Genomic DNA, 144,179 nt, shown 5'->3' with positions numbered 1-144,179 from the left:
TTTTCTAAATTTTAATTGGCAACTCGATTTTTACAGATTATTGCACAGGATGAATCTTTCTGTATTGCTGGTTTTAAGATAAGCAGGAGGGTTTACCCAGTATCATAACTATAGTAACACTATTACTGATACAAATTAAATACAGTTGTAATAACAACCCTATACTGATGCTCATACTGTAATGCGTTTTTTAAACATTAACTGGCATGATTAATGTTCAGTCATTTTGAAGGACGGTTATTATAAACATTTTCAAAGAGTCTGGTACTTACACATGTCTATATTGTGCAACCCTGATTTTTCCGAACCGGCAACTATAGCTTCATTCCTGTATCTCTCAGTTTATCATTACCCGCATTCAGATACATCAGAGATCTACTTGCACTGAGAGCCAAGGTGAGATCCTCAGCACAAGCATCTGTGATACCATTCTTATAGAGCCTGAGGATCAGATATAAAAATAAAAGAGAAACAGAAAATAAAAGCAGAAATCAGAACAAACCCCAGTGAATAGTAATAGCACTGTGCTTGATATCAGTAATAATACGCAGTTGTCAAACATTCAGTTATTATAAAAACAGTTACAGTCAGGTACTTAGTGCAGTTTCTGTATCTTACAGTCTGGATCTCTCAGAGACACAGAAAGCACTTTCACTCCTGAATCTCCTAGTTCATTGTAACCCAGTCTAAACAAATCGAATGAGAAACAACCTGAATCAAGCCTCCCTTCTGGTAATGTCATTTTTTTTTTGCTGTGACAGAGATTAGAATGCATATTAATACAGAAAATACAAGTTTGGGAAATGAATGGAATAGATTTCTCCATTGTTGACAACGAATCTCACTCTGTTCAAGTATGTTTAGTGACGGACAGTAAATAGACTGCTGCCTCTAGGAAGCTCCAGTCCCATCTTAGTCCATGAACTTTCACTATTTGTTAAATGCTGCACTCCCAGAAGGTTTTCGCATTACTCCCCATTCAACAGGCTTTATGTTATAGTAACTTTAGGTGGACACGTCAGATCTATTAACTATTTCCCAAACATCTTTTCCGGAGAGGTGTCTCCAATGTGAAATGGATTAAAAGAAATGCCTGGCGACACTTGCTGCACTCTTCCCATGTCCTGCCCATTGTTGGTGAAGCCTTGCCACTTACTGCTGTGTGCCTGCACTCTAGGACTAATGTCTCACAACACTTTAGCTTTAAGAGTTTAAAGTTTAAGACTGCGAACCCTCAAGACTGTGAATAATGCTAACCATTTGCAGTTAAACGAATTTCCCTTTTCTCCAAACCAGAAATCTTCCTTTGACAAGACATAGTCAATTGGATTTAAGCACGTAACAACTATGAATCTAAATTCAACTTGTGTTTTCTCATTTATAAACAAAATGACAGTTGAAAAAATTGCTTTTTTTGTGAGCTTGTACATTATACAGGTACAGCATGCTTTGTTTTACCTGACACCTTATGAGCCAGCACTCTTGCAAAATTGGGAAAAACCTAACCCCGAAATGATGGATGCTTAGTGTATTATCACCATCTCAATGTAGTCAGTTAAGAGTCCACTCTGCGGAGAAATTTTAAGTAAAGGCAAGTAGCATTACTATTTCAGGGGATTTATGACATTAATAATGAGATGTGTATGCTCACTGTATTATGTTTCTTGTACTTATTGTGTGTTTTTTTACATTTTGGACCAATTCATCATCTGGCATGTGTATTGGTGAATAAAGTGTTTGTTGTATTTATATTCCATTATTTAGCCTTATTAGCTGAATTACAGCAAAAATCACACAGATCAGCCACATCGAGTGATCTCTACTTGCTGATTGAACAGAGATTGTAAAATCCCTCCTGATCCAAAAGGATCGATTTTAGATTCTCCAGTCGTGACAAAATTATGAACTGAGTCCTTACATTATTGATATGGTGTGTTTTGAATCTCCTTCTGTCGTTTAACTGTTCCTTTTATGTCAGAGCAACAACATAAAGCATGTCTGTTCACTGAATCAACCACCAGTTAGAAATCAGGAATTGCCTCAACATCTGGCATTTGTGCAGTACACATCATAGTCGTTGTAGACCTTCGTAACCAATGAATCATCTTTATAAATCAAGCTCTTTTACTGTCGCTCAGCCATCAACGGCCTGAGACAGGACCGCACAATCAGGGTCAGTTACAGCTTGTTAAATGCAATTGTTTGCATAGATTCTACTGTGGTCTGAGCCAGTGCTTTATTCTGAGACAAGATGAAAATTGTTGTTGTGTCGGCTAAAAGCAAGGAAAAAAACAAAACACTAGGCATTGGCTAATAGGAGAAGACATCAGTTTGATTCAAAATCTGTTGAGATTTTCACATATGCTCTTCTATGGAAATGATTGCATTTGAATTACAAAAAGAAAGAGTCTGAACTATCTCAAAACATGAAATGCAAAGGCCAGCGAAAACACATTCCTCAAACTGGATGTGACATGACACCAGTTTATCTGAAATCATAATCTTTTGGAATGCTGCTCCGATATTGCCTTAATCTGTCTAACGACCAGCTCTCCAAAAGCCTGTTGGACTTTAACCTGATGTCATATGACTTCTGACTTTGTTCACCCTAGTCCAATAGCAGCACATACTCATCATCATTCCTCACACCAAAGGATACATATGTGTAAGCTCAGTGCACAAAGCTACCATTCATGAGATCACCACAGAATAGAGACTGATCTTTCTTTTATATTCCATAGTGTGAGATTGAAACATCCTACATCAATCACAAAAAGATAAAATTTGGTTGTAAATTTCTAACCATTTTTTGTTGCAAAACTGATTCATTCCGTGTGTGTGTGTGTGTGTGTGTGTGTGTGTCTGTGTAAGACAGAAAGAATTAGAAAATAGTCCGTTTAGAATATTTAACATAGTTCATAATACTGAAAAGAATGATGGGTTTCAGTGCTTGGGGAGAGATTTCGAGAAAATGGGTTTGACAATGGAGCTGAGAGGTAGCGGAGTTGGGTGTGATTGGAAGCCAAGATCCACAATTGAGCAGGAAGTGACAGAGGGCATGAAGTCATGGGGTCCTCAGATTTATGGTGGTGCCAGAAGTGGTAGGAGTATGTACAGTTACAACAGAACTGCAAGTGGTAGGGGAGTCAGGAGAGTATGAAGTGGCAGCAGAGCTAGCAGTGGTGGGCAATGAGAGTGTAATAGATGAATGTGGAGTGACAAGTACATAGGATTATTCAGCTATGGATTAAACATCAGGGGAATATGTACGGACATGGAGTAAGGAGTCAAAGTGAAGTTTGGAATAGCGAAGGATTATCGAAAGAGAGCGGAGTGCGCAGACTCAAAACTTAGCTCCCTTGAACTCTTATGCTTACATTCAAATCATTAAACCCTGTCAAACAGACATAAAGCTACACAGAGATTTTCTTTGTTGGAAATGTACAGGCTAAATAAGGAAGAACTAAAAGAAAACAAATGAAATGTCAAAACATTAAACACAAAATGGAGAAAAATATTTTGAGTGAAGGCTTCAGACTGAAAAGTGCGCAATTGGAAGACTTGATACACCGTGGGCTCAGTGGTAGGCACTGATGTCTCTCAGCACCACGGGCCCGGGTTCAATTCATGCCTCGGGCAACTGTATGTGTGGAGTTTGCACATTCTCCCCGTGTCTGTGTGGGTTTCCTCCGGGTAGTCCGGTTTCTTCCCACAATCCAAAGATGTGCAGGTTAGGTGGATTGGCCATGCTAAATTGCCCATAGTTGCAGGGGTAAATGTAGGGAAATGGGTCTGGGTGGGTTGCTGTTCGGAGGGTCGGTGTAGATTTGTTGGGCTGAAGGGCCTATTTCCACACTGGAGGTAATGTAAACTAATCAAAATCAGAACAGATATCTCATGATAGTTCAATGAGACAAACTAGTTCTTGAGCTGATATGGACTTAAAGATGTTCCACTTACTGAACGAAATAGAAATAGCATTGTGTGCTTTAGCACTCCCTTTGTTTTAAATCATTCATGCAACATAGGCCAACAGGAGAAGACATCAGTTCGATTGAAAACCAGTTGACCAGGGATTCTACTTGCTTAGTACATTTGCCTTCTTGACCACTCTAGCCACCTGTGCAGCAACCTTCAGGGTACAATGGACCTGCACTTCCAGATCTCTCTGCCTATCAACCTTTCTCAAGGCTCTTCCATTTACTGTATAATTCGCTCTAGAGTTACAGGTCCCAAAATGCATTAACTCACATTTGCCTTGATTGAATGCCGTCTGCGCCACTTCTCCGCCCAACTCTCCAGTCTATCTATATTCTCCTGTATTCTTACAGTCCCCTATGCTTTCTGCTACTTCACCAATCTTAGTGTCATTTGCAGACTTGCTGATCATACCAACAGGGCCCTCTTCCACATCATTATACATACATACACACACACACACACACACACACACACACACACAAAACAGTGGCCCCAGCATTGATCCCTGTGGAACACCATTGGTCACATCTCTCCATTTCGAGAAACTCCCTTCAACTACTATTCTGTGTCCTGTTGCTCAACCAGTTCATTATTCACCTAACTCCACTTTCTCCATGAGTTTACCACGGGGAACCTTATCAAACGCCTGACTAAAGTCCATATATATGACATCTACAGTCCATCCTACATCTATCATCTTGGTTCCTACCTCTAAGAACTCTATAAAGTTGATAAGGCACGATGCGCGCCCTCGCCCCCCACCCCGAAAAAAATCATGTTGCCGATCATTGATTAGCCAATTTTTTTTCCCAAATATAAATGGATTTTATCCCACAGTACCTTCTCCTTTCCTGCCACTGATGTTAGGCTCACTCGTCTGCAGTTACACAGAATATCCTTACTACCTTTCTTGTACAGGGGACAACATGAGCAACCTTCCACTCCTCCGGCACCTCACCTGTATTTAAAGGATGCTACAAAGATATCTATCAGGGCCCCAGCTATTTCTCTCTCACCTCCCTCAGCAACCTGGGATAGATCCCATCCAGTCCTGGGGATTTGTCCACCTTAATAAGCTGTAACCTACCCAACAACACGTCCCTACTTATGTCCACGTGATCCAGAGTAATCAATCTTCTATCTCTAATCTGAACATTCATCATGTTCCTCTCCTCAGTGAACACGGATGCAAAGTAAGCATTCAGAATCTCCATTTTCTCAAGTTCGACATAACCTTCCTTTCTTATCTTTTAGTGGACCAATCCTTTCTCCGGTTATCCGCTTGATTCTTATATAAGAATAAAAGGCTATGGGATTCTCCTTAATTCGCAAGCTAAAGCTATTTCATGACCCTTTCTAGCCTGCTTGATTCCTCGTTTAAGATTGGTTCTACTCTCCTGATATTCCTCCAGGGCCCATTCTGTTCTTAGTTGCCTGGACCTTAAGTCTGTTCCCTTTTTCCTCTTGACTAGTAGTACAATTTCTCCTGTCATCCACGATTCACAAATCTTACCTTTCCTATCCTTTGCTTTCAATGGGACATGACTATCATGCACCATCTTTCACCTATCTTTGAAAGCCTCTCACATCTTCAAATAGCTGCGTCCAATCCACATTTCCCAGCTCCTGTCTAATTTTGATATAATTGGCCTTGGCCTAGTTTAGTATTCTTCCCTGAGGACCACTCTCCTCTTTATCTACAAGTATTTTAAAACTTACAGAATAGTGGTCACTGTTCCCAAACAAATCCTCCATCACAACTTCTCACACCTGGCCTGGCTCATTCCCTAGTATCAGGTCCAACATGGCTCCTTCCTTTGTTGGATTATTGACATACTGTTCTAGAAAACTCTTCTGGACGCTTCTTATAAGTTCCGCCCCATCCAGACCTCTGACACTAAGCATATCCCAGTCAATGCTAGGAAAATTAAACACTCCCATCAGCACCACCCTGTTGCCTCCACAGCTTTCCATAATCTGCTTCCATATATGTTCTTCTACATCACACTCACTTATGGGAGACATGTCATACAGCCCCAACAATGTAACTACACCCATACTTCTCAGATCTGCCCATAAAGGCTCACTACTCAAGCCCTTCATAGTGACCAGCAATGCAACCCCTCCCCCCTTTTACTTCCCTCCCTATCCTGTCTGAAGCGTCTATATACTGGAACATTTAGCTGCCAATCCTGCCCTTCCTTCAACCAAGTCTCTGTGATTGCAATAACGTCATACTCCCAGGCACCAATCAAAGCCTTACCTACTATACACCTTGCACTAAAGAATATGCAGGCTACCAGTTCTTTTGCATTCATCTGCTCTCTGCCTACTCTTCCTCTAACTTCACGATTCTTACAGTCTCCAGTTTCCACCTCGCTGTCCACCTGTCTTGTCTCCTTGTTCCCAGCCACCTAGAACATTAATTTAAAACCTCCCCAACAGCAGTAGCAAAAACTCCGGCAAGGACATTAGTTCCAGTCTACTTCAGGTGTAGACCGTCCAATTTGTGAAGTCCCACCTTCAAGCAGAACCAATCCCAATGTCCAACAAATCTGAACCTCTCCCTCCTACACCATTCCTCAAGCCACGTGTTCATTCTGCCTATTCTTTCATTTCTACACTGGCTAGCATGTGGCATTGGTAGTAATCCTGAGATCACTACTTTTGAGGTCAATCTTTTTAACTTCTCTCCTAGATCACTGAATTCTACTTTCAGGACCTCATCTCGTTTTTTTACTTAGATAATCAATGTCTATGCCCACCAAGACTGTTCACCCTTCCCTTTCAGAATGTTCTGCAGCCGATCGGTGATATCCTTGATCCGAGCACCTGGGAGACAACATACCATCCGGGTGTCTCGTTTTCGGCCACAAAACCGCCTATTTACTCCCATTACAATAGAATCCCCTATGATTATGGCCCGATGAGTCTTTATCCTGTCCTTCTGAACAGCAGTGCCCACCATGGTGCCATGAAATTGGCAACTGCTGCCTTCCCCTGGTGAGCCATCTCCCCCAACAGTATCCAAAATGTTATACCTGTTCTGGAGGGAGACACCAGCTCTGCCTTCCTACTCTTTTTCTGCCTTTTTCACCCATTCACTGTCTCCGTCAGCAACCTAACCTGCAGTGTGACCAGTTCACTAAACGTGCTATCCACAATGTCCTTTGTATTGTAGATGCTCCACAGTGAGTCCAACCACAGCTCCAGAGCCGTCATAAGGTCAAACAAGAGTTGCAGCTGGACACACTTCTTGCAAGTGTAAGAACATCAGCCAGGTCCCTGAGGTCCCACATCAGGGCGGCACGGTGGCACAGTGGTTAGCACTGCTGCCTCACAGCGCCTGTAGACCCGGGTTCAATTCCCGACTCAGGCGACTGACTGTGTGGAGTTTGCACGTTCTCCCCGTGTCTGCGTGGGTTTCCTCCGGGTGCTCCGGTTTCCTCCCACAGTCACAAAGATGTGCGGGTCAGGTGAATTGGCCAAGCTAAATTGCCCGTAGTGTTAGGTAAGGGGTAAATGTAGGGGTATGGGTGGGTTGCGCTTCGGCGGGTCGGTGTGGACTTGTTGGGCCGACACTGTAAGTCTAATCTAATCAAGCAAGAGGCACATTCTATGGGTCTGAGGTCCCATGCCATTGTAAGACTTAATTTTATATCAACTAAATAAAACCAAACAATGCACTCAACTATATGCATTCGTGTAATGTTATATTTAAACTTGCTGTGTTTGAATCTGACATTGACGTCACTTTGATCTTAGTGCACCAAGTTCTTTCAGTATCTTGTCCAGCTTTGGGACCCTGTGGTGCATTTACACAAAGGATTCCCACATCACCTTGCGAAGCTGAGCGCCTTTTTCCATCACCAGTTTAAGGAGAAGTTTGGAATTGTCTGCTCAGTTTCCTTTCTCGACAAACTCAAATGATTTTCTGTAATGAATTATGAAGAATATATTGAGGGGTGAAATGAAAAGATAAAGTTGAATTTACTGGAAGGTTGTGCTCTGCAAGACCTAGCAAGTTTTCTCATCCTACTGTCACAGAACTGGCTATGCTGCCCCTTTACTGACCTTGACTCTCCGGCTAGACTCTCACTTTAATGCTGATGCTACACCCATCTCCCACCAAGGCTTCACCCGTGCACCACTTTTTACCATGACTGCACACAACATGTTGCCTCACTTACTTTCACACACTCCAGCACCCAGACTACTAACCTTGCATGCCCTCTGCATAATCAATGTACTTAGTAAGGTCCACCTTTTGCAGGTAACAGTGGCATCTCCAGAATATCAGTTATCAAACGGGCTGTTCCGCAAGACATTTGCTCCCGCACCTTCAAGGGAGTAGTGTCCTCATAGAATGTACCAGCAAGGCTTCCCCTTTCATGCCCTGCCAGGTCACATACTGACACCTCAGTGGGAATGTAACATTAGTGGCACAAGCACCAACTGGTCAGTACATCACTGCAACATCTGTGCAGCTGGCCAAGGAGGAAATATGTCAGGCACTCAGAACTGCGAGAGACAAAGCACCAGTACAGCGCCAGGGAGAAGAGGAGCCCAGTATCAGCAATTAAACATGAACAAAAAAAGGTACAAATGCAGCAGATAGATGTGCCGTGGCTTGGGTGTGGGTTGAGGGGGGCAATTTCTAAAATAGCATTTCTGTAACCCTGCAAACCTCCGCACTATCAGGCCAAGTTTGCCTCCATGGATAGGTTATCAGTTGCCATGGAAATCCAAGTTCAACAGGCTCACAGTCTGAGAGATATGTATGCAGACTCCAACCCTTTACCATTGGGCCTCAGCAGTGATAGCACAGTGAGAGGAAAAGTGAGAAAACTTGATGTCACGAGCAACAACGTCACTAGGCTGTTGCCTCCCCATCATCTCGCATGTGACACCTTGGTCCTTGGGACATCAAGGAGGGAGAAGGATGGGTAGGTTCTTTGTCTGAAATTTGCATTGGCCACTAGACAGAGACTCAAACTAATTTTGTGTGACAGTAACTACATATCAAAGAATATGGGGAGAAAGTAGGAGCAGAGTACTGATTTAGATGAACAACTATGATCTGTATGGATGGCAAAGGAGGCTCAAAGATCGGAATGGTCTACTCCTGCTCCTATTTTCTGTCTCCTCATATTTTCAAACATCAGGAAACCTCTCTGGGCAGTCCTAAATTAAGTAGTTGAGGTGCTGTCCAGTGGAGGTTTTGGGAGGTTTGTTTGGGCAATCCCGTGTCCATTTGTAATACAATGGACCAAACATGATGAGGGTGTCCTTCCGAGGCGCCAGTGCATCCTCCGTGGCACGAACTCTGGCAAAACGGACGAGGGTGAAAGAAGGCCCAGCCACCTCTGCAATGTCCAGAGAGGTGAAACAAATACCATACTTTTGGTTGCTATGTTTTCACAACAGTTCAAATTTAACCAATCAATTTAAATTATGCCCTGGGATTCTAAAACCAATCAATCTTGAAATTTACTGTTTTGACACCACCTTCAATGAGATGAAAACAAGCTGGCGAGAGAGAGAGGGGGAGAGAAAGCAAAACTGCCATCAAAGTATCTGAGAGCAAATCACTCTTTCTTAAAGATAACTTTTCATGTGAAACATCTTTGCAGCAAAAAACTGAAGACGATCAAAGGATATCTACAGCCAGAGGGAGAATGACACTGTACACACCCGCCACTGTCTGGTTTTGATAATTAAGTTGATGTAATTTTAATACGGGCTTTAATTGGATCAGCAAATTGTCATAGAGTGAGGTAGATAACAAGCATTTTAAGAGAAAGGAGGTTTAAGGTTGTAAATAGTTGTTGTGTAATGTTAGAGTTAAAGAATAAATTTAAATAGTGGAATTTGCAAGTTCTCTGTCACTCATACTTTAACGGATTACAAGGCGAGGTGAGCTTTTCTGGGTGTTTGGTTAGTTAGCAGAGGGGTTCACTGCTGTCATAACACTTCCACTCACCTACCAGTTCAATACACCACTATGTCTCAGCACCAACATTCCTGTTGTAGGCCTGCCTGTCAGCATTTGTGCAAATTCAAAAAACATCTCATTTTGTGCATGGGGACCCTCCAGCCTCTCGGGTTCAATTTCAAGTTCAATATCTTTGGGAAAAAAAGATCAGAAACAACTAAGGAAAGGTAACTGGACATGAAACGTTAAGTGTGATTTTTGTCCACGGATGCTATCACAGCTGTTGAACATTTCCAGCAATTTCTGTTTTTGACAGCGACTTTAGAACCTGATTCCAGCCTTCCATGCTTTGTCCCCACCACACCTGGCCCACGTTCAGCAAACACCACAACCATTCCTGTTAGGACATGGGTTGCTTTCAGTACAGCCCACTGTTTTCCTTCTTCCCTTAGCCCTTATTGTCACTTATTCAACATCTTTTCTATTCTGGCCTGCTATCCATAATCTTGTTGCCTATTCCTTTCATAATTCTCCCTGGCTGGTTTCCATCTCCACTTATCTGCTCATCTCTACTCCACTCCTCTATCCACACTCCAAACCTCACCTTCAACACTAATATTGTTTTTCTAACCACTAGCTGTTTTGATGAAGCATAACTGGATTTGAAACCTTAACTCCGCTCTCTTACCACAGACACAGCCAAGCATGTTGGGTTTTGCCAGCAATTTCTGTCTTTGTTGTTGAAAAACACTGAATTTTTTGTTTGGCAAGTGGAAAGCACGTGACCTGCAGGAGTCTTATCTATTTGGGAGCAGGGTAAGTTTGAATAAAAACAATCAAACTGAGAAACAGGAGATCAGAGGGCCCCAGATTAGCAATTTGCAGCACACAAGTATTTGTGCTAAACAATCTTTAAAGTAAAAAGTTGCATTGAGTTTAGGTTAATTACTGTTAAAAGTATGTAAGGAAGGTAAAGACTCCAGTATATATTTAATGTATTTTCACTCAGAAGAACTAACTGACCAGGGTAATTTAAAGGGGCATAATGGCAGAGCATTTTGGCCAAGTAGAAAACGCCTACTGTAGGAATATGCAAAGTCAGTGACACTTCCACAGTCCAGGTTGACCAAGTGTACAGAAAATTGTTCCAGTCACAGCTACTCAAAAGCAGTGTCTTGAGTCTACAGTAGTGGCTGGAATTACCATGGAGCATTTGCCAGACCGAAAAACTAAGATCTTTGCAGATAGCATATGCAGTGAGGTGGTCATGCCGCAGATAAAGAAGACACAGACGGAAAAGGAATGGCTGACCAAAGTAAAAGCAAGAGACAGGAGGAGATTCCTGAGCCCATCACCCATCTAACAGGTTCTTCGGTTTGGCTTCAGCCCATCTTACGCAGCTACACTGGCAGCACCACCCACCTTTTCCTCTGCTACATCGATGACTGTATCAGCGCTGCCTCATGCTCCCACGAGGAGGTTAAACAGTACATCCACTTTACCAACACCTTCCACCCCGATCTCAAATTTACCTGGACCGTCTCAGACTCCTCCCTCCCCTTCCTCGACCTTTCCATTTATATCTTGGGCGACCGAATCAACACGGACATTTACTATAAACCGACTTCCACAGCTACCTAGACTACACCTCCTCCCACCCTGCCCCCTGTAAAAATGCCATCCCACATTCCCAATTCCTTCGTCTCCGCCGCATTTGCTCCCAGGAGGACCAGTTCCAATACCGTACAACCCAGATGGCCTTTTTCTTCAAAGACCGCAATTTCCCCCCAGACGTGATCGACGATGCCCTCCTCCATTTCCCGCTCCTCTGTCCTTGAGCCTCGCCCCTCCAATCACCACCAGGACAAAACCTCACTGGTCCTCACCCACCACCCCACCAACCTCCATATGCATCGTATCATCCGTCGGCATTTCCGCCACCTCCAAACGGACCCCACCACCAGAGATATATTTCCCTCCCCTCCCCTATCAGCATTCCAGAAAGACCACTCCCTCCGCGACTCCCTTGTCAGGTCCACTCCTCCCACCAACCCAACCTCCACTCTCAGCACCTTCCCCTGCAACCGCAAGAAATGCAAAACTTGCGCCCACACCTCTCCCCTTACTTGCCTCCAAGGCATCCTTCCATATCCACCACAAATTCACCTGCACCTCCACACACATCATTTACTGTATCCGAAGTGGCCTCCTCTATATTGGGGAGACAGGTCACCTACTCGCGGAACGTTTCAGAGAACACCTGGACCAACCAACACAACCACCCCGTGGCTCAACACTTCAACTCCCCCTCCCACTCCACCAAGGACATGCAGGTCCTTGGACTCCTCCATCGCCAGACCATAGCAACACAACGGCTGGAGGAAGAACGCCTCATCTTCCGCCTAAGAACCCTCCAACCACAAGGGATGAACTCAGATTTCTCCAGTTTCCTCATTTCCCCTCCCCCCACCTTGTCTCAGTCAAATCCCTCGAACTCAGCACCGACTTTCTAACCTGCAATCTTCTTCCTGGCCTCTCTGCCCCCACCCCCACTCCGGCCTATCACCCTCACCTTGACCTCCTTCCACCTATCGCATTTCCAATGCCCCTCCCCCAAGTCCCTCCTCCCTACTTTTTATCTTAGCCTGCTGGACACACTTTCCTCATTTCTGAAGAGGGGCTCATGCCCGAAATGTCGACTCTCCTGCTCCTTGGATGCTGCCTGACCTGCTTCACTTTTCCAGCAACACATTTTCAGCTCTGATTCTATTTTAACAAAAGCAATAATTTTCTATTGGAATAGAAGTAGTCCTTTCTGACAGTGTCCTAAATATAAACAAAGGAATTTCGTAAAAGTTTGGGAATGAGTTGACTGCAATAAATAATTTTACTGAAAGACGTGACAGTGCAAGTGAAGGTGGTCTAATCATGGCTAAACAAAAGAAATGGAGGATAGCAGTTATGCAAAAATGTGTCAGATAAAGTTGTTACAAGCCTGAAGATTAGAGCAATTTATAATAGAGAAAACGATTAAGAGTAGAAATAAAGAAAGTGGAATTAAATTTGCAACAGACATCAAAATAAACTGTAAAAGTATCTTTCAGAATATAACTAGGATTCTGGGTATTCCAAGATGGAGAACGGGAAAAATTTCTGGCTGTAAGAACTGCTCGTTTTTTTGAGGTATTTTAGGTGTTGGAGGTGATTTTCTTGAATTCCAAGAGCAGCAATTATTGTTTTGAATGCTGTTGCATTGCTTTGGAACTTTGGGAAAAAAAGTCATAGAGATGGCTGGAAAATGGGAAGCCTTCAGAAATGAGATAACAAGAATCCAGAGAAAGTATATTCCTGTCAGGGTGAAAGGAAAGGCTGGTAGGTATAGGGAATGCTGGATGACTAAAGAAATTGAGGGTTTGCTTAAGAAAAAGAAGGAAGCATATGTCAGGTATAGACAGGATAGATCGAGTGACTCCTTAGAAGAGTATAAAGAAAGTAGGAGTATACTTAAGAGGGAAATCAGGAGGGCAAAATGGGGACATGAGATAGCTTTGGCAAATAGAATAAAGGAGAATCCAAAGAATTTTTACAAATATATTAAGGACAAAAGGGTAAATAGGGAGAGAATAGGGCCCCTCAAAGATCAGCAAGGCAGCCCTGTGTGGAGCCACAGAAAATGGGGGAGGTACTACATGAATATTGTGCATCAATATTTACTGTGGAAAAGAATATGGAAGATATAAAGTGTATTTGGAAAGGCAAGGACTGATTCGGGATAGTCAACATGGCTTTGTGCGTGGGAAATCATGTCTCACAAACTTGATTGAGTTTTTTGAAGAAATAACAAAGAAGATTGATGAGGGCAGAGCAATAGATGTGATCTATATGGACTTCAGTAAGGCGTTCAACAAGGTTCCCCATGGGAGATTGATTAGCAAGGTTCGATCTCATGGAATACAGGGAGAACTAGCCATCTGGATACAGAACTGGCTCAAAAGTAGGAGACAGAGGGTGGTGGTGGAGGGTTGTTTTTCAGACTGGAGGCCTGTGACCAGTGGAGTGCCACAAGGATCGGTGCTGGGCCCTCTACTTTTTGTCATTTACATAAATGATTTGGATGCGAGCATAATAGGTACAGTTAGCAAGTTTGCAGTTGACATCAAAATTGGTGGTGTAGTGGACAGCGAAGAGGGTTACCTCAGATTACAACAGGATCTGGACCAGATGGGCCAATGGGGTGAGAAGTGGCAGATGGAGTTTAATTCAGATAAATGCGAGGTGCTGCATTTTGGGAAAGCAAATCTTAACCGGACTTATGCACTTAATGGTAAGGTCCTAAGGAGTGTTGCTAAACAAAGAGACCTTGGAGTGCAGGTTCATAGCTCCTTGAAAGTGGAGTCGCAGGTAGATAGGATAGTGAAGGCGTTTGGTATGCTTTCCTTTATTGGTCAGAGTATTGAGTACAGGAGTTGGGAGGTCATGTTGCGGCTGTACAGGACATTGGTTAGACCACCGTTATATTGCATGCAATTCTGGTCTCTTTCCTATCGGAAAGATGTCGTGAAACTTGAAAGGGTTCAGAAAAGATTTACAAGAATGTTGCCAGGGTTGGAGGATATGAGCTACAGGGAGAGACTGAACAGGCTGGGGCTGTTTGCCTGGAGCGTCGGAGGCTGAGGGGTGACCTAATAGAGGTTTACAAAATTATGAGGGGCATGGATAGGATAAATAGACAAAGTCTTTTCCCTGGGATCGGGGAGTCCAGAACTAGAGGGCATAGGTTTACGGTGAGAGGGGAAAGATATAAAAGAGACCTAAGGGGCAACTTCTTCACGCAGAGGGTGGAACGTGTATGAAATAAGCTGCCAGAGGATGTGGTGGAGGCTGGTACAATTGCAACATTTAAGAGACATTTGGATGGGTAAATGAATAGGAAGGGTTTGGAGGGATATCTGGTCAGCATGGACGGGTTGGACCGAAGGGTCTGTTTCCATGATGTACATCTCTATGACTCTATGAATAGAAAACATTTAGTGAAGACAAATGTAGATCCCGTATAATTTGAAAGGGGAGAATTAATAACCGAAAACAAGGCAATAGTAGAGCAATAAAACTATAAGACCAATCCAGGATGGCTTAGTTTGATTTGATGTATTGTCACATGTACTAGGATACAATTAAAAGTGTTGTTGTACATGCTCAACAAACAGATCAATACATAGGAAGTGTGTCACGGTAGCAAGACAGAGTGCAGCATGCAGAGTTACAGTTACAGTACAGAAAGATCAACCTTCACCAGGCTTCAGAGAATGAGGCCTCATTGCCGCCACGTGCTGGCCTCTGTCCCCTGGCCAGCCTGCACTCACTTTGCTCCTATTCTAGATACCAGTCTCTACTTGCTTACAGGACTTGGGTCACATTCGCTCTACCCTCATTCCAGGTTCCAGCCACAGCTAGTCTCGGAGTCCATTCCCCATTCCCTCCAGGCAGGGTACTTTAAGTAGGGAAGCTTTGGGTGGGGTGGGAGTGGTGGGGGAGAAGTGGGGAAAGAGAAGAAAAAGATAGGGGCAAGAGTCAAGAAAATAAAGGAAAAAAAGGTGCTGGTGAACACAGGAGTTCCACTATCTTAACTGGAACTGTTATTTATATGGATGTTGCTGGGATTGAAGGGTTTCAGTTATAAGGGGAGGCTGGATAGCTTGGGACCTTTTTTCACTGGAGTGTAAGAAGTTGAAGGGTGACCAAATCGAGGTTTATAAAACCATGAGGGGCATAGATAAGGTAAATAGCAAAAACCTTTCCCCTAGGTTAAGGGAGTTCAAAACCACAAGGCATATTTTTAAGCAGAGAGAAGAAAGATTGAAAAAGGGAGTTGGGGTGACATTTTTTACACAGAGGATGGGTCACACTTGGAATGAATAATCAGCGGCAATGATAGATGCAGCTACAGTTACAACACTTAAAGACATTTGGACAGGTACATGAATAGGAAAGGTTTAGAGGGATATGGGCCAAATGCAAGCAAGTGGGACTACTTTAGATTAGATTAGACTTACAGTGTGGAAACAGGCCCTTCGGCCCAACAAGTCCACACAGACCCGCCGAAGCGCAACCCACCCATACCCCAACATTTACCCCTTACCTAACACTACGGGCAATTTAGCTTAGCCAATTCACCTGACCCGCACATCTTTGGACTGTGGGAGGAAACCGGAGCACCCGGAGGAAACCCACGCAGACACGGGGAGAACGTGCAAACTCCACACAGTCAGTCGCCTGAGTCGGGAATTGAACCCGGGTCTACAGGCGCTGTGAGGCAGCAGTGCTAACCACTGTGCCACCGTGCCGCCCCTACAGTGTGGGAACAGGCCCTTCAGCCCAACAAGTCCACACCGACCCTCCGGAGAGTAACCCACCCAGACCCATTTCCCTCTGACTAATGCATCTTACACTGCGGGTAATTTAGCATGGCCAATTCACCTAACCTGCACATCTTTGGACTGTGGGAGGAAACTGCAGCAAACCCATGCAGACATGGGCAGAATGTCTGTGTGGGGTTTGCACAGTCGCCTACAGCCAGAATTGAACCTGGGTTCCTGGTGCTGTGAGGCAGCAGTGCTAACCACTGAGCCACCAAGTTTAGTTGAGAAACTTGGTCAGAATGGTCAAATTGGACCAAAGGGTTCATTTCCAGGCTGTATGGCTTTAGAAATCCTCTGGGCAGCACAGTGGCTCAATGGGTTAGCACTACTGCCTTACAGTTTTAGGGTTCCAGGTTCGATTCCAGCCTTGGACAATTGTCAGTGTGGAGTTTGCATATTCTCCCTGTGTCTGCATGAGTTTCCTCTCACAACCCAAGAACGCACAGGTTAGGTGGCTTGGCTATGGGGAATGCAGGGTTACACAGGTAGGGGATGCTCTTCAGAAGGTTGGTGTGGACTCTATGGGCTAAATGACCTACGTACAGTGTACACATTCTATGATCAGTAATCCAGTATAGGTCAGACAACAGGAAGTTCCAGAATGATTTTTCTTTAAAATCATAGTTGCTTATGATAGGGCATTAACTTCATCTTTGGCTGCGGCTAATCAAGGATTGATTTTAACTCAAAAAAACAAAAGATTGAAAGATTTTGGGCTGTTCAAACAAGATTTGGTTAGAAACAAATATAGGTTCTCTCCAAGAAAGACGAATAGGTGAGCAAAATTACAGTTACCTCAGTAGAAAATTTCAGTCTCTGCAACATTCTGACCAAAAATATTTGATCAGAAACCTATATGCCATTCAGAGTTGACAGAGCGTTGGGTGGCATGATGGGTTAGCACTGCTGCCTCACAGCACCAGAGGCTCGGGTTCATTTCCCGCCTCAGGCGACTGACTGTGTGGAGTTTGCACGTTCTCCCCGTCTCTGCGTGGGATTCCTCTGGGTGCTCCGCTTTCCTCCCACAGTCCAAAGATGTGCAGGTCAGGTGAACTGGCCATGTTAAATTGCCTGTAGTGTTAGGTGAAGGGGTAAATGTAAGAGTATAGGTGGGTTGCGCTTTGGCGGGCCGGTGTGGACTTGTTGGGCTGAAGGGCCTGTTTCCACACTAAGTAGTCTAAAAAAAAGTTTAAGCTTTGACTGTGTACATGCAAGAAGACTTCTTTACTCACAAGGTTGTTAGGATTTGGAGCACACTGCCTGGGAGAGTGGCGGAGGCTGATTCCATCAGACCTTTCAAAAGAGAGCAAGATACATCTTTGAAAATGATGAATTTGGAGGCTGTGGAGATAAGGCTGGAGAATGGGACTAGCTGGGAGGCTGTATCCGGCGTTGGTTCAGACACAAGGAGCTGAATAGCCTCCTGTCCTGTAAAATTCTATGATCTAAGACTTCATAATTCACAAGTGGAGAGAATTGGTTAGGACAAACTTAAAGATTTGATATGGGGGGGGTAAGTTCTGCAGAGTTGAATGTCTGTAATGAATATCATTGGGAAATGGGTAGAATCTTACAGGGGGCTGAGCAGGAGTTTTGGAAAGATGTATAGCAGAATTGGGCAAGAAGTGCAACAAAATCCATTTGGTATTTTTAAAATGCTTTTCAAAAGCAGCACGGTGAGATTCTCTCTTGGTAGCAGTGAGATAGAACATAGAACATAGAAAAATACAGCGCAGTACAAGCCCTTCGGCCCTCGATGTTGCGCCGACCGAAGCCTACCTAACCTATACTAGCCCAATAACCTCCATATGCTTATCCAATGCCCGCTTAAATGACCATAAAGAGGGAGAGTCCACCACTGCTACTGGCATGAACTCACAACCCGCTGAGTAAAGAAAATGATGAGGATTAGCGTTAATCAAGCCCTTGTTAACAGTACAATTCGTTTCATTAACATTAAGTCGATCATCTTACTAAACTTGCCAAAGAAGCTCGATGTCACAAAAGCTAGAGTAGGAAACCAGAGCAAGGCACCAAGCAGATTTGCTTGCTCCAAATGACCTCCATCCACCAACTAGGCACCAACGAGAATAGCCAGTGAATGTGTTGTGCTTGCATTTTCACAAAACCTTTGATAAAATCTCAAATAAAAGTGGAGTGTACACATGGGATTGGGAATGATATACTGGCATGCAGTGAGAAATGGTTAGTAGAAAGAGAGAATATGAAGAAATGGGTCCTTTTTGGAGTGACATGTGGAGTATAATAGGGGTCAGTGCTTAGACTTCCAGCTATTTGCAATATATTTTAATGATTTGGATCACAACGTGAAATGTAACAGCTCCATGTTTGTTAATGACACAGAACACAATTGAGTAGAGATGACAAGGGAAAGAGTCTTCAACACGATTTAGACAAATTTAGTGAATGGGGCAAGACAGTATAATATATTGATAAGTGTGAAATTATCTACCTTCATCAAAAAGAAAATGGCAGAGTATTATTTGAATAGTAATAGATCAGGAAATGATGATGAACAAAGGCACTTGCGTGTACTTGTACACCAGTCAGTGACTGCAAGAGGGTTTGAGTACAGGATTAAGGATGTCTTACTGCAGCTCTACAAGGCCGTATTGAGACACACTAAAGTATGAGTGTGGTTTTGGTCACCTAACTTAAAACAAATACGCTTAGGGAGTACAGTGAAGGTCCACCACACGGTGAAGACCATGCCTTTTCACTTCTGCGTTATTGGGAACTGAAATTAGAAAAACTGCTACAAAACATGTTTAAAAGGGTTTCTGCATGAATTAAAAACAAGTTACCTGACACTCCTGCCAAACATCGTAAACAACTATTTGAACAAGCAGTAACTAAGGTCTGATCTGCAAGGGGCCCTGTATAGGTGCTTCTGTGCCACAACAAGTTGATTCATCTACGGGCTAGTGACTGGTTATTGATGACAAAAGCTTTTTGCCTGTCAACAACTATGTACTGGGTTCTCAAGTAACAACAGCTTGGGGCTGGGAATACAATAGTGATTTGAGCTCCATGATTAGCCATGCTTGTACTGAACTCTGGAGCAGGCTCAAGGGGTCAAATGGCCAACTCATGCTCACATTTTCTGTGTTCCTATGTGTGAACTTCAACAGTAGGCTTCTTTCTGTTCTCTGCAGTCAAAAAACCGTTCTAAACCTGAAGAAAACCAGTTCATCTTGCCTTCAGTAGTTGTTCTAAGTTGTGATTTTTGACTGATAAGTTAAAGATCTTTCACAAATGAACCAGCTACCCGGCGTCCCTTGGAAACCAGTGGAAGCATCCATTAGGGATAGAGTTCCAGTATTTTAGCCAGAGACAAAGAAGGAACAGTGATATAGTACCAAGTAAGGATGGGGAGTAGCTTGCAGTGCCGACGCATCTGCTGCATTTGTAATGCTAGATGGCAGTGGTCGTGTGTTTGGAAGCTTCTGTTGAAGGAGAGTTGAAGGATTTCTGCAGTGCATTTTGTAAATAGTACTCACTGCTGCTTCAAAGCATCAATGGTGTTAAGAGTGGGGGGGGGCAATCAAGTGAGCTGCTTTGTCAAAGAGATCTACAGCACAGTAAAAGGCCTTTCAGCCTATTATATCAATTTCCTTTTCCATTGATGCCTTGGCGTAACATTGTATGCCATGGCATCACAGGTATAAACCTAAATACTTAACTGTTATGAGAGACTTGGTCTCTGCCACTTTTACTGAAAGCCAGTTCCAGATTCCCAGCACTCTGGGTGAAAAAGGTTTTTCTTATATCTCCTCTAAACCTGCTGCACCTTCACCTTAAATATAAAGGTCCCTGCTCATTGATCCTTCCATCAAGGGCAAGGTATCTTCCTGTCAAGCCTATATATTTCTTCTTAACTTTTATATATCTCAATCATGAGCCCTCTGAATTTCCTCTGCTCTAAGGAAAACAACCCGGTCTGTCCAATCTGTCTTCATAACTGAAAATTCCCAGCCCAGGCGATATCCTGGTATACCTGGGCAGCCTCTCCACTGTACATCCTGTGTTATCCTGGGTGGTGTTGATCAGGGTTAATCCTAAGGCTTTCAAATAAGATCAGGGTTAATCCTAAGGCTTTCCACAGGTATGTTAGGAATAAAAGAATAAGGAGAGTTAAATTGGGGCCAATCAAGGATAGTAGTGGGAAGTTGTTTGTGGAGGCAGAAGAGACAGGGGAAACACTAAATAAATATTTTCCAAGAGTTCAGCACAGAAAATGATAATGTTGACGAGGAAGATACAGAGATACTTTCATCTAGACTAGAAGAGATTGAGGAGAACGTGAGGTCTGCAGATGCTGGAGATCAGAGCTGAAAATGTGCTGCTGGAAAAGCGCAGCAGGTCAGGCAGCATCCAAGGAACAGGAGATTCGACGTTTCGGGCATAAGCCCTTCTTCAGGAATGAGGAAAGTAGGGCTTATGCCCAAAATGTCGAATCTCCTGTTCCTTGGATACTGCCTGACCTAGAAGAGATTGAGGTTCACAAGGAAGAGGTATTGGAATTATTACAGAATGTGAAGATAGATAAGTCCCCTGGGCCAGATGGGATCTATCCTAGGATCCTCTGGGAAGCAAGGGAAGAGATTGCAGAGCCTTTGGCATTGATCTTCAAATCATCATTGTCTGCAGGAATAGTGCCTGAGGACTGAAGGACAGCAAATGTGGTTCCCCTGTTCAAAAAGGGCAGTAGAGACAACGCTGGAAATTACAGACCAGTGAGTCTCACTTCAGTTGTTGGTAAAGTTTTGGAAAAGGTTATAAGAGATAGGATTTATAACCATATAGAAAAGAATAATCTGATCAGGGACAGTCGGAACGGTTTTGTGAAGACTAGGTCGTGCCCACGAATCTTATTGAGTTTTTTCACAAAGTGACCAAACAGGTAGATGAGAGTAAACCGGTTGATGTGGTGTATATGGATTTGAGCAAGGCGTTCGATAAGGTTCCCTACAGTAGGCTATTATACAAAATGCGGAGGAATGGGATTGTGGGAGACATAGCAGTTTGGATAAGTAATTGGCTTACTGAAAGAAAACAGAGGGTTGTAGTTGATGGAACATGTTCATCTTGGTCTCCAGTTACTAGTGGCGTATCACAAGGGTCAGTGTTAGGTCTACTGCTGTTCGTCATTTTTATAAAAGACCTGGATGAGGGAATGGAAGGGTGGGTTAGCAAATATGCTGACGACACTAAGGTAGGTGGAGTTGTGGATAGTGATGAAAGATGTAGTAGGTTGCAGAGAGCTATAGATAGGATGCAGAGCTGGACTGAGAGGTGGCAAATGGAATTTAATGTGGACAAGTGTGAGGTGATACACTTTGGAAGGAGTAATCAGAATGCAGAGTACTGGGCTAATGGTAGGATTCTAGGGAGTGCGGATGAGCAGAGGGATCTCGGTGTCCATGTACACAGATCCCTGAAAGTTGCCACCCAGATTGACAGGGTTGTTAAGAAGGCATACAGCGTTTTGGCCTTTATTAATAGAGGGATTGAGTCCCGGAACCAGGAGCTTATGCTGCAGCTGTACAAAGCTCTGGTGCGGCCACACTTGGGAGTATTGTGTACAGTTCTAGTTACCGCATTATAAGAAGGATGTTGATGCTTTGGAGAGGGTGCAGAGGAGATTTACTAGGATGTTGCCTGGTATGAAGGGAACGTCTTACGAGGAAAGGCTGAGGGCCTTGAGGCTGTTCTCACTAGAGAGAAGAAGGTCGAGAGGTGACTTAATAGAGACATACAAGAGGGTTAGATAGGCTCTCCCTGTCCACCCTTTCTCCAAGCCATGGGGAAGGAAACACAAGGGGATACAGCTTTAAAGTGAGGGGAGATAGGTATAAGACAGATATCAGAGGTAGTTTCTTTACTCAGAGAGTAGTAAGGATATGGAATGCATTGCCTGCAATGGTAGTAGATTCGCCAAGTTTAAGTTTATTTAAGTCTTCATTGGACAGGCATATGGATGTAAATGGAATAGTGTAGATGGATGGGCTTCAGATCAGTATGACAGGACGGCGCAACATCGAGGGCTGAAGGGCCTGTACTGCGCTGTAATGTTCTATGTTCTTGAGTATTGCTGCAAATGCACCCAGCCAATCAAGTGGAGAAAATTTGATCTTTCTTTTTATAAACAAAAATAATCCAGGCATTTCTACATTCTTTTCAACTCAAGTCCACAAAATATGGAATACGAACCTTTCAAACAATAGACTTTGGTCTTTTTCTTTAGCAAACAATGCATTTATTATCAGTATTGTTCATTCAGTTCTCTGATTTCTGCATTCCTGTCACTTACTTGATGTTCTTGTCCATTGGTGATTCTCTCATATGTTAACAATGAGCTGACTCCATCCATCACTCTTTCAAGCTCTCGTTTCAGTCTGTCCCTAAAGAATTTTGTCAAGTGGAACAAATTAAAATCTTCACACTTTTACAGGAACTCAAATGATTATAGAGTTCAAATCAATAAACATGCTTGAAGACAAACACATCATTCTCTTCTAAACACCCTGCGAACTATATTGTAACATAGAATGTCTCGCTTTCGCATTGTATCAACCTGTATAGTCGCTTCTTAAAAAATGGGCAGTGTTATGAACGGACTCTTATGGTCCACTACTTGGAATACCTAGCGGCCTCTGAGCCTTAATTAAACTTAAACATTGTTTTTGTCATTCTGTTATTTCCATCTTATTGGATACTGTTGAAAGGAAGGCAAAGTTTTCTGTATTTCAGCTGCAGTCTACAATTCTGATAAATCTGCACACTTTGACCCAATATCTACCAGTAACCTTGTGAACAGACGAGACTCCAGCATAAATTCTCTTGCAGAAACTTAAATGTGGTGTGAGAAAATGACAAAGCCCTGGCAGGATCTGTTGTGCTGGCACTGTTCTACAACCTTGTTGATAGTTACCCAGAGACAAACACTTGCTCCAATATTAAAATGTGTTATATTATCATGTAGTATGGAAATAGTCCCTTCAATCAAAACCAATCCTTGCTTACCATAATCCCAAACAAAACCAGTCCCAGCTGCCTGCATTAGGCCCATATCCCTCCAAACATTTCTCTTTCACGTACTTCTCTGAAGTCTTTTAAATGTTGGAATTGTACAGTATCCACCACTTCCTCTGCAAGTTCATTCCACATGGAAACCACTGCATTTAAAAAATGCTGCTGTGACTTGTTTCAATATCTCTGCTCTCACCTTAAATACATGCCCTCTAGTCTTGAAATCCCCCACTCAGGGAAAAATGCACCTCCCATCCATCATTACTTTATAAATCCCAACAAGGTCACCCCTCAACCTCTTGCACTCTATTGAAAAAGTCCGAACTTATCCTTATAACTCAAAGCATCCTTTCCCAGCATCCTGGTACACCTCTTCTGTACCCTTTACAGCTCAATAATATCCTGCTTATCAGCCAGAACTGGACACAGTATTCCAGAAGAGGTCTCACCTATGATCTGTACAAGCTCAATCTAACATTCCAACTCCTATTCTCTACTGTCTGACAACGAAGGCAAGTACATTAAAATGGCGTTTTAAGCACCCCTGTCTATATGTGACGCAAACTTCAAAGAATTATGTACCTGAACCCTTAGGTTACTCTGCTCTGAAACACTGCCCAAGGCAAAATTTTTAATGGTATATGTCTTGTCTATGTTTACATAGAACATAGACCATTACAGTGCAGTACAGGTGCTTCCGTCCTCAATGGTTTCACAGGTCGGTGCAATCATTTGAAGCCCATCTAACGAACAGAATTGCATTTTTGTCTATATGACTATACAACAATCATATAAATGCCCTTAACTTTGGCGGGTCTACTACTGTTACAGGCAGTGAGTTCAACTCCCCAACTACTCTGAGCAAAGAAACAACCTCTAACATCTGCCCTATATTGATCACCCCTCAATTTAAAGCTATGCCCCCTAGTGCCAGCCATTACCATCCAAGGAAAAAGGCTGTCACTGCCCACCTTAATTCTATGGTTATCTTATATGTCTCAATTAAGTCACCTCTCAACCTTTTTCTCGCCAATGAAAACAGCCTCAAGTCCCTCAGATTTTCCTCAAAAGACCTTCCCTCCATCCAACAGAACAATTCACTTGATCAGATTAGATTCCCTACAGTGTGAAAACAGGTCATTCGGCCCAACAAGTCCACACCAACCCTCCGAAGAGCAACCCACCCAGACCCATTCCCCTACATTTACCCCTCCCTATAGCAGGGCAACCAGACTGCACAAAATACTCAAAAAATGGCCACACCAACGGCTTGCATAACCTTAACATGACATTCCAACTCAAAGTTTTTAAGCAACGCAGGCAAGCATGCTGAACACCTTAACTACTCTGTCTACCTGTGACACAACTTTCTAAGAATTATGTGCCTGAGCCCCTCTGTCTCTCAGTTCTACACCACTGTCCTGGGCCCTACCATTCACTGCGTAAATTCTCCCTTGCTTATTTAGCAAAAAAACACTCAATTATCAAAATTAAACTCCATCTGACACTCTTCAGACTACTGGACTAACTGATTAAAGATCCTGATGTCATTTTATTCACTGTCTACTGTATCACCAATTTTTGTGTCATCTACAAACTTAATAACCATGCCACAAAGCATAGGGAAAACCTGAGGACTGCAGATCAGAATCAAGAGTGATGTGCTTAAAAAGCACAGCAGGTCAGGCAGCATCTGAGGAGCAGGAGAATCAACATTTTGGGCATAGGCCCTTCACCAGGAATGAGGTATGTGGGCCTGAGAAATAAACAGGAGAAGGGTGGGGGTGACAAAGGGAGCGTGATAGGTCGATGAAGGTAGAGGAAAGGTGACAGGTCGGAGAGAAGGGTGGCACAGATAGACGGGAAGGAAGAGAAGCAGGTCAAGAGGACAGTGCCGAGTTGGAGGTTTTGGATTGGGAAAAGGTGGCAGGAGGGGAAATGAGAGAAGTGGTGAAATCCACATTGATCACATGTGGTTGCAGGGCCCCAAGGCGGAAGATGATTGGGTCAGGTGGTTCGGGTTTGGCAATGGAGGCAGCCCAGGACTTGCATGCCCTTGGTGGAGTGGGAGGGGGAGTTAAAGTGCTTCGGCATGGGGCGTTGGGTTTGGTTTTTGCGTGCGTCCCAGAGATGTTCTCTGAAATGATCTGCAAGTTGGCTTCCTGTTCTCCAATGTAGAGGAGACCACATCGGGTACAACGGTTGCAGGAGATGACGTGTGTGAAAGTACAGGTAAATTTCTGTCAGATGTGGGAAGATCCTTTGGGGCCTTGGACGGAGTTGAAGGGGGAGGTATGAACACAGTTTTTGCACTTGTTGCAAAGCCGACAGAAATTTATCTATAAACTTTCTACGTCTGACAGAAACGTACCTGTCAACATGCAGGTCCTCGGCCGCCTCCCTTGCTAAACCCTAACCACCTGACGCCTGAAGGAAAACGCATCATCTTCCGCCTTGGGACCCTGCAACCACACGGGATCAATATGGATTTCACCAGTTTCCTAATTTCTCCTCCCCCTATTTTATCCAATCCGAAGCCTCCAATTCGGTACCGCCCTCTTGACCTGTCCATCTTCCTTCCCACCTTTCCGCTCTACCCTCCTCTCCGGCCTATCACCTTTCCCCCCAACTGCATCTACCTATCACATTCCCAGCTACGTTCCACCACCACCCCCCACCCCTTCCCCACCACTCCCTCCTATTTATCTCTCACCCCTCTCCACAAACCTCATGACTGATGAAGGGCTTATGCCAGAAACATCAATTTTCATGCTTCTCAGATGCTGCCTGATATGCTGTGTTTTTGCAGTACCACACTCTCATGCCTTAAATCACAGAGTCCCTAGTGTAGGAACAGGCCATTTGGCCTAACAAGTCCACACCAACCCTCTGAAGAGTATCCCACCCAGACTCAGTCCCCTACCCTTTTACTGTACATTGCGCCTGACGAATGCACTTCACCTACACAGCCCTGAACACCATGGGTAATTTTAGCATGCCCGATTCATCTTGCTGACACATTTTCGTCATTTACATCAATAGATGACCAACAACAGTGAATCCTGCAGAACACTGCTGGACACGGGCCTCCAGTCCAAAAAAATGCTCCTCTATCACCACCCTCCGTCCCCTACCTTTAAACAATTTTGCATGCAGTTTGCAAGCGCTCAATGAATCCCATACAATCTAAGAGTACTCACCAGTCTCCTAGGCAGAACCTTCTCCATGCAGGCAGTGTCGACTGCTCTGCCCTCATCTATCCTTTTTGCCTTCAAAAATAGAACTCAACTTCATGAGACATGATGTCCAATACACACAGGCACAACGACTCTCCATTAATCGTCTCTCCAAATGCAATAAATCCTCTCTCTCTGAATCCATCCAACACAGCTTCCAGACTCATTAGTCCCATGCTTCGCATCAAAAACACAGCTTGCATTCCTCTCTTGCCTCCCTTGGTGCAGCATTGAAATCCAGAAACTCTGAGCTGCCTGTCCTCCCCTTCCCTCAGGCAAAAGTGAGGAGGACCACAGATGCTGGAAACCAGACTTTAGATCATGGCTTGGCTGGTGGTGAGAAGGGCTCTGCCTGTGAGATCCTTTATGCACGCTCAGATTCTCAGCCGCACTGCACACTGCCCTCGAAGCGGCTGCAGGGGTGAGCGAGACTGTCACTCACCTCCTTCTGGAATGTGCCTATGCAGAAGTAGTCTGGAAAGGAATACAGTGGTGTTTGTTGAGGTTCATCCCGAGCAACGCCGTGCTGCGGGACTAGGTGCTCTACGGTCTGTTCCCCGGGACGCACACCAAGATGAACATCAACTATGCCTGGAGGATCATCAACTCGGTGAAGGGTGCTCTCTGGGCGGTCCAAGACCTGTTGATCTTCCAGCTGAAAGACCCTGACTGAGTGTTGCAGACTGGCACATTCTATGGTCCAGGACTACGTGCTGAGGGACGCGCTGAAGCTTTGGGCAGCTGCAGCCAAGGCGCGGTGGGGAAAGACCACTGTGTAACGTCTGCCTGTCTAAAGAAGAACAGGGAGCCCACGCAGTTCTGCTGACGCCTCAGCTAAATATATGATTGATAAACTACAGACCTGTATATACAAATGATAAATTCTGATCTCTGTATGCAAGTAAATGAAATGTTCACATATGTATGCATGACCAACTGTACAGACCATCAAAATATTTTATGAATAAAGTATATTTTTAAAATTAAAACAGAGTGGCGCTGGATTCCCGATGAAGGTTGGAAACGTCGCTTTTCCTGCTCCTGGGATGCTGCCTTCCCTTCCCTCAGCCATGTTGCTGCGATACCTATGATGTCCCAGTCCACAGTTCCCATACATGCCTCTGCATTCTCGACCCGAAACACTACTTCCATGATTTTCTTCCCACAGGCGTTTTTAGCAATTCCTATTTTAGTTTGGGAATTGCAGCGTCCGCAGTCCTTTCGGATTTTCGAAGTAAGGTGAGTGTGTTAAAATGTTTTCTCACAAAACACATCAGGAAACCGGGTTCCTTTGGTTGGGGGGAAATGGCTTATGCAGAAGGATCCTCGAACTCAAAGCGTTACCTCAGCTTTCTCCTCACAGAACGCAGAGTTTCTCCAAAAAGTCTCTTGTTTTAAAAAAAAATTGCAATAGCCGGATACTTGCATTAAAAGGCATTTGGATGGGTATATGAATAGGGAAGGGTTTGGAGGGATATGGGTCAGGTACTGGCAGGTGGGACTAGATTGGATTGGGGTATCTGGTTGGCATGGACGGGTTGGATCGAAGGGTCTTTTTCCATGCTGTACTCTATTACTTTATGTTGCCATATCTCTGAGCTTTTCCAGCAGTCTTTTTTTTTGTTCCTTATTTACAGCATCCGCACTTCTTTCTGTTTGTTTTTGATGAAAGGTGTTGATAGTTAACGAATAAGTGATGAGCAGAACAATGGTGAGTCTTAACTGTCAAACTGGAAGTCCCACTGGGGTGGGAAGAGAGGGTGACTGGGAAGGTAACAAGCAAAGGTTAGAGAAAGAGGAATGAGTTCACAATTTAAAGGTAGTAAACTCAATCTGGAGTCTAGAAGCTTGTAAAATGCCAAGTTTGAATAGTTATAGATGGAAACAGACCCTTTAGTCCAACTTGTCCATGTGACCATTGTTTTTACGATGTGACCAGATCTCCTAAATTAATCTAGTCCCATTTGCCATCATTTGGCCCATATCCCTCTGAACCCTTTCAATTCATGTACCCATCCAGATGCCTTTGAAATTGTAATTGTCCCAACCTCCACCCCATCCTCTGGCAGCTCATTCCATATACGCACCACCCTCTGCATGAAACATTGCCCCTTTGTTCCTTTTTAAATCTTTCCCCTCTCATTCTAAACCGATGCCCTCTAGTTCTGGACTCCCCCACTCCAGGGAATAGACCTTGTCTACTTGCTCTATCCATGTTCCTCCAGTTTTTGCTGTGACTCCCTGGAGCATCACAGTATGCTGAGACCAGACAAATGAGCATGCGAACAGGACATTATGTTAAAATGACCAGTCATGGGAAGGTCAGGGTCATGCTTACATATGAACTGAAGCAGTCACTTAGTCTGCTTTTGCTTTCTGTAATGTAGAGGCGGCCACACTAGTGCAGCAAATGAAATACACAAGACTGGTGGATGGACAGGTGGAATGCTGCTTCACCTGGAAAAACTGTTTAGGCCCTTGGATGGTAAGCAGGGAGGAGGTGAAGGGGCAACTGTTGCACCTTCTGCGGTTACATGGGAAGGAGGGGTAGTATTGCTCGTTGCAAAATGGACTAAGCAGTCTCAGCGGGAATAATTCGTGCAAAAGCAGTGAGGCAAAGATGTGTTTGGTGGTAGCATTCTGCTGGAGTTGTCTGAAATGGCAGAGAATGATCCTTTGAATGTGGAGGCTGGTGAGGTGAACATTGAATAATAGTTGTGGATGTAGGATTGCTCGCTGAGCTGAAAGGTTAATTTCCAGACATTTTGTTACCTTACTAGGTAACATCTTCAGTGGACCTCATGCGAAGCAATGCTGTAAATTCCTGCTTTCTATTTATATGTTTGGGTTTCTTTGGGTTGGGGATGTCATTTCCGGTGGGGATGTCATTTCCTGTCGTTTCAGCTCAGCGAGCAAACCTACACCCAAAACCTCAACCTGAGCTACAAATCTTCTCAAAACTCACTAAAATAATAGTTGTGTTTTAATGGTGGAGCATTTTGGGTAAGATAGATAAAAGGCTCAGCAAAGGAGCACTTTTATTATTAGTAATTCCTGTAAAATTAATCCAAGGAGTTTTTGATGAGATGACGGAGTTTTTATAAACACAGAGTGTTCATGGAGGGTGGGTGGATCAGAAATTGGAAAGTGAGAAAGGGGGAAGGACATGGAGAGAAAGGGGACAGTGAGGGACTCAAGGAATTGAGACACTGAGGGAGAGACAGCCTTGCATATTGGGCCCAGTGACTGATCTGGCATTGAATTCTCTTGAGGAGAAGTCAATGTTTACAGAGACAGACAGGGCAAATAGATCTGAGCCAGAGCAGATTTCATTGACTGGCAGACTGGGCTTGAGGGACCGAATGGCCTCTCTTGGTCCTATATCTTATGGAGGGACAGTTCAGAGAGAGTGAAAGACATAGAAACGCAAAGAGAATATGAAACATAGAATGAGAGTCGGGAGAGTCAACAGGAAAAAAAGGGATGATGAAAACAGGGAGACCCAGTGAGAAAAAGGAATGATGACAACAGGCAGTGCCGGTGGGGAAAAGGGATGATGGAAACGTGGAGTGCCAATGGGGAAATGGACGATGGAATAGGGAGTGCTGATGGGGAAAAAGGGTGGGAGAGGTTCATGGGAAGGGATGATGGAAATTGGAAAGATGAGTTGGGAAAGAAGAATAAAGAAGATGTAAAAGTCAACAGGGAAAAGCGTTGATTTGAACAAGACAAAGTCAATGGAGCAAGGGATGATTGGGCTGGGGGAATGTTCATGGTGGAAAAAAGATGGTTGAGACTGGAGATACTCGATGGATAAAGACAGAATAGAGATGAGAGACAGTAGATGGAGAAAAGAGATTGTGGAGATGGAGTACAGTTGACAGTAAGGATAGGTTGACGACAGTAGGGCGTTCATAGGGAAAGGGATAATGGTGGAGACTCGATAGGAAAAATGATGATGTTGGTGGGGTGAAAGTTCATGGGGAGAAGGGATGACTTACAGGTGAAGGTTCATTGAGAAAATACATAATGGAGACCAGGGAGTGTTGATAGTGAAAAGGGATGATAGTGACAGTGGAGGCCAGGGTCGAATGATGGAGACAGGGCATAGTCAATAAGGGTTGATGGAGACAGGAGAAACTTCAGGGGGAGAAAAGGATAATGAAGACAGGCAAGAATTCATAGAGATAAGTGATGATCAAGATGGAGGTTGGTGTTAGGTGTCATATGTCGAGCAGTCAACTGCCAGTCTGTGTCTTTGTCCCCTTATTTGGGCTGTTTTCATTCATAAAGGAATCTATGGAGCTATGAGGGAGGAGCTGGCCAAAGTTCAATGGTGCAATACCTGAGCAGGGATGACAGTGGAGGAACAATGGCAGATATTTCGGGAGCTGGGCGGAAGTGAAGTTGGAGCGCAGAGCTAGTTGGGAAGGTAAGTGATTGTTATTTAAGAACTTATCTCGACGCCAACGGTCTTTTTGCAGCAGCGCCGGGCGGGAGCTGGGCGGAAGTGAAGTCGGAGAGCAGAGCTGGTTGGGAAGGTAAGTGATTGTCATTTGAGTGGAGAAGGAGCTCAGGGAGTTAGGCTGGAAGCTAAAAGCTAGGACGGACAGAGTCGTCATCTCTGGGTTGTTACTGGTGCCATGTGAAAGTGAGGCAAGGAATAGGGAGAGAGTACAGTTGAACACGTGGCTGCAAGGATGGTGTAGGAGGGAGGGCTTCAGGTATTTGGACAATTGGACTGCATTCTGGGGAAGGTGGGACTTGTACAAGCAGGATGGGTTGCACCTGAATCAGAAGGGCACCAATATCCTCGGAGGTAGGTTTGCTAGCACTCTTCGGGAGGTTTAAACTAATTTGGCAGGGGGATGGGATGTCCAAGAATGTAGGGAGGCTGTGGAGAAGGTAGCGCTGACAGGGAATACTTGTGGACACAGAGATGGGTTCAAGTGTGTATACTTCAATGCAAGGAGTATCAGAAATAAGGTGGGTGAACTTAAGGCGTGGATCAGTACTTGGGACTTCGATGTTGTGGCCATCACGGAAATGTGGATAGAATAGGGACAGCAATGGTTGTTGGAGGTTCCTGGTTACAGATGTTTCAGGAAGATTAGGGAGGGTGGTAAAAAGGAGGGGGGTGTGGCGTTGCTAATTAGAAATGGTATAACGGCTGCAGAAAGGCAGTTCGAGGGGGATCTGCCTTTGGAGGCAGTATGGGTTGAAGTCAGAAATAGGAAAGGAGCAGTCACCTTGTTGGGTGTTTACTATAGGCCCCCTTATAGCAGCAGAGATGTTGGGAAACAGATTTTGGAAAGGTGCAGAAGCCATAGGGTAGTAGTCAACTGGTAGTGGGCAATTTCAACTTCCCAAATATTGATTGGAAGCTCTTTAGATCAAGTAGATTGGAAGGGGCAGTGTTTGTGCAGTGTGTCCAGGAAGCTTTTCTAACTCAGTATGTAGATTGTCCGATCAGAGGGGAGGCCATATTGGATTTGGTACTTGGTAACGAACCGGGACAAGTGATGGGCTTGTTAGTGGGTGAGCATTTTGGCGATGGTGACCACAATTCTGTGACTTTCACCTTGGTTATGGAGAGAGATAGGTGCGTGCAACAGGGTAGGTTTTACAATTGGGGGAAGGGTAAATACAATGCTGCAAGACAAGATCTGAGGAGCATAAGTTAGGAGCATAGGCTGTCAAGGAATGATGTCGTTGAAATGTGGAACTTTTTCAAGGAACAGATACGACGTGTCCTTGATATGTATGTACCTGTCAGGCAGGAAAGAGATGGTCGTGTGAGGGAACCTTGGTTGACGAGGGAGGTTGAATGTCTTGTAAAGAGGAAGAAGGAGGCTAACATAAGGTTGAGGAAACAAGGTTCAGGTAGAGCGTTGGAGGGAGCTGAAGAAAGGGATTATGAGAGCTAAGAGAGGGCATGAAAAATCTTTGGTGGGAGGACATTTGGTGGCCTTTTATGGATATGTGAGAAACATGAGAATGACGAGAACGAGGACATTAGTGTGAGACTGTGTATTGAGTCGGAAGAGATAGGAGAGGTCTTGAATGAGTACTTTCAATTTACAAATGAGAGGGACCGTATTGTTGAAGAGGAGATTAGATTAGACTAGATTAGACTTACAGTGTGGAAACAGGCCCTTCGGCCCAACAAGTCCACACCGACCCGCCGAAGCGAAACCCACCCATACCCCTACATTACCCCTTACCTAACACTACGGGAAATTTAGCATGGCCAATTCACCTGACCCGCACATCTTTGGACTGTGGGAGGAAACCGGAGCACCCGGAGGAAACCCACGCAGACACGGGGAGAACGTGCAAACTCCACACAGTCAGTCGCCTGAGTCGGGAATTGAACCCGGGTCTTCAGGCGCTGTGAGGCAGCAGTGCTAACCACTGTGCCACCGTGCCGCCCACAAAGAGAGTATGAAACAGACTGCTAAGCTAGGGGAGATACTTGTTAGGAAGGAATATGTGTTGGGCATTTTGAAAAACTTGTGGATAGACAAGTTCCCCGGGCCTGACGGGATGTATCCTAGGATTATGTGGGGAGTAAGTGAGGAAATTGTAGAGCCGTTGGCAATGATCTTTTCTTCTTCACTGTCAACGGGGGTGGTACCAGGGGACTGGAGAGTGGCGAATGTTGTGTCCCTATTCAAAAAAGCGAATAGGGATAACCCTGGGAATTACAGGCCAGTTAGTCTTACTTCGGTGGTAGGCAAAGTAATGGAAAGGGTACTGTGGGATAGGATTTATGAGTATCTGGAAAGACACTGCTTGATTAGGGACAGCCAACACGGATCTGTGAGGGCTAGGTCTTGCCTGACAAATCTTATTGAATTCTTTGAGGAGGTGACCAAGCATGTGGATGAGGGTAGAGCAGTGGATGTAGTGTACATGGATTTTAGTAAGGCATTTGATAAGTTTCCCCATGGTAGGCTTATGCGGAAAGTCAGGAGGCATGGGATAGTGGGAAATTTGGCCAGTTGGATAGAGAACTGGCTAACTGGTCAAAGTCAGAGAGTGGTGGTAGATGGTAAATATTCAGCCTGGAGCCCAGTTACAAGTGGAGTTCCGCAGGGATCAGTTCTGGGTCTTCTGCTGTTTGTAATTTTTATTAATGACTTGGAAGAGGGAATTGAAGGGTGGGTCAGTAAATTTGCAGATGATACGAAGATTCGTGGAGTTGTGGATAGTGAGGAGGGCTGTTGTCAGCTGCAAAGGAACTTAGATATGATGCAGAGCTGGGCTGAGGAGTGGCAAATGGAGTTCAACCTTGTCAAGTGTGAGGTTGTCCATTTTGGAAGGACCAATAAGAATGCGGAATACAGGGTTAACGGTAGGGTTCTTAGTAACGTGGAGGAGCAGAGGGATCTTGGGGTCAATGTTCATAGCTCTTTGAAAGTTGCCACTCAGGTGGATAGAGCTTGTAAGAAGGCCTATGGTGTATTAGCGTTCATTAGCAGAGGGATTGAATTCAAGAGTCGTGAGGTGATGTTGCAGCTGTACAGGACCTTGGTAAGGCTACATTTGGAGTACTGTGTGCAGTTCTGGTCGCCTCATTTGAGGAAAGATGTGGAAGCTTTGGAGAGCGTGCAGAGGAGATTTACCAGGATGTTGCCTGGAATGGAGAATAGGTCATACGAGGATAGGTTGAGAGTGCTAGGCCTTTCTCATTGGAACGGCGAAGGTTGAGGGGTGACTTGATATAGGTTTATAGGATGATCAGGGGAATAGATAGGGTAGACAGTCAGAGACTTTTTCCCCAGGTACAACAGAGTGTTACAAGGGGACATAAATTTAAGGTGAAGGGTGGAAGGTATAGGGGGGATGTCAGGGGTAGGTTCTTTACCCAGAGAATGATGGGGGCATGGAATGCCCTGCCTGTGGGAGTGGCAGAGTCAAAATCATTGGTGACCTTTAAGTGGCAATTGGATAGATACATGGATAGGTGCTTAAGCTAGGACAAATGTTCGGCACAACGTCGTGGGCTGAAGGGCCTGCTCTGTGCTGTATTGTTCTATGTTCTATATTTCTGTGTATAATACAGAAGATGCAGAATCAGTTCATTCCAAAAAGGAAGAGAGATCCTAGGAGGAGGCATGGGGGGCCGTGGCTGACGAGGGAAGTTAAGAAACATATAAAGTTAAAAGAGAAAAAGTATAACATAGCAAAGATAAGTGGGAAAACAGAGGACTGGGAAGCCTTTCAAGAACAATAGAGGATTACTAAAAAGGAAATACGCAGAGTAAAAATGAGGTACGAAGGTAAACTGGCCAAAAATAAAAAGGAGGATAGTAAAAGCTTTTTTAGGTATGTGAAAGGCAGAAACATGGTTAAGACTAAAATTGGGCCCTTGAAGACAGAAACAGGGGAATATATTACGGGGAACAAAGAAATGGCTGAAGAATTGAATTGGTACTTCAGATCTGTGTTCACTGGGGAAGACACAAGCAATTTCCCTGAGGTAACAGTGGCTGAAGGACCTGAACTGAAGGGAATTTACATTTGCCAGGAACTGGTGTTGGAGAGACTGTAAGGTCTGAAGGTTGATAAATCCCTGGGGCCTGATGGTCTACATCCCAGGCTACTGAAGGAGGTGGCTCAAGAAATCGTGGATGCTTTGGTGATTGTTTTCCAGAGTTCGATAGATTCAGGATCAGTTCCTGCGGATTGGAGGGTGGCGAATGTTGTACCACTTTTTAACAAAGGTGGGAGAGAGAAAGCAGGAAATTATAGGCAAGTCAGTCTGACCTCAGTGCTGGGAAAGATGCTGGAGCGTATTATAAAGGATGAAATTACGACACATCTGGATAATAGTAACAGGATAGATCAGAGTCAGCATGGATTTATGAAAGGGAAATCATGCTTGACTAATCATCTGGAATTTTTTGAGGATGTAACTCTGAAGATAGACGAGGGAAATCCAGTGGATGTAGTGTACCTGGACTTGCAGAAAGCTTTTGATAAAGTCCCACATAGGAGGTTAGTAAGCCAAATTAGGGCGCATGGTATTGGGGGCAAAGTGCTAACTTGGATTGAAAGTTGGTTGGCTGACAGGAAACAAAGAGTAGTGATAAACGATTCCATTTCGGAATGGCAGGCAGTGACCAGTGGGGCACCACAGAGATCAGTGCTGGGACCGCAGCTTTTTACAATATATATTAATGATATAGAAGATGGTATTAGTAATAACATTAGTAAATTTGCTGATACTAAGCTGGGTGGCAGGGTGAAATGTGAGGAGGATGTTAGAAGATTACAGAGTGACCTGGACTGGTTAGGTGAGTGGTCAGATGCATGGCAGATGCAGCTGAATGTAGATAAATGTATGGTTATCCACTTTGATGGCAAGAACAGGAAGGCAGATTACTACCTAAATGGAATCAATTTAGGTAAAGGGGGAGTACAAAGAGATCTGGGTGTTCTTGTACACCAGTCAATGAAGGTAAGCATGCAGGTAGAGCAGGTAGTGAAGAAGGCTAATAGCATGCTGGCCTTCACAACAAGTAGGATTGAGTATGGAAGCAAAGAGGTTCTTCTGCAGCTGTACAGGGCCCTAGTGAGACCACACCTGGAATGTTGTGCGCAGTTCTGGTCTCCAAATTTGAGGAAAAACATTCTGGCTATTGAGGGAGTGCAGCATAGGTTCACGAGGTCAATTCCTGGAATGGCGAGACTACCTTACACTGAAAGACTGGAGTGACTGGGCTTGTATACCCTTGAGTTGTGAAGACTGAAAGGGGATCTGATTGAGACATATAAGATCGACATATAAGACACATAGAATTGGACACTCTGGAGTCAGGAAACATGTTTCCGTTGATGGGTGAGTGCCGAACCAGAGGCCACAGCTTAAAAATATGGGGTAAACCATTTAGGACAGAAATGAGGAGAAACTTCTTCACCCAGAGAGTGGTAGCTGTGTGGAATGCGCTGCCCCAAAGGGCAGTGGAGGCCCAGTCTCTGGATTTATTTAAGAAAGAGTTGGATGGAACTCTCAAGGTTAGTGGAATCAAGGGTTATGGAGGTAATGCAGGAACAGGATACTGATTAAGGATGAGCAGCCATGCTCATATTGAAAGGTGGTGCAGGCTCAAAGGGCAGAATGGCCTACTCCTGCACCTATTGTCTATTGTTTTCCTCCTGGAACTGAGACAGAGGAAGGTACAAAGAAAAATGAAAGTGGGGGGGGGAAGAGAGCTATTGCTTTTGGTGCAGTTGGGTAGGTAGCCCTCAGCAAATGAATAGATAGTACAGTGGGAATATTGAATTACCAGTATCAAGGATGAAAGTGAGATAGGAAAAATTTTGCAGACAATAGTAAGCTCAATGCCACAAAGGCTGTGGAGGCTGGGTCATTGAGTATATTTAAGACAAGAAATAGATAGAATAGAGTTGAGAAACCTATCAGCCATGATTGAATGGCAGAGCAGACTCAATGGACCAAATCACTGAATTCCTGCTTCTATATCTTATGGTTTTATGGCCAGAGTCGTGGAGCATGAGCCTTATGGTAATGAGCAGTGATGAAATGAGTGTTAGGTGTGATGGTGGGAAATAGACCTTGTTGTACGTTCTTCCAGGCTTGGACTGGGGTGTACAAAGTCAAAAATGAAGGAGCTATGCTCCGCAAGCTACTGTGCTTCCAATTAAACCTGTTGGACTATAACCTAGTGTTGTGTGATTTTTCACTTTGCTCCTCCAGACAGCTGAGATATCAGTGATTCTGACTGGCATGGTCTTGGATTATGGTCTGCACTGGCGGTTTTAGAGGAAGAGGGCATTTCACCTCTCTAACCTGCCGCATAAGCATCATATGTTCCTTTTCTACCCTCTCTCGGGGGGAGGGGGGCAAAGGTCAGCAACTTGCGCGGGGTAGCTCCTGGCTCAATCCCGGGATTGGGCGGGGCGGGGCCTCTGAAGGTCACGTGGACAAGAAGCTCGTCTGTCTATTGGACGTAGCGGATTGACAGATACCTGCGCCAATGGCCGCTGGCAGGATGGCTGTTTGGCGGCTGTCGTCTGTCGTCTGTATCCGCGCATGCGTTGTTTCACGACGCTAGAAGTCCGATTACTGCCCTTTCCGGGGGAAAATGGTCTGGAAGTTGCGCGAGGGAGCTCCTAGCACAATCCCGGGATTGGGCGGGGCGGAGCCTCTGAAGGTCACGAGGACAAGGAGCTCGCCTGATTGATAGATCCCTGCGCCAATGGTTGTTGGGGGGATGGCTGTGTTTGCGCATGCGCTGCTCTACCCCGCGCGGAATACGGAAGGCGAAACAAAATGCGGAAGGAAGGTTGGACGTGCCAAACTTGAACCAAAAGTAGAAGTTTCTAGATAAATTCCGGACGGTCTGGCAGCATTCCGGGGTTTGGGGGGGGGAGTGGGGAGACAGCAGAGTGAACGTTTGAATCTAGTGACGCTTGTTCAGGCGTGGTCCGCTCTCCCCTGCGGTCAGCGGAGCGACCTGTGTTGATGGTGAGGCAATCCATTTCCTGTTCACTGTGGGATTGTTACAATGCGGGGGGGATGTGGTGTTACTCTCGTGTTGCTAACCGACTGGTCCCTGAAGTTAATCGATAGTGTTGAAGGGGAAGGTGTGAATTTCCGCCTCGGGGCAAAAGTGACAAAAGTGAAAGAGGGAGCCATTCAGCTGCTCCGACCTGTCCCAATCAACAGGCTTCAGGGGCCAACTTTCCTTGCAGGCCAGGTCAACTGAGCCTTTGGCTTCCTGATATTTCTCAAACGTACCCTTTCCTCTTGAAATACTCTGGATCTCGCCTCTACAACTCTTCCTGCATCACAGATATTCACAACTCTATTCACAAGCCTATGGGGGCGATGTGCCCAAATTAGATTAGATGAGATTCCCTACCGTGTGGAAATAGGCCCTTCGGCCCAACAAGTCCATACTGACCCTCCAAAGAGCGACCCACCCAAGACCCATTCCCCTGCGTTCACTCCTGACTAATCCACTTAACGCTATGGGCAATTTAGCATGGCCAATTCACCTTACCTGCACATCCTTGGATTGTGGGAGGAAACAGGAGCACCTGGAGGAAACCCACGCGGACACTGGGAGAATGTGCAATCTCCACACACAGTTGCCCAAGGTGGAAATTGAACCTGAGTGCTGTGAGGCAGTAGTGCTAACCACTGAGCTACTGTGCTGCCCTGAGAATTCTCCACAAGTGGAAGTACTTCTCGACATCTACCTTGGCAAGACCCCTCTGACTTTTGTAGGTTGCAATAAGTTCGCCGCTCACTTTATTAAACTCTAATGAATTAAAGACCCAAATTGTTAAGCCGCTCTTATAAAACCATGCGGTACAGGAGCATAAGGGGAAACTCAGCCCATCAGGTCTGCACATGCCATTCAATGAAATCAAATAGTTCAGAATGAAACTCTGTGCTTAATACATTTAGTAATGACTTATTGGTTCAAGACTATTGTCTTTCAAAGGGATGAGTAACTATTATGCAAAGTAATAGCAAGAATTGCTGGTGAGACTCCGTAAGTACCATTTCTGTGAGGCAGAGTCGTCTGTGACCACGAAAAGTTCTAGTCCTTTGGGTCATTGTTGCAGACAGTGCCACTGGGCTGTAGTGGTGCAGGACCACAGGGTAGCAGCCAGTTCATGACTGAGTGTATCTGGTGTTTTGTGAAGCTGGAGTAGAGATATGGTATCAATGATGTGAGCATCACAATGTCCCAGTAGTGGTGAGACAGTCCTTTTGTAGGTGGTTGCATGAGCTGGATAAAAATATGCTGGTGGCAACATTAATGGATTGATTGTAGATGATTGTTGACTTTTCACACACAGACTAACTACCACAAATCTACCCGATGACATACTTTGCCAAAAAGTGGACAAATTCAGCCCATTATTTCTGTCAAATATTTCCATTATTATATTGATTACAGATCATCAGAATCTGGAAATGTCTGACACCCCAGTGGCTGGGGTTTCAAACAGGGGAGAAGACACTGCAGCATCATAAATGAGAAAGGACACAGGTAGTTTCACAAAACTTTTGGAAGTATTTTTTTTTCCTGATCAAGGTTAGATTTTGTAACATTGTTTGCAAGAAAAGACGTTTTAATCAATGAAAGAAGTCGTCGCTTGGTAAATAAAAATGAAGTACAAAATGAAAGTCATGCACTGACAAATCAAAGTGACTATTGAATGTTGTCTAAAAATGTTCAAGTCATTCAAAATATATTTGACATGTCAGAGACACTTTATTTGGTATGCATATGTAGGACTTGGACAGAATAATGCAGCTCAATAATATATAGGGGTTCCAGGACACATCTATAATTAGAAACCACAAAGCTGCTCTATATACGGTTTTCAGAGGGAATATAACATCCTGTGGAAATGCATAGGCATGTATTAAAACCTAAATTGACATCAAACCACAACCAGAGGAGTAAACAGAGGTGGGGTACCGTTTTTCCATTTTAGATTGTGATATTTTGGCAAGTTTCATGCCACGTGTCCTGTCATGAATTGTTGTTACTTTACTCAGATTGTCTTCTGCTCATCATATCATCAGTTACGTGACTGACTACTTTCTCTTCCTGCATGTGCAATCCTGAGGCAGGAGAGGAGAAATTCCTGCTGCTACTTGGACCTTCTGCTTTGCAAGTTGCTGGCACTATATTTGAAACCCAGCTGCGTGACACTTCAGATCCTGCATCTCTGAACTATTTCACTCACTCTCCTTTGTAAGAAGCTGAAATATCTCCAACAGTGAAGCTGGCTCCCCACTGTGCAATGAAAGCTGGAGGTCCTGACGATGGAGTGGGAGAAAGGATAGCCAATGCGACTCAGCCGATACACCAGAGGAAGCTGAGGGACCAAACACAGCTGGCCTGGCCAGAGTTAGATGCCCAGGGCAGTGCATTCTCCAAGGCCTGATGTATTGAGTCGAGTGTATAGTGCTGCAAAAGCACAGCAGGTCAGGCAGCTTCCAAGGAGAGTCGACGTTTCCGCATAAGTCCTTCATCAGGATTCCAAAAACGTCTGTTCTCCTGCTCCTTGGATACTGCCTGATTTGCTGTACTTTGCCAGCACCACATTCTCGACTCTGATCTCCAGCATCTGCTATCCTCACTTACATCAAGGTTTGATGTAATGCATAGCAGTGTAGGAGAACTATCAATGATCTTCTGCTCTTCACAAGAGTTTGTGCCACAATCTTCTCTCTGCCACCTCACACTCTTTGTAACTTTGCTGCTGCACACTGACCTCACCAATGCTCACCTACTATTCACCTAACTATTCCAAGGAGCTGTTCCACTCACCAGCTTTCACCCACTTCTGCCTCCCTGAATACTCACCCTTCCTGATGTTTTTGCTAAAACATTATGCAATCCACAGAGACTGGCTGTCTGTAAGTACAAAGTGAGTGTGTGCTAAGAAATGGAGCTAAAGGCCATAGAGTGCAAGCTGTGTTGATGTCTGAGATGACTGTACTTCCTTGTGTGCAAAGTGACATGGTTGGGGTTTGGAAGTCAAATTGTCCCTGAGCTCCAAATTGTTGTCCCAAAGGGCTGAATTATGCTCTGTGTTGGTCTAGATCAGCCATAATGATGAGTCTGGTAGTTTGCCAGTGGAGACTTCAATGAACGAAGGATAAAGAGGGATCCTACTCCTGGAGCATGCAAGGCTATGTTGGTAAAGGGACATTAAAATAGAGCTCTTCACCAGCTAACTGATGAGACACTGTCAATTCTCCACCACTCTCCAGAGAAAATAGTTTTCAAGAAATGAGGCTGGAGCGGGGGTTAGGATATAATTAAGTGCAAATACGCAACCATTCATTTCACTCACTCGTGAGATCCCAAACTCACATTGACTCAGTAGTGGGAGATCAGAAATGTTTTCTGAGTCAAGAATCGGGTTTTTTTTTCATTCATGCTCTGTTTAACCTCTTCCCATTTCCACTCAGAGGGAAGTTTTCCTTGAGTCCCTGAGATCTGCACAACTTTAGAGGGTAAAGAAATGTCAGCAAAATCTGCTTTGTTAAATTCGTTTGGACAGACTTGAGCAAACATATGGGTGACAGGTCAGTTATCAATTGGATTTTGCATTCCAGCAGTTAATGAAGTTGAGAAGGAACAAGATAAGGCGAATCAGATGAACAAAAATGTTTTTTGGGGTAGATTTATATCAAAAAAATTGTTTTAATTCTCCTCTGTGATGATGAAAGAGGCAATGTTGGTGTAACAGCCTATGCTGTGGATCCATTGCTGCCTCGTTTAATAGCATTGTTGAGTGGAGATTACGTCCACAAGGACATCTGGCACCCTGTCTTCTCAATGTTGTGTTGTTTCCTCTTCAAAGGTGGAAGATGAACTCAGTGGGAGTCGCTGGCCTCCTTATTATCATTTACCTGGATAAGAGAAAGGAGGCAAATTAGTTGTGAAAATCAGCAAAATTTGGTGGAGTTGGCAGTGATAGAGTTAAGAGAGCATTGGAACACAGCAAAATGAAGCTCACTCTGGTTGCTGGTGGAGGTTGGCGCCCTTGTGAATAATTGTCCTGCTCCAGACAACAGCAGTGTGTTCTCTCGCATTGCAAGGAGGCTATTCTCTGCCAGCTTGCTGATGGTCTCTCAGGAAACAGTAGTGATAAATGACTCCATTTTCAGAATAGCAGGCAGTGACCAGTGGGGTACCGCAGGGATTGGTGCTGGGACTGCAGCTTTTTACAATATATATTAATGATGATATAGAAGATGGTTTTAGTAATAACATTAGTAAATTTGCTGATGATACTAAGCTGGGTGGCAGGATGAAATGTGAGGAGGATGTCAGGAGATTACAGAGTGACCTGGACTGGTTAGGTGAGTGGTCAGATGCATGGCAGATGCAATTTAATGTGGATAAATGTATGGTTATCCACTTTGGTGGCAAGAATAAGAAGGCAGATTACTACCTAAATGGAATCAATTTATGTAAAGGGGCAGTACAGAGATCTGGGTGTCCTTGTACACCAGTCAATGAAGGTAAGATGCAGGTACAGCAGGTTGTGAAGAAGGCTAATGGCATGCTGGCCTTCATAACAAGAGCAATTGAGTATAGAAGCATAGAGGTTCTGCAGCTGTACAGGGCCCTGGTGAGACCACACCTGGAGTATTGTGTGCAGTTCTGATCTCCAAATTTGAGGAAAGACATTCTGGCTATTGAGGGAGTGCACTTTAGGTTCACGAGGTCAATTCCTGGAATGGCGGGACTACCTTACGCTGAAAGACTGGAGTGACTGGGCTTGTATACCCTTGAGTTGTGAAGACTGAGGGGATCTGATTGAGACATAAGATTATTAAAAGATTGGATATTCTGGAGGCAGGATACATGTTTCCGTTGATGGTTGAGTGCCAAACCAGAGGCCACAGTTTAAAAATACGGGGTAGACCATTTAGGACAAATGAAGAGAAACTTCTTCCACCAGAGAGTGGTGGCTGTGTGGAATGCTCTGCCCCAGAGAGCAGTGGAGGCCCAGTCTCTGGATTCATGTAAGAAAGAGTTGGATGGAGCTCTCAAGAATAGTGGAATCAAGGGTTATGGAGATAAGGCAGGAACAGGATACTGATTAAGGATGAGCAGCCATGATCATATTGAATGGTGGTGCAGGCTCGAAGGGCAGAATGGCCTACTTCTGCACCTATTGTCTATTAATTTCCTTTCTGCAATGTGGTTTGTTTCTCTTCCATGCCAGCAGTGCACCATCATGTGTCCTGAAGTTTTACCAGGCTGGTTGAGTCTGGTGATTGGCAGTTGGGAGGAAATTGCACTGCTGTGTTCTAACACCCTGACTTCCAGGTCACTGTTGGAGATATGGAGTGCTACCCTGTCTTGTCCTTTGTTTGGCACAGCACCCCAGCGTAATCGTCGGTTCCTGACTTACAGCATCTGAATTGTTGTGGAGCTGTAGTTTGGGTATAGTATTGGCAGCATGATTATCCCAATGTCCCAGCAGTGGGGGAACCTGTGCCACTCTTTGCGCATGGTAGCATGAACTGGGTGGGAAGAGGTGATGGCAGTGTTCATGAACTGAACAGCAGATGATGTGTGAGAAAAGCTGACCATGGCAATGGCAGATCAACTGCCATGAATCTCCATGATGACGCACTTTGCCAAAACATGGGAAAATTCAGGTTATCATTTTGATCTAATCTTCGTATTAATATTGATTTTACAGATGATCAGAATCTGGGAATGTGTGACAACCCAATGGCAGAAGATTCAAGCAGCAGAGAAGATACAACAGCTTCAGGAATGAGAAAATATGCTTTTCTCCCCCCGAAGAAGTGTCTGATTTTGTCACATTATTAGCATAAAGAGGAATTCTAACCACTTAGTAAAGAAAAATAGAATTGACTTGGAGTTGGGGGCCAAGTGTAGGTCTGAAAGTTCGCAAGTGACACTAAGATGCGTGGTAGAGCAAAGTGTGTAGAGGGAAACCAATAGGGTAAGTGGGCAATGATCTGGCAGATGGAGTACAATGTTGGTAAATCCACATTAGTGGGAATAACCACAAAGTGGGCTATTTAAATGGTGAAAAATTGCAGAATGGTGCTGTATCAGAAGGTATCAGACAGGAAATTAGAGATGCGTGTAGCAAGGGTACAGCAGTTATTATAGGTGACTTTAATCTGCATGTTGATTGGACTAACAAAACTAGTTGCAATGCGATGGAAGAGGATTTCCTGGAACATATGAAAGATTGGTTGAGGAAACAATGTCAAGGATCCAACTAGAGACCAGGGTATTGTGAAATGAGAGAATTAATTAACAACCTTTATGGGTGTGAAATCCTTGGAAGAGTGACCACAGTATGATAGAATTCTTTATTAAGATGGAGAGTGACGCAGTTAAATTTGAGATGAGGATCCTGAAATTAAAGCTAACTTTGGCACGAGGCATGCATTGGCTAGGATAAACTAACCAAGGATACCTTCATGGGTTGATGATGAATAGGAAATGGCAGACATTTAAGGAACATGTAGATGAACTTCAGCAATTGTACATCTGTGTCTGGTGTAAGAGTAAAACAAGGAAGGTGGCTCAGCCATGTCTGATAAGTCAAAATCAGTGATCGTGTGAAAGCCAAAGAGAAGTCATCTAAATTGGCCTGAAAAAGAAAACCTGATGACTTGGGCAAATTTAAAATTCAAGAAGGGGAAAAGAAAATACAAAGTAAGCTTGCAGAAAATGTTTAAAAAATGACTGCAAAAGCTTGTATTGATTTGTGAAGACAAGATGACTGGTGAGGTCAAGCTCTTAAAGTTAGAATCATGGAAATTCATGATGGACAACTAAGAGACGGCTGGCCAGTTGAACAAATATTTTGGATCTGCTTTCACCAAGGAGGGCACAAATAAACTTCTTGAAATGCCAGGGGACAGAGTGTCCAGCCTGAGGGTGGAACTGAAGGAAATCAGTTTAGGTATTGGTATTAGGTATTTAGGTATTATCAGGTGAGGTATTGGGAAAAATTGGTGGGATTAAAATCCATTTTGTCCTAAGGCCTGATGCTATGTATCCCTGAGTACTTAAACCAGTGGCCCCAGAAATAGTGAATGCATTGGTGGTCATTTTACAGCATTCTATAGAGTTTCAATGGACTGAAAAGTAGCTAATGTAACCCCACTTTTTTGTAAAAGGAGGGAGAGGGAAGTGGGGAATTACAGACCAGTTAGCCTGACATCAGTGGTGGGGAAGATGCTCAAGTCAGTTAGTTAAGGATGAGCATTGAGAAAGCAGTGACAGGTTTGGTCTAAGTCAGCAGGGATTCATGAAAGGGGAATCGTGCTTGACAAGTCTGCTGAGGATGTGACTAGTGGAGTGAATCTCTGGACAAGGGTGAATCAGTGGATGTTGTGTACCTGGGCTTCGAAGAAGCTTTTAACAAGCTTACATGCAAGGTTAGTAAAGTAAATTGAATCCCTCATGGTGTCTGAGGGATTGTATTGATGTTGATAGAGAACTGTCTTTACTTATTTCCTTCACCTCCCTGACCCTGCCCCCCTCTTTATCTGCAGCTGCCCCCACACCCACCCCCAGTCCTGAAGAAGGGCTACACCTGAAACATAGACATCTCCTCCACCTCCTGATGCTGCCTGTCTTTGTGTTCTTCCAGCCTCCTGCCTTTCTATTTGGAATGCAGCATCTGCAGTTTTTTTTGTTTCTGATCGAGAACTAGTTGGCAGAGTTCAGGGCTTGGATCCCAGCTGTTCACTATGCATTAACAATTTGGACAAAGGAATTGAATGCAGTCTTTCCAAATTTGCAGATGATACTAAGCTGGGTGGCAGGGCCTCCAGTGAGGAGGATGGCAAGAGGATGCAGGGTGACTTTGGCAGGCTGTTCGAGTGGGCAAATGCTTGGCAGATGTTGTATAATGTGGATAAATGTGAGGTTATGCACTTTGGTTGCATGACCAGGAAGGCTGATTTACTAGTTGAATGGTGGCAGTTTAGGAAAAGGTGAGGTGCAACCAGACTTGGGTGTCATGGTGAAATAGTCGCTGAAGGTTAGCATGCAGGTGAAGCAGACAGTGAGGAAAGGTAACGGCATACTGGCCCTCCTAGTAAGAGGGTCCGAGTATAGGAGTAGGGATGTTTTGCTGAAGTTATACAGGGCTTTGGTGAGGTCATACCTTTAGTATTGTGTGCAGTTCTGGTCTTCTAATTTGAGGAAAAACATTCTTGCTGTTGAGGGAGCAAGTGAACGTTCACCAGACTTAGCTCCACTGACAGATGAACAAAGACTGGATCAATTGAGCCTGTCCTCCCTGGAATTTGTAAGAATGAGGTCTATCTGATAGAAACGTATATAATTCTGATGGACCTAGACAGGCTGAATGCAGAACATAAAGTAAGCACAGAACAGGCCCTTAGCCCACGACGTTGTGCCGAGACTTAATCCTAATGTAAAATATAGTAACTTAACCTATGCAGCCCTCGACTCATTGCTCTACATGTGCATGTCCAGCAGTCGCTTAAATGTCACCAATGACTTTGCTTCCATCACTTCAGCTGGCAACGCATTCCATGCATTCGCAACTCTCTGCATAAAGAACCTATCTTTGTCTCCTTTATTCCTTCCTCCTAATATCTTCAAACTATGACTTCTCATGTCAGTCAATCCTGCCCTGGTGAAAAGTCTCTGCCCATTGACTCGATCTGTTCCTCTCACTATTTTGTACACCTTGATCAGGTCTCCTCTGTTCCTCCTCCTCTCCAGAAAGAAAAATCTGAGCTTATTCAACCTTTCTTCATAAGGCCAGCCCTCCAGTCTAGGCAGCATCCTGGTAAACCTTTGCACCCTCTCCAAATCCTCTATCTTTCCTAGAATAGGGCGATCAGAACTGGACACAATATTCCAAGTGTGGCCTCACCGGGACTTGTAGAGCTGCAGCAAAACCTCACGGCTCTTAAACTCGATAACCCCTGTTAATGAAAGCCAAAAATGTTCCCATTTTTGAGGAATTCCAGATCTATGAATAAGGGTAAGCCATTCAGGACTGAGACGAGAGTAAAAAATTACTTCAATCAGCGTTGTGAACTTGTGAAATTCTCTCCCACAGAACACTGTTGGGCCCAGTTCATGAGAAAAATTCGAGAGGAAACTGGATGTGGCCTTTGTGATTAAAGGGCTGAAGTAGTATGTAGAGAGCGGGAGTGGGAAACTGAAATTGTTTGATCAGCAATGATCAAATTGAATGGTGGTGCAGGCTCGAAGAACCGAATGGTCTAGTTCTGCACCTATGTTCTATGTTTCCCTGCTGTCAGACCTGCAGTTTTTTTCCCACCTTTTCTGTTTCCCTTACTTGTACAGTATTGGCCAAAACCATGTAGTTAGTATCATAACCGTTGGAAAACCTCACTGAGTCAATGTTTCTAGTCCCATGACCCTTCAGAGCAAGGACTTTGGACCACTGGACCTGAAACATTCTCTCTGATTACATGCTGCCAGATGTGCTGCAGAATAATGAGATAGCGAAAGGTTCAATCAGTGGCCAAAATTGGCAAATGGAAGTATAATGTTGAAACATTTTGGAAAGGGGAGTAAAAGAACTGAAACCAAAAAATTTAAATCAAGAGAAACTGCAGAAAGCTGCAACACCAAAGGACTTGAGGCGACTTGTGTACAAAATGCATAGTCTCAGAATAAAAAAGCTCTGGTTTAACACTGAAATGAGGAGGAATTTATTCCCTTGGAGTGTTGCAAGGCTTCAGAACTCTTTGGCACAGAGAGTTGTGGCAGCAGAGTCCTTGTGTCGATGAGATTACATTCCCTACAGTGTGGAAATAGGCCCTTCGGCCCATGAAGCTCACACCAATCCTTCGAAGAATAACCCAACCAGACCCATTTCCCTCTGAATGATGCACCTCACACTACGGGCAATTTAGCATGACCAATCCACCTAACTTGGACATCTTTTGGACTGTGGGAGGAAACTGGAGCACCCAGAGGAAACCCATGCAGACACTGGGAGAATGTGCAAACTCCACACAGTCGCCCGAGCTGGAATCAAAACCTGGGCCCCTGGCACTGAGGCAGCAGTACTAACCACTGAGCCACCGTGCCGACGCCAAGGGTATGGGGAGAAAGAAGGAACAGAGTAATGAATTGGATGCTCAGTCACAATCATTTTGAACGACTGACCTCTTCCTATTCATATTTAGGGCCAAGATAAATTCTAAATCAGCTGGGGAATAGAGTTGTGGTGGTGAAGGCAGGTAACTGCATGTGCAGAATGTCAAATCAGTCATGATCCTATTGAATGGCATAGCAACCTCTGAACCAAATGGTCTACTCCTGTTCCTATTTCTTATGGTCTGTGGGGTGCTGCCCTATGGAGCAAGATCGGCTCAAGTGAAAATCTGTTCAGTGGAGTTATGACACATTAGTGTGGATCTCATGGAAAACCATAAAATACTAACAGGATGAAATGGAGTATGCACAGGAAGGGTGTTCCCATTGACTAGGCAATCCTTTTCTAGGAGTCCTAGTCCAAGGTTACAGTGTAAGCCATTTAGGACTGTGATGAGCATTTAATTGCTCAGAGTAGTGACACTGGAATTCAGACAAAGTTGGTGAAGCCAATACATTGAATGTTGTCAAGGAGTTGAGTTCTTGGGCTAAAGGGATGAAAGGGTATGGGGAGAAAGAGGGAACAGCGTACTGAGTTGGATGCTCAGCCGCAACCATCTTGAACGACTGACCTCTTCCTGTTCCTATGCCGATATTCTATGTTTCAGTTAGGTTAGAAATAACCAGAATGTGTCTGTATAGTAGGAAATGAGGACTGCACAGTGATGATTGTGAAATAAATTCTTACTCCTTGGAATAATTGTCACTGATGGGAATTAAAATGGTCTCTAGAGGACTGTAACATGTTTCATAATGCATACATAAGTTTTAAAAAAAACTTCCTTATTAAAAAAACTCAGCTATACACTAAAACTGAGCGCATAATGGATTTAGTAATGACATATTGGTTCAAGACTATTTCCTATAAATGAGATGAGTAACTATGATAAATAAAAATAGAAAATACAGGCAACATTCAGCATGAAGCATGTGAAATTCTGGTCAATTCCATCAGTTTTGGAGAGCTGGGGTTCAGGTTTCTGTGTCTGTGACATTTACTGGGTTCTATTGGTGCAGGGCCACAGGGTAACAAACAATTCCTGACTGAGAGCATCTAAAGTGTGGGTATAGTATCCGCAGTGTGAGCCTCACAATGTCCTGGCTGTGGCGAGAACCTGCACCTCTGTTTCCCATCTGTAGTGTGAACTGTGTGGGAAGAGGCCAGTGGCAGCATTAATGAGCTGAACAGCAGACGATTGTGTGAGAAAAGTCAACATTGACCATGGTGCAGCAGCTGCCATGAATCTACCCCAGAAAGCACTTTGCCAAAAGATGGGAAAATTCAGTCCATTATTTCTGTCTAATCTTTCCGTTGTTGTATTTACTACAGATAATCCGAATCTGGGATTCTATGACGTGACGATAGCTGAAGATTCAAATGTGGGGAAGATACTACAACTTCAGGAATGAGCAAGGGCACAGGTAGTTTGACAAAATTCTTGGAAGCATATTTTTTCCCTGATCAGTGTCAGATTTTGTAACATTATTTGTAAGGAATGAGGTGTTAATTAATGAGAAAGGAGGTCTCTTGGTAAATAAAAATGAAGGACAAAGTGGAAAAGTCATTCATTGACGAATCAAAGTGACTGTTGAAAATGTACAAATCATTCAGGATATACTGGCATGAAACATTTAGTGTGTGTGAGTGAAACTTGGAGAAACTATTGTGCAGCTCATTCTTGTGTAAGGGTTTCAGCGCAATATTATAATAGAAACCACAAAATTGCCTTTCTTGCCTCCTATTTTCATAGGAATATCACATCCTTTGTCAATTCACAGGAGCATGTCAATGCATAAATTGACATCAAACCATAAACAGAGGAATGAACATAGAGGTGGGGAACATTTTCCCCATTTTAAGTTATGATATTTTGGGGCATTTCATGCCAAGTGTCCAGTCATGAATAGCAGTGATTTTTCTCCATTGTTATCTGTTACACCCATCATCAGTAATGTAACTTCTGTGTCTTCCTACTCATGAAATCATGAGGCAGGAGAGGTGATATTCTTGCTGCTGTTTGGTCCTTCTGGTTACAAGCTGCAGGTACTATAGATACTGCATCTAGGAACGACTTCACTCACTGTCCTCACAGGAAGCTGAAATATCTCCTACAGTGAAGCTGGCTCCTCACTTTGCAGATCGAAGCTGCACGTCCTGAGGCTGGAGTGGGAGCAATGATGTCCAACGTCTAACTAGTACACGTACCAGAAGAAGCTGAGACACCAGACACAACTGGCCTGGCCATTGATAGCTGCCAAGAATAGAGCATTCTCTCAGGTCAGATGCACTGCAGGAGAATCGTCAGTGATCCTCTGCTCTGCACAAGTGTGCGTGACACAATCTTCTTACTGCCACCTCACACTTGTGCTAAATCTGCTGCTGGTGCACTCTATGCTCAATGCTCACCTACTACTCTGGTTGCTGGGGCAAGCCTCCTTCCCCTCGCCTGAGCAGTTGCCCTGCTGTAGCAACTCCAGCAGTCTTCTGTTGGAGAGTAAGGGAGCTATCCTCTGCGAGCTTGTGACAGTCTCGGCTTTATTCTGCGAGACTTCCCTGCAGTGGAACCAAAGTAGGGACTGAGCGTGAGGGAACGGGAAACAAAAACAGAAGTTGTTGTTGTATGATGATCCCAGTGACTGAATAGGAAGGTTTAACGGTTTGGAGGATAGGATGAGTGAGAGCTGTTAAATGAACGTGTTGGATGCAATAGTGAGTGTTACAGTCCATGAGCAGTGCCAGAGTTAGTGGGTGCTAATCCTGTGTAAGTGAAAGTAGTAGAATCTACCCTTGCAGAACACAGAAGGTAATTAACCTCTTTTCCACAATGCAATGTGTTTCTTTTTCGTGCCTGCATAGCAGCCTTGAGTCCTGAAGTCCCAGCCCAGGTTGGCTGAGCATGTCAATTACTTTTGGCAGTCAGCGGTAAACTGCACTGCTTTGATCTTGAACACCCAAACCTCAGGGTCACTGTTGGAGAGACTGGGTGTGAGCTCCCCTTTCTGTCTTTCCCTGGGTTCTAGTGGGAAAGGGTTTATCAGCTGTTAGATTGTTTGGAACTTTTGGAGTGATTAAAGTTGAAACAATAGCATTTTTAAAATAGGAGAGGGTCAGACAACAGGCACCACATAATCAGCGCAAGATAAAGAAACCGACATTGCTAACTGACAGCAGTGAACCTGCACAGTTACTGCCTTTGCTGCTGTTTGAATTCATGTAGGAAGAGGGGTGGGGAGGTCATTCAAGAACTTGGAGTTAGGCTGGAAGCTAAAAGCGAGGACAGACAGAGTCGTCATCTCTGGGTTGTTGCCGGTGCCACGTGACAGTGAGGCAAGGAATAGGGAGAGAGTGCAGTTGAACACGTGGCTGCAAGGATGGTGTAGGAGGGAGGGCTTCAGGTATTTGGACAATTGGACTGCATTCTGGGGAAGGTGGGACCTGTACAAGCAGGATGGGTTGCACCTGAACCAGAAGGGCACCAATATCCTGGGGGGTAGGTTTGCTAGCACTCTTCGGGGGGGTTTAAACTAATTTGGCAGGGGGATGGGATCCGGACTTGTAGTCCAGCAAGTAAGCTAGCTGTGTTTCAGGATGTCCAAGAATGTAGGGAGGCTGTGGAGAAGGTAGCACTGACAGGGAATACTTGAGGACACAGAGATGGGCTCAAGTGCGTATACTTCAACGCAAGAAGTATCAGAAATAAGGTGGGTGAACTTAAGGCATGAATCGGTACCTGGGACTATGATGTTGTGGCCATCACGGAAACGTGGATAGATGAGGGACAGGAATGGTTGTTGGAGGTTCCTGGTTACAGATGTTTCAGTAAGATTAGGGAAGGTGGTAAAAAAGGAGGGGGGGTGACATTGCTAATTAGAAATGGTATAACTGCTGCAGAAAGGAAGTTTGAGGGGGATCTGCCTTTGGAGGTAGTATGGGCTGAAGTCAGAAATAGGAAAGGTGCAGTCACCTTGTTGAGTGTTTACTATAGGCCCCCCCAATAGCAGCAGAGATGTGGAGGAACAGATTGGGGAACAGATTTTGGAAAGGTGCAGAAGCCACAGGGTCGTAGTCATGGGCGACTTCAACTTCCCAAATATTGATTGGAAGCTCTTTAGATCAAGTAGATTGGAAGGGGTGGTGTTTGTGCAGTGTGTCCAGGAAGCTTTTCTAACTCAGTATGTAGATTGTCCAACCAGAGGGGAGGCCATATTGGATTTGGTACTCTGTAATGAGCCGGGACAAGTGATGGGCTTGTTAGTGGGTGAACATTTTGGTGATGTGACCACAATTCTGTGACTTTCACCTTGGTTATGGAGAGAGATAGGTGCGCACAACAGGGTAGATTTTACAATTGGGGGAAGGGAAATTACGATGCTGTAAGACAGGATTTGAGGAGCATAAGTTGGAAGCATAGGCTGTCAGGGAAGGATGTGGTGGAAATGTGGAACTTTTTCAAGGAGCAGATACGACGCGTCCTTGATATGTATGTACCTATCAGGCAGGAAAGAAATGGTCGCGTGAGGGAGCCTTGGTTGACGAGGGAGGTTGAATGTCTAGTAAAGAGGAAGAAGGAGGCTTACATAAGGTTGAGGAAACAGGGTTCAGACAGAGCAGTGGAGGGATACAGGATAGCCAGAAGGGACCTGAAGAAAGGGATTAGGAGAGCTAAGAGAGGGCACGAAAAATCCTTGGCGGATAGGATCAAGGATAACCCCAAGGCATTTTATGCGTATGTGAGAAACATGACAATGACGAGAACGAGGGTAGGTCCGATCAAGTGGGAGATTGTGTATTGAGTCGGAAGAGATAGGAGAGGTCTTGAACAAGTACTTTTCTTCAGTATTTACGAACGAGAGGGACCGTATTGTTGAAGAGGAGAGTGTGAAACGGACTGGTAAGCTAGAAGAGATACTTGTTAGGAAGGAAGGTGTGTTGGACATTTTGAACAACTTGAGGACAGACAAGTCCCCCAGGCCTGACGGGATATATCCTAGGATTATGTGGGAAGCAAGAGAGGAAATTGCAGAGCCGTTGGCAATGATCTTTTCATCTTCACTGTCAACGGGGGTGGTACCAGGGGACTGGAGAGTAGCGAATGTTGTGCCCCTGTTCAAAAAAGTGAATAGGGATAACCCTGGGAATTACAGGCCAGTTAGTCTTACTTCTGTGGTAGGCAAAGTAATGGAAAGGGTACTGAAGGATAGGATTTATGAGTATCTGGAAAGACACTGCTTGATTAGGGACAGCCAGCACGGATTTTCAAGTCTTATTGAATTCTTTGAGGAGGTGACCAAGCATGTGGATGAGGGTAGAGCAGTGGATGTAGTGTACATGGATTTTAGTAAGGCATTTGATAAGGTTCCCCATGGTAGGCTTATGCGGAAAGTCAGGAGGCATGGGATAGAGGGAAACTTGGCCAATTGGATTGAAAACTGGCTAACCGGTCGAAGTCAGAGAGTGGTGGTAGATGGTAAATATTCAGCCTGGAGCCCAGTTACAAGTGGAGTTCCACAGGGATCAGTTCTGGGTCCTCTGCTGTTTGTAATTTTTATTAATGACTAGGATGAGGGAGTCGAAGGGTGGGTCAGTAAATTTGCAGATGATACGAAGATTGGTGGAGTTGTGGACAGTGAGGAGGGCTGTTGTCGGCTGCAAAGGGACTTAGATATGATGCAGAGCTGGGCTGAGGAGTGGCAGATGGAGTTCAACCCTGCCAAGTGTGAGGTTGTCCATTTTGGAAGAACAAATAAGAATGCGGAATACAGGGTTAACGGTAGGGTTCTTAGTCAGGTGGAGGAACAGAGGGATCTTGGGGTCTATGTACATAGATCTTTGAAAGTTGCCACTCAGGTGGATAGAGCTTGTAAGAAGGCCTATGGTGTATTAGCGTTCATTAGCAGAGGGATTGAATTCAAGAGTCGTGAAGTGATGTTGCAGCTGTACAGGACTTTGGTTAGGCCACATTTGGAGTACTGTGTGCAGTTCTGGTCGCCTCACTTTAGGAAAGTTGTGGAAGGTTTGGAGAGGGTGCAGAGAAGATTTACCAGGATGTTGCCTGGAATGAAGAATAGGTCGTACGAGGACCGGTTGAGAGTTCTCGGCCTTTTCTCGTTGGAACGGCGAAGGATGAGGGGTGACTTGATAGAGGTTTATAAGATGATCAGAGGAATAGATAGAGTAGACAGTCAGAAACTTTTTCCCCGGGTACAACAGAGTATTACAAGGGGACATAAATTTAAAATGAAGGGTGGAAGGTATAGGGGAGATGTCAGGGGTGGGTTCTTTACCGAGAGAGTGGTGGGGGCATGGAATGCTCTGCCCGTGGAAGTGGTAGAGTCAGAATCATTGACTACCTTTATGCGGCAATTGGATAGGTACATGGATGGGTGCTTAATCTAGGATAGATGTTCGGCACAACATCGTGGGCCGAAGGGCCTGTTCTGTGCTGTATTGTTCTATGTTCCATGTATCGCTGGCCATGGGAGTGCATCTGGGAAAACTTAAGAAAAAGCAAAATTCATAACTGATCTTGGGAATCTGTTTGGCTGCGGTCACAGCACAGAAAGAACTAAGTGTAGCCTTGCTGGTATCTACAATAGTGAGTAGAGTAGGTTTGTTCTTGATTATATGTTTTATTGAGATATGTCTCCTGATCTATGGCTTATATTTCTAAGTTTAGTGTTAAGTTAGCCTGGACCAGTGTTGTATAGAGGAATAAGATGGTGCTCTCTTCTGGGTCTGTAGATTGGTAGAAGCAAAACTAGCCTTTAGTAGAGTGGTGTGTCCTTCCCATTGAATGTGCGAGTTTAGGGAGAGTTTACATGTTACTGAGGATTATATCTGCGATAAATGCAATTGGGTGCCAATCCTACCAGATCGAATGGATCAGTTGGAGTGACACTTGGAGGCAATGAGTAATTTACAAGAGCAAGGGAATGTGATGGATGGCAGTTACAGGAAGGGAGAAAAACCACAGATCCAGTCACACTAAATGGGTTAACTCCAGGAAAAGGTAGCGCTAGGCAGGTAATGTGGCCATTCCCCATTTCAAACAAGTATGCCGTTTTAGAAAACGTAGGGGGTGATTGGTTCTCAAGAATGTAGCATGACAGCCAAGCTTCTAGTGTCAAGACAGGCTCTAATGCAATGAGGGGTATGTCTGGTTTGAAGTGATTGATTGTGATAGGAAACTCTCTCGACAAAGGCACGGACAAATGTTTCTGCGGCCAGCAGTGAAAAATCAGAATGGTGTGTTTCCTCCCTTCTGCCAGGATCAAAGATGCCCCCGAGATGGTGCAGAATGTTCTGAAAGGGGAAAGGGACTAGCAGGAGGACCCTGATCAATTGTACCTTAGGACTCTGAGAAGTAAAGGAACTGTTTGCTGGGCCGCTTGCTGAAATATTTGTATCATCGATTAGTCACAGGTGAGGTGCGGGAAGACTGGAGGTTGGCTAATGTAGTACCACTATTGAAGAAGAAAGGTGGGAAGGAAAAGTCAAGGAATTCTCGACAGGTGAGCCTGACGTGTGGTGGGCAAGTTGTTGGAGGGAATCCTGAGGGACAGGGCTTACACCTATTTGGATAGGCAAGGACTAATTAGGGATAGTCAACGTGGCTTTGTGTATGGGTCTTTTGAAGAAGTAACAAAGAGGATTGATTAGGGCAGAGCAGTGAACTTGATCTGTGTGGACTTCAATAAGATATTCGAAAAGGTTCCCCATGGGAGATTGGTTAGCAAGGTTAGATCTCTCGGAATACAGGGAGAACTAGCCAGTTGGATACAGAACTGCATCGAAAGTAGAAGACGGAGGGTGGCGGTCAAGGTTGCTTTTCAGACTGGAGGCCTGTGACCAGTGGAGTGCCACAAGGATTGGTTTTGGGTCCACTACTTTGACATTTATGTAAGTGATTTGGATGTGAACATGGGTATAGTTAGTAAGTTTGCAGATGGCACCAAAATTGGAGGTGTAGTGGACAGCGAAGAAGGTTACATTAGATTGCAACGGTATCTTGATCAGATGGGCCAATGGGCTGAGGAGAGACAGGTGGAGTTGAATTTAGATAAATGCGAGGTGTTGTAATTTGTGAAAGTAAATCTTAGGAGGAATTAAACATTTAATGGTAAGGTGTTGCTGAACAAAGACATTGGAATGCAGATTCCTGGCACCTTGAAAGTAGAGTCACAGATAGGATAGTGAAGAATGTGTTTGGTATGCTTTTCTTTGTTGGTCAGAGCATTGAATGTAAGATTTGGGAGGTCATGTTGCAGCTTTACAGGACATTGGTTAGGCCACTGTTGGAATATTGCATGCAATTCTTGTCTATTTCCTATCTGAAGGATGTTGTGAACCATGAAAGGGTTCAGAAAAGATTTACAAGGATGTTGCCAGGGTTGGAGGATTTGAGTTGTAGGGAGAGGCAGAATGGGCTAGGGCTGTTTTCCCTGCAGCATCAGAAGCTGAGGGGTGACCTTAGTTTTGTAAAATCATGAAGGGCATGGATAGGATAAATAAACAAGGTCTTTTCTCTGAGCTGGTGGAGTTCAGACCTAGAGGGCATAGGTTTAGAGTGAGAGGGGAAAGATTATAAAAGGGGTAAGGGGCAAAGCTTTCATGCAGAGGGTGGTACATATATGGAATGAGCTGCTAGAGTGGAGCTAGTGCAGTTGTAACATTTAAAAGGCATTTGGATGGGTACGTGAACAGGGAGGGATGGGGCAAGTGCTGGCAAGTAGGACTAGGTTAGGATATCTGGTTCGGTATGGATGAGTTTGACCGAAGGGTCTGTTTTGGTGTTAAACATCTTGATGACTCTATGCCCACAGTATAACGGCCAGCTCTGAGAGCATCTGAATTTTTGTGGAGCTGTAGTCTGGATCTGGTATCAGCGGCATGAGCATCACAATGTCCCAGCTGTGGTGAGAACCTGTGCCACACTTTTTCAGTTGGTAGCATGGACTGTGTGGGAAGAGGCTGATGGCGGCATTAATACACTGAACAGCAGACGCTTGTGTAAGAAAAGTCCGCACTGACTATGGTGGAGTAGCTGCCATGAATCTACCTCCGAACACACTTGGCTTAAAAATGGGAAAATTCAGCCTATTATTTCTGTCTAATCCTTCCATCATTTATATTTATAACAGATATCTGGGATTGGGTGAAACCCCAATGGTTGAAGATCCAGACAGAGGAAAAGATACCATAACTTCAGGAATTAGCAAGGACACAGGTAGTTCGACCAAATTCTTGGAAGTATTTTTTTTACCCTGATCAGTGTCAGATTTTATAACATTATTTGCAAGGAAAGAGTTTTAACTTATTGAATAAAGTAGTCTCTTGGTAAATAAAAATGAAGTATAAAGTGGAAAAGTCACTAATTGATTAATCTAAGAGACTGTTGAATATTGTATCTGAAAATGCACAAATCATTGGGAATGCATTTGGCACATCAGTTATGAGACATTTAATCTGGGGTGTGTGTGTAGGGGGTGGGGAGACACTGACTTGGGGAAATTATTGTGCAGTTCAGCCTTTATATAAGGCTTCCAGGGCAATATTATAAATAGAAGCCCAAAGTTGCCTTTATTAGCTATTATTTTCAGAGTATCACATCCTGTGGCAAATCACAGGAGCATTTCAAAACATAAATTGACATCAAGCAACAAACAGAGGAGTGAACATAGAGGTGGGGCATCTCTTCCCCATTTTAGGTTGTGATATTTTGGGGCTTTTCATGTCAAGTGTCCAGTTATGACTAGCAGTGAATTTTCTCGTGTTGTTTTCTGTTGCACCCATCATCAGTTACGTAACTGATGGCTTTGCCTTCCTGCTCATGCAATCATGAGGCAGGAGAAGTATTCTTGCTGCTGTTCGGTCCTTCTGGTTGCAAGCTGCTGGCACTATGGATTCTGCATCTAGGTACTAGTACACTCACTGTCCTCATTGGAAGCTGAAATAGCTCTTGCAGTGAAGCTGGCTCCTCAATTTGCAGGTCGGAGCTGCACGTCCTGATGCAGGAATGGGAGCAATGATGACCAACATGTAACCAGCAGACATACCAGAAGAAGCTGAGACACCAGACACAGCTGGCGTGACCATTGATAGCTGCTGAGAATAGTGCATTCTCTGAGGTCAGATGTAATGCATAACAGTGCAGGAGAATTGTCCAAGGTCCTAGAACATTACAGTGCAGTACAGGCCCTTCAGCCCTCGGTGTTGCGCCGGCCTGTCATACAAATCTGAAGCCCATCTAATCTACATGTATGTCCATATGCTTGTCCAATGAAGACTTAAATGTACTTAAAGTTGTTGAATCTACTACCGTTGCAGGCAAAGCATTCCATACCTTTACTTCTCTGAGTAAACAAACCACCTCTGACATTGTCCTGTATCTATCAATTTTCAGGGATCTGTGTACTTGGACACAGATCTCTCTGCTCATCTGCACTACCAAGAATCTTACCATTAGCCCAGTACTTTGCATTCCGGAAAGTACCGGAGCTCGTGCACAAGGGTGCACGACACCATCTTCTCACTGCCACCTCACACTTGCACTAAATCTGTTGCTGGACATGGACGTCACCAGTGCTCATCTACTCCTGAGTTGGTTGCTGATGCAGGTCTCCTTCCTCTCGTCTGAGCAATTGCCCCGCTCCAGCCAACAGCAGTGTCTTCTGTTGGAGAGTAAGTATTCATGAGCTGAACAGCAGATGTTTTTGTGAGGGACAAGTTGACTATGACCATGGCAGGCCAACTTTCATTAATCTCTGTGACAACGCACTTTGCTAAAAATGGGAAAAATAATCAGTGCATCGTTTCCTCTGCCTAATCCTCGTATTAATGTATTGATTGCAGATCATCAGAATCTGGGGACGTGTGACACCACAAAGGCTGCAGATGTGAATACCGGAGAAGATACAACTACTTCAGGAACAACAAAGGACACAGTTAAACAAAATTTATTGTTTCGTCTCTTCTTCCCTAACCCACCACCACGCCACCTCCAGTAAGTGTCAGATTTTGTTACATTGTTTGCATGCTTGATGTAATGAAAAATGAAATCTCTTGGTAAATCTCAATGGAGATGATTGAGTTGGGGGCCAAGTATGTCAATGTTTACAGGTGACACTAAGATGGGTGGAACAGCAATTTATCCAGACCGCATTGAATGTGTACAGAGGGATAAAGATAGGTTAAGTGAGTGGGTAAGGCTCTGGCAGAAGGAGAACTATGTTGGTGAGAATAATAGCAAATTGGACCGATTGTTTAAATGGTGAAAATTTGCGGCATGATGCTGTGCACAGTGGCCTGAGTGTCCTTGTGCATGATTGACAAAGTTGGTTTGCAAGTGAATTTGAATTGAATTTGTCACGTCTACTGAGGCACGGTGAAGAGCTTTGTCTTGCGAGCAATACAGGCAGATCGCATAGCTAACTTGCATAGCTAAGTAAATATTAGGTAAACACTGGCAAAAACAAAAACACAGGTGCAGGTGATTGTTAAGAGTTTGAGAGTCCATTCAGCATCCTAACAACAGTAGGGTAGAAACTGTTAGGAAACCAACTGGTGCATGTGTTCAGGCTTCTGTACCTTCCGGATGGTAGAGGTTGTAGAAAAGCATTGCCAGGGTGGCATGGATCTTTGTGAATGCTAGCAGCCTTTCATTGACAGCAGGCCTGGTAGATGGGTTCTGTGGATGGGAGATTGGCCTTTGTGATTGTTTAGGCAGAGTTCACCACTCTCTATAACAGTCTTTGATCTTAAATGGTACATTGCCATTACCAGGTAGTGATATATCCAGGCAGAATGCTCTCAATTGTGCATGTATAAATGTTGGCAACGGTTTTTGCTATCATGCCAAATGTCCTCAGCCGCCTGAGGAAGAACATGCGTTGTTGGGCCTTTTGTAACCAGTGTGTCCACGTGAAGAGTCCAAGAAAGCTTGTTGTGGATGACTACTCCCAGGAGCTTGACACTCCACTCGTTCCAACTCTGTGCTGTTAATGTGTATGAGTAACATTCCCCCAAAATTCAATAGTAAGTTCTTTTTGGTTTTGCTGGTATTGAGAGCTAGGTTGTTGTCAGTGCACTATTTTTCCAGATTCTGTTTTGTTGCCATTTGAGATTCAGCCAATTATGGTGGCAACAGCAAATTTGTAAATGGCAATAGTCTGGTACAGTGGGGGCTGAGTACGCACCCTGGGGGTATCCAGGGTTGGGTGTTAGTGAGGATGAAATATTGTTTCCAGTCTTCACTGATTGTGGCTGTGGATTAGGAAACTGAGGATCCAGTTGCAGAGAGTGGGTCTTAGTCCAAGATCACTATGTTTAGTAATCAGTCTCAAAGGGATACTAGTGTTGACTACAATTCAACCTTCAATGAGTAGGATTCTTGCATCACTGTTCCAACTGTCAAGATGTTCTAGGGAGGAGTGGAGGGTCAGTGATATGGCAGGTAACGTGGATCTGTTGGTCCAATAGGCAAATTGGAATGGGTCAAGAGTAGTGGAGAGGCTAGAGTTGGTTAATGCCATGACCTGCCTTGCAAAGCACTTCATGACCACCGAAGTTAGAATCACCTGAGCGATAGGTTTTGAGACATGCTGCATGAGCCATTTTCAGCACAGGGTTGATGCTGGCCCTCTTGAAACAGGCAGGGACAGCAGCCTGCTGCAGGTTGAAGATGTCAGAGCAGACTTCTGCCAGTTGATCTGCGCGTGCTCTGAGTGTGCAGCCTAGTACTCTGGTCCCATTGTTTACCTTGGATTCACACAAAGGAAAACTGATCTGACTCTGCAGTGACTGTTTGGATAGGTTCATCAGGACTTGTCAGAATAGGTGTTACCTCTTCACCAAAGTTCTATTCAAAGTGAGCATAGAAGGCATTGAGATGATCTGGGAGGGATTTGTCATTGTCTGCTATCTTGCACTGTCTCTTTTTAGAACCTGTGAAGTCATTCAGTCCCTGCCATAGTCGTCAGGTGTCTGTGTCTCTAGTTTGCATGTCTATTGGTCCTTGGCTGTCTTAATGGCTCTGTGAAGGTCATACTTTGGTTCTTTTATATTTGAGTGGGTCTCCTGATCTAAAGGCCTATTGCCTGGTTTTTAGCAGGTTCTGTATGTCCTGGCTCATCCAGGGTTTCCTGTTAGGGACCACCCAGATTGACTTCCCTGGTATGCAGTCCTCTACATGCTTGCTGATAAATGTCTGTGACGGTGGTGGCGTACTCGTCCAAAGTACCTGCGGACTGTTTCAACATGGCCCAATCAACCGATTCCAGACAGCACCAGAGTTGATCCTCTCTCCTCCGACTACCACTGGATCTGTATCCGTGAGGTGGTCTCCTGCTTGAACTTTTGCCTGTAAGCCAGAAGGAGAAATGCTGCACTGGTCAGAGTTCCTGAAATGAGAGCGGGGGTTGGAGCAGTTGGCATCCTTCAGTGGTGCAGCAGTGGTCTAAAATGTTCGGGTCTCTAGTGGGGTAGGTAATGTTCTAGTGGTACTTGGGCGGCAGCTTCCTTAGATTGGCTTGACTGAAGTCACCATTTACAATAAACAGTGCTTCGGGGTGTTCCATCTTCAGGGTGTTAATGGTGGATACAGTACGTCCAGAGCTTCCTCAACCTTTGCTTGTGGTGGTATGGGCACAACAGTTGGTATAACAGTGGTAAATTCCTGTGATGGTTAGGGGCAGCATTTGATGGTGAGGGATTCCAGGTTTGGGCAGCAATGGCTGTCCAGGGTTGCAATGTCCATGCATCACATTGTTTTTAAAAACAAACCTCTCCACCATTTCTCTTACCTGAGGACGCTGTACAATCCAATCAGAAGGATAAGAGAAACTATCAGTCTGAAATGCCCAGTCGGGAATGGATGGGTTGAGCCAGGTTTCCGTCAAGCAGAGTGCGCAGCAATCCCGCAGTTCACAATGGAAGCTGAGCCGTGATCGGAGTTTCATCCATCTTGTTCTCCAGAGATTATATGTTTGCCAGGAGTAAGTTAGGAGGTGGGTTGGGGGGTGAGGGAGAGGTGTCTTGAAACCAAGTAGTCTCAGTCTTACTAGCAGACCGGCACGCATGACTCGCTTCCTTGCAGTCTTTTTACATTTGTATGGTCTGGTGGAGTGGATTGCAACTGCTTCCAGTTAAGTGATCCTTCCTCGGACCCTGTGGAGCAGTTTAGTCTACTTTTGCAGAGGGTCTGCCTAGGACCCAGTGTAGCAGGTAACTTACTATGTAGCTTATTTACTTTTACAGGAGGGAGTGTGTTTAGGACTCAGCGGAGAAGGTAAGTTTTTGCTTGTTCTGATTTGACCAGTTCCTGCTTTCAGTTGCTTGCGATTTGCTGTTACATGTCCAACACACTTTTTTTTTCAGACTTGTTTGAGCTGTCGTCAGGTAAGATCTGATAGATTTCTTGTCAGGTAAGTAATTAAGTGCAGCAGGTAATTAAGTCAAATTGAATATTGTCCTTCATTGCTCGAGGGATGGAATTTAAAAACCAGGAGTTTACGCTGCTGCTAAATAGGGAAATGATGTACTGGCACTGCAGGGAGTGCTGAAGATATTCACTAGATTGATTCAGCAGTTGAGGCAGTTGGCTTCTGAGGAGAGATTGAGGAGATGGGGACAATACTCCTTGGAATTAAGATTGAGGGGGATTCTTATTGTAATGTATTTTGAAGAGAGTAGATGAGATAGAAAGGTTGTTTCCACTAGCTGATGAAACTAGAACTAGGGGACATAGCATCAAAATAAGGGGGAGTAAATTTTAGGACTGAGGTGAAGAGAAATCTCTTCACCCAAAGGGTTGTGAATCTGTGGAATTCCCTGCCTTGTGAAGCAGTCGAGGCTACTTTGTTTTTTTTTAAGTCAAAGATAGATATTTGAACAGTAAAGGAAATAAGAGTTATGGTGAGCAGGCTGCTAAGTAGAGCTGAGTCCATGAAAAGATCAACTATGATCTTATTGAATATAGCAGCAGGTTTGAGCGGCCAAATTGCCTCCTACTGCTCCTGTTTCTTGTGTAGGGGAAAAATAAACTGTCAGACACCTGAAGAGTCAAATAAAGTGTTGAATGTTGTCTCTAAGTGTACAAAACATTTAGCCTATATTGGCATGTCAGAGTATGAGACATTTAATCTGATATGTATGAACCAGTGTTTGTTTTTAAATGACTTTGAAATTATTATGGAGGTCAGTATTAATAAAGGATTCCAGGACAATATTACATTTGGCCACAAAGTTGCGTTTATTGTGCATAATTTTCATAGGAATATAACATCGTGTAACAAATCACAGGCACATTAGCAAACATGAATTGTCATCAAGCTACAAACAAAGGAGTGGGCACAGAGGAATGGGATATTTTGTCCATTTTAGTTTTTGTTTTTGGGAAGTTTCATGCCAAGTCTCCTGACATGACTTACTGTGATCTTCCTTGTGCTATCATCTTCTCCTGACCGCATTAATTATGTGACAGACGTTTTTTTGGTTTCCTTCTCATGCAATCTCGTGTCAGGAAAGAAAATATTCCTGCTGCTGCTCACACCTTCCAGGTTACAAGTCTCCTGGCACCATAGTAAAGCCCAACTATATGTGGTCTAAGCCTTAAGGTTGATGCTGTATGTGGAAAATTCAAGGTTATGTTTAGTAAAGGTGCGTTATTTGACAGAGGGCCTCCATTTTAACCAGTCTGAATTTCAAGTCTTAATTGGATGGGGAAATGAATAGGAATGGTTTGGAGGGATATGGGTCAAGTGTTGGCAGGTGGGACTAGATTGAGCTGGGATATCTGGTTGGCATGGACGAGTTGAACTGAAGGATCTGTTTCCATGTTGTACATCTCTATGACTCTATGGTATTGTCTAGTTTATCTTTGAGGAGTGGAGAATTGCAAGTTACGTTAACATGAGGCAAGATTAGCTCCTCTTTTCAATACAAATTCATGGAAATTCTTGTTTTTCGTTAGCGAGATTCAGAACTTACCGTTGAAACCTAAAGGATAAAATGGGAAATATTTTCTTGGTCTTGTGAATGCAATTATTTCTCAATTTTGCTGGGTTTTTTTTCCCCCATGTTATGTTCCATTGCCACTCAAGAACACTTGAACAGAAATTGCCGGCTTGAGATATAAACAACATTTAAGACATAAGCATAGTTTGCTATGGTTTGAATTTGAATTGTGTTTGAATTCATATCTATACACTTCAACTAAAGAAAGGGTAATGGCTCAATTGTCAATAAGAAATGGCAAAATGGATGTAGGGAGAAAAAGATTTCTTGGCTACATAATTTGACATTTGTCCCTTCCATCATCATTGACAACGTTGGTTTAACAAACTGTAGTTTGTTCCTGAACAGCATTGTGGATCGACCTCCCCATTCCATTGGATTAAGAAGTTAGCTCATATTGCCTTTTCATGGGCAGTGAAGGATTGATGAGAAGTTCTGGCTCAGACACCCATGTCCATAACTCATAAACCTATACTTAAAAAATTTAGAGTTTGACATGTGAGTGAGTCAGTTACAGTTCGTCATGCAGCATGGAAACAGACCCTTCAGTCCAACTCATCCATACAAACCAAGTTTTCCAAACTGAATTTGTCCCAGTTGCCTGCATTTGGCCCATATCCCTCAATGTTTTATACTTGTGTACCTGTCCAAATGTCATTTCAATGTTAAACGTGTATCTACACCAACCACTTTGGCAGTTCGTTCTACATGTGAACTACCCTCTGAAACAGTTGTCCCTCGGGTTCCTTTTCAATCTTTTTCCTCTCATCGTATACTTTGGCCTCCTAATTTTGAACCCCCCCCCCCCCCCACCTTGGTGAAAAGATGTTTGATGTTCACCTTATTCATGTAGCTGTAATTTTTATAAACCTCTACAAAGTCACCTCTCAACCTTTCCAGTATTAAAAAAAAACTCTCAACCTATCCAGCCTCATTATAACCAAACCCCTCTAGTCCTGGTAAGATGTAAATCTTTTCTGCACCCTCAAATTTAATAATATCTTTCCTGTGGCTGGACGATCAGAACAGTACACAATACTCTAAAAGTGATCTCTACAATGTTGGGATTGTACACACTGAAGGATCTGGGTGATCGTGTAGAAATCTAAATTCTGACAGTTAGATGCAGGATGGTTGGGGAGTTCAGAACCAGTGGTCAAAGTTTTAGGTTTAGGACTAGAATAGAATAGCAATTTATGTCACGTGTATTTTTATTTAGAAAGTTACTGAAATATTTGATATGTTGCCATACCACAGAGCCTAAATTAATAAATGAGGGGCAAAAAAAAGTTAATCGCAGTTCAATTAATGGCTCCTAGTTTCCTGTTACGCTGGAAAACCGGGCCGAAACCGCCCAACAGGGCCCAGCAAAGACTGCAATGCCAAGTTGAGATAGGTGCACCACGCTGAAATGAGACCTCTATGTTAGGCCTTTGAACGATCCAGAAGCCAACTCCAAAGCAAGGACAGTCCATTTTACAGTAGAGGTGTTGGTACTGCAAGAAGCTAGAGAGGAATTGCAGGCTTTCTGCCTGATATTTTTGCAATATTATTAGCCACAGGTGATGTCCTGGAAGGCGAGAGAGTGGAGAATATTGTGCCCTTATTCTAGAAGGGCTGCAAAGAAAACCAGGGAATTGCAGACCAGTAAGCTTAACATCTGCAGGAGGCAAGTTATTTGAGAAGATTCTGAAGGATAATACATTGAATTTTGATAGACAGGGTTTGATTAGGAGTAGTTGGCATGGCTTTGAGTGGAAGGTAATGTCTCTCAAAGTTGTTAGTTCTTCGCAGTGACCCAGAAGGTTGACTAGGGCAGGGTTGTAGATGTAGTCTATATGAATTTCATTAAGGCCTTTATAAGGTTCCACATGGTAGGCATGGAATCCAGGGAAAGCTGCCAAATTGGACACACAATTCACTTGATGGTGGGAAGCAGAGGATGCTGAGAGGAGTGGAGGCCTGTAACCAGTGGAGTGCATCAGGAGTTGGTGCTAGGCCCATTATTGTTGTTTTAATCATTGATCTGGATGAGAATCTAAAAGGCATTAGATTAGATTGCTTAGTGTGGGAACAGGCTCTTCGGCCCAACAAGTCCACGCCAACCCTCCGAAGGGCAACCCACCCAGACACATTCTCTTACATTTACTCCTTCACCTAACTGTATGGGCAATTTAGCATGGCCAATTCACCTAACCTCCACGTTTTTGGACTGTGGGAGGAAACCCACGCAGACACTGGGGTAATGTGCAAACTCCACACAGTTGTCTGGGGTGGGAATTGAATCCGGGTCTCTGACGCTGTGAGGCAGCAGTGCTAACCACTGTGTCACCGTGCTGCATGTTTGTTTGTTTGTTTGTAAGTTTGCAGCTGACACTAAAATAGATGCTGTCATGGACAGTGAGGAAGATGATCAGAAATTGTAGCTGCACCTTGATCAGCTGGGGAAGTTGTATTGGATGTTGCTGAGGCCACCCTGGAGTATTGGGTTCAGTTTTGGACACTTGGCTATAGGAAGGATGTCACTAAACTGGAAAGAGTGCAGCAGAAATTTACAAGGATGTTGCCAGAACTGAAGGGTCTGAGTTATAAGGAGAGATTGGACAAGCTAGGACTTTTTTTTCATTAGAGCAGAGGAGACAGAGGTGGAGGATCTTCTTGAAGGGTACAAGGTCATGAGAGGCATGGATAAGGTGTATGCATTCAGTCTTTTCCCCAGAGTTGGGGAATCGAGGTCAGAGGGCATCAGTTTAAGGTGAGAGGGAAAAAAAAATAAAAGGGAACCTGAGGAGCAACTTTTTTTCCGAGGGGTATGCATATATGTAATGAGGTGTCACAAATGGTTGAAGCGGGTACATTTTAAAAGGCATTTGAACAAATACATGGATAGTAAAGGATTAGAAGAATATGGGTTGAGTGTGGCGCTGGCAAAGCACAGCGGAGAACGCAGCATCCTGGAAACAGGAGAATCAACGTTTTGGGCATAAGCTCATCATCGTGTTTCCTACACTTACAACTCTGATCTCTAGCATCTGCAGTCCTCACTTTCACCTTCAGAAGGATATGGATTGAGTGCAGGGAAATGGTGTTAGTGTAAATGAACATTTTTGTCAGCACAGACCAGTTTGGGCCAAAGGGTCTGTCTCCATGCTGTAGGACTCTATAACTGGGGCAGCACTGTGGATCAGTGGTTAGCATTGCTGCCCCACAGCACCAGGGACCCGGGTTCAATTCCCGCCTCGGGCAACTGGCTGTGTGGAGTTTGCACATTCTCCCCGTGTCTGCATGGGTTTCCTCCGGGTGCTCCGGTTTCCTCCCCCAGTCCAAAGATGTGCAGGTTAGGGTGAATTGGCCATGCTAAATTGCCCGTACTGTTAGGTGCATTAGTCAGGGGTAAATGTAGGGGAATGGATCTGGGTGAGTTAATCTTTGGAGGGTCGGTGTGGACTTGTTGGGCTGAAGGGCCTGTTTGCACAATGTAGGGAATCTAATCTAATTGCTCAAGATGACAGTGTTTTCAAGATTTTCACCATTGAATGGGAAAAGAACAATCTCCTGGCATCCCACCTGGATCAAGCTTTATACAGCTTAACATTGCTCTATAACTCATTTAATTGGAACAAACTTTGCTCCCAAACAGTTTACTCCCTGCATTATATCTTAATCTACACTCAGATTAAGATAGTACTTCAGTTTCTCTGAAGTAGAATCCCATGTGAGTACATCAGTTTTATTCGTTAACTCCTGTTGAGTTTAGTTTATCTGCCCTGCCCTTTACCTATTGACCTGTAAATGGCAGGGCCAACTGGATTTTATGTTCCAGCTGAGGGCCATGCAAGATATTGTGCAGGGTAAGAAACCTAATTGATCAGCCCATGAATGCACTGAAATGACACTAATGATCATTTCATAGCAATAAGAGTGTCCTTTGGTTATATGCACCAAAGTTCTGGCTATGAATGTTATATTAAATGCCATAGTTAATTGCGTTTCCTTGAAGAATGTATGAATTTGATGTATTTACCCATAATTCTGAATGTAACTTGCCAGTTGCGAGTCCAAATGATTAATACATGAGAAAGTGTCTTTTGGGTCAAGAGCATATAATTTGAATGTTGTACGTGCATTTTCTGAATTTTCAGCTCATGTGGCACATGGATATCATTTGATATGTGGGTAATGCAGAGTTTGGATGAAATTAAATCTGTTTTGTTTCCTCAATTTTCTTTAATCATAGATCCACACTTGACAAATATGGAGTTCTTGACAAAGTGCAATGAGGACCAGCTGTTCAAATTGACAAAGTTGTACCGGGACAGACTAGAACAAGCAATTGAAGAAGTCTCGGTTGAAATCAGCACGTTGCTAACATATGAGAAGCATTTCACTGGACAGGAGCATCAGGTAAGTGGGTGGGACAAGCAATCCGTTTGATTATTTAAAGGTGACATAACTACCACAATGTCAAGTCTTTGAAATCTAGGGTAAAAAGAAACACAGCCGGAAGAAATTGAGGCGAAGAAATATTGTGGATTTGAAACTAGGGGCAAAATTAACAATAGATTTTGCTCTGACAAGGTTGGTGAGAAATGCAACCGCTCTTCATTTGGGCTTTTCCACACCCATTTAGTGATCTCAGTGGCATTGTGGCTTGAGACCTGTTTTCTGCCCCTAATCAGATGGCTGAAAAGTATGTGAAGCCTTCAATTCCGTAAGCACCTGGGATGCCAGAGCGGATGTGTCGTGAACAGAAGCAGCAGTTGAAAATAGGAGTCTGAGTGAGGCCCCACCACTGGCATCACCCCTTCTGCTCCTTTAAAAGCCCGCTTATTGGCATGAGATGTTAGGAAGGAGAACTTCGCAGAGTTGACAGTTTGTGGTTATTGTTTCTGGTGCCCCATGTTGTGCAAAGTGATCTATTAAATTTCATTTCTACTCTGAAACTTTTAGCAGCTTGAAACCTACAAGGTAGGAGGAGGCCATTTGGCCTTTCGAGTCTACACCTGTATTCATCATGATCATGGCTAATTGTCCAACTCAATAGTCTAAATCCGTTTTCTCTCCGTAACCTTTGATTCCATTCACCCCAAGTGCGATATTTAGCCGCCTCTTGAATACATTTGTGTTTTGGCATCAACTATTTCCTGTGGTGATGAATTCCACAGACTCGCCACTCTTTGCATGAAGAAGTGTCTCCTCATCTTCATCCTAAATAGTCTACCCTGAATCCTCAGACTGTGATGCTTGGTTCTGAATGCATCCTCCCTGCATCTACCCTGTGCAGTCCTGTTAGGATTTTATAAGTCTCTGAGATCAAAATCGCGCCCCCCACCCTCATTCGTCTGCATTCCAGCGAAAACCATCCTAACCTTCTCAATCTCTCCTGAATGTCAAGTCCCTCCGCCCCTGGTAAACCTTCAATCCCTCGAGAGCAAGAGCACCTCTCCTCAGGAGATTAGACCAAAACTGCACGCAACGTTTGAGGTGTGGCCTTACCAAGGCCCTGTATAACAGCAACAACACATCCCTGCTCCTTTACTCAAAGGGGCGGCAGTGTCCTCGTAGTATTATTGCTATACTGTTAATTCAGAGACCCAGCCAATGTTCTGGGGACCTGGAAGTAAATCCCCCCCCCCCCCCCCCCCATGGCAGATGTTTTAATTTGAACTCCGTAAAATCTGGAAATAAGAGTCAAATGTTGATTGTGAATCTGTTGTCAAATGAAACCATCTGGTTCATTAATGTCCTTTAGGGAAGGAATCTGCTATCCTTACCCGGTTGTGCCTTCACCTAATTCCAGACCCACAGCAATATGGATGACTCTTCAATATCCTCTGGATGGGCAATAAAAGCAGGTTTGGCCAGCAATGCCCTCATCCTATGAATGAAGTAAAAAAAAACTCTTGTAGTGAAGACTGACATCCCATTTGACATTTTTCCTGCACTGCACATGCATGCTTATTTTCAGCAACTGGTGCTCAAGGACAGCCAAGTCCTGCTGCACACCCCCTTCTCCCAATTTACAGTCATTTTAAGTAGTGATCTGCCGCCTTCATTTGACTTCCAAATGAATAACTTCACATTTTATCCAAATTATACTGCATCTGCCATTGACTTGCCCACTCACCCAACCTGTCCCGACCACTGCATCCTCATCACAGTTTACCCTCCCGCACAATCAGATACCATCTGCAAAATTTGAGATGCTACACAAGTTGGCTCCTGCACATATTGGTCAAGAAAACCATTCCATATACACTCCAGGATTTCCTTCTGGGCATTATGGCTAATTAGATTTTGCCCAATCTATGTGCAGATTGAAGTCACCCATCATCACTGCTATTCCCTGACCACATGCACCTCTAATTTCCTGTTTAAGGAGCATGTGATAAAGGAGTATTTGTAATCATGAGTGATTTTAATTTGCATATAGATTGGGCAGCCATGTCTCCATAATCCTAATCATGTCATACCCATTTACATCTCTGCATGATTAGTTCAGCCACTTCGTTGCAAATGTTCTACATATGAAGGCACAAAGGCTGTAAGCTTGTCTTTTTAACATTGTCTTGCTCCCAGTATTTTTGAGTTTTGTCCTTGGTTTTTCTGCCTATCACTTTTCGTTTTCCCTTTTCTAACTACTTGCTTTTGTCCTTGTTCCCTCTTTCCCGACTCCTTACGTTGGTTTCCAACATCCTGGCATATTAGTTTAAGCCCTTCCCAATTGCTCCAGCAAACAGTCCCCTGAGGACATCAGTCCCAGTCCTGCCCAGGTGTAATCTGTCCAGTTTGGTTAGATTAGATTCCCTACAGTATGGAAACAGCTCCTTCGGTCTAACAAGTCCCAACCGACCCTCTGAAGAGTAACCCACCCAGACCCATTTCCTTCTGACTAATGCACCTAAGCATGGCCAATTCACCCTGACCTGCACATCTTTGGATTGTGGGAGGAAACCAGAGCACCCGAAGGAAACCCACGCAGACACTGGGAGAATATGCAAACACCACACAGTCAGTCACCTGAGGCTGGAATCAAACCTGGAACCCTGGTGCTATGAGGCAGCAGTGTTGACTATCCTTAATCAATCCTTGCCTATCCAAATACATGTAAATCCCGTCTCTTAGTATTCCCTCCAACAATTTGCCCGCCACTGATGTCAGGCTCACCGGCCTATAGATCCCTGGCCTTTCCTTACCACTTTTCTTATAGTGGCTTCACGTGAGCCACCTTCAGTCATCTGGCACCACACGTGACTATCGGTGATACAAATAGTTTAACAAGGGGCACAGCAATCACTCCCCTAGCTTCCCACAGAGTCCTAGGGTACCTGCAGCTTGGTCCACCTTCATGCATTTTATGACATCCAGCATTTCCTCTGTGCTATGGACACTTGTTTTTTCAAGATATTGCTGTTTATTTCCCCGTAAGCAAGATGCAAAATACTCGCTTAGTATTTCCCCCATTTCCTGCTGCCTTGCTGATTTTAATGGCCCTATTCTTTCTCGAGTTACTTTATTGTCCTTAGTGCATTTATAGAATCCCTTCGAATTATCCTTCACCTTATTTGCCGAAGCTTATACCTAACATCGTGATTCTTTCCTTAATTTAAAAAAAGACTTTCCTTCGTCATTACATCTAATTCCCCTCCCCAACAATTGTCTAAATTGCGCCTACCTTTCCAAATTCTATATCGTGTTTAGTTTTAAACACAGTTCCTGATCTTGAATCCTCTGCATCCTCAAGATTGCATGATTCTGCCTCCATAAGGCTATTATTGCTCCTATTGTAATCTCATAACGAATGAAACTCTCATTCGTGATGGTGCCACCATTAGTTCAAATTATTTAAGTGTTGTTGCTGACCTTCCTCCATCTATCGTAAACTTTGCATCCAAACTTCTGCCTTTACACTGTTGCATTTGTGTGTTTGATTGACCATGGTCCTTTTGTGACTTCAATTTAAAATTCTCTTCTTGAAGCTTAATTCTATTCGTGGTATAAACATCAACTATGTTTAATCTAGTACCTCTTTAAAACCCTCCAACATCAGTGGACATCTCTGTTCCTTCTCACTCGCTACATGCTTTCAGATGACTGGCACGTTGGCTCAGTTTTGAACACTGCTGCCTCCCAGTGCCAGGGACTATGGTTCGATTCCAGCCTCTGGTGACTGTGTCTGTATAGTTTGTTCGTTCTAACCGTGTCTGTTTGCGTTTCCACTGGGTGCTCTGGTTTCCTCTCTCAATCCAAAGTGTGTTCAGGGATGTGTAGGTTAAGTGCATTAGCTGTGGGAAATGCAGGGTTACAGGAATAGAGGAAAGGGACTGGAGGGTTGGTGTGAAACTATTGGGCCAAACAGGCTGTTTACACACTATTAAGATTCTATGATTCTGTCTTCCTATTTTCACCTTCCTAGTTATGGTTGAGATTGAAAATGGAAATTGAGGCTTGAATGACTAGAAATTATTCTATTTTTGGAGGTGTTATTTGAGGAAACCTTTTTGTCATGAATTGTGGACAATTGTGCCTGCTTTTGTCTGGGTCTTATTGCACATTGTAAAAGGTGATTGAATCAAGCGTTCATACCTAAGAAACACTTGTAGTGATACATAGGAGAACAATGTGCTTTGATCTATAGGATAACCATGTTCCTTTACACCAGGTATGAGTTTATCGAGTGAAGCATTTTCCAGAACAGGGGTCTTTGATCTGAAAAATGGGCTCTGACTTGAATCATTGTTCAGCTTTTAAGCCTGTTAAATGTTCAGTTCCCGGTTCCTAAGATGTTTACAGAATACTGATGTGATGGTTAGAATAGATGCTGCCTGATCCAGTGACTGTTTTCTATGCGAAATGCAACTTGGGAATACCATCACTGAGCGATCCTTTTCCTTCTCCTTCGCAGTCTTTATCTCTCCTTTGACTCTTCAATATACTTATTGATATGTTTTACAGAAAGTCATTGAACTTGTGGAGAAGGGAAACCAGGCGGACAGTTCCAAACTTCTCCTAACTCTTGTGATGGGGAAAGGCTCTGTGGCTCGAAGAATGATGTGGGAATCCTTTGTGAAAATGCACCATAGATTACCAAAGTTGGATAAAATACTTAACGAAATACAGGAAATTGGTATGGTTACATTGAATCCAATTTCAGATTGTAATGCTGTAGATTTTGCTAAAATGTTACAAAGATATGATTTCATGAAATTTAAATGATTTCAAACAGATTTTGAACAACTTGATAACGTGAACATGGCAAAAGGTTTACCTGAAATCCCCAGCAACCTGAAAGGTAAGAGATAAAGGAATTGAGATTTCAAATTGTTTTATTTCACTTCTGAAAATCAGAATGTTTGTTTGGAATTTCAAAATCTACTAATCAAATGTTCAGAGTGTGGGAAACTCAATTCAGAATTATTCAGAACCATCCCAAATCTTCAACTATTTTGAAGAGATTCAACCTACATGAGAAGCCATATGAGTTGTATATTGTTTAAGTGCAGATAGAAGAAAAAAAATTTCCAGCCCAGGAGCAGGCCCTTCAGCCCTCCAAACCTGAGCCGATCCAAATGTACTGTCTAAACCTGTCAGTCAATTCCTAAGCATTTGTACCCCTCTGCTCCCCCTCTACTCATGCATCTGTCCAGAGTCCAAATGAATCTACCGTGCCTGCCTCTACCACCTCTGCTGGCAACACGTTCCAAACACCCACCACCTTCTATGTGAAATACTTGCTATGTGTATCACCCTTAAACTTTTCACCTCTCTCACCTTGAAAGCATGACCTCTTGTTATTGAATCCTTCACCCGGGAAAAAGCTTGTCTCTATCCACCCTGTCTCTACCCTTCATGATTTTGTAAACCTCAATCAGGTCCCCCCTCAATCTCCCTTTTTCAAGTGAAAATAAACCTAACCTATTTGACCTCTCTTCATAGCTAGCACCTTCCATATAAGGCCAACATCCTTGTAAACCTTCTCTGCACCCTTGCCAAGTGTCCACATCCTTTTTGTAAAGTGGCGACCAGAACTGAACACATATTCTAAATGCAGCCGAATCAACGTCTTGTACAATTTTAAAATGACTTGCCAGCTCTTATACTCAATGCCCCGTCCAATGAAGGCAAACATACTATATGCCTGATTGACCACTCTAATTGTGGTCACTGTTCCCAAAGAAATCTCCCACCGCAATTTCTACACTTGTCCTGGCTCGTTCTCCAGTACCAGGTCCAATATGGCCCCTTCCCTCGTCGGGCTATTGACCTACTGTTCTAGAAAACTCTCCTGGACGCTTCGTACAAATTCTATTCCATCCAGACGTCTGTCGCTAAATGTATCCCAGTCAATGTTGAGAAAATTAAAATCTCCCATCACCACTACCCTATTGCCTCTATCTATTCATAATCTGTTTACCTATTTGTTTTTCTACCTCACGCTCACTATTGGGACACCTGTAATACAGCCCCAACAATGTAACTTCACCCTTCTTATTTCTCAGCTCCACCCATAATGCCTTACAACCGCCATTGTATCCTCCTTGAGCACAGCCATCATATCATCCCTGACCAGCAATGCAACTCCACCCCCTCTTTCACTTTCCTCCCTGTTGTGTCTGAAGCATCTATATCCTGGAACATGTAGTTGCCAATCATCATGTCCTTCCTTCAACCAAGTCTCTGTGGCAATAATATCATACTCCCAGGCACCAATCCAAGCCCTAAGTTCATCTGCCTAACACCGTATACTCCTTGCATTAAGATGTTGCAATATTTCACCAAATCAAACTGTTTATCATGACTACTTTAAATCTTACGTATGAGAACATAGAACAATATAGCGCAGAACAGGCCCTTCGGCCCTCGTTGTGCTGACCTGTGAACTGTTCTAAGCTCGTCCCCCTACACTATCTCAATCACCCATGTGCTTATCTAAGGATTGTTTAAATCTCCCTAATGTGGCTGAGTTGACTATATTAGCAGGTAGGGCATCCATGCCCTTACCACTCTCTGCATAAAGAACTTGCCTCTGACATCTGTCTTAAATCTAAACCTCTTAATTTGTAGTTATGTCCTCTTGTACAAGCTGACTTCATCATCCTAGGAAAATGTCTTTCATTGTCTACCCTATCTACTCCCCTGATCATCTTGTATGTCTCTATCAAATCCCCCCCTTAGCTGCCGCCTTTCTAATAAGAACAGACCCAAGTCTCTCAGCCTTTCCTCATAAGACCTTCCCTCTAGACCAGGCAACATCCTGGTAAATCTCCTCTGCACCTTTTTCCAATGCTTCCACATCCTTCCTGTAATGTCGCCACCAGAACTGTACACAATATTCCAAGTGGGCCGCACCAGCGTTTTGTATAGTTGCAGCATGATATTGCAGTTCCGGAACACACTCCCTCTACCAATAAAACCTAACACACCATATGCCTCCTTAACAACACTATGTACATGGACTCCAACAGCACTCTGCACGCCCACACTACCCAATATCTTTCCATTGACCCAGTACTCTGCATTTGCGTTATTTTTCCCAAATGAATCACGCACATTTAGCTGTGTTGAACTCCATTTTACACCTCTCAGCCCAATTCTGCAGTTTATCCAAGTCCCCCTGCAACCTGTAACATTCTTCCAAGCAGTAGTCCCATAACATCATTGTGGCACACCTCTTGTAACTGGACTCCAGACTGAATATTTTCCATCAACCGCCTTCTTCCAGAAAGCCCGTTTCTAATCCAAACTGCTGAATCACTTGATTCCATGTCTCTGCATTTTCTCAATCAGCCGACCATGTGAAACCTTATCAAAGGCTTTACTAAAGTCCATGTATACCACTTCAATTGTCCTACCCTCATCTGCATGCTTGGTCATCTTCTCAAAAAAACTCAGGTTTGTGAGACATGACCTGCCCTTGACTATCTGAAATCAATTTTTTTTTAAAAATGTATGTTCTTGGGATATTGACTTCATTGACGAGGCTGCCACTTTTTGCCGAGAAAGCAGTTAAGAGTGAACTGCAGCAGTGTGGGTCTGGAGTCACATGTAGGCCAGATGAGGTAAAGAGTGTAGATTTTATCCCCTAAAGCACATTTGTAAACAAAATAAATTATTGTTACAATTGACTCGTTACATGATCACCACGTTGCCTATTTAAAGATTCCAGATTTTTATTAAATTCAGACATTTGCCTCTTCAATGGTGGAATTAAAATTCATGTCCCCAGAACATCAGCTCAGATTTCTGCATTGCTAATTGTGCCATTATGCCATGCTAAAGGAAGAGATCTCAGATCTGCAGTCCTGCCAGATCTAGTCGTGAATGGTGGTGGACAATTGAACAACTTACTGGAGGCGAAGGCTCCACAAATATTCCTATCCTTCATGGTAGCAAATCCCAACTCATCAGTGCAAAATGTAGCCAGAAGTATTCGCAACAATCTTCCTTCAGTATTGGGTTAGGCCAGTTTTGGAATATTGCGGGCAATTCTAGTCTCCTTCCCATCGGAAGGATGTTGTGAAACTTGAAAGGGTTCAGAAAAGATTTACAAGGACATTGCCAGGGTTGGAGGGTTTGAGCTATAGGGAGAGGTTGAATAGTCTAGTGCTGTTTTCCCTGGAGCGTCTGAGGCTGAGGGGTGATCTTAACAGGTTTATAGAATCGTGAGGGCCATGGATAGATAAATAGACATGGTCTTTTCCCTGGTGTGGGGGAATCCAGAAGTAGAGGACATAGATTTAGGGTGAGCGGGGAAAGATATAAAAAAGACCTAAAGGGTCTTTTCACTGAGGGTGGTGCGTATGTGGAATGGCGTGCCGGAGGAAATGGTGGAGGCTAGTGCATTTGCAACTTTTTAAAAGCCATCTGGATGGGAAAGGTTTGGAGGGAAATGGGCCAGATGCTGGCAGATGGGACTAGATTGGGGTGGGATACCTGGTCGGCATGGACGGGTTGGCCCGAAGGGTCTGTTGTCGTGTTGTCCGTCTGACTCTAAGTGGCGACTGGAGAATCCATCTCTGCCTCCTTCATAGGTGCACAGTATTACAGCCTTAAGCCAATTTGATTCACTCCACATGATATTAAGAAATGGTTAAAGACACTGTATGCTGCAAAGGCTATATGCCCAAACAACATTTCAGCAATAGTATTGAAAACATGACCTCCAGAACTTGCCACTCCCATAGCCGAGCCATTCCAGTATAGTTACAGCATAGGTATCTGTCCAGTGATGTGGAAAATTGCCCACTTATGTCCTGTTCACAAAAATCAGGACAAATCCAACCTGGCCAATTAACGTCTCATCAGTCCCAATTCAGTGAAATAATGGAAGATGTCATCAACTGTGCTATCAAGTACCACCTGGTCAGCAATAACCTGTTCAGTGACACCCAGTTTTGATTCTGCCAAGGCCACTTGGCTCCAGGGCTCATTACAGCCTCGGTTCAAACATTGACAAAACAGTTGAATTTCAGAGATGATGTTGGAGTAACTGTCCTTGACATCAAGACCGAGTGAGTTTGGCACCAATGATCAGAGGGTAGTTCTACCTGGCATTTACTGCAGACAGTACTTTATCTTGGTACGTATGTCAATAATAAATCAAAACTAAAATTAGGAAATGTCTTAGGGCAGAGAAAAAGACTACTTGTCCCAAACAGGTATGTCCCTCTTCCAGAGACAAACTCATCTGGCAGTCCACTAGCTTTGCATGGAACAACCTGGGAAGGCAATTTAGTGGTATTGGTGTTGGACCAGTAATCCAGAAATGCAGATCATGCTCTGGGGATCTGAGTTCCAATCCTATCACAGCTGGTGATGTTAGATTATCCAATTAAAAGTCTGATAATAAAACTATATTACTAAAACTATTATCAATTATCATTAAAGTTTGTGAGAAGATTTGTAGCTCGGGTGCTCATTGTTGTGGTTCTGTTAGCCGAGCTGGGAGTTTTTGTTGCAAACGCTTCGTCCCCTTTCTAGGTCCCCTTCTCAGGAGGCTCCCAAGCACTGAAGATGTCACCTAGAAAGGGGACGAAGCGTTTGCAACAAAAACTCCCAACTCGACGAACAGAACCACAACAATTATCATTAATTCCCATTTGGTTTAAATACGCTTTTTACGGAATTAGATTTGCTATCATTAACATTCTCCTTTTTGTGACTCCACTCCCACAGAAATGTAGTTGACTCATAGCCTAGCAAACAGCTGGTTTGGATTGAACTACTACAAAAGTCCCCAAAAAAAACTATCTAGTTTATTCCTATCTGGCATTCACCTGGAGCCAGGAAGAAGAGCAAGATGCTTCGAGAGCTCCTGGTCAAAACGCCGACTCTCCTGTGCTCCTTGAATGCTGCCTAACCAGCGGTGCTTTTCCAGCGCCGCACTTTTCGACTCCTATCTCAGCATCTGCAGTCCTCAGTTCCTCCAAGAAGCTTGGTCCTGTCAATGCTGCAAAACCCTCTCTACTGCCACCTGTTGGGCCATTCCAAAATTAGGGCACAGTCAGACCATTCCTGTAGGGGAAGTAGTGCAGTGACATACACACTGGAGGGAGGTGCCCTAGGAGTCTTCAACATTGACTCCTGACCCCATGAAATCTCAGCATCAGGCTAAGCATGGGCAAGGAATTTTCCTTTTGATTACCAAACACCAGCTGGAACTGAGCAATAAATCTTCGTTGAGCTTTATCATTGATCAAAATTTGGAGTGAGATACTTGTTAGTGTTAATCACGAATGTTTAGTTCGGTAAAATACTGGAATTAAATTGGTTATTGAACATTGTTCGCCATTTTTTGATTTGTGAATGAGGTTTCCATTAACTGAAATTTAACTTGTTCTATTGAAGCTGTGAATCAAACGACAATAGTTCACTATTTTGCAAAGTGGAATAGAGAAGTGTTTCTTTTTGTATATTCCAATATGATTAACATTGAGAACCACTTTCTATCTGTTCTAATTAAAGGTGTTCAGGAAAAACACAAGGAAGTACTCTGTGTACAAACTCAAACACTGCAAGTAAGCACAATCCTAGTAAAGGAGAAGGTGAAGACTTTCCAGCTGGTTGATCGATATGCTGAGCTAACGGTCATCTCTGCTGTTCGAGATCGGAAACTTGTAGAGCATGAATTGCTGGCAAGAGGCCGAGACCATGAGGAGTGGAGAGAGAAACATCTCCGGAGAGAACTGGAAAAAATTCCAGTCGATTGCTTGTTCCAGAGCAGTTTTTCCTGGGTAGGATTTTTGGTCCAGAAATTAAAGAAATGGGTTTGGCAATCCAATTTCGGGAGTTCAGCAGTAGTGAGTGGAGTCCCAGGGATTGGAAAAACAACAATGGTGCAGAAGATTGTTCATGACTGGGCCACAGGGAAAATATACCCACACTTTCAATTTGTTTTCAGCTTTAAATTCCGGCACTTAAACACTTATAATGGCAGGGTTAACCTGAGAAATCTGATACTGGATATGTATCCTTACTTTGAGAATGTTCTGGGAGAGCTCTGGAAGAACCCAGAGGGTTTGCTTTTTATATTTGATGGTTTGGATGAATTCAAGGAGAGGATCGATTTTGCAGGCCATCAGAGAAGCACAGCACCTCCGCACATGTGCACAGACCCTGAAAGCTGGTGTGAGATGTCTGACATTGTGTACAGTTTAATCCAGCACAAGCTGCTCCCAGGATGTTCAGTGTTAGTGACCACTCGTCCCACTGCATTACATTTATTGGAAGTGGCTGAGGTCAGTGTCTGGGCTGAAATCCTGGGATTTGGTCGTGATGAACAGAGGGAGTACTTCAACAAGTTTTATGAAGATAAGAAAGTGGCAGCAGCTGTTTTGAAACACTTGGAGGAGAATGAGATCCTGTACACTATGTGCTATAACCCTTCATACTGCTGGATCCTCGGTCTGTCACTCGGTCCCTTCTTCAAGCAAAGAGGCAGGAAACAGCAGCATGTTCCCAGGACCGTCACTCAGCTATATTCCTACTTTATTTATAACGTTCTGGAAAACCATGGCCGAGAGATTGAAAACCCTCGTGAAGTGTTACTACAGCTTGGTAGGATGGCCTTTGCTGGAGTCTCTGGGAAGACAATTGTGTTTACAAGTGAAGATTTGGTCCAGTACAACCTCCAACCTTCCCAGTTCCTGTCTGGTTTCCTGATGGAACTTTTGGAGATGGATGATTCTGTTCGCAGCATAGTTTACACTTTCCCACACCTCACCATCCAAGAATTCATAGCTGCGTTGGCACAGTTCCTCACTTCAGATTCTGGGAACATACAGGAACTCCTCAGTAAAGCCCATAGCATGGAAGATGGGCGCTTTGAGATATTTCTCCGTTTTGTTATTGGTCTGTCTTCTCAGGCAGCCAGGCCTCTGGAGAAGCTCCTTGATTCATTTTGTCATGTGACAATCTGTCAAGTGATTACTTGGGTGAAGGAGAAGGTTGAGGAACAGATTAAAAACGCAGCAAGTAAACCTGATCAAACCAACCTGTTGAACGCATTGCACTACATGTTTGAGTCTCAGAATAAAAAACTGCTTCAGGAAATTGTGGAATCTGCAGAAATATTTAATTTGCGTGGACTGAGACTGACTCCAATTGACTATCTGGTCCTATCCAGTGTCTTTGAATTCTGTGATTCGATTAGAAAACTCGACCTGCGGAATTGTTACATTAAGTGTGAAGGATTGCAACGGCTGGATTCCATACTCCAAAAATGTCGTGTGTTGAGGTAATGCTTTATTTATACCTACCTGTTCAGCAAATGATTGAAAAGACATGTTTTGAATTAATTCTCTGGTTACAGTCCCTCGACCGGGAGACTACACATTCCAAACCCACAACCACTTCAATATAGAAGGACAAGAGCAGCAGATACATGGAACAACACCCCTTGAAAGTTCCTCTCCAGGTCATTCAGCATCCTGACTTGGAAGTATAACTCCATTCCATCACTGTTGCTGGGTCAAAACTCTGGAATTCATTCCCTAAGGTTATTGTGGGTCAACTTACAGAGGTGGACTACAGTGGTTCAAGAAGGCAGCACACCACCACCTTTTGTCTTGGCAGAAGTGGGCCCTGCAGATACTGGAGATCAGAGTCGAGATTAGAGTGGTGCTGGAAAAGCACAATGTCAGGCAGCATCCGAGGAGCAGGAAAATTGCCGTTTTGGGCAAAAGCCCTTCAGCCCGTCCTGATGAAGGGCTGTTGCCTGAAATGTCCAATTTTTTCTTTCCCTGCTCCTTGGATGCTGTCTGACCGACTGCTTTTCTGGCACCCCCTCATCGAGACCACTTTCTCTAGGGCAACAAGGTACAGGCAATAAGATGCTGGCTCAGCCTGCGATGTGCATGTCACACGAGTGAATAATAAAACAAAATCTAGTCTGGCTTAGCCAGACAGTGGCTGGAAACAAACACGTGGATGGCTTGAGGGAGAACCACAGTATCATGGTGCAGGAGGTTACTCTGGAAAGAGTCCATTTGGCAGATTAGAAAGACAGTGTTGGTGGGTGACTCACTGTTTTGCAGGATGCGCATTTTAGTTTGCAGCCAAGAGAGTGAATCTGGTATGATCTCTTACCTTCTGGGTGCAAGGATCTGTGACATAACTGATAAATGTTTGGAAAGTGTGCTTGAGCAACCAGGATATCTCTCCAGGGTGGCACAGCAAGGGAGACATTTCTGCCATGTGTGCAGGAGAACTTTCTGGAACAGTACATTCCCAGCTCTACGAGGGAGGGAAGGCAGGAGCTATGCTGAATCTGATCCAAGGAAACGAGGCAGGCCAAGTGGAGGATGTAAGAGGAGGGAGTATTTGAGAAAACAGTGGTTATAATATAATAATCAATGTTAAGGTAGAAAAGATAAAAACCAGTCAAGGATTAAGACCCCTGAGTAGAAATCAGCAGATTTTGTAGCAGAGCTAGTTGATTGGAAATACACTTTTGTGGATAAAACAGTGGATGAGAAGGGGAGATTTTCAGAAAGGAGATGAATAGAGAGCACACTAGGTCCATACCCATGAGAAATAAATATGGGGCATCCGAGTCTGCAAGATAATGAAGGATATTGTTGAGAAAATAAGAAATAAAAATGTGGAAAGCTGCATTCTGGAATAACAGTAGCAATAGAAATCAGGAAGAGTATTTCAGAGTCGGAAGGCTGGACTAAGGAAAGCTTGAGAGGAAGCATGAGAGATGTCAAGCTGCGCGAAAACAAATGGTGAAATATTCTCCAAACATTTCAACAGTGAAAGATTACTGAATGATAGTGGGGTCGATAAAAATCAAGCAAGGTCAGTTACGCACTGAAGCAAAGCGTATGGCAGAGATAGTAAATGGGTACTTAGCTTCCCGCCACTTCACAGAAGCAAATAGGTGCCAAATATGTAGGACGAGACCTCACCAGGTGGAGAATGGGATGGATCCTAAATTGCAATGAACATCTTTGACGGGGTAAGGAAAGATAATCTGTTTTCATTAGTAGGATTGTCAGTAACTAGGGATCAAAATTTCAAGATTAACAGCAAGAGAGCTAAGAGTCAGATGAGAAACTTCTTTCCTCAGATAATTTAGAATATGCTGCCTGGGAGAGTGTTTGAGACAGATTCCATAGGAGGATCGAACAAAGACTATACATATTTGAAATTGATTCATTTAGAGGCCTACAGAATATGGTTGGAGAATGTGACTAGCTGGATAGCTCTTTCAGGAGCTGGTACAAACACAAAGTTGAGTGTTCACTACAGTATAATTCTATAGTTCTAATTAGTAATGTTGTGATGAATAATAATAGAATAAGCTACTAATTCCCTCGTGGGAGAATCTAAAATGGATCTTTGCGAACGTTTCAGAATATTTTGGTCCATTGTAAAATCATCTCACTTATAGAAAAGAAGAATTGCAAAATTCCTCCAACATGGAGGTATCTACATGCTAAGTTTTAGTATATTAATTTTGATCAACAAATCGAACTAGGCTGAGGGCTATTGAAAGGATTTGAAAAAAATGCATAAGTGATAGTTTTTTAATATATAGGCAGTTATATGGAGCAATATTGTTTGCCAGTGACAGGAAATGTTATCATTATCTTTTGAACTCTCTTTGATATGGTTGGCAACATTCATGACAAACAAATTCTGCAGTTCTGATACTGGATTTGAAATGTTAACTTGCTTACACTCTCGTGCGCTGTGTCCTGTACTGACTCGCAGTCACACTCTCTCATGCTGTTTCTCGCTGTCTCGCGCTCGGGCACCCTCCCTCTTGCGCTCTCCATGGAAACAGCTCGTGCAATTCAGATATCCAGCATCTGCAGTATATTGCTGTTAAGTTTTATCCAAGTTTTGATTTAACTTGTTTCTGGCTCTTGTGTTTAGATTGAGTTTTAATGAACTTGGAGATTCAGGTGTGAAACTACTGTCTGTAGTTCTGAGGAAGCCAGACTGTAAAATAAAAGAACTGGGGTAAGTGAAAGAATACTTGGAATTGTTTACTAAGAACTGGATGCTGGACAAAGTGCACAGTAACCATATATGCAAACCCATGAATTAGGAGCTGGAGTCCTCCATTAGGCTCATCAAGCCTGCCACCATTCAGTAAGAGTATGACTGATTTGTTTGTGCTTTCAACTCCACACTTCATCCTACCCTGTAATAATCTGTGTCTCCCTAGTCAATCGAAGTTCAATCGAACCTCTGCCTCAAAAATATTCATTCGTATTTCCTCCAATGCTTCCTGAGGAAGTTTGTTCCAAAGAGTCATGAGCCTCTGAGAGGAACAAAATTCCTGACTTCCATCCTAACCTAGAGACCCCTAACTCTTAATCTGTATGCCTCTTCTCCACAAAGAGGCACATTGTTTTAGCGCACACCTTTATCAGTTTCCTCGGGGTATAATATGTTTCAATAAGATCGCCCTTCGTTATTATAACCTCCAATGGATTTAGGCCCAGCCTGATATCAGAAAGTCAAGTGAACCTTCTCTGAAAGGTTTCTGAAGTATTTAAATCCTTTCGTAAATAAGAGATATATTACTTCAGATGTTTTCTCACCAATGCAATTTACAAGTGTAGCATAATGTTTCTACTTCTCTTATCCATTCCCCTTATAATAAACAACATACCATTTCCCATCTTAATCACTTGCTGTTCCTACATCCTACAGTTTTGTGATTTGTGTATCAAGACTCTAAACTTATGTCAGAGCTCTGTAGTTTCTCTCCATTTAAGTATTTATTCTTCCTGCTGAAGTTCATGGTTACCCACATTACACTCCATCTGCCAAAGTTTTTGCCTTCTTACGAACCTGCCTTTGCAAATTACTTCTGTCTCTTACCAACTTACTTAGCGACAAATCTCTATTAAACAGCCATGCATTTGATTCCTACATCTAAATTATGAATGCAAGTCAAAATCAGTTCATCACATTGTCCCAACCATTAGGCAATGATGCTTAATGCTCACTCTTTGCTGAATCATAAGCAATTCTCTACCCATACAACAACAATCTGTCATGTCGAGTTTTAACTTTTTGCCTTGTCTGATATCTTTTGGAAATCTGCATAGAGCCATCTATAGGTTTGTCTTTATCTGTGCATAGTTTATTGGAGTCTTTGGAAAAGAGACCAAAGGATCAACCACGTTGCTGTAGGTCTGGAGTCTCATGTAGGCTAGGCAGCACAGTTCCTTCCATTTAAGGCCGTTGGTGAACGCCATGACACCAGGATATTGGCCGGTGACTGGTCAAGTGCTGGTCCAGAGCCTACACTACTACGCTACTGTCTTCCAGACGTCAGGTGTTTAGAGTTTGGCAATGGAGGAGGTCCAGGACCTGCATGTCCTTGGTAGAATGGGAGGGGGGAGTTGAAGTGTTCGGGCTGAGGGACTTTGGTGGTTAGTGCGAGTGTCCCAGAAATGTTCTCTGGAATGACCCGCAAGTTGGCATCCTGTCTTCCCGATATAGAGGAGACCACATCGAGTGCAACAGATACAACAGATGGCATTAGTGGAGGTGCAGGTCAATTTCTGTTGGATGTGGACTGATCGTTTGGGGCTTTGGATGGACGTGAGTATGGAGGAGCGGGTGCTCACTTTCTCCTTATAAGATTAGACCTAAAATTATCACCTCTAAAACAAAGTTCATTTCTTTCCATTGTAGCAATATCATCCCTAATTAACAGATCCGCCCTTTCACCTTTATTAGCCTGCTGTCTTTACAAAATGTCTTGTACCCGGTCCCAGTCTTTTTCACCTTGCAGTCATTTTTCAGTAATGGTTATCAGATCTTTGTATATTTATTTCAATTTGTGCTGTTTTGTTACTTGTGCTGTGTCAATTCAGATACATTGTTAACAGCATAATGTGATTTCAATAGATCTGGAGAAGTTACTCTCGTTGATGCTATTTTTCTTTTGTCTGCTGCACCATCTCCTTCATGCTCTCCACCCCCAAACATCCTTCTGCCTCCCTCCTTTTCTCTTCAGCCTGGAGGAAAACTGTCTGACAGATTTTTGTGCCGGAGATTTCTCATTTGCACTCAGTGTGAACAGGTCACTGAATGTGCTGAATCTGAGTAATAATAAGCTGGGTGATTCTGGAGTGAAGTTACCGTGTGTCGCTCTGAGGAACCCTGACTGTACAATACAGAAACTGCAGTAAGTACCAAACTGAGAGAGACTGTTAGTAATAACTTGCTGTCTGACACTCTACCTATTGTATGAATCTTCGATTCCTGAAGAAGGGCTCATGCCCGAAATGTCGATTCTCCTGCTCCTTGGATGCTGCCTGACCTGCGCTTTTTCAGCAACACATTTTCAACTCTACTTATTGTGCCTTTCAATAATAGTATTATTAACAAGCACTGAGATTTATCCTGATCCACACTATCTTTCAATTCCAGATTGGCTGATGATGGTCTCTCAGCTTCTTGTGTTGAGGATCTTGTCTCTGTTCTCACTACAAACCAATCACTGACAAGTCTGGACCTGAGTAATAACAAACTGGGAGATTCAGGAGTGAGACTCCTGTCTGTACCCTTGGGGAACTCGGACAGTAAAATACAGGAATTGGTGTAAGTACCTAATTGTGATAGATTGAAGTTCTTGTAACTAGACACTTGTCACTTTTTTTATGAATGTAATGAATACACACAACATTGTTATTAATAAATGTTGCCTAGTGTCACAGATGTATAGCATGGTGGCTGAGTGGTTAGCACCGCTGCCTCACAGCGCCAGACACCCAGGTTCAATTCCAGCATTGGGCGACTCTGTGGAGTTTGCACATTCCCCCTGTGTCTGTATGGGTTTCCTTTGGATACTCTGGTCTCCTTCCACAGTTTAAAGATGTGCAGGTCAGTTGAATAGGCTATGCTGGCAGTGTTCGTGGATACATAGGTTAGGTGAATTAGTCAGGGTAGAGTAAGAGGGTAGCAGAATGGTTCTGGGTGGCTTACTCTTCGGAGGGTCAGTGTGGACTTGTTGAGCCAAATGGCATGTTACCACACTGTAGGGATTCTGATTTTTTTGAAAAGAGATCCTTCAGTCCAAGCCATTCATGCTGACCGGATATCCTAACCTAATCTCGTCCCATTTTCCAGCAATTGACCCTTTTAAACCCCTGCTATTCACGTACCCATCCAAATGCCTTTTAAATGTCATAATTGTACCAGCCTCCACCACTCCCTCTGGCAGCTCGTTCCGTACACACACCACCACCTGCATGAAAAGGTTGCCCCTTAGGAGCTTTTTAAGTCTTTCTCCCCCCACCTCACCCTAAACGTATGCTGTCCAGCTCTGGACTCCCCCAGCCCAGAGGAAAATACCTTGTCTATGTATACTTTCCATGCCCTTCATGATTTATAAACCTCTAAGGTCACCCTTTAACATCTAAAGCTCTAGGGAAAGCAGCCTCAACCTATTTAGCCCCTCCAGATTGCTTAAATCCTTCATCCCTGGCAACATCCTTGTAAATAGTTTCTGAACTCTTTCAAGTTTCACAATGCCTTCATCCTTCCTATAGGGAGGGAGACCAGAATTTCACACAGTTTTCCAAAGTTTGCCTAACTACTATCCTGGGTAAAATGGAGTTCGGCAGATGCTGGAGGTTAGAGCCAAGAGTGTGGTGCTGGAAAAGCTTCCTGATGAAGTGCTTTTGCCCGAAACATCGATTTTCCTACTCCTCGGGTGCTGCTTGACCTGCTGTGCTTTTCCAGTACCACACTCTTAACTAATGTTCTGTATAGCCGCAATATCACCTCCCAACTCCTGTACTCAATGTTCGAACCAATAAAGGAAAGCGTACCAAACGCCCTCTTCTCTATCTGAGCTCCTTGCAACTCCACTTTCGAGGAACAGTGAACCTGCATTCCAAGATCTTTGTTCAACAACATTCCTTAGGACCTTTGCCCATCAGTCCTGCCCTGAATTGCCTTTCCAAAATGCAGCACTTTACATCAGTGATTGTTTTGCTTCATGCTATGTTGGTAGTGTAATGCATATCCTTAATAAGAAGGATCAGTAGCAGTGATATTAATAAGCTTTGGGATGCTCATTTAAACGATCTGTCATTCTGCTTGCCAGGCTGAAAGAAGTTGGTCTCACATCGGCTTGTGCTGCAGATCTGGCTTCAGCGCTCCGTGCAAGCCTGGCACTGACCATTCTAAACCTGGGTTATAATAAACTCGAGGATTCAGGAGTAAAAGCACTGTGTGAAGCTCTAGCCAATCCCAACTGTCAAATACAGAAATTGTGGTGAGTACCAATCTAAGATTCTTTTTGAGATTGAGAAAAGACTATTATTTTTATTATCAGAGTGCTCACAAAAAGCACTACGCAATGTTCAACAACAGTGTGATTACTGTTAATGCAGGCTATAATATTACCAGTAGTTGTTCATAATTAGCACTTTGAGAGCCATGTTTTATTTCTTATTCCAACATTTGAGATTAAACTCTAGCATAGAATGTCTAGTCTCAGTAATTTACCTTAGAAATTACTGTTGCAGAGGCAGCACGTTAAGTGACTGTCTCCAAGATTCCCAGTTAAATAAAGTTTATGGAGTCATACAGCATAGAAACAGACCCTTCGGTCCAACCAGTCCATGCTGAGCATAATCCCAAACTGAACTTGTCCCATTTGCTTGCATTTGGCCCATATCCCTCCAAACCTTGCCTATTCATTGCCTTTACAGCATTTGAAAGACATCTAGATTTTTACCCACATCCATCACTTCCTCATTCCACACATGAACCACCTGTGTAAAAAAGAAAACATAATGCCCTTTGTGCCTTTTTTAAAATCTCTCTCTCCTCTCAAGTTAAAGATCTGCCTCCTAGTTTTGACATCTCCCATCCTAGGGAAAAAGCAGCTACCATTAACTCTATCAGCACCCCACAATACTTTATAAGTTTCTGTAAGGTCACCTTTCAACCTTTCATTTTCATTCAAAGAACGAAGAACAATGAAATTATAGCACAGGAACAAGCCCTTCAGCCCTCAAAGCATGTGCCAATCCAGATCCTTGATGTAAAAAGACCAAAACAACCACCTATAGCTGGCAAGATCCTAGTAATTCTCTTCTGAACCCTCTCCAGATTAATAATATCCTTCCTGTAACTGCGTGACCAGAACTGGACACACTGTTCCAGAAGAGGCCTCACCAGTGTCCTGTGCGGCCTCAACATGATTTCTGAACTCCTATCTTCAAAAGACGGAGCAATGAAGGCAAGCGTGCCAAATGCCTTATGTAAACTTCAGAGAATTATGTACCTGAATCCCAGAGTCCCCCTGTTCTACAGCACTATCCCAAGGCCTTACCATTATCTGTATAAGCCCTACCTTTGTTGTATCAAGATGCAATAGCTCCCATTTATCCAGCTTGAACTCCATCTGCCATTTTACTGCCCGTTGATCCATTTGATTAAGATTCCATTGTAATTATAGAAAACCTTCTTCAGTGTCTACTATGCCACCAATTTTGGTGTAATTGGCAAACTTGCTAACCATGCCTTCTACACTCTCTCATCCAAGTCATTGTGATAAGCAAAAGGGGACCCAGAACCAATCCCTGTGATGTACTGGTGACGGGACTCCCGCCTGAAAAGCAACCCTCCGTCACCACTCTGTCTCCTGCCGTTAAGCTAATTATGTATCCAGTTGACTTATGTAAGGTACTTGGACGAAGTTATAGGACCAACAGTAGGTCCTCCTGCATTGATACACCGACAACTCCACCATCAGAAATGAAACAGCAGCCAGCCCTTCTCTAGGGGCAATTCCTTTACAGGGAAACCAGTGTCAGCAGCATTTCTGATGTCTCCAAGATGGTGGATGGTTTTGAGAGAGTTGCCAGAAATGGATGAATGTGTGCAGGCTCACAACCCTTCCCCATTCGGAACACCTGGAATCCATCTGCTGGCTGAAACATTCCACTCAGCTCTAGAAGAGATGCATTGATGGATCCTTTAAAATGTTTAATTGATTTCACATTGCCCTGTGAACAAATATTGGTCACCACCTCTAACCCAGTCGAAATATGTGGTGCTGGAAAAGCCCCGCCAGTCAGGCATCGTCTGAGCAGCAGGCAAATTGACGGTTCCAGCATGAGCTCTTCATCAGGAATGAACTAATTCCTAATGAAGAGCTCATGCTTAAAACATCGATTCGCCTGCTCCTCAGATGCAACCTGATCGGCTGGGCTTTTCGACTCTGATCTCCAGTATCTGCAGTCCTCCCTTTCTCCTGCCAGCTCTAACCCAGTCACATCCAGAATGGCCCAGAGGTGAGTCCATTATGTCACACTGGCCAGTAGCTTTAATTCAGTGGCCCATCCTTCTCTGCTCTGGCACTGTCACTGCCCCACACTTCATCTCCAAATGTGCTCTGTAATAGTTTCATTGCTGGAAGAATTATGAATGTCTCTTTGCATTTTATATACACCCTTACCACTGTCTGGTCTACAGGCTCTGTGAGAATGGGATCTCAAATGTAAGCATGGAGTATCTCACCTTCGCTCTCTGGTCACACTGTTCATTGATCGAGTTGGACTTGGGCCACAATAAATTGCGTGATTCAGGAGTGAAGCTTCTGTCTGCAGCTCTGGAGAATGCAAAATTCAAAAACTGCGGTAAGCGCCATGACTGTGTTTAACTGTTTTCACTAACTGGTATTTGTCAGAGCTCGCAATCGGTCATAATTGAATTCAGTGTCCCTATGAAGGACCCGTGATAGCATTAATGCTGCTGAGTCAGAAGGCTGTGGGTTCAATGTCTGTCTAGATACCTCCGCTCAAAAACTCCATGCAGTGTTGAGTGGCTGATGTTCAAGAAGCACCTTAAACTGACAACCCGTGTATTCCCCCTAGTGAAGGTAACTGGTGTTATGGCATTCTGTTTTGAAGAGGTGCAGGTGAGTTACAACCCCATATTAAAATCAAAGTGTGTTTCACCTGAACAATGAGACAATGACCAGCTTCTGTCAATGTTTGTGGCCTCCAAAATACTTCAAGCACGTTGTTTTCTAAGAGACAGGAACCTCCACAGAGGTAGCTGGGTAGGGATTTGATCAAATGACTGCTGTTAATTTTGCATGTTTTAGTGTCATGGAAGGTCCCATGTCACTTCACAGGAGCTTTGGAAAATCAAGTGAGACAGAACTGAATTATGTCCGGTGATCAAAAGCTTGGTCCAAGTTAGGTATCACCGAAAATAGTAAAGCTAGAGGAGATTACAGTGAAACAGGAGGGTAAGACCGCGATGGGAACTGATGATTTTAATAAAAAAGACTTTTTTAAAATCAGGATATTGCTTAATCAGGAGCCGATGGAGGTCAATAAGCTCAATAGCAGTCCAAAATACGCAGGGGTGTGGATGGAGGATTCTCACCAAAAGTGGGAAGATTGACCAGAGAAATTTACTCATGTAGCCACCCAATCAGAAACCTCACCCTGTCCCTGGAAGAGTCACAACCACAGACTGCATCATAGAATCCCTTCGGTGTGGAAGCAGGCCATCGAGTCTTCACTGACCCACCAAAGAGTATCCCACCCACTTCCACAACCCTACCCCTGTAACCCTGCATTTCCCATGGCTAATCCACCAAACCTGGACACTATGGGCAATTTAGCGTGGCCAGTCGACCTAACCTGCACATCCTTAGACTGTTGGAGGAAACTGGAGCACCTGGGACAAACTCATCGCAGACCATGGGGGAGAATGTGCAGAATTTGCTGGTGGAATCAAATCTGGGTTGCTGGTGCTGTGAGGTAGCATTGCTAACCACTCAGCCGCCATGTTGACTGTTTCCCTAACGTGTTGCAAGTACGGCTGTGAAGTAGTGTCTGACTGATAGAGCAGCAAGCAGGGCAGTGACAGCAGTGAGTAAGGCTACTGAGACAAGAATAGGGCTGGAGAGAGTGGGCTGGAAGTTTTGAAGGCTGGGGCAAACACACTCAATAGCCCTCTGTTGGAAAGAATTCAAAGATTCGCAACCTTCAAGCTGTTTAGATTTGGTAAACAAATTGTGTCAGTCTACAATAATACATAGTAAAGGTAAGATGATTGTGGATAAGGAAACTCAGGTAGGAACTGATAGGAATCACTGACAAAATGTCTCACTGCTATGGAGAGGTTTGCTAATGATTAATTCAGTGATATGTGTGTGAATATAAACACAACAGGTATGATGAACAGTAGCTGAAAGCTTTGTTAGCCATGGGATGTCTGAAAGAAGCTATGCAGTAATATACAACTTGGTTCATCACATTTTGGCAGATCAACCAAACTGTCAATTATTGATTGCACAAAAGTGGGTTGGATGTGCTCAGAATCAGCGCGATAGGATTAATTTGCAGAGAGAAGATATTAAAGAATGGAGAAGCCCAGAGAAAGAAAGGTGTTAAACTTACAAGGACTAAGAAAAGATTTGCAAAGATGTTGCTGGGATTGGAGGATTTGAGCTGCAGCGAGAGGCTGAATAGGCTGGAGCTATTTTCCCTGGAGCAGCAAAGCTGAGTTGTGAACTTTTTAGAGGTTTATAAAATCATGGGGGGTATGGATGGCCAATTTTTTTTCCCCCAGGGTAGTGGAGTCCATAATTAGAGGTTTTATGGTGAGAGGGGAAAGCTTTAAAAGGGATCTGTGGGGCACCCTTTTCAGACAGAGGGTGACACGTGTATAGAATGAGCTGCCATAGAAAGGAGTGGAGGCTGTTACTATGACATTGTTTAAAAGGCATCCGGATGGTACATGCATAGGAAGGGTTGAAAGGGATATGGACAAAATGCTGGGAAATGGTACCAAATGAATTTAGAATATCTGGTTAACGTGTATGGGTTTGACTGAAGCATCTGTCAATGAGAGAAAGTACAGCATGGGAACAAACGGTTTAGGTATATGCTTCAAGGTTGTTTGGTTCAACATTTCTGCAGATGTTATAGAAAATGGTGAGGTACTAGTTACCTCTCTCGTTTTAATTGTTGCACAGCTGTGAGGATCAAACTGTGTCACAACTGGGGAGATATTGCCTATTGGTATTACTAGAATATTTATGCAGAGGGACAGGGGATCTTGGTCCAATTGGTGCCATGGCAAATGGTGGGCCTTAATTTGAATAAAAATCTCAAATTAAGAGTCTAATGATGACTAAGAAACCACAATTATAAACTGATATTTTCCTAGTTGCCTTCAGTTCTGAGGAAGGGTCATTTGACTCAAAACATTAACTGATTTCTCTCAACCTGCTAAGCGTCTCCAGCATTTGTTTTGTTTTTGTTTCTGGTTTACGGCATCCGCAGTTCTTTCAGTTTTTAGGAAACCATCATTGTTGGTGAACCAGATGGGTTTTTCTGACCGTCCTTTTCGGGAAGGAAACAGTTGTTCTCATCTGGTCTGGCCTGTATGTATCTTTCAACCCACAGCAATGTAGTTGACTCTTAGCTGCTCTCTCGGCAATTTGGTATAAGCAACAAATTCTGGCCCATCCAGCGACCCTCAAATTGCTTGAATGCAAAAACAAATTTGCAGTTTGTCTGTCTGACAATGGAGGCATTAGTTCTTTATTGTCAGAGTTCATTGATCCCAAAGGACAACAACTAAAAGGGAGTTACGCAAGTCAAATGATCAACTATTCAAGGGAGCAAGGTAACTATTATAAGTAAAGCAGGAAAGTCTACTGGAAAATATGAAAGTTGGGTGAATGTATGGATGGGGGACAGTAGGTTGGGCTTGTGAATTGGGGATATAATGTGGAGGTAAGAGTGTGCATCCAAATGAGAGCATGTGCCTTGAAAGAGATCTGTTGAAATAAATCCTATCAATAGGTACAGAAGGTCAACCAGTTGCAATCTAGAAAGGCAGAGGCTATAGCTTGACAAGAAGTATAGGAGAAACCTGAAAAAGCACCAGCAGGAGAAGTCCACATGATCGGAAAATCTTAGTAGCAATGTACTGAATAGAGTAGAAGTTAATTAAGGATGTGAAGAAATATATAGCTGGAGAGAATTTGGAGGTGACTTTGAGGACCACAATCTGATCGCATCTGTGGGCATGTACATAAAAGGTGTCTCCTGATGGGGTTTAGAATAATAAAGCAAGAAAAATAAAGATAGATTCACCAACAGCAAGAAGAATAATTTTGAAAATGTTCTTTGTTTCGTCAGCCATAAATGCTTGAGTGTCAATCAGAGATTCCAGAAGATTTGGAGGGTGGCTAATGTGCCGTTATTTAAGAAAGGTGGGAAGAAAGCCCAGGGAACTGTAGATCAGTGAGGTTGATGTCAGTGATGGCTAAGTTGTTGGAGGGGATCCTGAGGGACAGGATTTACATGCATTTGGAAAGGTAAGGCCTGATTAGGGATAGTCAACGTGGCTTTGTGTGTGGGAGATCATGTCTCACGAACTTGTCTGAGTTTTTTGAAGAGGTGACAAAGAAGCTTGATAAAGGTAGACACCACCTACAGTATAATAGCTTGTGAGCAAGCCATTTGACAAGATTCCATGTGGTAGACAGGATTACATCATGTTGAATGCAGAATGCACTAGCCAACTGGGTACAAAATTCATTTGAAAGAATGAATTTCGATGGAGGATGGTGGTAGATCATAGTCTTTTGGACTGATTGGTTTTTTTGTGATGAGGATTGAATAAAGAATGAAGAAAATTGCAGAACAGGAGGAACAGGAACAGGCCTTTCAGCCCTCAAGCCTGCCCTGATCCAGATCCTCCATCTAAACCTATTCCTTACTTATTTTCTAAGGATTTGAATCCCTCTGCTCCATGCCCATTCATGTATCTGTCTGGATACATCTTAAATGATGCTAATGTGCCTACCTCTACCACCTCCACTAGCAATGCATTCCAGACACCCACCTCCCTCTACATAAAGAACTTTCTACACATATCTCCCTTAAACATTTCCCCTCTCACCTTGAACTTGACTCCTAGTAATTAAGTCCCGCGCTCTTGGGAGGGGGGGGTGGTTAAGCTTCTTGCTATCCACCCTGTCTATACCTCTCCAGTTTGTAGACCTCAATCAAGTCCCCCCTCAACCTCTATCTTTTGAATGAAAATAATCCAAATGTACTCCAGCTCTCTTTGTAGCTATCATCCTCCATACCAGGCAACATCCTGGTTAACCTCCTGCACCCCCTGCAAAGCATCGTTTTTGGTAATTTGGCAACCATAACTCTGTGCAGTATTTCTAATATGACTGGACCAAAGTCCTGTGTAACTATTACATTGCCTTTTGTACTCGATACCCCATCCACTGAAGGAAAGCATGCCATATGCCTCCTTGACCACTATTGACCTGTGTTGCCACCTTCAGAGTACAATGGGCCTGAACACTCTGGTCTCTCTGTACCTCAATTTTCCCCAGGGCTTTTATATTTACTGTATAGTTTGCTCTTGAATTTGGATTTTCCAAAATGCGTCACCACGCACTTGCCCAGATTGAACTCTATCTGCCATTTCTCTGCCCAGCTCTTCAATTTATCTGTATTCTGCTGCGTTCTCTGACAGTCCTCTTCACGACCTCCTACTCCACCAATCTTAGTGTCATCTGCAAACTTGCTCATCAGATGCCTGGTCCATTGCCTTTTGTCAATAATCCAATCATTTGTATAAGGGTTTTGGAGGTTCGGTTAGTAAGTTTGCAGATAGCATCAAACTAGGTGGTGTAGTAAATAGTGTAGAACATTATCTAAGAATACATGAGCCAATGGGCAGAGAGGTAGCAGATGGAGTTTAGTTTAGATAAATGTGAGGTATTGCATTTGTTAAGGCAAATCTGAGCATGGCTTATGCGCACAATGGTAGGATTTTGGAGAGTGTTGCTGAACAGAGAGACCTAGGGGTACAGGTTCATAGTTCCTTGAAGGTGAAGTTAGAGTTGGACAGGATAGTGAAGAAGACATTTGGAATACTTACTTTTATTGGGCAGTACCTTAAGTGTGTTATTAAGTTGAAGGTGTGCACTGTACCTTAGAGAGAGTGAAAGTCATGTCAGTGTGTACCAGAAAATTAAAAGATGTAACATTTTTGGCAGTAACCTCTGTGCCTCGTTGTTTTCACAGCATTTCGAATTGAACCAGTCAGTTAAAACTGTGCCCCAAGATACTAAAACTGCTTGGGCACTATGGAACCAATGAGATGATGCAATGTTTTGGGGTATAAAAAGGAGCCATATTGGACAGTTAGCCAGAGAAAAAGCACCTTCTGCCATTGGCAGACTGCCTGCAAACCCTCTCTCTGAAAAGTACTTTTCTCATATGAAACATCTTTGCAGCAGAATACCCAAGGTGACCCGGGCAGAGATACAAACAGGAAGATCCACGCCACTGTATGGTTTTCTAAAATTGATTTGCTGTAAATTTAATCAGGGCTTTATTGGATCAGTATGTTGTCATACAGTGGGAGGTAGGTAACCAATGTTTAAGAGAGCAGAGGCTTAGAGTTATCAAAAGTTGTTGATTAATGTTCTGTTTTGAATTTAAAGAATGAATTTGTATAGTTCTGTTACTCATTTTAACAGATTGCGAGGTGATTTAATTAGCAGGAGGGTTTACTGCCATGTCGTAACAAGCATAGGAGTTAGGATGTCATGCTGAAGCTATGTGGGATGTTTCTTAGGCCACTTATGGGATATTGCATTCAGTTCTGGTCTCCCTGCTATAGGAAAAGCACCATAAATATTTTCTTAATCCTTTCAAGGATGTTGGGATTGAAGGCTTTGAGCTATAGGGAGAGGCTGAATACGGTGTGCGTTTCTTTTTCCCTGGAGCATTGGGGACGGAGGGTTGATATTACAAAGCTTTAGAAAATCAAGAGGGGCATGGATAGGGTGAATAGCCGAGGTCTTTGCTAGATAGGGGAGTCAAAAATCAGAGGAAATAGGTTTAAGGTGAGAGGGGAAAGATTTAAAAGGGACCTGACGGATAACGTTTTTCACACAGAAGGTGGTAGGTGTATGGAACAAACTGCCAGAGGAGCTGGTGGAGGCAGGTAAATCGGAACATTTAAAAGACATCTGGATAGTACGTGAATAGGAAGAGTTTAGAGGGATATGGGCCAGATGTTGGCAAATGGGCTAGATCTCATTAGGATATCTGGTCGACGCAGGCTATTTGGATCAAAGGGTCTGTTTCTGGGCTGTATAACTCTCTTACTCCAATTTTAATTAGATTTCTTGTCACATGTACTGAAATGAATACTGTGAAAAGTTTATAAGTTGGCACTTACAGTGTCATCTTATGTACAAAGTTACTTGGGTACATTGCTTAGTTACAAACTGAGAAATGAAGAAAGTAAGTTACATTACAACTGTACTCAGTATAAATTCGAATCCCTACAGTATGGGAACAAGACATTTGGCCGAACAAGTCCACACTGACCCTCTGAAGAGTAACCCACTCAGACGTGCTCCCCTAACCTATATTTACCCCAACTAATGCACCTAATACTGGACAATTTTAGCATGGCCACTTCACCTGATCTGCACATCTTTGAATTGTGGGAGGAAACCAGAGCACCCAGAGGAAACCCATGCAGACACAGGGAGAATGTACAAACTCTATACAGACGGTCGCCTGAGGTTGGAATCGAACCTGGGTCCCTGGCACTGAGGCAGCAGTGCTAACTGCAAAGCCACATGCCACCCAATATTGTATAGCCATAGGTCAGAATATTTCTGCAGGGAGATTAGTTTGAGAGAGTGTCCTCCTCTGGATATTAAACCAGTGGCCTAAATAATGGCTCTCGATTTTGTACTGCTCAGATCCATCTTAGTAAAACTGGGTTGCCTTCAGTTAACAGCAGTCTCTATCATGTTTTACTGGTACCATGAGGGGCAGTCATTCCTGACGAATGGCAAATGCCTGAAACGTTGACATTCCTGCCCCTTGGATGGTGCCTAACCTGCTGTGCTTTTCCAGCGTGACACTTTTCGACTCTGACTCTGCAGCATCCGCAGTCCTACTTTCCCCTCGCAAAAATATGGGAAACATTTCCAAAAAGCGTTCAGTAGCAACATGCATTCATGCTATATTCATAGTAAGTCACTTTTGGGAAAAGGTACACATAATGAAATGTAAACTCGAATGTAAAGACTGGAAATTGGTACTGTAGTTTTGAAAAAGATGCTGGCGAGCAGAGAAATCTCCAAATTGAAATGGTTAGGTAGCAGCAGTTAGCTATCTCTCTGTTTTGCAGAGAAATCATTGGACATACTGCTTGTTAGACTATTCCATGTAGTACATCCTGGTTTCTTGTTTATTCATTCGGTTCCCTCTTAAAGTGATATCTCAACAATTGTCATTTATGGAAATTGCTATGGTGCAACAGTGATTACATGTCAAAAGTACTTCAAAGACTGCAAAGTATTTCAATTTGTCTCTGAATCGTGACAAGTGGGCAAGTCTTTTAGTACAGTTACTAATCAAAAACTATATTATAGTATCAGTCACAGTATATTAATAACACTTTGTTCCAGACCCTGATTTCTGTTCCTTGTGTCTGATCCCTAGGCTGGATGCTAACCGTCTCACAGATTCTTGTACTGAAGATCTTGCCGCGGCCCTTAGTTCAAACCGGAAACTGACACGGCTGAATCTGGAATGCAACTCGTTCACTGATCAATCAATCCCAGCACTCCGCCGTATCATAATGAAGTGCACTGGTCTAGGTTGCATCGAGTGAGTGGCTTATGTTCATGTTTGAATTAATTGCTAAAATCGACATCAGTCACTCGTTTTGAGCTAATATTTGTCAGAAATTAATAATTTGAAGCAGTAACCTCAGTCACCCTGTTGTTGACACTGCTATTAAATCTATTGTATAATCTATTTCATCTCTTTCAGGCTGTGGGACAACAAGTTCAGCTCAGATGGAAAACATCAACTCAAATCACTCCAGGGTACAAGATCTGGACTCATTGTGGAGTTGTCAGCAAGTTAATTATCACTTTAGCATGAACTTGTGTTTATCTGATTCTCTATTCCTCATGTCTGACCAGCCGTGCTCCAGGTTGGAAGTCTGTTGGCCATTCCCAACTGGAGCTGAATGGGGATCATCGCTCTGATAGGATAAAGGCCCAGCCACAGAAATGCAGGGGATGGCTCAAAATAGAGTCATGAGGATGTACAACATAGAAACAGACCCTTTAGTCCAACTTGTCCATGCCAGCCAGATATCCTAACCTAATCTAATCCGGTTTGCCAGCACTTGGCCCATATCCTTCTAAACCCTTCCCATTCATATAGCCTTTCAAATGTTGCAGTTGTCCCAGCCTCCTCCATTTTCTCTGGCAGCACATTCCGTATATGCACCAAATTCTATTTGCAAAGGTTGCCCCTTAGGTCCTTTTATAACCTTTCCCCTCTCACCTTAAACCTATGCCCTTTAGTTCTGGACTTGCCCACCCTGGGGAAAAATAACCTTGTCTATTTCCCCTGTCCATGCCCATCATGATTTGATAAACCTCGATAAGGTCACTGCTCAGGCTCCGATGCTCCAGGGAATATAACCTCAGCCTATCCCTTTAGTTCAAATCCTCCAACCCTGGCAACATCCTTATAATCTTTTCTGAGCCTTTTCAAGTTCGTGGGCAGCACGGTGGCGCAGTGGTTAGCAATGCTGCCTCACAGCGCCTGAGACCCGGGTTCAATTCCCGACTCAGGCGACTGACTGTGTGGAGTTTGCACATTCTCCCCGTGTCTACGTGGGTTTCCTCCCACAGTCCAAAGATGTGCAGGTCTGATGAATTGGTCATGCTAAATTGCCCGTAGTGTTAGGTAAGGGGTAAATGTAGGGGTATGGGTGGGTTGCGCTTCGGCAGGTCGGTGTGGACTTGTTGGGTCGAAGGGCCTGTTTCCACACTGTAAGTAATCTAATCTTAAAGAAAAAAGTTTTTTGCAGCACCCTATAGGAGATTATAATTGTTCCAGCCACTTTTGGAATACCGTGTCAATGTCCTGTACAGCTGTAACATGACCTCCCAACTCCTTTATGCCAATAAAGGAAAGCATACCAAAAGCCGCCTTCATTATGCTATCCACGTGTGAATCCACTCTCAAGGAACTATGAACTTGCACTCCAAGGTTCCTTTGTTCAGCAACACTCCCCAGGACCTTACCATAAAGTGGATAACTCCAACCCTGTTTGCCTTTCCAAAATGCAGCACCTCACATTTATCTAAATTAAACTCCATCTGCCACACCTCTGCCCATTGACCCATCTGATCAAAATCCTGTTGTACTTTGAGGTAACCTTCGCTGACCACGACAACTCCAATTTTTATGTCATCTGCAAACTTACTAACTAGACTTCACATGTTCGCATCCACATTTGTATAAAAAATGTATTGTCGAAATGTAGTGGACCCAGAACCATTTCTTATAGCACACCACTGGTCACAGGCCTCCGGTCTGAAAAGCAACCCTCCCCCCCCCCCCACCACCCTTTGTCTTCTACCTTCAAGCCAGTTCTGTATCCAAATGGCTAGTTGTCCCTGTGTTCCATGTCATCTAAGCTTGCTAACCAGTCTACCATGAGAAACCTTGTCAAAGTCCATATTGATCACATCTACCATTCTGCCTTCGTAATTCCTCTGTTACTGCTGCAAAAAACAGAATCCAGTTAGTAAGACATGATTTCCCACGCACAAAGCCATGTTGACAATCCCTTATCACTCCTTGCCTTTCCAAATACATGTACATCTGTCCCTTAGGCGGCCCTCCAATAATTTGCCCACCTCTGAAATCAGGCTAACCTGTCTACAGTTCCCTGGCTTTTCCTTGCCACCTTTCTTAAATAGTGGCACCACGTTAGCCAACCTTCAGTCTTGAAGCACCTCAGCTGTGACTATCGATGATACAAATATCTTAGCAAGGGGTCTGGCAATCACTTCCCTAGTTTCCCACAGTACAAGGATACACCTGATTAGGTCCTGGGGATCTATCCACCTTTATGCTTTTTAAGGCATCCTGCACCATCTCTTCTGTAATATGGACATTTTTCACCATCTAATTCCCCACATTGGAGAAGGACATAGAATACACCCACAGTAAACACTGATGCAAAATACTTAAGTATCTCCCCCATCTCCTGCGGATCTACAAATGCTTCTTTGCTGTTCTTTGAGGGGCTCTATTCTCTTGTTAGTTGTCCTTTTGTCCTTAATCTATTTATGAATTCCTTTTGGAATATCCTGAACTCTATTTACCAAAGCTACCTTGTGTCCCCTTTTGGCCCTCCTGATTTTCCTCCAGTCTACTCCTGCTGTCAAAATTGGACTTCCTCCCATTTCGAACTTCAACTTTTAGATCAGGTCTATCCTTTTCCATCATTATTTTAAAACTAAGAAATTTATGGTCGCTTAAATTGGAGTTGGTGTTCAATTATATAATGCATTTTTCATGATTTGCATGCATTTCATTAGATTTCCCGACTTGATGTCTTTGTTTTAGGTTTCATTTTAAATTTTGTGCAACAGATTTATGTTCATCCAGTGCAATCATCTTTTTCACCATTTTTGGAGTAAACTTGCATTAATTTGTACAAAAATCTTGTGTGTTGTGGCTGCTGCCAGTTTGAAACTATAGTTTTGTGTCAGTCTGTATTCAAAGTCTGAGTCCAGTGGGGGTGAGGCAAGGACAAGAACAAACTGAGACAGTCCTGTTGCTTTCTCCCAAACCCTCCTCTCATCTATCAACAATGATGGTTGGTGTGTTCCAAGTAAAGGGAGCCAGGAGCTGATTTGCATGAACTGGGATACAAAGACCAAAGGGATGTACAGCACAGGAACAAGCCCTTCAGCCTTCCATGCCTGTGACATTCATCATGCCCTAACTAAACTGAAGGACAAACCCTCTGCCCTTATTTGGTCTGTATCCCCCTATTCCCTCCCTATTCATGTAACCATCCAGATGCCACTTAAATGTTGCCAATGTCTTTGGTTCCACTGCCTGTTCTGGCAGTGTGTTCCAGGTGCCTACCGCACTCTGCAAAACTTTCCCCCTCGTACCTTGAACCTGGGCCCCCTGGAATTGAAACTTCCACCTGAGGAATGGCATCTGCCATTTCTGTGGCAGATTTGGGAGGAGATGGACTTTGAGTGACGAACCCCAGTTGTACTTAAACCTGGCTCAGAGCACAGCCCTTCATCAGGAATGTCCTGCTCCTACCGTGCTTTTCCTGACCATCTGAATGTACAGCAAGGTGCCAGTCCCACAACTGCCAACAGACAGGAGAGTTCCCTCCCAGTTTGGGAACACTTCAGTGATCCAGGGCATTCAGCCTCGGACCTTCAGGTGACCATCCTCCAAGGTGGACTTCGGGACAGGCAGCAGAGGAAAGTAGCCGAGCAGAGGCTGATAGCTAAGTTCGGTACCCATATGGAGGGCCTCAACCGGGACCTTTGGGTTCATGTCACATTACAGGTGATCACCATTGCACTACAGACACACACTCTCACATACATACGGACAGAGGTACACACAGATGCGCACACAGACACCCACACACACCCTTATAGACACACTCACACATGCACCCCTTCTTGGACTTAAGACACTCTGCACTCACTACACACACACGCATGTGTGCTTTCTCTCTCACACGCGCACACACTTTCTCACATTCACAACCCCCACCCCAGACAGGCACACGCAAAGACCCACATGCACGCATATTTTGTGGGGTGAATTTGTACTTGCAGTTACATTGCACTTTGCTCAAAAACTGCATTCATTCATGTAGAACTTTGAGCTCAAAGACTGCATGAATTTATGTAAAACTCTGTTATCTCACTTTTTAAATTAGAATCAATCTAAACATCAGGTCATAGACAGAGAACACGGGGGGGCTAACACCTTCAACATCTTGTCTAGCTATCACCATTATTAACAGCTAACCCGAGAATGCAACATTTTAAAAAAAGGTTTTGTGATTTACACACGAAAGAAGTGAAATTATCACTGTATTCTAACAGATGAAAGGCTTAACAATCAATTTTTCAATGTATAATTTCAGTTACATCACTGCAAATTTTTGCTATAAATTCTGTTACAATCGAGCCCTCCACTATCACCTGATGAAGGAACGTCGCTCTGAAAGCTGGTGTGCTTCCAATTAAACCTGTTGGACTATAACCTGGTGTGGTGTGATTTTTAACTTTGTACACCCCAGTCCAACGCTGGCATCTCCCAATCATGACTTTTGACTGATGGCTGTGATGCACAGCAAGGTCCCCACCCTCACGTTTGCACCACCCCAAATTCAGATTTCCCTTCTCAAAATTTCAAGCCCCCAATTCTGAACCAACCCACCAGTTACACTCCCCCCACCCAAATGCTGTCCCCAAGTTTTGATGCCCCCTCCCTCTCTATTATGTTGTCCCCAAGTTTTGTGCCCCCCCGCTCCCGAAACATTTGTGCCTGTCCCCAATAATGCAGTCCCTCAATTTACACACACTTCCCTCAATTTTGTGTCTCACCCATTATGTAGCCCCTCACTCTTTGCTTTGCTGCAATTCACCTAGAGGTTTGCAAGCCCCACTGGCTTCCACCTCTTTTCTCCCTCCTTCAATGCCCGTTCCCACTGCGGATGTTCATTTTTCTACCCCCTCTCTAAAGTCCCTCTGTATGTCCATTCTTGTACAAGCCCGTGTATCTCTGCCCTCGCTAAGTCCCAGCCCCTGAACTGGAGAAATTAGCTGGCTTTTTAACTCTGTGCATGGAAGCACAATGAAACCCAGTTGCTAGTTTTGCTTTGCCACTTCTGGCCCACCCCACCCAGGCTTTGCCAACAACAGAAGTAAAACTCAGGAGCCAAAGGGGACACCGTGTTAACAGTGCGCAGCCCCATACAGCACTCAGTCCAAATCTATCTCTGGCGAGAGGGAGAGCAGAGCAGATAGGATGGGGAAAGAATCTAGGACACAGAAACAGAGACAGATAGGGGGTGAGGCGCCAATCGGGTTCTGGGAGACTGAAGATCCCACAGAGAGAAACTGAAAAACAGGGATAGAAAGAGAGACAACTGCCCGGTAAGAGAGAGATAGAATAAAGCAAAGTGTGAAGCCAGAGAAAGAAAGAAAAATGCCCAAGCAGAGACAACAAAGGGCAGGGAGAGCATAACAGACAGAGAGAGAGAGACAGAGAAGCGCAGGTCATTTGAGCAATAGAACCAAGGATGAATGAGCAGACAAGAGTGTAAAACCCAGGGAGAGGACAAGAAAAGAGCAGACAATACAAACCAAGAATAGAAATTGTTATAGAGCTAATTCCAGAGAGAGAACTTTTGCTTTCAAAAAGGGACAGAAGAGAAACAGGAAGCCAGACAAATTGGAGGGGCTGACACAGAGGAAGAGAGATAAGGCGGAGGGAGAGAGGCAGACATAGAGAAATCCCAAGGAGAGATAGCAAGCTAGGGAGTGAATGAGAGAAGGCTAGCCACAGAGTTACAACAGTAAGCTAGTGATTGGGGGAAGCGAAGAGAGAGAGAGAGAGAGAGTTGTGTAGATACTCAGGCAGCAACAGCAAAACCCCACAGGTCAAAGCAATAAAGAGAAGTGTGCAGGGATTGGAGATTGGAACAATTGATCAATGAAAATCTTTGGGAAAATAGGAGGGCAATCCACACGGCAAGCTGAACGGGGTGGACATACAGAGAGTGGAGAGATTTGAAGATCGTATGAGGAAAGGCTGAGGCACTTGGGCCTGTTCTCATTGGAGAAAAGAAGGTTCAGGGGAGATTTGATAGAGGTGTATAAGACGATTAGGGGTTTAGATAGGGTCGACACTGAGAACCTTTTACCGCTAATGGAGTCAGCTGTTACTAGGGGACACAGCTTTAAATTAAGGGGTGGTAGGTATAGGACAGATGTTAGGGGTAGATTCTTTACGCAGCGGGTTGAGAGTTCATGGAATGCCCTGCCAGTAGCAGTGGTGAACTCTCCCTCTTTATGGTCATTTAAGCGGGCATTGGATAGGCATATGGAAGTTATTGGGCTAGTGTAGGTTAGGTAGGATTTGGTCGGCGCAACATCGAGAGCCGAAGGGCCTGTACTGCGCTGTATTTTTCTATGTTCTATGTAGATGGGAAAGATGTGGGAGAGACCGTGGGGAACACAGAAGTGGAGATAGTTGTAGTGAGACTGAGGCAAGGAAATGTGTGGGATCACTTCTCTCCATCTCAACCCCTTGGCTCCACCCCACCCACCAAGCTCAGAGCTTGCCCCTTGTGGTAACATTCCCAGAGATGGCAGGAATCCTGCAATTCTTGTCTGTGTGTGTAATTGAATGACATTATAGGATGAGTTCTTACTATTCTCTCTCTCTCTCCATTTCTGAGGATTTCTCACTGCACCACGAATGCATCTGTCTTTGCACTATCTGGGTTTCAGCTCCTGAGAGGTGGGGAAGAGCATGAGAATAATGAAAAGTGATTAAAAATTTTAACAAGTTAATAGCACCAAAAGCACTGCAGCATCCCACCACTCGCTGCCCTACACTTTGCCAGCATATCCCCTGGTATTAAACCCAGAGAACAGGAACAGTAAGGTGTCAAACTGCCTCAACAAACCATTTGCCCATTTTCACCACCCACAATCTCATGTGCACTCGCTCTCTCTGTCACACCTAAGTGCTTGACCAACTCCATTACAACTTCAGCTTTCCTTTCGTGACTGGTTGACTCCAATTCTAAAAGTGTGCCCTTCCCCATCTTTCTAAACTTTCTTAGCAAATTTGGGAAGCATCTTCAGAACCCAGAGCCTCTTTAGCAATCTTAAGAGACATTTCTCTCACTTTTAATTTAACCAACTACAAGTAACTGAAATTGTGTAAATTGTCTCACTGACGTTTTATTTAAAGATGGGGGTGCTAATCAATTGTTTAAATCTGCTGGGAAATTTCTTACCCCAAATCTGTCAAAATCTTTCTAAACTGCATCTTTCTAAACCTTCCAAAGCTCGGACACAAGCCCCCAAACTATTATGATACAGTGGTGAACCCTTCTGTTAATTAAACCAAACACCCAGAAAAGTTCCAGGAGAAAGTGTGGACTGGAGATCAAAGCTGAAAATGTGTTGCTGGAAAAGCGCAGCAGGTCAGGCAGCATCCAAGGAGGAGGAGAATTGACGTTAAGGGCTCATACCCGAAATGTTGATTCTCCTGCTCCTTGGATGCTGCCTGGCCTGCTGTGCTTTTCCAGCAACACATTTTCAACCCAGAAAAGCTCACCTCACCTTGTAATCTATTAAAGGTATGCATGTCAGGGAACTCCCAAATTCCACTATTTAAAGAACATATGATCAATTTATTCTTTTACTCCAAAAGTGAGCATTAAACCAACAATTATGCACAACTCTAAGGCCCCCTCCCCCTTCTCTTAACTGTTTATTGCCTTCCTCCAACACTATATCAAATGCCATTCCAATAGACACTTATTAAAATCACATCAACTTAATTTCAAAACATCACAGTGGCTGTCATCTTTGGTGTCTGTCTTCTGCCTGACCATCTCCCTGGGTTGTTCTCTTTCTTTTTACTGCAAATATGCTTCATTTCTCTCTCACACACACACACACGCACACACAGATGGCATTGTAATTTTTACCTTGCCTTTTAAAAGACCATCGTGCTTTTAGTTGACACTGCCCTCCCAGGATTTCATTTTGCAGATGGCACATTTAAAAGGAAGTTATTGGAGCTGGGCAGAGAAGAGATAGTGGAACTGCCCACTTCTTCCTTCCCCCACCCAATCCGCCCCCCCCCACCACCCCCCCCCCCCCCCAACCTCCAGATCCTGTCTCCCTTTCTGAGCCCAGCTACCTCTAAGAACGTAGAACAGTTGCAACCTGCTACAGGTCCTTCAGCTCACGATATTGGGCCGAGCATTTATCGTAATCTAAGACCAACCTAACTTACACACCCCTCAATTTACTGCCGTCCATGTGCTTGTTCAGCAGCCGCTTAAACATCCCTAATGTCTCTGATTCTATTACCACTGCTGACAGTGCATGCTACACATCCACCACTCACTGCGTGAAGTACCTACCTTTGACATCTCCCCTATATAGCTCATCTCTGCGATTGCTCCCTCCCTCTTACTCACTCACTCACACACACATACATACTCTTTGTCCACATCGTTGTCTCACAAAACAAATCACCTATTCCCCTCTCCCCCGCTAAAATGACGCCTCAAATTGTGTTTGGGATGGTTTTATTTGTTTGGAATGTCGACCGAAGGAAGCTGGCGAGGGGAAGCAGCAGAGGATTGAAGAGAGAGAAGCGTTCCTCTCCTGGATGCTCAGCGAATTGAACTGGCTTGGCCCATCAGGTTCTCGTTTATCTGTCTCTCACCCCTCTGGCATTAGTGCGAGTCCTTAGAGAGATTCTCATTTAGGAGTCTTAATTCCCTCCTTGGCCAGGCTTGTGTTCTGAAGATGTATGTGTACTGTCCCTTTAAGGAAGTTAAAAGCTACCTGACAGCACCGAATGTTCTCAACTAGATACATTGTAGCATGTGTTCCAGCAATAAGTATCACTGGTTGCCTGGACACAAAACAATTTGGAATTAGGCCACTTAGTTTAAATTAAACCCCCCAAAATACCAAGTTCCAAACAAGTTTGAGTTTGTATATTGACAATCTTAAAAACCAATGATAAAACAAAAAAAGAAATTTCTGCTTTTGTAACTCTAAATGGGCTATTTCAGTTTAAAGTGATGACCCTTGGAATGAAGAACACACGCACCACATTCCAAAGACACATGAACAGACTTGTGGCTAGGTTAACAAACTGTGCAGTCAATTTGGACGATGTAGTGATCTTTAGTAAGTCCTGGAAAGATCACACGGTACAGTTGGCAGAGCTCTTTGGATGAGAAGCAAAACTGGTGATAAACTTAAATCAAACTGAATTCGCAAAAGCAGCGGTGACGTTTTTGGGACGTAACATTGGTTGACCCCACAGGAATCCAAGACGAAGGATATCGAGAAATTTCCACAACCAACCTCGAGCTTCAATTGTTCGGTCTCAATGGATTCTATCAAACGTTTTGATGGACCGAACCATGCCAAGAGGCATTTGAACATTTGAAATCAATATTAAGCACCAAACCAGTTTTAGCTGCACCAAACTTTTCAAAACCATTGAAAGACACCATTGGTGCTAGTGACATTGGAGTTGGAGCTGTACTCCTACGGTAAGATGAGGATGGGATTGAAATGCCAGTTAGTTACTTTTCAAAGAAGATCAGCATCAACCAGAGGAAATACTCCACATTCTAAAAAGAACTATTGAACTTGGCACTGGCCTTACAATATTTTAATGTGTATGTAATGAACAATGTATTGGAGCCGGTTCTGTACATGGATCACCATCCGCTTATATTCTTAGAATGTTTTAAAGACAAGAGTATGAAAGGATTTCTTTGGAGCGTTATGTTACAGACTTACAATTTCAAAATTGTACATATTGTGGGTTGTAAAAAATGTAATCACAGATGCGTTATCACGGATTTAACTGATAAACTTTAGATGAGATTTGTCTTTGTTTAATGTTATATACACACATACATACAGTTATCTGGGAAGACGTTAACGTGAACTTTAGATTAAAGTAATGTGTTTCAAGATTAGAGGGAAGAAAACATATTTTCATTATGATGGCTCGTTTTTACTTAAGGGTAGAGTTGTTATGAAGTCGTGGGTGTACTGTGGGTGTACTGTACCTTTAAGTTAAAAGCTAGTGGAACTACCTGAAAGCACCAAGTGTTCTCAACAAGGTACAATGTAGCATGTGGTCCAATTTTCGATTGTGGATTATTAGGAACAAAAGGGAGAAATTAAATTGGAATCGAAACCAATGTATCTTTGCGATTAATTGTTTCTTGCAATAGGACATGAATGGATTTATTGTGGATAGTCAGCGTGGCTTTATGCGGGGGACGTCTTATCTTACCAATAAAATTGAGTTTTATTGGGAAGTAACGGGAATTATTCATGGGTACTGCATAAATGGGCGGATTTTGTATGCATGGATTTTCCTAAAGTTTTTGACAAGCATGATGGGCTGGTTTCATGGCCTCACTGTGAATCAGCAAGTTAGAAAAAATTTGGTTAAAGGAGAAAAAGCTTAGTTGTGTTTCTGAGAGAAATTTTGTAATTAATGGTGTTCTGTAACGATCAGTGCTGAGATAAGAAACAACAAAGATCAACACAGTACAGGAACAGGCCCTTTGATCCTCCAAGCCTGCACTGAAATAGCTTGCCCTTCCATACTAAAACTTTCTTCACTCACAGGAACTGTATCCCTCTCATCATTTACTAATCCTGCAATCGTCCAGGTGTTTTTTCAATGCTGCCATTGTGCTTACTTTCACCAATTCCTCCGCAGCGCATTCAGTGTTTTCAACACCCTTTGTGTATAAAAAGCTTCCTCACACATCTTTTTTAAACACACCCGGTCTCCACCCCCCTCCCCACCCCACCCACCCCCACCACCCAGCACATTGAATCAGTTTCCCCTAGTAAATAACCCTCCCCCCTCCCCCCCGCCCCCAGCGCGGGAAAAAAAGAAGCCTCATACTTTTCAGTTTGTTCATGCCATTCACAATCTTATAAAGGTCTATGCGGTCACCCGTCAACCTCCGGCATTCCAGTGAAGACAAGCCAAGTCTCTCCAATTTTCTTCATATTTAAAATCGCCCATACCAGGCAACATCTGTAAAGCTTTCCTGTAATGTCTCCAAAACATCCACATCCATCTAGTGGTGTGAAGATCAGAATTGTACACAATATTCCTAATTTGGCCCAACTAAAGTTGCATAACGCTGCAGTATAACTTGTCTATCCTTAAAATCAATGTCCCTTCCAATGAAGTCAAGCATGCTATAGGCCTACTTTACTATTGTACCTGAGTGCAGAGCCACCTTCAGGGAACTACGGATGTGCACACTCAGATCTCTCTGTAGTATATCAATACTCCGAACTACTGCCTTTCACTCTATATTTCTACCCGTACGTGACCTTCCGAAACGCATCAACTCACATTTGTCCGGATTAAACTCCATCTGCCATTTCTTTTTTCTGAGCATGCCTCCAGCTGATCTATATCCTGCTGTATTCTTTGACTATCCTGTTCACTTTCTGCAACTCAACTTTCTGCACCGGCCACAAATCAATGAGACCAGCGACGTTTTCTTCCTGATAATTTATGTAGATCTGGAAAAGCAGAGGTACCAGTGTGATCCCTGTGGAATGTCACCAGTCACAACCTTCCTATTGCAAAAGCAAACTTTCACAACTATGCTCTGTCTCCTTGGATGATGGATCGTCTGTTTTCTAAGTTTGTGTTTCTGTCTATATGTCTATGTATATGTGCATGTTTGTACACAATTATATAATATATGAATTTGTAGATGAACGAAAATTGATAAAGTTGTGGGTCGTGACGAAAATTGTCACAAGTTAACAGGACAGAGATCAGTTTGAAAAATATGTATAGAAAGGGCAGATGGAGTTTAATCTGATCGAACGTTAGCAGATGCATTTTTGGATGTTGAATGCAAGAAAGAATGCAGAAATAAATGGCAGGACTCAGAAAAGCACTGAGACACTGAGGGGTTTTGTGATGCAAGTGCATAACTCCTTGAAAGTGGCAATACAATTGCAAAAAGAGCTAACAAAGATGTGCAGCATGCTTGCTTTCATCAGTTGGGGAACTCAGGATAAAAGTTGGAGATCTATAATACTTTAGTTGGGTCGCAGTTGAGGCATTGAGTGCAACAGTAGTCTCTGCACTTTAGAAAGCATCTGGAGGTTTTGGAGAGGATGCAAAACATGTTCACCAAGGCGTTGTCTGGAATGGAATGTATTAGCTCTTAGGAGAGTTTTGACAATTTCGGATTGCTTTTGCTGGGCCTCAGAGGCAGAAGATCTGAAAAACGTCTATGAAATTAAGAAAAGTGTGGACAGGGTAGATAAGCAGAGTTTAATTTGAAAGGATATAAGTATCAAATACGAGATGGCATATGCATCAGGTGAGAGGGAAAAGGTGTAAAGTAGATGTGCAAGGGAATTCTTGCACAGTGAGTGGTAGTTGCCTGGAACTCACTTCCAGGTGAGGGGTAAAAACAGATATTATCTCAAAGTTTAAGGGGCATATCGACAGACAGATGAACAGTTCAGGAGTAAATGGATATGGACCATGTGTAGGCAGATGGGATTATTTTAAAACGACACCATTGTTGCCACATACATGAATCAAAATCAATTTGCACTGCAATCTTGTATGTTCTTGAGGACGGGAGGGTCATCACAGGACTGGATACATGTAGTGAGTGACACAACAAATTATGTTCTTCTTTATGTTCATTTAAGCAGGCATTGGATAGGCATTTGGAAGTTATTGGGCTAGTATAGGTTAGGTAGGACTCGGTCGGCGCAACATCGAGGGCCGAAGGGCCTGTACTGCGCTGTATCCTTCTATGTTCTATGTTCTATGTTCTATGTACAAAGAGACTAATTGAGGGAGAGGAACACAATGGAGGCGTTGGACACATTAAGGGATGGAGAAATACAATGAGAGATGGAGTAAAACGGAGAGAGGCAGTGGGCAGACAGACAGATGGAGAGTCAAATCACAACATGTGAAGAGAAAGAAAGACTGACGTAAAAGTAGTTTGCAGTGGCAGAAATGGCTGGGAAGGTGGAAGGCTAAGACTGGAAAAGGCAGACAGTGATGCAAGAGGGCAGACTTGCATGAATTGAATGGGCACAGAACTTTAACAATGATACAGCAAGGCTGAAAAGCCTTGAATATTTAGCCACAATGCAGACCAGACAAGGACAAGCATGCATGTGAATGGCTAGGGTACATGTTGGAATATAGCTGTACTAATGGGACTGGGAGAAACGATTAATCACAATGTGGCAGTGGAGAATGGGAGCCAGGGCGGAATCAAATATGAATGAATTGGGAGGGGATATAGAGAACCGTGGGAAAGGGGAGGACAGCACAGTTCTGCTGAAAACAGTTAACAAGCAGGAAATATGGAATTAATAAAGGGAGTGAGAAACCCAATTTGATTCATCAAAAAAGAGTAGTTGAAGAACAGAATCTACTCATTTGAAAGGTTTGTGAGTCAGACCATGGCCAAACAATGTGGATGTAGGTTTGCGCACTGAGCTGAAAGGTTCGTTTTCAGACGTTTTGTCACCATACTAGATAACATCATCAGTGAGCCTCTGGAAGAAGCCTGATTTCTATTTATGTGCCTAGGTTTCCTTGGATTGGTGATGTTATTTCTTGTGGTGATGCTATTCCCTCTCTTTTTTCTCGGGGGAGGTAAATGGGATCGAAGTCAATGTGTCAACGGACCAAATACTGAACTACAGAAGCCATCATCTCAACATCCACAAACGCAGCTGCATTAGAACATTATTTCAATGAGCCACCACACACTGCAGCACAGAGGAACTATGAAGAGCAGAGAAAAATCACCTATGCAGTGTATTCAAAGAGAACGAGTATCCAATGAACAAACTCCACTGATTTCTCGCAAACAAACCCAAACAAGCAGACGAACCACATCCAAAACCCTAACCACTCCCCACTATATCAAGGTCAGGCAGCATCCAAGGAACAGGAGATTCGACGTTTCAGTCATAAGCCCTTCTTCAGGAATGCCCAAAACGTTGAATCTCCTGTTCCTTGGATGCTGCTTGACCTGAAAATGTGTTGCTGGTTAAAGCACAGCAGGTCAGGCAGCATCCAAGGAACAGGAAATTCGGCGTTTCGAGCATAAGCCCTTCATCAGCCTGATGAAGGGCTTATGCCCGAAACGTCGAATTTCCTGTTCCTTGGAAGCTGCCTGACCTGCTGCGCTTTTCCAGCAACACATTTTCAGCTCTGATCTCCAGCATCTGCAGACATCACTTTCTCCTCCACTACATCAAAGCCATCTCAGAAGTGACTGCCAGATTACTCAGACCTCTTGACATCATGGTAGTGCACAAACTCACCAACACACTAAAGCAGAGCTAATGAACTTGAAAGACCCTGTACAGATAACAAGCAAAACTAATGTAATTTACAAAATGCCTTGCAGGAAAACAGTTCATTGGACAAACAGGCAGAAAACTAGCCACCAGGATACATGAACATCAACTAGCCACAAAAAGATATGACCCACTCTCACCAGTATCTTTACGTACAGATGAGGAAGGACACAATTTCGACTGTGACAACACATGCATTCTCACATCCATTCTCATGTGAGAATTCCCAGAAACATGGCATTCCAACCAGAACTCTATCCACAAACACATCGACTTGGATCCCATTCACCATCGCTGTGAAAAAGAACAGGAAATGGCGCCACCACAGGAAATGACATCACCGATCCAAGGAAAGTAAACACATAAATAGAAAGCAGGTCATACCACCAATGCTTCATTTGGAGGCTCATTGATGATATTACCTAGTATGGTAACAAAATTTATGAACATGAACCTTCCAGGTCAGCAAGCAAAGCTACATCTAGAAACTCAACCTGAGCTACAACTCTTCTCAAAACTGGCCAAACGATGTATGAGTCTGAATTTCACAGTGTACTTTGTCAGATATTTTATGTCCGTGCAATCTATCGCTATTGCTGGCTGGGACAGAATTTGTTGCCTCTCCCAATTTGCTCCACACAAAGGTGATAGCGAGCTGCCAGCTTGAACTGCTGCATTAAACGACTCAAACTCAGTGTCACTGAAGGAACAATGATATAATTCCAAGACAAGGTTATGAGTGCCCTGGAGGAGACTTTGCAGTGGCAGACTTTCCAGTTACCTGCGGCTCCTGTCCTTCTCATTGGAAATCGTGGTGATTTATGACCATGCTTTGGCGTTGCTTTAGTTAAGTTCTGTAATATGTCTTTGATGCATATACGCTCAGCTATAGAGCATCACAGGTACAAGGATTGGATGTGGTGCCACACAAGAAGATGCTTTGACCTGGATGGTGTCGAGCTTCTCAAGTGCTGCTGGATGGGCACCAATACAAGAATGTGGAAAGAATTCCACATTACTCCTGACTTTTGCCTTGTCAATGATGGCCAGGCTTTGCGGAGTGAGATAATGAGTTCCTCGTGCAGTACTCCTCGGATCTGTCCTTCTCTTGCAGCATTGCTCTGGTTAGTCAAGTTTATTTTATGGTGCATTGAACCCCTAATATATTGTTATGATTCTGTGGGTATACCGTACCTTTAAGAAAGTTAAAAACTAGCAAAACTACCTGACTGCACCAAGTATTCTCAAAGAAGTAACAATGTAACACTGGGTCGAAAGCTATATTACTTGGGTTGCCTGGAGTCAAAAACAGATTTGAAATAGGCCAATCAGTTTAAATTATACCCCGAAAACATACTAAATTCCAATCAAGCTTGAATTTAGTGTATTGACAATCTTAAAAGAACAACGAAACAACCGATACTTTGGGGGTATAAGAGCCGGGTAATTGAACAGTTGGGAGGACAACTTTCAAGCCAACGACATCTGGAGACTGCCCAAAAAAATTGCTCTCTTAAAGGTACCTTTATCGAATAGTAACCTTCGAAGCAGTAATCGCTAAGAAGAAGGAAAGAAGATTTGCTATCTGGCTGGTTTTTGAAAAGTTGAATTTTGGTAAATCTTAATTGGGCGGTTTTATCAGACTAGTATTGTGGAAGGTGAAAGTAAAAAAAGGTTAGAGGAAGGTCTTGTAAATAGTAGTTAGTCAAATATTCTGTTATACTTTAAGAAATAAAGTAGTTAATTTTTACTTTAAATAGTTCTTGGCCTCTCGAATTTTCACAGGTTACTGCATGGGATAAATCTTTACTGTGGGTGCTAGCTTACATTAAGCAGAGGGTTTACCCCGTGCTGTAACAATATTAATTTTGGAGCATTTTCAAACAATACAGCACAAAACAGGCCCTTCAAGTCCTCGATGTTATGCCGACCTGTGAAATATTCTCAGCTCGTCCCCCTCCACTATCCCATAATCATCCATGTGCTTTTATAATGATCGTTTAAATCTCCCTAATATGGGTGAGTTGACTGCATTAGCAGGTAGGGCATTCCACTCCCTTACCATTCTCTGTGTAAAGAACCTGCCTCTGACATCTGTCTTCAGTCTATTACCCCTCAACTTGTAGATATGCCCCTCGTACAAGCTGATGTCATCATCCTAAGAAAAATACTTTTACTGTCAATTTGTTGATGGTAATGTGTTTGAACTTTCACATATGATGTTTAGATTTTCATATTTTTGAAAATGTCATTATGTGTCACTTGTGGCGAGTGAATATTGCTTTCTACTTACCAGTCGAAGGGTGAATACTGTCCACTCTCGCTGAATTTGCAACTGAACAACCTCCTACCAGAGGAGTCACTGGATGCAAAAGAATTTCTCTGATATCATTTTTGAACGTGAAGGAGACACTCCCAGACTGTTTTAGGCAGTACCAATGTTTCATTTTTTTTTTGGTTCACCAGAGGATTATCTTCTCATGATTGCTGATGTATGAAAGCTGTAACAAGCCTTATCAAGCCTTTCCCACAGGTCAAAGAACAGCGTTGGTTGTAAAGTCATTGGATGCAAATTGGAATTTGATTCTCTCCTATTCTTCATATCAGATCACAGCTGGACATCAAGTGTTGTTATTTAATTGCAGAACCACAGAAGTGCTTCAGCACAAAGGGAGGTCATTCAGTGCAGGTTCCTTACACTGGATTTATTCCCATGTGCAATCTCCTTCCCGTGCCCCACATATATCCAAGATATTTCACTCCAAATAAACACCCTGTTGAATGGACCAACTGCACTTGCTTACAGGGATTGGGATTTATGCAAAACAGTGTGATAATTCGCAAGAGTATCTGCTGAAATCCAAGACAATCTTAGGTACACCTTAAATAGTGAGGACTTTGTAATAACTTATACATCATAATAGCTAAATAAATAAATAAATATTTCTTATAACACCTGCTGTTCAGACGAAAATTGTTGAATGCAAGGAGGAATCAAAACAAGAATCACTTATATTTCATTTTTATACATTTTGGCTCTTTGTAAGCAGATATATCCTGTAAATACAAAATACCTCGATGTCAAACTTTTACCCTCCTATAATCTGCTCTATGCACACACGTGCACAGTCGTGCAGCTGTACAGTGTGGCGAAAGGTTGTGCATAGATTGAAAATTGGTTTAAAATGCCTGTGCACGATATGTTGAGTTGTTTTTCACAAATCAGATTTTTAAAATTTTTCTTCCATCTTGGAATTTCTTCATTAGTTTTCAAAAGGCCTGTTGGTGCTTGTTCACTTGTATTATGGACCAGACCAGACCACTCAAAACGTTCTTAAGCAGGTAGCCGAGACCATAACTTTGCAACTTGAGTGTGTTTGATGCCATCTCTCATGCACTCCTGCGATTCTGGATGGTCAGACTAAGGACTAAACTTCACCACATTACGCAACACCACGAAGTAGATTTGAATTGATTTATTCCTAAACTATCCCTAACTGCCTTAAATCATTTGGATGTGAAGTTTACTCTTTGACCTGATTGGACCACAGTCGGTATCAAATAAAAAAGGAAGTAATTCTTTGACAACACTTTCAGCTATGGTGTTGCATAATTGGATTGTCTCTGGAAATCTAGTCGACGCATCCATTATTGATAATAAATACTTATTCCCACTTTTTTTCAGGTAGAGGTCCTATGCAAACTATCAAGACTCTTGTGAAAGGTTCCTCAAATGCTGGAATAGGTATTGAAGATACAGGCTTTCTTATTGCCTGTGCGTTTCCCACTAGTTGACATGTATGACACATCTGGCAAACTTCAACTGCATCATTGTGTAGTCCAGGCCAGTAAAAATGTATTTGTATCTTCATCTGTGCTTTCCACACCCCTCATTGATCTCCAAGTGGCAACCCATCTGCCGGTCGCAGCACCTCCTTTCTGCACACTACTGGCAAAACAAGTTGTTGAATTTCTGCCCATTTCTTATCTACTTGAATGTGTGAGTGTCTCCATTTCCTCACTAAGACATCATTTGTTGATTAATAACACACAGGGATGTGTTCACTCTGCTTCTCCGTAAATGCCTTTTGATATAACTATTTTAAGTTTTCATCTTTCTGCTGTAATTCAATCAGCTGAGCAGAGCGAAAGATACTTACATGTTTCTCCATTTGCTCCTGCTCTGTCCCACTTATTTGATCAAAAACGTCTCGGATAAAGCTATGTCTGCTTTCTTATCTGTGCCTTTTGAACTCTCCTGCTTCAACTTGTGCCTCTGTAATCTTGTAGTCACACAATCTGGAAACATTCCTGAAAATAAAAACATCTTTCATTTTTTCAGTTGCCTGCATCTCCACTGTCTTTTCAACTAGTGTAGGCAGCCTACCAGTGAATCAACTATGTCATTTGCAAGGACAAATAGTATTCCTGGAACTGAGAGTTTGTCCAGTACTCCTATTACAAATTTTCCACTCTTCTCTGGACTCTCTAGCCTCACTTCACATAATTTGAGCACGTTTTGCCTCACCATAAGTTCCTGTTACCAGTACATTTTCTGGCAGTAGTCCTTTGCGACAACATAATTCCTCATCCTTCAGCCTTACGAACTGATAGGATCCTGTATCCCTTAATAATGTAGCCTCCTTAACTACTAATCCAAGCCTGTGTGAATAAACAGCATGTATATTTTTTGAGCAGTCCTGGCAATTCCTCCTTAATCAACGTCTGATCACCGTGTACACTCTGAGCTAGTTGTCTGACAGCCCTTGTGATTTTTGTTACTTTTTCAATAAACTTCCAGGCTTGTCTGGTTTTCCTACGCCTGGCTTTCTCCTCATCCACCAACACTGTGATTTTATGTGGCCCACCGTATGACAACGAAAACACCAGAGCTTTTTCACTTCTTAGCCTCACTCAAAGGTTTCTTGTTTTTACTCTATGGTATGTTATCTTTACGATCTTCACTGTTATCTATCTTTCCCTCTCCACGTGAAGATATCACTTTGCTCAAATTTCTATCCCTCATGGACTGAAATTGTTTCTGGAAGCCAAACCGAGTTTTATGGACCAGCCCATAACCATCAGCCACTTCAGCTGCTGACCTTGCCATTTTAACTCTCTGCTGTTCCGCAATGAATATTTGAATTTCTCCAAAGTAATTACCTCTCTAAGGGCATAATAGATTTGTTTGGTTTTGAAAGCTCTTATCTATCTATCAAAATTACTCTGTTTGATCCTTTCAAACTCAATACAGGTTTGACAAGGGTGCCTCCTTAGATTCCTGAAACGTTGTCTATAGCTTCTGGTACAAGGTCAAACGCACTTAATCTTTTTTGTTCTCATACTCCCCAGATACCTCCTAATCATGATGCGAATACCTCGCTAGCCCTAGCTACTAGTCTCATTTGGATCACCAAAACCCACATTGCCACTGGCCATTGCATTTGTTTGAATTTTCTTCATTTAAATTTAACCTTTTCATAGGATAACAAGAAGGCTTCTGCATTCTTCTCATCAAATTTAGGCAATGTTGGAACATACGTAAACCATTTCTCACCGTGCTTCTGACTAACAGGGGCTTAGACATTCTCACTGTCTTCCTCACTAAGCATTTCTCTTCAGCCTTTTAAGCTGACTTTCCTTTATAAGTGTTCGGTTTGGAAGTTTAAAAGCTCTCTATTTTTCTTTCTCTGCTCTCTCTTTTTCCTTCTCTCCTGCTTTTAATTGGAACTCAAACGGTTTTATTTCTGCTGCCCTTTCCTTATCTCTCACCTCTAACTCAAGCTGCTTCATTTGCAATTTAATTCTTGTCATCACTATAGATTCTGATGGTTTCTCCAGCAAGTTTAGACGTTGAGCTACTGCTGTATTTACTCTCTTTTCCTCACAGAGGCATGAGATTCCTATTCCAGCTTGTCTGCTAATTCGTGCAGCTTGGTTTTATTCACCTTTTGCAAAACTTCCAAAGTCACCGCGTCCACTTCCAGAAAATCTTTGGAGACTGAAAGAGCCACTACTATCCCAAACTTTGTCTACTCGACCAAACCAGCATTCACAATAAAGGCAACAGCACCCACCAGATGAGCTCCAAATCTGTTATGGACTAGGCCAGGCCACTCAAAACATTCTTTAACAGGCAGCCCAGACCACAACTTTGCAATTTGTTTCACTAAGTGTACAGTGAAAATTACCTGAAATAAGTTAGCGACATTGACTACCAGGTTTTAAAACAGACAAAAAATTATTTATAAAATTACAGCACAGCAGGTCAGTCAAGATCCGTGGAGCAGGCGAATCGACGATTCGGGCTGAGGTTTTTCACTAGAAATCCTTGTGATCCATCCATTCCTGATGAAAGGCTCCAGCCCGAAATGTCAAATCTCCTGATCCTCGGATGCTGCCTGACTTGCTGTGCTTTTCCAGCAACGCACGCTCGACTCTAATCTCCAGCATCTGCAGACATCACTTTCTCTTGATCCGATTCCTACCCAAGGCATCCTTTTGTTCCTCACATACCTATAGAAAGCTTTAGGGTTCTTCTGTATTCTACTGCTAAAGGTTGTCCATGTGGTCTCCTTGCTCTTTTCATCTCTCTCTTTAAATCCTTCCGAGCTAATCTGTACCTCTCTATCTCCTCATCTGACCCATCTCGTCTCAACATCACATAAGCCACCTTCTGCTTAACAAGAGATGCAATTACTTTAATAAACCATGGTTTTCTTAACTTATCACTTCCTCCCTGCCTGACTGGGACATAGCTATCAATAACTCACAATATCTGTTCCTTAAACCAACTCCACATTTTGTTTGTTCCTATCTCCTGCATTTTGCTACCCCATTATATGCATACTACTTGTTGCCTAATTGCATAAAAATTGCCATTCCCCAATCTATAAATATTGCCCTGTTGCATAAACCTATCCCTTTCCATCACTAAGTTAAATGTAACAGAATTATTGTCACTCTTTCCATAGTGCTCATCTACCACTAAACCAAACACCTGGCCTGCTTCATTACCAAGCACCAGATCCAGTGTGGCCTCCCCTCTTGTCGGCTCTTTGACATACTGTACCAGAAATCCCTCCTGCATATATTGGACAAAAACTGATCCATCCGATGTACAAAATTTATAGCATTTGCAATCAATGGTGAGGAAGTTAAAATCACCCATGATGACCACCCTGCTCCTTTCACTCCTACCCATGACCGTTTTGCCGATCCTTTTCTCCACAACACTGGAACTCTGCAGAGGCCTATTGAAAAAAACTCTCAGCTGTGTGACCTCTCCTCTCCTGTTTCTAACCTCAGCCCATAGCACCTCAGCAGACGAGTCATTGTCAAATATTATTTAAGCTACCATTATTCTGTCCTTGACTAACAAGGCCACATCTCCCCCTCTTTTACTGTTTTCCCTGTTCTCAATGAAAGTTCTAAATCCTCGAATCTGGAGCATCAATACCTGAACCTGCCCTATCCATGTCTCTGAAATGGCCAAACTTTGAAGTCCTAGGTACCTGCAGTGTTGCAAGCTCAACTATCTTATTTCAGATACCTCTGGCAGTAAAGTAGACACACAGCTTGCTGTCTGCCAGCACATTCCTGTGACCGTGAAATCCTGTCCATGCCCTCCCTACTGTCGTCCTCCTGTGCATTGGAACTACACTTGAGGTTCCCGTCCCCCTGCTGAGCTAGTTTAAATAGGTCTGAATAGCACTGGCACATTTCCCACCCAGGATATTTCTACCCCTTTAGTTCAAGTGAAGACAGACCTGTTTGTAAGAATCCCACCTTCCCCAGAATGAGCCCCAATTATTCATGCACCTGAAATCCTTCATCCTGCACCATCCTTGCAGCCATGTGTTCAGCTGATATTTCTCCCTATTCCTTGCTTCGCTATTTTGTGGCACGGTGACAAACCAGAGATAACATGTTTGTTCTAGCTCTCAGTTTCCACCCTCTCTCCGTGAATCCTGCCTTACACCCCTATCCCTCTTTGGTATGTTGTTGGTACCTACGTGGACCAAGACTTGGGGCTGGCCACCCTCAGGACCCCAAAGACATGATCCGACACATCACGGACACTGCTACCTGGGAGGCAACACACCACCCATAATTCTCGATCATTCCCAACAAACCCTCTATCTAATACTCTCCTCCATTCCCGTCTTCCCTTCTGTGGGATAGGGACAGACTCTGCGCCAGAGACCTGGAACCCACTGCATTCCCCTGGTAAGTCATTCACCCTCCCCAAACAGTATCCAAAACGCTATACTTGTTTTCAGGGAAACAACAACGGGATGCGGTATACTGCACTGACTGGTTTTATTCTCCCTTCGAACTGTTACCAGCTTTCATCATGCCTGGGAGTAACTACTTGCCTCTGCCTCCAGAATAAACCAAAGTTCATTCAGCTCCCTCTACAGTTCCCTAACGCGTTCTTGGAGGAGTACACTTCCTGCAGATGTACTTGGATGGGACACTGATGGCGCCCCTCAACTCAAATATCATGCATTTCCTACAGATGCACTTGGATGGGACACTAATGGTGTCCCTCACCTCAAACATTCCTCTCCTTGCACTGCGTTCCCTGCTAATTTAGAAAACACTCACTTATCTAGCTGGAGGGAAATGAAAGGTCCCTCCTTTCCCAGAAACCTATGCTTTCTGATGTCGGATGTAAAGACTCAAATCAGTGACTCACTACTCCAGACAATCCCCCGATCCAAGCTTCTGCTCTTCGTGCTGCTGCTGCTGAAAAACAAAAATGGAGGCCTCCCGTGCTCGAGGTAAGTTTTTAAGGGTTCAAATCAGTGGCTCACTGCTCCCGAGATGCCCCTATCCCAGTTTCCCCTCTTCATGCTGCTGCTGCTGGGCAAAGAAACATTTAAGAGTATCCCACTCTAAGGCAGAACTAACATACACAGACTTCATTTTTCTAACATCCATGTGCCTATTCAAGAGTCGCTTAAATGTCCTTAATGTGCGTGATTTTACTACCACTGCTGGCAGTGCATTCCACACACCGACAGCTCTCTGTGTGAGCAATCTACCTTTGACATCTCCCCCAAATCTTTCCCTAATCACCTTAAAGTTATGTCCCCTCGTAATAGCCATTTTTGTGCTGGGAAAACGTCTCTGGTTATCCACTCGACACGTCCCTCTCATCATCTCTATCAAGTCACCACTCATCCTCATTCACTCCAATGAGAAAAGCCCAAGCTCCCTCAACGTTTCTTCATAAGACATGCCCACCAGTCAATCCCAGTAAATCTCCTCTGCACCTTTTCTAAAGCTTGCACATCGTTCCTACAATGAGAAGACCAGGACTGAACATAAAATTCTAAGTGTGGTCGAACCAGGGCTTTATGGAGGAGCTTAACATCGCGACTTTAAAACCAATCCCTCTGCTAAGGAAAGTCAATACACCATACGACTTCTTAACAAGCTTATCAACCTGGGTGGCATCTTTGAGGGATCTACGAATATGGACCCAACAATGCCAAGAACCCTGCCTTTAGCCATGTATTGTGCATTCAAATTCAACCTTTGAAACTGAATCACTTCATAGCTTTCCAGTTTGAACTCCATCTGCCACTTCTCAGTCTGCATCCTTTCAATGTACGGTTGCAACCTACACCAGGACGTCAGATGATCCACAGCGACACCAACCATTGTTTCATCTGCAAACTTAATAACCCACCCTTCCACTTCGTCATTGAAGTCATTTATAAACATCACAAACAACAGAGGTTCCAGAATTGATCCCTGAGGAACACCACTAGTCAGCAAGCAGCATTTTGAATACTTTCCATCTATTACCATCCTCTGTATTCTATGGGTCAGTCAATTCTGTATCCAAACAGTCAAATTTCCCTGTAATCCATGTCTCCATACTTTATGAATGACCCTGCCATGGGGACCCTTATGTGGTGTAAAATCCATTAACACCACATCCATTGCTTTACATTCAACAATGTGTTTTGGCACATTCTCAAAGAATTAAGTAAGGCTTGTGAAGCCACAATTGCTGGTCACAAACCTGTCTCACGGACTGCTTGGACGCCATTAGCTGTGTGGCCACTACAAACACCAACACTACTGAAGCAAATGATGACATCACCCCCATCCCCACCCCCGGGGCCACACTCAGCACCACTTCTGTCCTCATGGATGCTAACGAATGCATCACTTCCAGCCCCTTGACCATCACGGTTAACATCATTTCTTTTGATGACGGCTCAAATGAACACACCCACTCGAGACAGTCTGGGCTCCCACTCCCAACTACAACTCTGCAACGAATCATTTTCCCGAGCCTTGTCAAGTTTTCATCATCACACAGACCTTTCCTTTACTGAGGAAGAATGATCAGTCCTCCGTAAAAGACTCCTCTTCATCCCACTATGCTTCGGGGTCAAAAAATTCCATACATGTGACATCGAAATTTTCTTCTGCTGCCGAGGCCTCCATGCTTACATTTTTCATCAGGACACACTACCAATCTCTGAGGGCCGCTTCTCCTACCTCCTACGTACTCCATCCATTTGAGCACTCTGAGCTGGTCTGTTACCACCCTCGACCCCTTCATCTCCAACTGCTGCCATGACATTGACAGCCTCAACCTGTCCACCCGACTCACCCAATCCAAGCTGTCACGCTCGCAATGCATTGCGCTCCATTTCCTGCAGTTCAACCCTGACCTCGCCATCAGACCTGAGGAGAAAGGTGGTCACAGTGGTAGTTTGGCACACTGACCTGTATACTGCTGCAACGTGGTGCCAGCTGATGGAATCTACCTCCTACAGTCCCCTCGACTAGCCAGACGATCGTCTCCTAGACTATCCACAACACCTCAGGGGTCATCTGATCCACAGCATCCAACTGCATAGTCCCAGAACCTCTCAATGCTATGTTCTATCTCTTACCCTAAAATTCATAAACCTGACTGCCCTGCACCACCAAACATTCCCCTCATCCCTTGACGCCGTCCTACTCCTCTTGGTTCAGAGACTGTCCACGCACTCTCCCTCTTCGATGACGTTCATTTCCTTGACCTACAATGCCTCTTCTTCACTATGAACATCCAAACTCTGCACACATCCATCCACCATGACAAAGGTCTCCAAGCCCTCTGTTTCTTTCTCTCAACTGACTCAAACAGAACCCCCCTCCACTGATGCACTCATTTGATTAGCTGAACTGGTCCTCGCCCTGAACGAGTTCTTTTTCGAATCCTCCCACTTCAGTCACTCCAAAGGGTTATCCACAAGGGTTTCCAAGAGGAAGTTGACCAGTTCATCAACTTCATGGTCACCTTTCACTCTGACCTCAAGTTCAACTGGACGATGACAGACACCTCCCTCTCCTTCCTGGACCTCACCATCTCCAATTCTGGTGACCGGCTCAACAGGAATATCTACTTTGAACCCACTGATTCCCGCAGCTGCCTGAACTACACCTCCTCCCACCTCACTCCCGTAAAAAACATTATCACTTACTTAAAATTCCTCTGCCTCTGCTATATCTGCTCCCAGGCGTTGCAATTGCACTGCAGAACATCCCAGGTTGTCTCCTGCTTCAAGGACTGAAATTTCCCCACACAGTCGTCATCAATGCCCTCCAGAGCATCTCCTCCACTGCACACACTTTGGCCCTTAAACACCACACCTCACACCCAAACAAGAATAGAACTCCACTGGCCCTCACATTCCACTTTACCAATCTCCCAATGCAGCGCATCATCCTCTGCCATTTCCACCACCTACAGCGAGATTCGAGCACCAGATATATATTTCCCTCCCCACCCCATCAGCATTCTGCACAAACCATTCCCTCTGCAACAAGAGTTGTAAAACCTGCACACACATCTTCCTCGCATCTTCATCTAAGACCCAAAAGGATTCTTCCTCATCCAGCAGAGATTTTCTTGCACATTCAACACCTAACTGTCTGTGTCCATTGCTCTCTATGTAATCTCTTCTAAACTGGGGACACAGGATGCCAACTCGAAAGATGTTTCAGAGAACATCTCCACAGCACCTGCACCAAACAACCCCACTGTCCTGCGGCCGAACACGTCAAATCCCCCTCCACTTTGGCAATGACATGCGAGTCCTGGGCCTCCTCCACTCCCAAATTCAAGCCACCCGACGCCTGGAGGAAGAACATCTCATATTCCACCTTGGAGCCCACCAACTGCACCACGTCAATGTCAATTTCACCAGTTTCCTCAACTGCCCTCCCCACAAATCATCCCAGATCCAACGCTGCAACTCAACCCCACCCTCTTCAACTCTCCTACCTGTCCATCTTCCTTCCCACCTGTCTGCTTCATCCACCATTCCGACCTATCACCATGATACCCACCTATATTTATCTATCGCCTTGCCTGTTAACTTCCCTCCAACCCCACGCCCGTCTTATCTCAGACACTTCAACCCCAATCCACATTACTGATGAACGGCCTATGCCCAAAATATTGATTCTCCTACTCTGCGGATGCTGCCAGACCTACTGTGTGTTTCCTGTGCCACATTATTTGATTCACAAAGCCATGCTGACTATCGCTAATCAAACTATGTTAATGAAAATAGTCATAAATCCCGTGTCTCAGAATCCTCTTCAATAGTGTGTCCAGCAACAGTGTAAGACTGACTAGTCTGCAATTCCCAGGGTTATCCCCATTCCTCTTCTTGAACAATGGAATAGCATTTTCAGCCCTCCAGCAACGTGGTACTACTTCAGTGGACAGCAAAGATTTGGCTGAAGGTGCAGCAATGTCTTCTATTACCTCCTGAAGAAACTTAGTGTATATTCTGACTGACCCAGGGAACTTATCTATTCGTATATTTTTCAGAATAGCCAGCTTGCCCTCCTTCTTCACATCAATCTGTTCCAGCATATCAACCTGTTTCACGCTGTTCTCAGAAACGTCAAGTTACATCTCGGTAGTTAATACTGAAGCAAAAAAATCCGTGAAGGTCATCCCCACCTCCTCAGACTCCAGGCACAAGTTCCCTCCACTATTCCTGAACGGCCCTATCCTCACTCTGGCTATCCTCGTGTTCCTCATATAAAAGCCTTGGGGACTTTGTTCATCCTTTCAGCTAAAGCTTTTTCATGCCCCCCTTGTAGCAGTCCTAGTCCATTCGTCAGATCCTTTCTGTCTGCCTTACTCTTGACTGAATGTTACACATCTCCTGTCATCCAGATTGCCTTCATCCTCCCGCCCTTCCTTGCCTCAGTGGGAGAAACCTATTTAGCACAAGCAGCAAGTGCTCCCTAAAGAACCTCCACATTTATGTGTTTCATTTCCCCGAGAATATCTATTCCCAATGTATGCTTTACAGCTCCTGCCTAATAGTTTTGTAATCCTCCCTCCCCAAGTGAATACTTTCTCATACCGCTTGCTCATATGACTATAGTAAATGTCAGGGAGTCGTGATCACTCTCACGGAAATGTTCTCACAATGTGTGCAGTTTTGGTCGCCATACTATAGGAAGGATGTGGAAGCTTTAGAACGAGTGCAGAGGAGGTTTACCAGGATGTTGCCTGGAATGGTAGGAAAATCTTATGAGGAAAGGCTGAGGCACTTGGGGCTGTTCTCATTGGAGAAGAGAAGGTTTAGGGGAGATCTGATAGAAGTGTATAAGATGATTAGGGGTTTAGATAGGGTAGATACTAAGAACCTTTTACCGCTAATGGAGTCAGGTGTTACTAGGGGACATAGCTTTAAATTAAGGGGTGGTAGGTATAGGACAGATGTTAGGGGTAGATTCTTCACACAGCGGGTTGTGAGTTCATGGAATGCCCTGCCCGTATCAGTGGTGAACTCTCCTTCTTTATGGTCATTTAAGCGGGCATTGGATAGGCATTTGGAAGTTATTGGGCTAGTATAGGTTAGGTAGGATTCGGTCGGCGCAACATCGAGGGCCGAAGGGCCTGTACTGCGCTGTATCCTTCTATGTTCTATGTTCTATGTAATGAGAGTTCTGACACCTGACCTTGGTCGTTACCAAGCACCAAATCCAATATGGCCTCTCCTTTCTCGGCCTACCGACATTTTGAGTCAGGAATCCCTCCAGGATGGACTTGACAAAATCTGATCCATCTGAAATATTTGCACGAAGGTGGTTCCAATATATATGAGGAACGTTGAAGTCACCCATGACAACAACTCTGTTACTTCTACACCTGACCAAAGTCCGCCTCCAAATCTGCTCCTCCATGTCAAATGCGAACACAATGTAACATGCAATGTAGAAACATGCAGTTAGGATACTTTCCATCATTTCTTCAAAAATTTCAGCAGTTTTAACGTTGATCTCCCCACAGCCAGTCTATCTGCACTTTAAGATCGAGACTTATATGCTTTTCGTTTCTCACCTCAGTATCAAAATAAGGCAATGCATGTCTAATTCCTCAAGAATTAAAAGACAGATGATTTTTTTTGAGGAGCGATTGCATAATGACGAGCAAAGACCTTTACTTCAATGATTACAATCATAGAATCGTTGCAGTGTGGAAGCAGGCCTCTCGACACATGGATTTCAAATGAACCCTCAAAGAGCATCCCAAACAATGCCAGTAACTTACATTTACGGTAGCTAATCCACTTAACTTGCAAACCGCATGCAATTTATCATTGCTAATCCATCTACCCTGCACATTGTTGGGCTGTGGGATGAAACCAGATCACCTGGAGGAAACCCACACAGACACAGGAGAATTTGCAAACTTCAAACACAGACTCAAACAGAAGTGGGATTGAACCTTAACCTACAGCGAATCCTCTTGCAAGGATGCCTACCTTGAAGAAGCTCTTCTCCTCCCTCTACAAGGATCTCAGCAAGTCCCTCTGTCACTGCACGCCCCCCCCCCCCTCAGGTCTTCTCCTCTGCCCTGAAGCTCTACTTCCTCGTCAGGTCCACACACTCCACCAACCCAACCTCCACCCCCGGCACCTTGCCCTGCAAACACAAAGTGCAAAACTTGCGCCCACACCTCCCCCTCACATCCCTCCAAGACCCCAATGGATCCTTCCATATCCATTGCAAATTCACCTGCACCTTCACGCACATCATTTACTGTATCCACGGCACTCAATGTGGTCTCCTCTACATTGAAGAGACAGGCCACCTTCTTGCAGAACATTTCAAGGAACACCTCTGGGACACCCGCACCAACCAACCCAACTGCCCCGTGGCTGAGCACTTTAACTCCCCCTCCCAATCCGCCTAGGACATGCAGCTCCTTGGCCTCCTCCATCGCCAGACCCTGGCCACACAATGCCTGGAGGAAGAGCGCCTCATCTTCTGCCTAAGAATCCTCCAACCACACGGGATGAATGTAGATTTCTCCAGCTTCCTCATTTCCCCTCCCCTCACCTTACCTCAGTCCCAACCCCAGGAATCAGCACCGCCCTTTTTTTTAGATTAGACTTACAGTGTGGAAACAGGCCCTTCGGCCCAACAAGTCCACACCGACCCGCCGAAGCGAAACCCACCCATACCCCTACATTTACCCCTTACCTAACACTACGGGCAATTTAGCATGGCCAATTCACCTGACCCACACATCTTTGGACTGTGGGAGGAAACCGGAGCACCCGGAGGAAACCCACGCAGACACGGGGAGAACGTGCAAACTCCACACAGTCAGTCACCTGAGTCGGGAATTGAACCCGGGTCTCAGGCGCTGTGAGGCAGCATTGCTAACCACTGTGCCACCGTGCCGCCCTTCTTGACCTGCAATCTTCTTCCCGACCTCTCCACTCCACCCCCTCTCCAGCCTATCACCCTCACCTCCTTCCACATATCGTATTCCCAGCGCCCCTCCCCCAAATTCCCTCCCTCTACCTTTTATCTCAGCCCACTAGGCACACCAGCCTCATTCCTGAAGAAGGGCTTATACCCGAAACGTCGATTCTGCTGCTCTGTGTTTTTCCAGCACCACATTTTTCAACTCTGATACTCCAGCATCTGCAGTCCTCACTTTCTGCTAATTGAACCCGGATGCCTGGTCCTGTGACTCAGCAGTGCTCATGACAAAACCACCTTGTCACCAATTATCATGCTCTTTAGGAGCTGCAGAATTGGCATGGTGGTGGTCAAAGTGGCCAACCTATGTTGTACGATGAACATGAGAGTGAGATGATTTGATTTTGAAGTTGTTTTGGAGAAGCGGGATGATCTTCCCCATGAGAGATGTATAGAGTTGGGAGTGAACATTACAAAAGAGGTGAAAACATTCACATTACATACGACTCCTGAGCCTTGCTGATGCTGTCATTCCTGATGTCAACACTGATGTCATCCCTACTCAAGGAGGCCTCAGACCAATCAGACACATCCCCATTTGATCCCTCTCTGTGCAGATTTCCGCTCTTCTCGAGGCTACAAATTTGAAGAGTTCCACATGTCATGTCTCTGGGGAGAGGAAGCGACAAGTAAATGGTTATGTCAAAAGTGAGAGGAGGGAATGGGAGCATTGGTGATGTGTGTGAATTTAAGTCTTTGATTCAGCCATGTTTTATTCAGAACAAAACAAAATTAATGACACAATGGATAGCTGAATGTGTTCCACACACAAAGCACTGCACCCACTCGTCGAGGTTCTGCTCACAGCTTATCAATTCAAGCTCACCACCTTGCCACTCAATAAAAGATGCACCAATTGATGGCTGGGGCGATTATTGAAGTTTCTTTCAGATTGAGGCTTATTCTAGCCTGGACATCGTTCCTGTGTTACCGACAGCATATTTGGGCCAAGGATAAGTCTAGAATTGTTCTAAACAGGATCGAGCTTTTACTAATTTTGCAATGTGTGTCAATGGGAAGTTTACACTGTTCTTGAGTTCATTTCCGAATTCTCGCTGCGTCACAGTGTAAATGGAAATGTTAGTACATGTACTGAGGAGCTGTTACATGCCTGACATCTGTTCTGTTATATAAGTATATCTGAGCAGGATGCAAAAACATATATGTTTGCAATTTGCAGATAAATGTGAGGTGAGAATTTTGTGGAGAATAAGAGGAAGGCAGAGTACTGGGTCAATGGAAAGATTCTTGGTAGTGTGGATGTGCAGCGGGATCTTGTTCATAGATCCCTGCAAGTTGCCACCCAGGTGGACAGTGCTGTAAAGAAGGCATGCGGAGTTTCATTCGCAGAGGGATTGAGTTCCAGAGCTGCAATATCGTGCTGCAACTATACAAACCACTAGTGCGGCCACACTTGGAATATTGTGTACAGTTCTGGTGCCCATATTTCGGGAAGAATGTGGAAGCATTGGAAAAAGGTGCAGAGGAGATTTATCTGGATGTTGCCTCTCTGGATGGAAGACCATATGGGGAAAGGCTGAGAGAGTTGGGTCTGTTGTTTTTGGAAAGAAGAAGGCAAAGAGGGAATTTGATAGTGACATACAAGATGGTCAGAGGATTAGATAGGGTTCACAGCGAAAGTCTTTTCCCTAGGATGATGACGTCAGCTTGTATGAGGGGGCATAATTATAAATTGAGGGGTGTTAGAGTTAAGACAGATGGCAGAGGCAGGCTCTTTACTCAGAGAGTGGCAAGGGCATGGAATGCCCTACCTGCTGATATAGTCAACTCAGCCACTTTAGGGAGATTTAAACAATCCTTTGATAAGAACATGGATGATAATGGGATAATGTAGGGGGATGAACTGAGAATAGTTCACAGGTCGGCGCAACATGGAGGGCCTAACCTGCACTGTATTATTCTATGCTCTATATTCTATTATAAACAACCCAAGTTACCAATAAAACAATGAAAGTGCCAGATATACTGAAGAATTGAATAATAGAGTTTCTTCGCTGCTCCATCTCTTGGTCTTTGTGATTCCCTATCAAGCTGCAGCTATGGAGACCATGTCGGACTCGACTTGTCACTTCAATGCGTCTGACAGTCAGAATATTGAGGAGTAAAACAAGAAAGAACAGAAGAATGGGAGTTAATATGAAACAAAAGATGACAAATGTGGTCCATGCCGAGAAGCAACAAAGCTTTGTTTCAATATACATTCCCAAGGAACAGCAGCAACAATCATAAATCGAGCTTCCTGTGTAAAGTGGGCACGAAGAGTCTCCAAACAGCTCAGTACGCTCACTGTTGTTAGAACCAGAGCCGCTGTGTTTTTTCAGTGCAGTACTTGTGACAACAAATGGCCACAAATCGATCACGGGTGAAAGCCACAATGAGCCAAATGGAAACAACTGTGGCTGCAAAGCTCAACGTGGTCATGAGACAACAAGCAGGAGTAATCAGGAGATATGAATCTCGGAAATAAATTGCAGCCAACCACCTCAGTTTACCTTCCATGACAGCGAATAGAAGAACAGCCACTGCCATCCCAACCAGATAGCATTTGGACAAAGAACACTTTCTGTGAGACAGGATGACGACCACAATGAGGTTAACTAAAAGGGAAATAAAAATAAGCAGGGAACATTCTGAGCTGATGCAGAGCAGAGTGAAAGACATAACGTTTCTACGTTGAAATTGTCGTCGTTTCACACTTCTTTAATGAGGGAAAAAGATATTTTGCTCAATATTTCTTTTCAATTTTCTATGGCATGAAAGGAAGATTGTTTATCATTTATTTACGCACCATCAGAATTGAGAATTCAAAGCATGAAATCTATTTGAATGTCTGAAGTAGAATGCAGTGAAGTAAGGAAGAGATCAAATGCTTTTGAATTCAGGGTACCCAACAGTAAATTTTGGATCTAGCACCAGCTTGAAAGATGGAGAAGACTGACGACAGTTCATTGCTTTCGAAATGTTCAGTAAACTGAGACACTGCGGTGTACAAAGGCATAATGCACGAGGAATATGGGGATGGAATTAAGACCTCGTAAGACGTTTGGATGGTACATTGGATTTCCCAAGAACGCAAGGATTATAAAACTGAAGTGAACACAGTTTAACAGAAGCAGTTACTTTGGAATAATTGATGCAAGGAGGGATGTTTTTTCTTAATAATTCATGCAAGCAAGATCGCGCTGTGCCAGCTTTTATTGCACCCTGAATATTGCTGGAAGACAATTAACAAAGAAGCACATTTCTGGAGTCGCATGTAGGCCAACCAGATTACTCCATTATAGGGAACATAGAGAAAATTTGCCATTACTCTCTAGAGTTCTTTATTTAATTACTGAATACAAATGTAACCTGCTATGATGGAGTTTGAGTCTATGTCCATATATTCAGTGGCTCTGAGATTACGCCATCTGTGGTGCTACTAATGTGCCAACTCATTTACTTACAATTCAATGAAATGAAAGGAGATGTTTGAAAATGACATATTGTAGCAGTGTTTCAGTCAATATATTTTCCAGGAAATGCTTCAAGAGCCACATCAACCATTAATCCCTTTGACCACTGATGTTATTGACCAAGTAACCGAAGGGTGCAAAGCAAATTTAATAATTCCACACTACCGATTTGGGTAGAATTCAATTTCATTGCAGACAATCAGACCTGTGTTTTCTTGTTTTCTATGGGAATAACCATTTGAGGCTCAGTTTCAAAATTACAGGTTATCACGAGCTGACTTTATGTTCTTCACAAATGTAATTTAAAACTTCGAAATGGTAAGAAATTGGTGGAAGAGACTGAGATACTGAAAGGAAAAAGCCACAGGAGTGAGACCAATTTGAAATGTCACTCAAAAAGACAGCATTCGGACAGAAAATAAAAACACAGCAACTCTCATGAATAATTGTGAATGGTTTATTAGTTGCGCAGCTTTTCCCATCATCTCAATAAATCTTTATTGCTATCTCTCCCTTTAATTTATTCTACGCCCCATCCCCTTCACTGCCATTTCACATCTCCATATCAACGCTGTGAAACTCAGTCTCCACTCTCAGGCACAATTATTTCCTCCATATCGTTCTTCATTCCGTGTGACCTGTTCAACCTTCACTCTTTCCCAATCTGCTACTGATCTTGCTTGCTCTGCCCATATCTACACGTCCTCCTCACGAACAATTGCTGTCACGGCACATACTCGACAACTTTCTTCTGAACTTACTTTATTATCTGACGGTTGTTTCCCCTTATTTCTTGCCTTCCAAAAATCTGAAACAACCTCAAACTTGCACAAATTAAAACAACACAATATTGTTAGTACATACAGTTAATTTCCAGGTAAAATAAGCCCCAGAGTGGCTTCGCAATATTTCCAGCTTCTTCAGTGTAATAATTAGGTTGGAGTCGAATTATTTTCACACTGAAAATGCTTCCAAAAAAAGATTTTTTTGGTGGCAGTATGGCTCAGTGGTGAACACAGTTGCTTCACAGAGACAGAGAACTCGGATTAATTGCAAACTCGGGAAATTTGTGAAATTTACGCATTCTGCCTGTGTCTGCGTGGGTTTCCTGCCGGTTCTTCAGTTTCCTCACAGTCCAGAGATATGCAGAGTAGATGGAGTAGACGTTTATGGGTGCCAAGAATATCGATAGGTCTCCGCTCTACTATGGCGATATCGATGACAGAATCCTTCCACCAGTCATCAACTATGCGTTTGTTTCACTGATAAGTGAACACCTTGGGTTGGGAAAAATGATTTGAGGTCCAAGAGCACAGAAACTGTCTCTCTGCTCTCAGCAGTAAGAGTTTCAGTCATTTTAAAGGAAACAAGTTCATTTTCTCTTTAGTTCTGCTTGTAAACTGTGATTTTTAACTAATAACTTAAGGATTTCAGTCAGTGACCAAGCCATAATAATGCTGGAAGCGTGGGGAGAAAACGAGAATGACATCAAACAGTGTTTTCGCTGACATCTGAAACAAAAGGGTCATCTAAGCAAAGAGTGATTTGGAACCACTGAACTTGCTTCAAATTTCGTTTGTTTCTGATTCATTTGTCTTTGTCTGCTGGCTTGTCGTCGTAAGAATAAGGGAGATTTTGTTTGCTTTGGAAAGGCAATCAGAAATTACACCTGCAGAGTAACATTTGATGGTTGGTCGCTGCTTTCATGGCGTTAAAGTTTAAATACTTGCAATAAGCAGTGATCCATGTTTTAGTCGAGGCCTAATCCAAGTTTTGGATCAACATGAGTCTGAAAATCAGTTAAACCTGGAAAGTTTTAGTGAATACTTTAAAATCGTGAACTTTTATTACAACACTGTAACAAGTTCCGATTGATTTATAAGATGGTACATAGTGAATTGTGACAGGCAATGACATGTCAGTGACAAAGATTATGCATGATGAGAATAAGCTGAGCGTATAATTTTACTCTGATACTGGGATAAAATATATATATTCCAGTGGTCTGCTTTACAGACCTCAATGTGATCATGACATTTTGCTTCAATTATATAGTAGCATGTTCACAAAACATTGAGGTCATTGTGTACAGTTTTTCTCTCCGTTTAGAAGGAAAGATTAGATTAGATTACTTACAGTGTGGAAACAGGCCCCTCGGCCCAACAAGTCCACACCAACGCGCACCCACCCAGACCCATTTCCCTACATTTACCCCTGCACCTAACACTACGGGCAATTTAGCATGGCCAATTCACCTAACCTGCACGTTTTTAGGGACTGTGGGAGGAAATAGGAGCATCTGGAGGAAACCCACACAGACAAGGGGAGAATGTGTAAACTCCACACAGTCAGTCACCTGAGGTGGGAGCAGAACTCAGGTCTCTGGTGCTGTGAGGCAGCATTGCTAACCATTGTGCCACCATGCCTCCCATTATTATCATCGAGGGTTGACCATAAAATGTATGCTATAATTGCACGACAGAATGAAATGATTCTCCTATAAAGAGTGATTGTGCAAAATTAACCTGCAATCTTTAAAGTTTCGAAAAATTAAAGCTGATCTCATTGAAGCTTATGAGCAATTGACAGTACAGACAAGATAGATGCTTGTAGATAAAGTTCAACATCAGAGGGATGCAACTGAGGTATGTGAGTCAGAGAAAGCTTTTATTATTATTCAGACAATTGCAAAATGTTGGAATTCTCCCCCACAGAGCACTGCAGAGATTCATGTTTGAATATATTAAGTCATAGAATGATAATTTTCGGATTTTCAGATTTGTCAGGACTAAATGTGTTAAATCAGCCATGTTCGTGTTGGTGTTGCAGGGTAAGGTCGATGTGCTAAATGACTGAAGACTCCTCACATTTTCCAGTGCTCTTCAGAGTACACCTTTCCAGTGCACGTGATTCATGGGGCCATGAAGCAGCAGATAAATCTGACCATCGCTGCAGGAATGAAGGTTCTCTTCACTATGCCTAAATCAGAGATCCCGTGAGGGAAGAGATTGTTACAATTATATCTCCACCACTGAAATAATTGATGATCTTGTCCAGTTCAGCAGTGCCAGAATGGCCTTTGCCGCTGGAATATCCATTTTTATATGTTTTCTAATCATTTAATGAAATTAGAAATTGCAATGAAGGGAGATGTCATAAAATGTTTCAGCTGAAGCCTGAACTTTGTTTGAGTCACAGCATAGATGCCAGTGTTTGTGCAGCAACTCAGGAGTTGCAACATGAATCCCATTTCTTGAACAAATTCGTGGAGATATCCAGTACTGTATCCCAACCATGACATTCTGTACCATATAGAATAGACCATGAGCATGGCCCATAAGAGGATGAAATTGGCAGATATAAAAAAGAGTAGAATTATGGATTTCCTCCGGTTCTCAATCTCTGGGTCTCTGGGTCTCTCCTTGTTGCTGTAAACCTTCAGTCTTGTGCGGGCTCTGCTGGCCATTAAAATATGTCTGACAGTCAAAGCATTAAGCAGCAAGATAAGAACAAATGGGATGCAGGGATTCAGAATGTAGTGAATCGTCTCAATGACTATCCAGGACTGTGATAGCAAAGCCATGATTGTTACAGCACAAAACCAGGGGCTGTGGCCAAGCAAATATCTCTCAGTTAACATAAAATACCAGAAAATATTTTTTGAAAAGTTTAATATAATCAGTGTTCCCAAAACAATAACTTGAGTTTTCTCAGTGCCATATTGGCACTTCAGTTTCAGACAACAAATTGCCACAAATCTATCAAAGCTGAATGCAACAGTGAACCACACTGAACAGTCTGTCACTGTATAAAGCAGGATGGCATGGACGTTACAAACAGGGATGGAATACATAAAATAAAAATGGTCCCGATAAATAATTGGAATATGTCTAAGCATCAGGTCAATAATAATAACTAATAGATCCGCTGCTGCCATGGTGGTTAAGTAACGAGTGATGCATTTGGAGAGACCACACTTCCCCCGTGAAAGAATATGAATCGCCATTAGATTAACTGCAAGAAAGAAAAAGCTGAGCAGAATTATAAATTTCAAGCATTCAGAAATTATAGGTTTGTCTAATTATTGTGAGAGATTCTTAAATAGGTTACCTTATTCTGCTAAAAGTGTAAGTATTAAATTAAAACTCTAAAAATCATTAAGTATACAAATGATAAGCTTCACTGCTCAAGGCAGGAATTGTTATGTAAGAAGCTAAATGGGAAATTAGTATTCAAAAAGCACAACACACCTAAATTGGTCGAAATAACACCTTTGATTGATCTATTGTTTTCTTTGTGAATTGTACATGTGGCTGGGAATTATTTGCTCACCATCTTCGAAATTTCTTCCTGAAATATGTTGAAACAGTTCATTATTCTATATATGGCAGTTCTAAATAGAAGAATTAAAAAAAAACTCTGAAAAAAAGATTTTTCTTTGCCAAAAAACTGCAGTGCTTTGCAAATGCACATTACGTCTGATAAAATAAACAGGGAGCAAAATTATAAGGATCCGTGCAATTCGAGATAATTACAACTACCAGGTAGGTCGTACTGAATAGAGTATTGGATCTCTGTTTTTATAAATGTGTGTGTCTTTATAATCTTTATTCTAATCTTCAAAGACATGCCAAGTGAAAGAGTGGTGCATCAGTATTAATTATCTCAAACTTGCAATGGTGTGGACAAAGGTTTGGGAAATGAAGAGAAAAATGTGAACTTGTCCCTTTTGTGTGAAAGAATAAAAGTAAATGTTACCTAAATTGTGAAAGATTTCGGGATTCGAGGATTCAGAGGGATCTGGTTGTGGGTGGCATGTAAAAAAAATCAAGTATTCATGAAAACTGATATAAATTTTCTTTCATCACACGGATTATTGAATCTAAAAGTAAAAGGATTTACTTTAATGAACAAAGCATCAGTGAAACTGCAACTGGACACCAGTGTTCGCTTTCGGTCTGATTTGAGGAAGGGTGCAGCTGAAGTGAAGGCAATTCACTGGTCATTTGGAACTAATATTTGGAATGAATAAGGAGTGGTAATTTTAAGGAAAGTTTGAACAATTTAACCTTGTATCCCTCACAATCTCGATAAGAAAAGCTTAACTTGGCAGAAGCATGAAAGATCTCCAGCAGTTTTGATAGCGTACATGTGGAGAGGATGTTTATATGCATGGCATAATTTCGAAGTAGGGATCATTGTTTAAAAACCAAGTGTTGTCCATTCGTAACAAACATGAGGGAATATGTTTTTTCATGCATTACATGAGTCGTAGAACTCTGCATGCTAAAATAAGTGCTATAACAAGAACTTTTAATATTCTTGAAGGCAGAAATGTAGAGATGTTTTGACAATTAAATTGAAGGAGAACGCATCACACAAATGGACTGGAAAACAGACTTGAAGCTACACTGTTATGCGTCATGAACTTGGACAAAACTGGAAGTGCTTCTGGGACGATCGACATTTTAAGACGCTATTTTATTCAAGCTAATGTTTCCAAATAAACCTGTTGGACTGTAATTTGATGTTGTGTGATTTTAAAACTTTGTCCACACCAGTCCAACACTGGCATCTTCAAATCACAGACAAGCGCGTATATGTACATATGTCAGTGTGAGTACAAATCAGTCTGGTCACACCAGCAATGCAGTTAATGAAAAATATTGTGTTCAACTTTTGACAAGCATTTTCAGGGTCAAGCGCAAGATGATTATGATTTACTCTTTACCAATATCAAACTCGTCGAAAGCGGTTATCAGACCTGATCTGTGACATGGTGTCCATTTCTGAGACACGCAATTTCGCAAAGAGTTCACATCTTTAGTGAACACATGAAATACTGCTGCATGAATGTTTTCAGAGTTTGGAAAATCGGTGTCCAAGGAAAATTTGAACATTTTATAAGCTCACATTTTGAGATGATTAATAAAGACGCATGCTTGAAAAATATAATTCTTGCACAACTAGTTATTTGGAAGTTAAATTGCATAACAGAAGCATGAATGAAGTAGGTTAAATTATATCTCTACTATAAAGATCAATGACTCTGTGCGAGACTAAGAGTGATACAGAGAAAGAGAGATGAGGACTGCAAATTAAAGTGCATGCTGCATCCAAGGAGCAGAAGAATTCTATGAGATACAATTGCTTCTGATGGTGGGATTAATACTTTTGCGAAAAGTCTGTATCAGTGTCTGACTATGATTGGGATTTCTGGCAATGTAGACGTGATTTCAGATCATGATCGATGGTAACTAATTAAAATGGAGAAATAAGGACCACGAAAAAAGTGTAGAAGAGTTAGCAAAGCAAATGATTTGGTTTTGAGAATTATTAAAGCTTCCTGAGAGCAAAGAGGAAGCAAGTCACTTGGAAGATTAGTAAAACGGTGAGCAATCATTCTCAGCTCTGTCAGCTAGGTGTAAATAATGGTCAGGAATATTGATAGCAATAAAGATAAGAAACAATTGCTCCAGTCATGTCAAGTAGTTTAAAGATACAATGGCTGGCTAGAAAAACTTACCAGGCACACCAACAACAGCAAGTATGGGATAATAAATGTATTTTACAACCCGAAGTGCCCGATAGATCCGTGACACTAACGTCAATGTCTCATAATTCACAATGAGGAGGTGTACTTCCGAAGAGAAGCCCTTGCCACCAGTTAGAACATTCCAGTCTGCTGCTCCGACATTCCAAACACTTGAGGATGCATTCCCAGCGATTCTGTCCATATTGTCGAATATTGCTGCAAAGCTCAATTCACTGATTCCAGACCACTCGTTTGTTCCACTATCTCGTACCCTTTCCCCCTTGCACACTATTCCTCTCTCTAAAACTGTGCGATCTCTGTTCGTTATTTATTTAACGTTCCCACGTGAACTGCTCCTTAACAGGCTAAACAGGTGTCTACTACACGAAAGACAATCCCACAGTGACACAATTAGTGTTATTTAAGTCTGACATTATATGCTATCACGGAGAATGGATTCAGTTTACTTAATCAATTACAGCACTCCTTTTATTTTTTTTGTGGAAAACCGAACTAAATTTGTCCAGTGCCGTACCATGTAGTAAAAGAGAAATGAAACTTAGAAAACACATAGATTATGTTAGAAAAGCAGTGATGTATTAATAATGTCACCAAAATAGTAACTAATGCAGCAAATTACTAACTTTAATGTTATTATGACATCTGGTGAAATTAAACATCGAATTATAGGTTTGGATCTGCAAACAACTCTGAACAGTTTTGTAGAAACATACATCTGCTTAGCGGCACAGCATATAGAGCTGTGCAGCAGAGAAACGAGTATTCGAATCATCATCTCTCTGTTATTCAAAACTGAGTACATGATGATTGTCAAGCCATTTTCGAGTACATGGTTCTTCGCCAAATGCGCCTTACCATCTAAATACTTTTTCAATGTTCTAAGGGTTTCTGTTTCTACTGCCCACATTTACCATAAAATGAGTGCATGATTGAATTTGGAACGCAGGTTCATGGGCAGCATGGTGCCTAGGTACATCGCACTGCTTCCTCACACCTCCAAGGACAGGGGTTCGATTCCAGACTCGGGTAGCTGCCTGTGTGGCGTTTGTCCATCCTCGCTGCATCTATGTGACTTTGCTTCAAGTGCACCAGTTACTCCCCACAATCTTAAAGGCACTAAGAGTGTAGTTAAGAGGCAAATCCGGAGGGCAAAAAGACAGCATGAGATAGACCTTGTCAAGATGGCGAAAGAGAATTCAAAAAGTGTTTTTACAAATACGAGAAAGGGTAACTTTGGAGAGAATAGGGCCCCTGAAAGATCAACAAGGCAGCCTTTGTGTGTAACTGCAGAAGATAGGTGAATTAATAGACGAGTATTTTGCATCAGTGTTCACTTTGGAGAAGCACATCGCAGATGTAGCATTGAGGGAGTTAGATGGTGACGTCTTGAATAAATGTCAATATTTCAGAGGAAGAGATACTGGATGTCCTTAAATGCATAAAGGTGGATGCATCGCCAAGGACGTGATCAGGTGTAATCTAGAACTCTGTGGGAAGTTAAGAATGTGATTGCTGGGCCCCTCACTGAGATATCTGTGTCATTGATAGTCTCAGGTGAGTTGCTGGAAGACTGGGGATTGGCTAACCTGGTACCACTATTTAAGAAAGGTGCTAAGGACATGCCGATGATCTATAGACCAGTGACCCTGATGCTGGTAGTGACCAATCTGTTGGAGGCAATCCTCAGGGACAGGATTGACACATGTTTAGAAGGGCAAGGACTGATTAGGAATACTCAACATGGCTTTGTGCGTGTGAACCTGTGTCTGACGATCTTGCCTGTGTTTTTTGAAAAAGGAACAAAGAGGATTGATGAGGGCAGAGATGTGAACCTGATCGATGTGGACTACAGTAAGGCGTTCAACATTGTTCCCCATGGGAGACTGTTTAACAAGGTCTGGCGTCATTGAATACAAGCAGAGAAATAGCTAATTAGGATGCAGAACTGGCTCAAAGGTAGAAAACAGAGGATGAAGGTTTGCTTTACAGAATGGAGGCCGATGACCAGTGGAGTGCCGCAAGGATCGATGCTGGTTCCACTACATTTCTTCATTTATATAAATAATTTGGATGTGAACATAGGAGGTATGGCACGTAAGTTTGCAGATGACACCAAAATTGGAGGTGTAGTGAACAGTGAAGAAGGTTACCTCAGACTACAACGAGATCTCGATCAGATGGGCCAATGTGCTGATGAGTCGCAGACCAAGTTTAATTTATATAAATGTGTGGTGCTGTGCTTTGTAAAAGCAAATCAGAGCAGGACCTACTCACTTTATAGTGGGGTCCAGCAGAGTGTTGCTGAACAAAGAGACCTTGGTGTGCAGGTTCATAGCTCCTTGAAATTAGAGACGCAGTTAGTGAAGAAGACTTTTGTTATTCTTTATTTTATTGCTCAGAGTCTTGAGTAGAGAAGTTGGGAGGGCATATGGCAGCTGTGCAGGCCGTTTGTCCAGCCACGTTTGGAATATTGCGTGCAATTCTGGTCTCCTTCGTATCAGAATGCTGTTGTGAAACCTGAGAAAGTTTAGAAAAAATTTACAAGGATGTTGCCAGTGTTGGAGAAATTGAGCTATAGGAAGAGGCTGAATAGGCTGGGACTGTTTTCGTTGGAGCATCAGATGCAGAGTGGTGACCTTTTTGACGTTTATTAAATCATGAGAGTCTTGGCTATGGCAAATAGTAAATGTCTTTTATCTGGAGTGGGTGAGTCCAGAACTAGAGGCCATAGGTTCAGAGTGAAAAGGTTAAGATAGATGACAACTATTTCACACAGAGGGTGGTTTGTAAGTGGAATGAGCTACCAGTGGAAATGATGTAGGCTGGTACAATTGAAACATTTAAAAAGCATCTGGATGGATATATAAATAGGAAGAGTTTAGAGCAATATGGACAATTTGCTGGCAAATGGGACAAGATTAGTTTGTGATATCTGGTCGGCATGGACAAGTGGAACCGAAGGGTTTGTTTCCAGGCTGTATATCTCTCTGACTTAATAAATCTATGTGCAAGTTCGATGAAATGCCTATCCTATTTTTTTCATTGTGTTCAGGGACGTATAGGTTTAGATGCGTTAGTGGCGAAGTATAGTTTTAGGAGGATGTCAATGGATCTGGGTGGGATAATGATCGAAGGGCTGGTGTGGGCCAGTTTGGTCTAAATCTCCTGTTTCACATTGAAAGGATACTGTGATTCTAATTTAAAAGGACAAATTTACAATGACTGATTTCAGAACAGCATTCCCTAGATCAACTAGAGTTCCTGTGGTTTCTGTTCAGTGAAAAAATAATTTAAAATATAAGAAAAAAATCAGGGAACCGCAAATTTTAGAACATCTTAAATTTCCTTTCAATGCTCACTTTATGGAATTACAATACTTGTACCCAACGAATAACCTGAGTGTTGGCGCAATCTCTGCCTACAGTAATGGATACAGAGTGTCATTTGCACATCTCTGCAATACTCAAGTAAACAGATATTATTTCAAGCAGAAACCATTACTTCATTGTTTGCTTTCCTCACAACTAAGTAGTAACATTTGTGATCTTGTCCCGGAAAAAGTGTTCTCTCTGAATGTGTCTCTCGCTACCTGATGGACATGGCAATGGCAGATCTCCTGGTGATTATCATTAACCTCATATTGCCACACTTTCCATTTGTATATAAGGAAAGGCATAATTTCTTCGACGGCATACATGTGGATAATATCCACGCTGCCCTGATTTACGCAGCCACCGCCTGTTCTGTCTGGTTCACCATCGCCTTCACCTTTGATCAATTTGTGGCCACTTTTGCCCAATTTCTGAAAATTAAATATTGCAATATGACAACAATGGCGTTGGTTCTGGAGATTCTGACTGGATTGAACTGTTTGAAGAATATTTTCTGGTATTTTATGTTCAACAGTCAGTATTATCCGAGGGAAAAAAAACATGGTTTTGTTGCATCATTAGAAATGTCAAGTTTTCTCAGGTGTCAATTGAGTTCTTCCATTACATAGTAAGGCCAGGAGTTCTCTTTATTCGTATTCTGCTTTTCATTCTTTAAACGGTCAGAATATTATGGTGACCAGCAAAACCAGCAAAGACTCCTGTATTAAAGGTATAGGAAGAGCGCCAGATATCCAGAGATAAAGGACCGAATGAATCCCATCATTTTATTGTTTAACATCGCAGGGAATTTTCTACTGTTGTCAGTATCAATGGTATTTTCAATAAATTGGAGAACGGTAAGTTTGGGATATCAATTCATTGATCTACCTCTTTTGTAATGGAACTGGGCTACATGCTCCAGGAGCTCAGGCGCTGCACAAACACTGCAATGTATGTCATCATATATCCTAAGTTCAGAGAGCAGTTGAATAATATGTTCAACTATCCCTTTACTCCACTTGTTAGTTAGATTAAACGTTGAGACCGACTGAACAATTACACCATCAACAATCAATTCTGCATCCATTTCTATGCAATCTGTACTGTCTGTGCCTGATTTGTAGACATCTGTGAAACTCGGTTATATATCCAGTACCTCTGATCTGTAAGTGTTGCCTCTCTAAATTGCCTGTGCAGCGTATTTTTCTGCACACCAATTGGTTGCGTTTTAACAATACTGAGGTTGTTTGCTGTATCCAAGTTGTGTGTGTGCGTGTGTGTGTGTGTGTGTGTGTGTGTATGTGTTTGTGTGTGTGTGTGTGTGTGTGTGAGAGAGAGAGAGAGAGAGAGAGTGACGTTTGCACATTCTCCCTGGGTCTGCACAAAATCATAAGATAGAGCATAAGACAAACTTTAGTAACATGGGCAGTAATCCAGAGTGATCACAAAGTGGTATAATGTCGTCCAGTTTGAGATTGATAAACATAGCAATGAAACGAATCTATAATTTTAAATAAAACAAGTAAAAACATGCGAAAGTGCACTTCGTTATGTTGGACTGAAATGTAAAAAAAATGGAAAATCAGGCGCTAAATCTGAAGAAGGGAGAAAGAATTGTAAACAATCATCACCAGTGAAGAACATGTATTGTACTGCAATGAAAGACATGGATGGCAAGAGGATTATGGAAAAGTGGGAAATTAGAACCTGACAGCGATGCTGTCTTGAACAGCTAATGTAGATAAAATGTTGGTTATTACTTCCACTGGTGCTGTATGAAGCCTGTGATTCTATCGGGAAAATTAAGTGGGCGAAACATTTATTAGTTCCCTGCATCAGAAAGTTTGTATAGTACAATCTTAAACTAAGTGTCGGAAAAAGTCGTGCAAGTTATGGTTTAATTTATCTAAATTCCTTTGTTCTAGCAAGGGCCCAGTCGATCAGAGAAACAGAATATTAGCTCGTATCATCTTGCAAAAGGCTTAGTTTAAAGTGGTAAGTCAAGGCCGTTAAGCTCAATGCCGTGGTTTGCTCCGTTTGAACTGTGTGAGAATCCAAGTTCATTTC

General features: G+C 43.4%; 1 protein-coding gene across 1 annotated transcript; it reads left to right on the top strand.

Annotated features, from left to right (window-relative positions):
* Nucleotides 1–58,882: 58,882 nt before the first annotated feature.
* LOC132836889 (NACHT, LRR and PYD domains-containing protein 3-like) lies at nucleotides 58,883–135,184 on the top strand. The gene is made up of 12 exons (XM_060856454.1): nucleotides 58,883–58,994; nucleotides 62,688–62,708; nucleotides 68,563–68,729; nucleotides 73,281–73,452; nucleotides 73,552–73,617; nucleotides 79,290–81,060; nucleotides 83,709–83,795; nucleotides 85,813–85,983; nucleotides 98,348–98,515; nucleotides 98,681–98,768; nucleotides 124,137–124,367; nucleotides 135,062–135,184. The coding sequence occupies exons 1-12, from the start codon at nucleotides 58,883–58,885 to the stop codon at nucleotides 135,182–135,184; spliced, it is 3,177 nt and encodes a 1,058-aa protein (XP_060712437.1).
* Nucleotides 135,185–144,179: the final 8,995 nt, after the last annotated feature.

This window comes from Hemiscyllium ocellatum, chromosome 48 (genome assembly GCF_020745735.1).
Source record: "Hemiscyllium ocellatum isolate sHemOce1 chromosome 48, sHemOce1.pat.X.cur, whole genome shotgun sequence".
NCBI lineage: Eukaryota > Metazoa > Chordata > Chondrichthyes > Orectolobiformes > Hemiscylliidae > Hemiscyllium > Hemiscyllium ocellatum.
Note: the sequence above shows the minus strand (reverse complement) of the source record. Positions and strands in the feature narration are given on the sequence as shown.

Bases quoted from the DNA above. Each gene is read 5' to 3' on its own strand.
- LOC132836889 (XM_060856454.1), top strand. From the start codon at position 58,883: ATGGACGTCACCAGTGCTCATCTACTCCTGAGTTGGTTGCTGATGCAG. The intron at 58,995-62,687 runs GTAAGTATTCAT...TTTTTTTTTCAG, and splicing joins GCAGTGTCTTCTGTTGGAGA to ACTTGTTTGAGCTGTCGTCA. The intron at 81,061-83,708 runs GTAATGCTTTAT...TCTTGTGTTTAG, and splicing joins CAAAAATGTCGTGTGTTGAG to ATTGAGTTTTAATGAACTTG.